The sequence below is a fragment of the Mauremys mutica genome, chromosome 11 (assembly GCF_020497125.1).
Source record: "Mauremys mutica isolate MM-2020 ecotype Southern chromosome 11, ASM2049712v1, whole genome shotgun sequence".
Lineage (NCBI taxonomy): Eukaryota > Metazoa > Chordata > Testudines > Geoemydidae > Mauremys > Mauremys mutica.
The window spans coordinates 84,598,689-84,740,835 of record NC_059082.1 but is presented as its reverse complement, the minus strand read 5'-3'; the positions used below and the strand labels follow the sequence as shown (position 1 = coordinate 84,740,835).

Below are 142,147 nucleotides of genomic sequence, written 5' to 3'. Positions count from 1 at the left end.
TGAAGTGCATGTTACTTGTATCATGTTGGGCCCAGTCCTGCTCCGGGAGAAAGCACGGGGAGTTTTGGTATTGATTTGTGGCACGTCATGTACAGCCTGGGGAGGGGATTGGGCTCACTGTCTTCTAGCTTCTACCCTTGTAAATGTTACCAATGCCCATAATATTGTCCACTCCCAGCCCTTTTGGAAACCTTGTTACACTATTTGCCTCAATGTTCCACTGGGGGCAGCCCTGAGCTCCAGGCAATATCTTAGGGTATGTCTACACTACAGGAGTAGTTCGATTTAACTTAGGTCGAATTTGTGGATTCGACCTGATGAATTCGAATTTGTGTATCCACACCAAGGACACTAATTCGAATTTGTGAGTCCACACTAACAGGGCAAGCGTCGACATTGGAAGCGGTGCATTCTGGGCAGCTATCCCACAGTTCCCGCAGTCCCCGCTTCCCATTGGAATGCTGGGTAGAGCCCCCAATGCCTTCTGGGGGAAAAATGTGTCGAGGGTGGTTTTGGGTAACTGTCATCATTCAACCGTCACTCCCGCCCTCTCTCCTTGAAAGCGCCGGCGGGAACTCTGTTCGCGCACTTTCCTGGTCAGTGACAGCGCGGACGCCACAGCACTGTGAGCATGGAGCCCGCTGCGATCATCGCTGCACTTATGGCCGTTGTCAACTCCTCGCACCTTATCGAACACCTCTTCCACAGTCAGCTGCTGAGAAATCGGGCGAGGAGGCTCCGGCAGCGCGGTGAGGACGTGAAGTGTCAGAGTGGCAGAGACCTCTCACAAAGCAGGGTACGCCGCGCCGTGGAGATCATGGTGGCAATGGGTCATGTTCATGCTATGGGACGGCGATTCTGGGCCCGGGAAACAAGCACGGACTGGTGGGACCGCATAGTGCTGCAGGTCTGGGATGAATCACAGTGGCTGCGAAACTTCAGGATGCGTAAGGGCACTTTCCTTGAACTCTGTGACTTGCTGTCCCCTGCCCTGAAGCGCAAGGACACCCGGATGCGAGCAGCCCTGAGTGTGCAGAAGCGAGTGGCCATAGCCCTCTGGAAACTTGCAACACCAGACAGCTACCGGTCAGTAGCGAACCACTTTGGCGTGGGCAAATCTACCGTGGGGATTGCTGTGATGCAAGTAGCCCACGCAATCGTTGACCTACTGCTCTCAAAGGTGGTGACCCCGGGAAACGTCCAGGTCGTCATAGATGGCTTTGCCGCGATGGGATTCCCAAACTCCGGTGGGGCTATAGATGGCACTCACATCCCTATCCTGGGACCGGCCCACCAGGCCAGCCAGTATATTAACCGAAAGGGCTACTTTTCAATGGTGCTGCAAGAACTGGTGGACCATAAGGGACGTTTTACCAACATCTACGTCGGGTGGCCGGGCAAGGTTCATGACGCGCGTGTGTTCAGGAACTCTGGTCTGTTTAGACGCCTGCAGGAAGGTAGTTTCTTCCCGGACCACAAAGTAAGTGTTGGGGATGTGGAGATGCCTACAGTGATCCTCGGGGACCCAGCCTACCCGCTAATGCCCTGGCTCATGAAGCCCTATACAGGCGCCCTGGACGGTGACAAGGAGCTCTTCAACTACCGGCTGAGCAAGTGCAGAATGGTGGTGGAGTGTGCTTTCGGACGTCTCAAGGGGAGATGGAGGAGCTTACTCACTCGCTCGGATCTCAGCGAAACCAATATCCCCATTGTTATTGCAGCTTGCTGTGTGCTCTACAATCTCTGTGAGAGCAAGGGGGAGACCTTTATGGCAGGATGGGAGGTTGAGGCAAATCGCATGGCTGCTGATTACGCTCAGCCAGACACCCGTGCGATTAGAAGAGCCCAGCGGGAAGCGCTGTGCATCCGGGAGGCTTTGAAAGCTAGGTTCCTCAGAGAGCAGGGTAACCTATGACTGTCCAGTCTCTTTACAGAGAAGCTGAACCTGCCCCTGTTTCAGTTCCTATTGTCTTTTTTCAGCGGTTACATACCCCGTTCACCAGGTTTCCCCCCTTCCAACAGACGTTTAAAAATAAAGTTATTGGAACATTTTTAATTAACAAAGTTTTCTTTACTAACGAATTCTCGTTCAAGGGTTCCAACAGGGACGCAGACTGTGGTGGGTACGGTGTGCAGTGATGTACATACCGCTTCTACACTCGAGGACTGACAGGCTCCTGCTCCTACAGCGGTCTCTGGGGGGAGGACGGTTACCGGAGGGTGTGCAGGAAGGTGGGTTTGCAGGAAGGGGTGAGGGGTGTGTGGGAAGGGTGAGTAGGTGTGGGTGGATGATGGCTCTGGCTGGGGCTCAGGGCATCGGAGAGGTTCATGGCTAGGGTGGAAGGGCATGGTAAGGGCAGCCTGCCTTGCCATTTGTGGATGCCAGGCGCTCGGACCCTGGGGCAACATACACCTCCCAGACTGACCTGGGGCAGCAGACACCTCGCACAGTGACCCGGGTGCCTAGTGACTGCACTCTGTGTGTGACCTGCTGTTGATCCTGCCCCCATGTCTGTACCCTGTTAATGGTGGCTGTCCTATGCAATTAACAAAACCCTCCCCCACCCTTCACACAAAGTCTTCTGCAAAGAAACATGATGGAAACAGTAATGAACAGCAAACTATTTTTAATACTCAACTACACAGTTGGGGGATGAAACTGGGATTTGGGATCGGGTGAGCCAGGAAGGCAAGCAATTCTCATACTTTAGGGAATGAGAGCTGTTTGGTACATGAGCGCTCTGCTGGGGTGGAGTGACAGTTTTCACGGCTCCTAGCGCCCCTCCTTCTTGTGATTTTGGGTGAGGGGGGGACAGGACTTTGTGGCGGGGGAGGGCGGTTGCAGATACAGTTCAGGGGGGCTCTCTGCTCCTGCCTGCGGTCCTGCAGAACATCCACAAGGCGCCGGAGCGTGTCCGTTTGCTCCCTCATTAGTCCAAGCAGCGTTTGAGTCGCCTGCTGGTCTTCCTGCCGCCACCTGTCCTCCTGTTCGCTGTGTGAGCGCTGCTGCTGAGAGAGGGTCTCCCTCCACTGGCTCTGCTGTGCCGCCTCGGCTCTGGAGATGGCCATCAGTTCAGAGAACATCTCGTCCCGAGTCTTTTTCTTTCGCCGCCTAATCTGCGCCAGCCTCTGTGAGGGGGATGCCGGGGCAGTTCGGGAAAGAGCCGCAGCTGTGTGATGGGAAAAAGGAAGTGATTTCCTTCCAAAGATACATGTTTGCGAACACTGAACACAGTCTACTCAGTTTCTGTGAACAAGACCATACAGGGCACCTAATCTCATGTGCTCTCAGGACAAGTTCGAATTTTTGGCATTCGCTTTCATTGCCTGGGGTCTTGCACTGGAGATCGGACAAGCGGGGCAGGACAGCAGAATCCGTGTAGCAGCCAGGCCTGGTAAGCCGGAAACTTTAGGCTGCTTAACAGTTAATGGATAGCAGGGCCCTCCTGCTGCAGGCAATCTGGAAAGCATAAAGTCTGACCCTGTTCCAGCCCCTCGCGGCTGTCCCCGGGAAAGATCCCTGTATGCTTTTCCTCTGCAGCCTACAACACGTGGCTGTTAAACGACGGTCATTGTTATGCAAAGGAAAAGTCAAGCATTCACAATAGTAACATTAAAGTAATTCCCCTAATTAGATGCAGCAGTCGCCGAGCGAGATCACCCTGAGGCGGGTCTCCAGGACAAACAGAGAGCGAATGCTGCGTGAATCCCTGCACAGACCAGGGCCCTATGCTGCCATGCTGGTCGAGGCGATGCTCCCATTATACCTCCTGATGGCCTGGCGCAGAAGAGTGTGCTTCCACGGAGCACCCAACAAGGCACCTCTCCCCAGGAACCTCCTAAGGAGGCTTTTCGAGTACCTCTCAGAGAGCTTCGTTGAACTGTCCCAAGAGGATTTTTGTTCGATCCCTATATGCATTGACCTTCTTTTTATATAGTTTTTATTCCTGTTTTGTTAAGAAATAAATGTTTACATGTTTATAGCACTTACCGACTGATCCTTCCCCTGATTCGGAGTCCGGGTTAACGGCCGGGGAGGGTTGGTAGGGGATCTCTGTGCGGGTGATGAAGAGATCCTGGCTGTCGGGGAAAGCAGTATTGTAACCGCTGTCGCCTGCCTCGTCCTCCACAAACCCTTCCTCATCTTCCCCATCGGCGAACATTGCCGAGAAACTGCCCCTCGACACTATCCCATCCTCAGAGTCCACGGTCACTGGTGGGGCAGTGGTGGCAGACCCACCGAGAATGGCATGCAGTGCCTCGTAGAAGCGGCATGTCTGGGGCTGAGCTCCGGAGCGTCCGTTTGCCGCTTTGATTTTTTGGTAGCCTTGTCTCAGGTCCTTGATTTTCACGCGGCACTGCGTTGCATCCCGGCTGTATCCTCTGAGTGCCATGGCTTTGGAGACCTTCTCGTAGGTCTTTGCATTCCATTTTTTGGAGCGCAGCTCCGAAAGCACAGACTCATCGCCCCACACAGCGATCAGATCCAAGACTTCCCGGTCAGTCCATGCTGGGGCCCTCTTTCTACTCTGAGATTGCATGGACTCCTCTGCTGGAGAGCTCTGCATCGCTGCCAGTGCTGCTGAGCTCGCCACGACGTCCACACAGGAAATGAGATTCAAACTGGCCAGACAGGAAAAGGAATTCAAATTTTCCCGGGGCTTTTCCTGTATGGCTGATCAGAACATCCGAGCTCGGACTGCTGTCCAAAGCGTCAACACAGTGGTGCACTGTGGGATAGCTCCCGGAGCTAGTAAGTTCGATTTGCATCCACACCTAGCCTAATTCGACATAGCCATGTCGAATTTAGCACTACTCCCCTCGTCGGGGTGGAGTACCGAATTCGAACTAAAGAGCCCTCTAGGTCGAATTAAATGGCTTCCTGGTGTGGACGGGTGCACGGTTAATTCGAATTAACACTGCTAAATTTCTAATTAAAGTCCTAGTGTGGACCAGGCCTTAGAAACGGACTGTGAAATGTTTGTTTATTGCGAGCTACTTTCGAAGAGAGGAGAAAAAACTGCAAAGAGTTTCCCCCTCCATGGTGCAGTTAGTTCCAGTGTGAGGGTATGTCTACACTACTGGATTATTCTGATTTTACATAAACCGGTTTTGTAAAACAGATTGTATAAAGTCGAGTGCACGCGGCCACACTAAGCATATTAATTCGGCGGTGTGCGTCCATGTACCGAGGCTAGCGTCGATTTCTGGAGCGCTGCACTGTGGGTAGCTAGCCCGTAGCTATCCCATAGTTCCCGCAGTCTCCCCCGCCCATTGGAATTCTGGGTTGAGATCCCAATGCAAAAACAGTGTCGCGGGTGATTCTGGGTAAATGTCGTCACTCAATCCTTCCTCCGTGAAAGCAACGGCAGACAATCATTTCGCACCCTTTTTCCCTGGCTTGCCCTGGCAGACGCCATAGCATGGCAACCATGGAGCCCATTTTGCCTTTTGTCACTGTCACCGTATGTGTACTGGATGCTGCTGACAGATGCGGTACTGCAGTGCTACACAACAGCATTCATTTGCCTTTGCAAGGTAGCAGAGACGATTACCATCCCTATTGCATTTCTGCCATTGTAAATTGGCGATGAGATGATGGTTATCAGTCGTTCTGTACCGTCTGCTGCTGTCATGGGTGCTCCTGGCTGGCCTCGCTGAGGTCGGCCGGGGGCGCACGGACAAAAATGGGAATGACTCCCCAGGTCATTCCCTTCTTTATGTTTTGTCTAAAAATAGACTCAGTTCTGCCTAGAATATGGGGCAAGTGTACTAGAGAACCAGAGAGCACAGCCGCTCCGGGTCAGAGCCCCAGAGATCCGGCAGAAATGATGAGCTGCATGCTATTCTAAGGGGTGCCCCTGCAACAACCTCACCCATTGCTTCTCTCCTCCCACAACCCTCCTGGGCTACCGTGGCAGTGTCCCCCCATTTGTGTGATGAAGTAATAAAGAATGCAGGAATGAGAAACACTGACTTTTTAGTGAGATAAAATGAGGGAGAGGAAGCCTCCAGCTGCTATGATAGTCCAGGCAGGACATTAAAGGGTGCCGGGGGAGAGGAGCCCAGCCTCCCGCTGCTATGATAGTCCAAGCAGTACAGAATCTTTTCTTTAGACATGAAAGGGGGTGGGGGGGCTGATGGAGCTCAGCCTCCAGTTGCTATGATGAAGACAGTTACCAGCCGTTCTGTACCATCTGCCGGGAATGACCAGGAGTCATTCCCATTTTTACCCAGGCGCCCCTGGCCAACTTCACCAAGGCCAGCCAGGAGCACTCATGGGCTGATGATGACGAAGGATAGCAGTCATATTGTACCATCTGCCACCGGGAAGGGGATGCTGGTGTTCAGCGCTGCAGCACCCCGTCTACCAGCAGCGTGCAGTAGACATAGGGTGACATTGAAAAAAGGAGAGAAACGTTTTTTTTCCCTTTTCTTTCGGGGGGGGGAGGGTGTAAATTGACGACATACACCCTGAAACACCCGGGAAAATGTTTTTGACCCTTCAGGCATTGGGAGCTCAGCCAAGAATGCAAATGCTTTTCGGAGACTGCGGGGACTGTGGGATAGCTGGAGTCCTCAGTCCCCCCTCCCTCCCTCCATGAGCGTCCATTTGATTCTTTGGCTTCCGTTACGCTTGTCACACAGCACTGTGCTGGGGCCTCTGTCTATCATAGCCTGGAGATTTTTTCAAATGCTTTGTCATTTTGTCTTTTGGAACGGAGCTCTGATAGAACAGATTTGTCTCCGCATACAGCGATCAGATCCAGTATCTCCCGTACGGTCCATGCTGGAGCTCTTTTTGGGACTGCATCGCCACCCGTGCTGATCAGAGTTCCACGCTGGGCAAACAGGAAATGAAATTCAAAAGTTCGTGGGGCTTTTCCTGTCTACCTGGCCAGTGCATCCAAGTTCAGATCGCTTTCCAGAGCGGTCACAATGGTGCACTGTGGGATAGCGCCTGGAGGCCAATACCGTCGATTTGCGGCCACACTAACCCTAATCCGACATGGCAATACCAATTTCAGCGCTACTCCTCTCGTCAGGAGGAGTACAGAAATCGGTTTAAAGAGCCCTTTATATCGATATAAAGGGCCTCGTTGTGTGGACGGGTGCAGGGTTAAATCGGTTTAACGCTGCTAAATTCAGTTTAAATGCGTAGTGTAGACCAGGCCTGAGACTCCCCACCCTTCAGAGAAGAATTGTCAGAGACCTGGAGAAAGGTTTCCAGGAGCTATCCTGCAGCAGCAGCAGTGTTTCCCTTGACAGGCAGGTTAGAATGAATGTCACCTGTGCATCAAGAGAACTTTGGGCACTTACCAAAATAAATTAATATATAAAAACAAGGAAACACCATGGTTTATGCAGGAGAGACAGTCTGGATTCATGGGTTTCTGCCACAAATTCATTGTGTGACCTAGAGCACATCACTTCATCTCTCTCTCCCTCAAATTATCCATCTGCAGTATAACTGATACAATAGGCAAAATCCTGCTCCCACTGAAATCAATACTTCTCTACCTCAGACAAGGTAACACAAAGCTTAATAAATTAATGCTGTAAAGCAGCAAGTCCTTTGGGTGTAAAATACAGTAGAAGAACTCTTATGGTGTAATGATAATATCATATTTAACTAGCATCTTTCATGACAAGGGATCTTGCGGTATTTTATAAACTTAAACTGGTATAGAAACTATACCCAGTGATCATTTCATCCACCACTGAAATGCAGCCACTTTCTGAGGTGGAACGAAGCAGCTGTTTCACAGCACACAGCCATACTACATACAAGATTTTGGAATGAGAAGTGACGAATACCTTTTCCTGCTGAAATTGCAGAGTTTGATTTAATTAGCGTGAATATAAAATAGAACTTGGTCAGCACACTGAGGGTGCTTTTTAGGCTGTAAGGTTTTTCAGAGGAGGGATCATGACTTCATGTGTGTTTGCACAGCATCTTCTAGGACAACTAGACCAGCCTGGTTCATGACAAAGGAAATACACCATTCTTTTGTTATGCAACAATGAAACTATACCAGATAAATAGAAAACAGAATGCAAACTCCCTCCCTGGCTGCATTTCCAAATCACTTACACCTGGACCCCTTACTTTACAAGAAAAATCTGTAAGGAACCTTCCTGTGAAGCTTTCATTTACCAGCCTTCAGTAACATGTGCCACATCGTTCTGAGAACCAGACCCTGATCCTACAAAGCCCCTGATCCTACAAACACTCAGGCGTTTGCTTAACACTAAGCAAATGTTTAATTGCTTTGCTGGCTCGGGGCCAAATCTGCTTCTCAGGGACTTATGACATTACATAATGAAGAGCATTTAAAACACCTAATATCCATAGCATAGGACCTTCAAGAGGATATTAGATAGTAGCCAAAATCACCAGGGGTGTATTGCATGCCACAAACAACAAAAACTTTGAAAACAGTGAAGGGCACTTCTTCAAGAAATAAACCAAAATGGAGAAAGAAACCCCATTTGGGATTTTTTTATATATATATATAAATGAGAGACAAGGTGGGGGAGGGAATATCTTTTATTGGACCAACTTCTGCCGGTGAGAGAGACCAGCTTTTGAGCTACACCGAGCTCTTCTTGAGGAGTAGCTTGAAAGCCTGTCCCTTCCACTGACAGAAGATGGTGCAATAAAAGACATTCCCTTCCCCACCTTATCTCTCTCATCTCCTGGGCCAACATGGCTACAAAAACACTGCAATACAGATACATAATTATTTATACTAGCAAAATATGTTTCTGGGCTTTAGGTCAAACATACTAAGTTTTGTTTGTTTGGTTTTGCTGCCCTTAAAGGAGTTCAGATCAACTATTACTGTCATTTTATGTTTGACTGTGTAGCAATTTCCACACCTGTCCAATCACTCATTATATTGATACACACAGCCCTGAATTTCACAATTCTCAATACTTCCTACTGCTCCGATTTCAGTACCATTACTGGCATGACAATGTCTTGTGGGCATCTTGGGGTACTGGACCAGTTTCACAGTAGTGGTGCAGCACCCTGGGCTTTATTTTGTTTTTTAGTGTCCCTGGTCCTGCTCCTACTCTCAGTGAGGCAATGGCAAAACCCTCATTAACTTAAACAGGGAGCAAGATGGTATCCTTTGTGTTCGTCCGTTTCTGATTTAGTGGCTCAGGCTGCTACACTGAACTGTGCAAAGGTTTCGTGGCAAAAAACAAAATTTGGCACAGGATCATCTAAAAGGTCATCAGTATTCCTGGACCATTCAAATAAACCTGGGCTGAATTTTGATCAAATATCATGAATTTATTATTTTTGAAAAAAAGGCAAAATATCTATCAAAGATAAATGGTTTTACATGGCCCCATCAACAAAGTTTCAGGGCACCTGCCCAGTATACACAGATGTATTTTCCCAACAGCTCTGAGAGGTAGGGAAGTATTATTTTCCCCATTTTACAGATGCGGAAATGAGTCACCGAGAGAAAAAGTCCCTTGTGAGAAATCACCCATGCAGTCTGTGCCAGAATCAGGGACTGAACACAGATCCACTGAGATGTGCTGAAGTGTCCATCCTTCCTTCCTTAGTTGAGTATTGCTTTGAACTCGGTATTTGAACAGATTCAGAACAAAACTCAAGGAGTGGGAACCCACCCAAAATTAAACTCCAGAAAGTTTCCCCAAGCCCCAGAAAGTAGAGTTGCCACTTGCCAGCTCCACATGGCTGTGCTGCCACATACTGACGTTTCTGGTGTCTCTTTTTTTTCTCTCAAAGTAGATGTCTCCTCTCACACATTCCCTTCAGATAATACTCAAAAGACATTGTGGTTTCACTGGAAGCTGTTATCATCCCAGAAGATATACCAGTGGCCACACCTTGGTTTTTTGAACATCACGGCCAAAGCCTGATTAAGCTACAGGTCACTGAGTCATAATGAATCATGCCATCTTTCATATGCAACAATGCTATGATATCTTGCTCAAAGATAAAGACCTTCTCAACAAAGCTTACATAACTAATGTAAATAGTACAGTGTGTTCCTGTCATTAGGACAGCCACAATCAGTGATCCTTCACATTCTTCCTTACGCTGAAAAATTCAGCAGCCACAAAAAGTGTCTGACTTCACTCCTTAGAGAACGGGAAGGAACCCATAAAGTTCTGGCTATGGGAGATTTTCAGCTACCTCAGTGGTCCCCAACCTTTTTGGCTGGCGGGTGCCAGCCGAAGGACCACTGCGGCGTGGAGCACCCGCCGAAATACCGCTGAATTTCGGCGGCATTTCGGCGGCGACGCCTCTCGCTGATGCTGCTTGCTGTCAACAAGCGATGTCATCGAGAGGCGTCCCCGCCGAAATTCAGGAGCAACGCCTCTCAATGACGTCACTTGTCGATGGCAAGCGGCGTCAGCGAGAGGCGTCCCTGCCGAAATGACGCTGAAATTCGGCAGCATTTCGGCAGGTGCTCTCCCGGGGCCAGGACGCGGGCGCATTAAGATGCCCCCGGCACCCGCGGGCACCGCGTTGGGGACCACTGAGATACCTATTCCTCCAAGAGCACATACTACTAGCTTTGTCCTCAGTTACACCAGTGCAACCCTAGGTATCTGTAACTAAGGACATGATTTGAGCCATGACTATTTAGAGAAAGACAATGTAACATCAAGCTAGTTATTTTTGCAGTAAAACTACTTTTGAAGAAAAATTAATGTGCAAAACTATTTTCCAGTGCTGTCTGTTGGTTACCTAATAGTACTGTGAAAAGCTGTTGAAAAATCACACCAATAACAAATGATCTGTCTGGTCTTCCGGCACTGTGCCTATGGAATTTCCTTGCTGTGCAGTTTATTAGTTCTGCAGCACATCTGCACACGCATCTACAGTGACACTAGTTAAGACAAAAGCTACTATAGTCATTAGTCTTCATGTTACAGCAAGGGACACTAGGCCCACCAGATCTTCCCCACTCTTTGTAAATTACAGGACCATGCAGAGAAGCTTACAGAGCAATGAAGAAGAATGGTGTCTCTCTGACAAGGACGAAAGCCATTTCTTCTTATTTTACTCTTCTCTGGTTTACTCTTCTCGTCGTTAGTGCTGGCCAAATCTGCAAAGTTTTACTTCAAAAGTTTATTTTGTTATATTTGTGAAATACTTTCAACATTCCAAAGATACAGAGGTTTTCAAGATAAGTATTAAGATGGCAAAAACTTGGTAAGTGTTCACTTCAAGGGCATGGCTGAGTTAGTGCTGGCTAGTTATTGTAAATCTTATTAGCTGTCCCCCTGGCCGTTGGTTGGTAGGGAGGGAGGGAGAGAGAGAAAGAGAGAGATCCACTGTAAATCTGAGTTGCCTCTTAATATCTCCAAAGGCCCTTTTCTTTGCCAGTAAAAAAAGAGGGCAAGAGGAAAGCAGTCCATGACTCTTGGAGTCGCTCATAAATGATGTCACTTTTCAGCAAGATGGCTGCCATCAGCACAAGACTTTGAAAATGATCATTTGACTGCCGACTGCATTGTCCTGTCCAGTTCCCCACTTGTCTGGCAGAAAAGGCTGCTAACCATGGGAACTTGCACTAAACTGAATGCACACAGATAGGCGCCACTTTCTTTATATGCATCAGTCATTTGTAAAACAGAAATTGTGTTCATTTTATTGATGGACCGTAGCTCTGTCAGGCAAGCAGAGGCTAGTTAAAGGTGTGTTATGTAGGACAAGTACTAATGATACTTGGCAGCAGGGGAGCTGGAACAATGCGTATAGTGGGGGGTGCTGAGAACTATAGGCACCAACTCCATGGGTGCTCCAGCGCTGGAGCACCCACAGAAAAAAATAGTGGGTGTTTAGCACCCACCCACAGCCAGCTCCCTCTCTTCCCCACAGGTGCCTCCCATCCACCAGCAGCCCTGCTGATCAATTCCTCCCCCTCCCCCCAGTGCCTCCTACCTGCCACAATCAGCTGTTCCACAGCATGCAGGAGGTGCTGGGAGGGAGGGCGAGGAGCGGGGACAGGGCATGCTCAGAGGAGGGGGCAGAAGTGAGTGGGAAGAGGTGAGGAAAGGGTGGGGTGGGAAGAGGCAGGGTGGGGTCTTGGGGAAGGGGTGAGGGCAGGACCTGGGGAGGAGTGGGAGTGGGGCCGTGGGCGGACGGGGGGGGTTGAGCACCCCTGGGACCCGGAAGAAGCTGGCACCTGTGCTGAGAGCCATTGAACCAAACTGTCAATATAATGGATATAATGGAATCCATTTCCAGCCGGGGGATGCAGCAGCACCCCCAGCACCCCTAGGTCCAGCACCTATGCTTTGCAGTCTGTCTAAATGCTCAGAGTCTTTGACTGGGAGCTTATTGGTCACATCTCAGATTGCTGTATATATCATTTTGTTTAATCACAGCATATGTCTGAAAATGAATCTGATAAACCAAGCAATTAAAGTGGTAAAACAGGCTGTTTTAGTTCTGTAGAAGAACAAGAGAAGCCTGATTTGTTTGGATAGCACACGGTGTTAGAAATTTGTCCACTTTATTGACTGCAGCACTTCACCATAAATGCTAAGTGAGTAATATGACACAAGGCTAGTTGTTTCTTTCCTGTTACTGCTCAGCATTGGAGTTTCCTGTAAATGGAAGGGTAGCCCAGCCAGGAGGGCAACAAAGGGAATGATTTAGTCTTAGCACACAGGGCTTGCTGCCTGGGTTAGAGAGCAATTTAATTTGTTTACATGTTTGAGTGTTTGTGGTGTGTGCATAAAGCGAGGGTGTTACAATATAGTATAGCTTGTGGTTCAGACAGGATGATGTTACTAAGGAAAGGCGTCTGTCATGTTGAAAGGATAGCAGTCTCAAAATGCATCAACAGGAATCAGATAAACAATAACAATCATATACTTTGCCCCTTTCATTCCAGGATCTCAAAGCACTTTACAAAGATTAATTAATTAAGCTTCATAATCCTCCTGTTGCATCAGCTTCATTAACCCCAATCAGGGAACCCTAAATACAGGGAGCTGGCATGACCTCAGGTCATACAGAGTCAATAACAGAGCCAGAAATAGAACCCTGAAAAATAGAACTCCCCATCCCCTGCTCTGCCCATTAGAGCACACCTAGGACACAGGTAGGCTTCTCAGAGACCAGTGATTACACGGGTGTGATGAGCGTGCTGGATGTGTACTGATCAGAGTGGAACTGGAAAGTCAGACACATAGTTCTGGAAATGAGGATTATCATGTGTCGCAGCAATGGGACTTCAAACCACACATGCTTAGGGGCAGAATGTGGCCTAAAGAAAAGAAACTACAGACTAAACAACCCACAAAACAAGAGTCACTTTGTCTTTGCAGAGGGCTAAAGTCAGCTAATTTCACTGTAGTTTCTCTCCTTTGGATTTGTCCTTTGGTCTGTGTCAGGAAGGCTCCTGCCCCATTGCGCCTCTCCCTCAGCTGTCCTGTGGAGCTCTCTCCTCCTCCCCAGAGAAATGCTTTTGATCTTTTACAGTCCCCTTAAGAAACCAAGCTTAGCCTCTCTTTTCCTTCCTCTATTCAGCTACCCTATCTCAGCCATGATGTGTTTTAACTCCTCACCAACAGCTGACGTTCTCCCAGGTGACCAATTCCCATGTTAGTATGTGCCACATAGAAACCCGATGTCAGCCACAGTACCCCTTTGGGTTTGGGGTGAGCTTAGGAGAAGAAAGCATATGTCACCTAGACACGCAGAAGAAGAGAAAGTGCCAGAAAGATAGCCGACATGCATACAGTCATGGCCTCTGTGAAAGTCAGGGAGGGTACAAGAAATCACTGATCCGGGCTAACATTGCAATGTTTATGCTTCCAAGTGCAAGAACTATACTGATCTTTAGGCAAGAGCCTCCTGGATTCTCATCTGCATTCTGGACAACCTGGAAGACGTTCACTTCCATCCCTCTTGCAGGCTTGCCAAGAATCATGTAGAGGGTAAACATGACTTCTCATTTGAGTATTGTGACAGTGTACCCCATAAGGCTTTATGCGGTGGGGGTGCTCATAAATGTATGTATGATATAACTGGAATAGGGTTTTGCTACATATGCCATGTAACATATCTATGTAAAGGTTATGATCTACTGGTTATGTTCATCCTAGTTGTATGCAGGCACCATTTGTGTGTTCAAAGTTATGAACATCGGCTGTATAATAGCTTGATTTCTAAGTAGCCTTAGTTAAAACATTTGGTCACTTCTTGGGAAAGGAATATGCAAATTAAGTTCTCAATCCAGAAGCACTTAACAGACAAAAGAGCTTGGAAGGCTCCAATCCATATAAGAAGTCTTCCTGGAGACATACAAGATACCATGTCTAAATTGGCTTCTGCCTATAAAGACTGAGTCATGCATGGACATGTGACTTGCCCAGGTGACTCCAGAACTCCATCTTGGAGCTGGACTTTGTATAGGAGTGAGGAATGGGGCCTCCACCACAAGAGAGAGTCTATTTAAACCCGGGAGAGACCCCTCCATTTTGTCTTCAGCTGGCTAAAGAAGGAGCCTCTCCACCCCTCCAGGATACTTAAAGGAAACTGGAACAAAGGACAGTAACTACAGGGGGGGTGAGTGATTGCTGGACCCAGGCTAAAAGGAGATTAGCCTGTAAAAGGAAGCATTCTGGAACTGGTGAGGATCCTATCTGTATTTAGTTTGATTAGACATAGATTTGCGCATTTTATTTTATTTTGCTTGGTAACTTACTTTGTTCTGTCTGTTACTACTTGGAACCACTTAGATCCTACTTTCTGTATTTAATAAAATCACTTTTTACTTATTAATTAACTCAGAGTGTGTATTAATACCTGGGGAAGCAAACAGCTGTGCATATCTCTCTATCGGTGTTATAGAGGGCAAACAATTTATGAGTTTACCCTGCATAAAATTTATGCAGGGTAAAACGGATTTATTTGGGTTTAGACCCCATTGGGAGTTGGGCATCTGGGTGCTAAAGACAAGCACACTTCTGTGAGCTGTTTTCAAGTAAACCTGCAGCTTTGGGGCAGGTAATTCAGACTCTGGGTCTTTGTTGAAGTAGACAAGAGTGTCTGGCTTGGCAAGACAGGGTGCTGGAGTCCTGAGCTGGCAGGGAAAACAGGGATAGAAGTAGTCTTGGCACATCAGTTGGCAGCTCCCAGGGGGGTTTCTGTGAGCCAACCCGTCACAAGTATGGAGTTTATCCACTTCTGATGTGGGGAATATGGAATTTAGTTTGTTAGTTTACCCACTTTTTTTCCACCATTACACGCCGTCATGAGGGAATGTGAACCTGCATCTCAGCATCCAGAGGATCCCAGAAGGAAGAGCAACCAAAGCTGGCAAAGTGGCTACATCATTGAGAGATCCTGAGCACAGCAAAGCATCACCATTAAACCAGCACCAAGTGTGTGCTGAGTATTTTGGATGGATGACAGAAATGGGTTCCTAGTAGAAAATCAGGAATACTAGTTAAAGGGACATCATCATCATAAAAATCATACATTGTAAATAAACAAATTTTTTACCAATGGTACTAATAAGACCTTAAATAAAAGTGAAATCATTTTGAAATCCAATCACTACTCCATCTCCTTGTTTCCTTCTGGCATTTCTCATCTTGGACAACAACAATCAATTAAAATCAGTTTTAATTTGGTTTATAGTCCACTTCACTTCAGGTTCACTCAGTGCTGCAATGCTTGGATTACAAACATTCTCCTGCTGTGTTTTTACAAAAACACTTTTGTTCACTGGATTTTTAGAAAGATATTGTGAAAACATGTCCTGATCTTAGGGTTTGTAAGAGATTGTGTTTACAAAATGTAAATATTAGGTCAAACAAATTGAATGTTTATCTTTAAAAGAAGAGTTTTATCAAGTAGGCATTTTCCTAATGATTACAGAAAAGTGTTCTCACCTATTAATGAGCCAGACAAATCCCCACCTACCCAAGCTGAGGAGCAGTTTGTGGTTTTGTTTGTGTTAAAAGGATTCAGCAAAGCTTTCATTGTCTAAAACATGATATCCCTAAAAATGGTGTGTGTTTTAAAACGGTTACTGTTCATGCACCCAGAGACTGTAGCAGGGGTATTGAACGGGTGAATAAACAAAAACCTAAATTCCAATAATATATCTTTGTAGCACTGAATCTATCATTTGATTTTAACAATTTTTACTTTCAATATAATCTAATATATGAACAATTTCATTAACCATTTTTCCTATTCTATTACTTTGATTTCTCACTGTCATAAGTCTTTATTTACACAGAAATCACCAGTGTCATGCATGGGACAGGGCCTAGCAAGGCAAAGACCCGTCCCTCATATTCATAGTTAAAAGGGACACTATCAACTTAAAATTACATGTATATGGTTTTTTTAAACCTGTCACTATTGTATATAACTTTAGGACCTTCTTTATTTTTTCAGTTTACTTCGACCATTTGACAGCACTTTGTATATGGTTAGTTTAATTGTTTCCCTCTACAATCAGTCATTATCTCCTGTTATTTTCACAGGTGTTTCACAGAGCAGAGTGGAAAACTTTATTAAAAATAGAATTGCACAAAAACAAAAATTGGGAAGAGGACTAAGGCACAGGTGTGGAGCTGTAACTACATTGAAATTGTTTTTTAAAAAATATACTATATTTCAGGTGTATGGTATACCTTTAATTATCCAAGAGAAAGAGTACAGATTAGCCACTTCCACTGGGAATCACTCTGTTTTAGCAAATATAAGTGGGGATGAGGTCTTGTAAAATAAATCTGCACCATCTTCATTGTGATTAAACATGCCAGGAAGCTCCTTACTCCAGACCACTAATTGACTCTCAAGTTAGCTCCTCCAGGAACCTGGGGATGTCAAATTTGGCAGAACACTGTATGAAATCTCTGTCTGCAACATGTATTCTCATTTTAAATATGCTATTGCATGACTAATAAACAATCAAGGGCCACCATTTTTAAGACTGCACAGGCAAAAATATGTGCGTGTTTTACAGCTGCAGTTACCAGAAATGTTCATGCAACCACAGTAAATGACTATGCAGCCATGGATATTATGCTAGTACCTTCTTGCATTCACAGGTCTAAAATCTGACTCTTGGCATCTTTTCGTATTGGTATCAGAGTGCTGGGTATTGGTTTCTTTCATTTTATATGAACTTGCAAAATTAACATGAACATGTTGCATCTGATGAAGTGGGTTTTAGCCCACGAAAGCTTATGCCCAAATAAATGTGTTAGTCTCTAAGGTGCCACAAGGAATCCTCGTTCTTTTTGCTGATACAGACTAACACGGCTACCACTCTGAAACATGAACATTTACTAGCCCAGACAGAAAATCTATTCACATATCTTCTACCAGGATCATTTATGATAATAAACAATTTATATTTTATTTATCCACCTAAACAAATTATTTGCCCTGCATTTGTAGCAACTAGAAATTTGCAAGGCTTATTCTATACATACAAGGCCGCCCAGAGGATTCCGGGGACCCCGGGGTCTTCGGCAGCAGGGGGCCCTTCCATTCCGGGACCCGCCGCCGAAATGCCCCGAAGAGCCGTGGTGGGGGCCCCCCCGCCGCTGAATTACCGCCAAAGCGGGACCCGCCGCCGAAGTGCAGCCTGGTCTTTGGCGGTAATTCGGCGGCGGGGGGCCCCCACCACGGCTCTTCGGGGCACTTCGGCGGCGGGTCCCGGAACGGAAGGGCCCCCCCACCGCCGAATTACCGCCGAAGACCGAGCTGAACTTCGGCGGCGGGTCCCACTCCGTCTTCGGTGGCAATTCACCAGTGGGGGGGTCCTTCCACCCCGGAGCAGAAGGACCCCCCGCCGGCGAAGACCGGGAGCGGAAGAAGCTCCTGCGCCCAGCCCTGCAAGAGTTTTCCGGGCACCCCAGAGCGAGTGAAGGACCCCGCTCCAGGGGCCCCGAAAAACTCTGGTGGGGGCCCCTGTGGGGCTTGGGGCCTGGGGCAAATTGTCCCTCTTGCCCCCCGCTCTGGGCGGCCCTGTATACATATTCTTCCATATTCAATAAAATCTCAATTTCAAAAATGTTCTGGAATCATAAACCGCCCCTAGCAGCTAATGAGATTTCTTGATGAGCATGGTTAATTTTAAGGTCCTGTCTACTCTGTAGAAACTACCATGATAGGAGAATAGATTGCAATACAGTCGTTCCCCATTGTGATTTAAGTAAACAGGACCAAGCCATGTTGAACTTTACTAAGGCTGAAATACAGCTCAGGAATAGAGTTAAAACAGAATTCATTCCCAACTACACTACAAAACCAAAAATTTTAACCCATGTTTGGCACTACCATGCTGCAATCTGGTGCTCCACTGCAGTCACTTTTAGTAGTGTAAATGTGATTAAAGGGCAAACAGACCCCTAAAATGGCAACTCCTTATACTTTCACCCCAAATAGTTGGAATAAGGTATCTGTTCAAGCAAAAGAGGCACCACCATTGTCTGGTTTCAAGGAAGATTTCTCTCTTCTGAAGCCTTGTCAGTACAAAAAGGAGTGAAAATATAACAATGTCATCTGCTTCTTTCAGACTGAGCATCTTGTCTTATAGACAACTAAAATGTGTTCCTATCCTGCACCTACAAAAACAGCTGTGAAAAACCAGGATCAATGTGAAAACTGTTTTTATGTCCACCAGCTAAATGTAAGGACCACCTGATATTTTGGATATTCTATAGATTAGAGAGATAAAATAGTCAATTTCAATGTTAATCTGTTTTGTGTATCTCATTTCTCAGCTGCATTTAACCACTGACTACAGTACACCATAGTAGCACATGCAGTTATGCGACTACTCTGCAGCGCATTACGGTATCTGTTGTGCTTGCAGATTTACAGAGTGTTCTTCAGCTGTATTTTTGACAGGAGGCTTTTGCTTATGGGCTAAGCACCTTTCTGGTGAAGTAAGTGAAGGATACAATCCAAAGGTAAAGTCAGATTCAAGGTCAGTGTGTTTGGTTGGCTTCTCAACTGATTTTCCATACTAAATAAATATAACCTGTTCTGTTCAAATTATTAGAACTGCCAGTGTGTAGTTAATAGATATTGTTCTCCAGGGGAGTTTATAGTAATCAGAAGGCAATTATTTGGACAGGATTTTGGTCAGAATCTGACCAAGTCTTGGTCTTCACCATCAAACCTGCTTATTCTAGCTTCATTTGAAAGCATTGTTTATACACAATCCTGCATTCCTTTTCTGACATTGGGGCAGGGGGTGCATTTGTCCAATTTGAGATTAAAAAACCCTTTTGTTCCCAGACAAAATATAAGGACATCTGGGAAAGTCTGAGAAACTCTTGAATGAGAAAGGAACTTCTAGGCTTAGCTCTCACAGTGGGAAGCAAGATTTTATGCAGTGATTAGCTCTTGTGCAGGGCTTTGCATTTCCAACTTGCTTTACAAATCCTGTTAGGAGTAGTTAAGGGTGCTTAGCATTTCACAGAATCAGACTCAAAATGCTCCAAATTAATATGAGATGCTACAATTAGTTAACATTTGTAAAGCACTTCAAGGGTGCAATCCCGCAGGATGCTGACCACTCTGGCCCTGATCCAGCAAAACATTTAAGCATGTGCTTAATTGTAGGCACATGAGTCCTAACAAAGCTAACAGCACTATGCACATGCTGGAATGCTTTGCTAGTTAAGGCCAGAATGCTCAGCGCCCTGCAGGATCAAGCCCTAGAAATGGAAAACATGCATAGAGGGTAAGCACTATATACAACTTTTGCCTTCCACCTGCAGTAGTAACTAGAGAAGTATCTTGTTCATTAAAGAGTCTTTCCTCTGGCTTTCCCAAATGCCCTTATATTTTGCTGTTTGTGAATTAAAAGGTTTTGTTGCTGTTTACATTAATAGAACCAGAGGTTATTTATCCCCTTATAAGATGTGTTCATCATCTTTCAGGCCCCATATGGCTGGCTTTAAGCCACTGACACAGACCCCTAAGCCTTCCACTGTTAAATGTCAAGATTTTCTGAAGTGTGCACTCACGAGATGTACAATATACAAAACATTCACAGAGAAACCAAACCCAGCAGCAGTCTTGATAGTAAACCCAGCTGCACAAGCAGAATTACAGATATAGCTTCTGTAAAAAAAAACAAAAAAAACCAGACATATAAAATGTATTGCTGAAAACTGCCTTTAGCACAACTCACCTGAAACTACTTTGTACGTGTTGAGACTCAATTTTAAAACACCATATGGGTGTTAGGTTTCAGAGAGGTAGCCATGTTAGTCTGTATCCGCAAAAACAACAAGGAGTCCTTGTGGCACCTGTATTAGATTGTGGGGAGGGGCAGAATTAGCAAACTAAGAGCCAGTATTCAAGCTAAAACTTTTAAATAAGGAGAGGTCCAATCATTTGGAACATTTAAAATGTACGGGTGCATTTTCCAGTATAAATTACCATAGGGAGCAATTACTATAGGGAGTAATGTAGGAAATGAACTGGGGTCTGTCTGTTATGTTAATTTAGATGGAATAAAGGTGGAATAAACAGCCCAAGGAGTCAAAGGTGTTAACATGACCCTGAAACGTTCCAACATTAAACAGTTTTAAACAAGGTTTGGGGTTTGGTCAACAGAGACCTCAGCCTGCTTAGTACCCTGGCAAACACGTTAGGACATTCTTGCTAAAAGTTAGAAATGTATTGATTGAAACACATACATGGAAAAGAATCAAAACGAGGCAAAGAGCATTGAAACTGAAATTGAGTAATTATGTGAAACAAACAATTAAAGCCTATCAAAGTTCCTTTTTGGAGACAGTGAATATTGGGTAAAGTCTCTTATTCAGTCAAGCAGACCTTGTTGGTGGGGAAGAAAGGATTATTTCTGTTGTTCAATTCTGCGACTGGACTGATAGTCACTTTGCTGCTTTAGATAAAACAGATAGACCCAGAAGGGAGAGAAGAGATAGGATAGTAAAGATGGAGGTAATATGGCTTTTGTTGATGTTCTCCAGACACAAGGCGGCTGGTCAGTCATGGATAGATGCTTTGGGCTGGCAGGCAAGCCATGACAGCCGGCAGTCTGGACCCTGACTCACCTCCTGGTCAGGGACATCATCTGGTTGGTCTGGTCAGGTCCCTCTCTTTACTGGTCCTTCTCAGACTGAGCAGAGCTGAATGGGCTGTCTCAGCTCTCTGTGCTGGGGCCGTGAAGTACCGTTGATGTCAGGATCAAGTGAAAAGCCGAGAGAGAGAGAGAGAGAGAAGACAGGAGGAAGATAATGGGGAACAGAAAGAAGCACACAAGGGGAAGACAGAGCAGGCTTTCACGTGTATCAGGCTGGGTCATCGCTGGTGCAGCGATGATGGTCAAGTGTTCCCACTGGAGTATCAAGGTCTGGTGTTATGGCAACAATCCTTCTGCCACAGCTGTGGTGATGGTAAAAAGTTTCCTCCCCCAATGTCTATTTTGAAGGGCCCCCCTAAAGGCAATGCGTGGAATGGCTCATCCTCTCATTATTTTGCCCACCAATTAGACCTAATTTCCATAGCACTGATTTTGGTCCAGTACTCTACTCCTTTTGTTCACCAGCTATACTCCTTGCGTGGTATCAGTAAACCCTTTCTGTTTACATTAATTCAGTCTGACTCCTTCTTACACCTCTTCTTAAACAATTGTATAACAGATCATTGTGACAATCCATGAACTTTTACCTACTTTTCACCAGTTGGCTAACGATTAAAGTAGGCCTGCTAGGCCCAATTATTACAACATTATTATTGCTCCTGCTATTCAAGTAAATGATAAACTCCCATTGACTTCAATGTGAGCAGCCTGAGTCCCTAGGATGTGACCTAAGGGGAACAGAGCTTTTCCATTGCCAAATATTATGATTCTGTCATTCTATTAAGAGTCTCGTTGCTTCTTCCAAAGGGGGGCGGGGAGAGAGAGATGCAAGGAAGATGCTCCATGATGGGGGCCACCTGAGGGAAGAGAACTGCAAAAATATATTTTAAAAATTCATAAATACCTGATAAGAAAAGCCTCCCCTAATACAATATTACAGTAGAAATAATGCATTATTTTGTACAGTTTATTTCATACAAACTATCTCAAAATTCTTCGCAGAATTACATAATTAGTAGCAGCAGAGGGAGACAGATACTGAGTGGCATGGGCATGAGAAAAACAGATGTCTACATGGAATTTGAAATGAGATCGAGAAGAGTTAATGAAGCAGCAAAAGGCTGTTCCAGACAGCAGGAGTGACAGTGTTGATGGCTCTTACACTGCCAGTGGTGAGACTGTGGGAGAGGAAAGAGATGAAGCCAGGGCAAGATGGGTGGAGATAGCATCTGGGGCAAAATCAGTACTTGGTCCTGCTAGTGAAGGCAGGGGGCTGGACTCGATGACCCTTCAGGGTCCCTTCCAGTTCTAGGAGATAGGTATATCTCCATTAGGGAAAAAAAAAAGCAGGAAGTAGAAAGAGACAAGATTTTGGAGCTCAGCTAGGGCAGTTCCATGGAGGCCTGTCAGAAGAACAATTTTAAACTGGCTCCTGAAATGAACAGGAGTCAGGGAAGGTGTTTGAGGCTGGGTATGATGTAGTGATAGTTCGTCAGTAGGCAAGAACACAGCAGCATTCTGCACATGCTGGAGTCTGTTGACCTGAAGCTTGTGGGCATCAAAAAAGGGGGAACCATAGTAGTTTAGGTTAGAAGAAATGAAGCCAGAGATGGTAATTTCAGCAGAGTCATCATCAAAGCTATGTCAGACAAAGCCAAAATTATGAGGATGAAGCAGGCAGAGTTACAGGGATTGGAGATGTGGGAAGACAAACATTTGGTTAAGAAAACATCACATCCTTGGGTATTCCATGGCTTTAGAAGCATTTATTATGCTTATACATACTAGCTTCTCATCTAAAACCTTGCTCCCTTACAGTAAAACTGAACTTAACTTCTAATATGCTTCCATTACAATGAGGATCCAGTTCAGAAACAAACCACAATGCACAATTTTTGCAATTACAGCTGGCTGCAATACAGAATACAGCAAACCTTCCTTTCCTTACTGTGATACAATAACCTCCACCCTGCCCTTTTGAAAGCAGAGCAGCACCTTGCATCATAGATCTTAAGCAAGGTTTAAACTCAGTTTCTTTCCGTCTGAATAATCAGCCAACAGCTGATTAGAAAGGGAACAGGAATGTATGGCGGAAGACCAGAACACCACACAAGAAGGCCTGATCCTGGCTAAATTGTGTTGGTTCACACGCTCTGTATATTTCCATTGCGCTCAATGGAATTCCACTGCGTGTGAATCAGAGCAAGAGTTGTCCTCAAACTCTAATAATTCTCTACATACCTGAATTCCTCTTGCAGTTTCAAGTTAATACAGGTTTCTTCATTTCCCATCTTAAACTGTTCAGTAGCGTTGTTCCTTATGAATAAAATTTTGAGTTTAACTTGAAAGTTTGGGTTCTCCAAAACCCTGCTGATCTGCTTACAGACTCTCCTGGTAAGAGGCTTAGGGTGATGGTGATCAGGATGCACTATGGTCTCTCCTCAGTTAAGATGTGGGGTGTTTTTTGAAGGAGGTATGGGCCAAGGCATCTCACTTTGAAAACAACTCTGGCTGCTGGACCATAAGGTGGATGGCAAGGAAATCATTAATGTCTGATAGATTGGGAAGAGGGGGCTTAGAACTGGAATAAGGTGAGTATCTGAAATCTGTACATTCACCATCTTAATAAGGGACGTTGTCACAGTGCAATATAGAGGCTGTGTCTGAGTTTTGACCCCCAGGTATCAAGAATAATCTTGATTTGAACCCACATTATCAATCACTCAATATCCACTCAGTCATACCCATAATGATCAGACAGGTAAAATATCCTTTGTTCATACATGGTAACCGATTCACTCAAATGTTCATAAAGGAAACAAACTGTAAATTTCAAGGCAAACAAAGCTTAACAAAAAACTACTTAACTAGAGATGCTGAAATATGCAATGAAAAAAGTCTGAGTTATAATAGAGGCTCCTTTCCGAAAAAATCCACATTTGTCTCTGTTTCCAGCCAAAATCGATAACCATAAATATTTACGATCAAGAGAAATCATCAACTAAACAAACTGATTTACAATCAATACCATTAATAAACCATTCTGCCCAGTACTTAAAGTATAAATTAGAACTCTTACATGTTGGATGAAATATTTAAAATGTGATAAACACCATCTCCATAGAAAACACCTGTCATTCCAAGAAAACACCTGTCATTCCTTGCCTCTCCACTGCAGTGCGGCATTGGCCTGAAGGAGTCCGCCCTGAACTGGTTATGCATCTGGGTGGGAATATTAGTTGGGGTGGGAGTCACTTTGCTGACAAACATTCGCAGCCAGTGCTGCTGGCACATCTCTCCATAGAGAATGTTGTCATTCCACCAAACACAGCTGTGGTTCCTTGTAATTCCATGAGATACGGGTCTGTCTTGCGATTAATCTGTTTTGTTTCTTTAAAAGTTTTGTAGGAGTCCATTTGTTTTCTGTGACAGTCAAATGTGTGGGCATCCCAACAGCAGCATAATTACCTCCCTCCCTTCAGTATAACCACCAGTAGGCATTCCTCACCTCCCACACTGTTCCTACAGCTAGGTAGTTCCCATCTCCCACCATGGACCACTGGCAGTCTACCTCCATCCCCAATTGCCACCTTCAGACACTGTCGTCAGAGAGCACTACCAATACATGGCCCACTAATGCTAAATACTGGCAGAGAGAGTCCTGGAGTCTGATCATCAACTCCATTTCCTCCCCAGCTCCCTACACACTCCAGGGTCTTTCTGTGCAAATACTACTTTGCTGGTGCCCAGGGGATGCTGTGATAAGGGAACATCTGCCAAGTGCTCCCCCCTCCCCCCAAAGAAGGTGCCACTGGAGACTGGGGGCAGCACGGAGTCCAGCCCAGCTGAAACCTGCAGAGGGAAAGGGGTGAGGGTTGATGAGTAAAGAAGCTGCAGGGGAAAGGTGAGAAAGGGTGTTCCAGGGGAGAGGGTGCAGAGTGCAAGAGGGAAGCAGTGAAGGGAATGGAGGTGTGGAAATGGGGTGCGGAGGGAAAGGGGTGAAAGGAAAAAGGTACAGGGTGAACTGGGGAGGGATGAGGGGAAAGCAGGAGAGGCAGCTGTGTGAAAGGGGGAGGGAGGGGAGCAGGGTGTGCGAGGGGGGAGGTTGACATCTGAGTGGGCAGGGGGCATGAGGGGGAGGAAGTTGGGGTCTGAGGGGCGGTGTGTGTGAGGGGAGGATGTTGGAATCTCCGGGGGTGGGGTGAGGGGGAGGCGGTTGGGGTCTCTGGTGGTGGAGGCTTGGGAGGGCGAGGAAAGGAGTTTGGGACCTTCAGGGGGGGTGAGGGGAAAAGCTTGCGGTGTTAGGGGGCAGGGTGAGAGGGGGAGGAGGTTGGGGTGTTAGGGGGCAGGGTGAGAGGGGGAGGAGGTTGGGGTGAGGGGAGGAGATTGGGGGGTGAAGGGGCAGGGTGGGAGGGGAGGAGATTGGGATGTGAGGGGGTGGGGTGTGGGGGGACGGGGTGGAGATTGGGGGGTGAGGGGGCGGGGGGAGGAGGAGGTTGGGGTGTGGGGGGGAGGGGGGAAGAGATTGGGGGGTGAGGGGCGGGGGGAGGAGGAGGTTGGGGTGTGGGGGGAGGGGGCGGAGGTTGGGATATGAGGGAGCGGGGTGAGGAGGAGGTTGAGGTGTGGGGGGGAGGGGGGAAGAGATTGGGGGATGAGGGGGCGGGGGGAGGAGGAGGTTGGGGTGTGGGGGGGGAGGGGGGAAGAGATTGGGGGGTGAGGGGGCGGGGGGAGGAGGAGGTTGGGGTGTGGGGGGGGAGGGGGGAAGAGATTGGGGGGTGAGGGGCGGGGGGAGGAGGAGGTTGGGGTGTGGGGGGAGGGGGGAGGAGATTGGGGGGTGAAGGTGCAGGGTGGGAGGGGAGGAGATTGGGATGTGAGGGGGTGGGGTGTGGGGGGACGGGGTGGAGATTGGGGGGTGAGGGGGCGGGGTGAGGAGGAGGTTGAGGTGTGGGGGGGAGGGGGCGGAGGTTGGGATATGAGGGAGCGGAGTGAGGAGGAGGTTGAGGTGTGGGGGGGAGGGGGGAAGAGATTGGGGGGTGAGGGGCGGGGGGAGGAGGAGGTTGGGGTGTGGGGGGGAGGGGGGAAGAGATTGGGGGGTGAGGGGCGGGGGGAGGAGGTTGGGGTGCAATGCGTGGGGGTGGCTCGCGCCCCGACTCCGCTCCCGACTCCGGCGCGCTCCCTGCGCCGCGCGCGCTCCCGCTCCGGCTCGTGCCCGCGCCTGGAGGGAGCCGCTCGCTTCAGCCGCGAGAGCCGAGCCGCCCGCATCCTCCGCCGCAGCCCAGGTAAGGTCCGCGGGGCCGGGGACCCCCAACCCCGAGTGGGGGCGCTCGGGGCGCCCGGGTTCTACTGCCGTGGGCGGTCACTGCCGCGCCGCCTGCCTCCGTTTCCTCGCCCTGCTGCAGCGCGCGGGGGCCGGGAGGGCGACTCTGCGAAGCCGAGACCCTGCGGTGATGGGCCCCCAGAGCCCCGCGGCGGGGAACACGCTCAAGATGCCCCCATAGCCTGGGCAGGGGCCAGGCTGCCCCCACCCTCCGCTCCCGGGGGGTCATCCCCGCTGGGCACTCTCCATAATGGCTCAAGTAACCAACAACGTTTGCAACCAGCTCTCCCCAGCAGGGCCGTCTAAGCAGCCAGCACGGACTGTCCTAGGAGGTGGCAATGCCCTGCTCCCAACAACGTGCAGGCAAAAAGTGCTGGCTGAAGACATGGGTGAATAATCCCCCAGATCACAGATTCCTGCAAGACTGTTTTTATCCACTCTTAGAAAATTTGCAAAGATGAAATTCGCAGAATGAACGATTGTTCTTTACAAGTCACTAGCTCAGCTGCAGAGCTCACCTTCAGGAGAGCTCGGAGATAAGCAGGAAATTGAGCCCGGATTGACATGAGCTGTCAGCACTGGGTTCCCTTGAATCAGGGTCGGAGACAGTTTGCTCCTGTAAACAGGACAGAACTGTTAGCACCATTACAGGAAGCATGGCTTGGAGGGAATAGCCACCTTGCAGTCTGTGTTTCATACACACTGGAACTTTCAGTGTTTTATTCTGGCCAGGTATGTCAGGGATGAATGGTAGAGGATGTTCTCCATATTGGTTTTTCTGGTAAAATGTGCAGCAAGCTGAACTCCGACAGACTGACATAGCCTGGTGTTTCACTGAGTCAAACAAGGCAATGTCTCCTTGACAGCTGGTACCCTGGGTCTTCCTGTGGTGGTCTATTCCAGCAGATATTGAGGCCACCCCTGCAGTGCATAGGCAGGCAATACTGGCACTGAAGTCTTTTCCCTAACTACTTTGTATTCAGTAGGGTGAAGTCTATGATTTTGTGCTTTTACCACACTGAGTGAATAATAGATGCTACCCTGTCTCCAGCCCACATCTGACAGCCGAATGCATACACCTCAAAATCCATTCTGCACAGAAATGTTACCCGGTGCGTCTTACATGCTGAAGTGACAAAGAAGTGATCAGAACTTGTTTTCCTCTCTATTTGCATAGGGATTCGTTTTAATGGGTTGCTTTGTGGTTAAAATTGTGCAGTATGCTTAAAATTCACTCCCTGATATTGACTATCAATAGCCAAGAATATATTTTACTTGTTATCCTAAAACACATACTGAGGAGGCCAATCAGAGAGCTTTGGGGATTTAAATGGTTGGTTTTAGATTGTAAGAATAAGAAATAGGTATTTCATTCTTTTAATTCATTTTTCATTTGGTGTGTTTGTGATGTCACAGGAACCTGTGATTCCTTTCTTACAACACAGGAAATGGATTTGCACTTCAGCCCATGACTTCAGTAAAGGCTTTAAGCTCCATATTTTGCAGAATCGAGCATTCTGAGCAGATAGCTGCATGTAACGTGAGGCAGGGAGGAGGAGGTCCTTATTGGAATGACAGGATGTATGAGATCTGTTCAGGAGCAAAGCAGGTGTGACTTCTCTAAACACTGGGCAGCTGTCTAATGATTAAGCATGAGTGAGGATTTGTGTGCGTGTCTTGCTTAATTAAGATGAAAATTTTATTAGCTCCATGTATAAATGAGGGCAGAGTAGGGGTGTAGCATACAGAGAGGAAACATCAAAATTCTAGGGCAAGGAACTAGTCCTAAAATTGATTGGTATCACTAGGAGAAACTCTCAGTATGGAAGCTTTCCACAGGCCATGGTGAAAAACCAATCTATATAAGAGGAATACATTTTAAAAAGCCATACAAAAGGCATGAGGTAGATATCATTAAACTGGCAATAGAAAACCCTCAATTTGTGCAAACATTCTGGAAATACTAATGCAAAATACAAGTTTTCAGTACTTTACATAAATCAATAAACCCCTAACTCCGGTGTTCACAACATCCTTAATATGTCCCTAATGGATTTTATTTTATTATAAGACAAATCAATTTCACAGGAGGAATCAAAGTTCAGGAAGCTCAGTGGACTAGTTTGAACAAAGAAGATGTGTGTTTTGTTTTTGCCTCTGTCAGCAAATGATTTGTTTCACTAACATAACAAGAAAGAATCACTTATTTTACTTCCTTCTGTAATATGTATATGCCAATGTTTTTGGAATGGAAAACTTGGCACTCAGGCATGGTGCTTTTTAGTGTTTGATCTGCTGATGGGGACTTGAGGTCTTTCAATTCTTTTACACTTTGGCAACACTTGTACGGGCTGTCATGCCAGTAGAGTATACTGAATGTGTGTATAGTGCAGTAGGTATAATGTTTCCTATTTAATTTGTATTAACCTCTGGGGTTTTTATATTTAAATCTCTGTGACTAAAGGAATGAAGTTAGAGTTTTGGTTTTCCATATACATCAGTGGCCATGTCCTTTGTTCCAAGTGTCCCATCCATCCCCAAATGGCTGTCACTTGGATTTTTCATCAGAGAACTGTCCCCCTTGGGGATGTATGATGTGTTACCTGATATATCCCTGATATAGTGTTACTGTAAAGCACTAAGAAATCCAAACTTGTGAGGGAACTGCAGGTTAGAGCTCTGGTTGCTCTAGTTACAAGTCTTCTCTTCACACTAGCACGTGTCTGTTGATATGTATGATACATAGATGTAATTCTCAACATCCTCCTCCTCACTAAAAACCCACAAAGAATGTGGCTCCTTGGCTTGTTCTAAGTGACTCAAAGGCCACTGACTCTTACAGGAGAAACACAGGACTTGTATGTCAAGGAGGGACGTTTCCAATAGTTGAAGAAGAAAGGCCAGGGCTCTCCGCCACTGTCTGTGTGGAGTTAAGCATGCTTAGAGCACACCTACTGGATGGGGCCCCGCAGGCAAGAGAGGCAGGGGAATTCCTGTGTTGTCCTAGTTTGAATATTATGCGTTGGGACTTAGGCAAGAGACAGGCATCCAAAAGCCTGCTTGAGGTAGCAGTGTGCAGGCCCACAGGCCAAAACTTAGGTGCCTAGGGAACTTTTATGGCAAAAATGTAGGTGCCATGACGCCTACGGGTTTAAATGGCAGCTGAGTGGGGGGGTTGTGGATTGCAGTGGTGCTTAAATCTCGGCGTTAGGTGCCTAAGTCCTTATGTGGTTCTGCCTCGAAAAGTACTGTAATCTTTCATATTGGAAATAGACTGTTGTTTTAAAAATGTGATCCTTTTTAAAAGTCTTCTAATGACATGTAACACACACAGCCCATCCCCCGTTAGCATTAAGCTTTGTGTCTAGGACAATAGACCCTACTACAGAGAGGTTGGATCTCATTAGAATTAGCCAAGATATACACAATAATGGAAGCAAAACCTTTACTGATCAAGTTACACATCACACGAGTTCAGTACCTGATAAGAGTATGTACACTACTTGTTCCATCTTTGTTACACTGCCTGTTCATCTGCAAAGTGGTACTGAAATAAAAGTGTTTCTACCCCTAGGTTGCAACACTTAAATCAAACAGAGTAAGATCCTTTCTGTAGGAAAACAAGGCTACAGGTGATTTCTAGCTACATTTTGTCTTTGGTTCAGGCGGTGAAAAAGGTGGCATGTGATCAGATGAAGATTGGAGAGGAATTATTGGTGTGCATTTCAGCAAGGAAACTAATAGGAGATATTCCGGGCCTGTCCTAGTTCCGGAATCGTGTTAGCAGCTGGTTATTAAGCAGAGTCATTACCAACAGACTTTTTGTGTAGCCTCCCTAATCAGCGTGGACTGGGACTTTTTAAAAATGAGAACTCTGCTAGCCAAACCCTATTACAGACTAATAGGTAGTCTACAGCATGATTTTATAACATGGAGTCTGATCCTATGGGCATCATCAGGCACAGGAGTGTCCCCTTGGACTTCAACAGGAGCAGGACTGGATTTATGGGTCTCAGGGTACGGTGGGAGTAGCCTCTCCATAATGCTGAGGCAAACCATGCTGGGACCATACACACAGATAGGGCCTCCATGAGTGTGAAGTGCATATGGCTCCTTTCGTGCTACAGAAGCCCAGCATCCAGAACTGATTGTCAGGGTCAGTTACTGAACGTTATTTCAGATCACACATTTATGGTAGCAGATGCCAGCAAGCGCCAAACTTTAACTGTGTCCGGACAATGCTGGAGGTATCATTTGGTGTAGACAACTGCTCCGTTGCTGACTGAAGGTGTCCATTAAAGTTTGCAAAGTGCTTTGAGATCCTCAGATAACTATAAAAGGGCGGAGTATTATTACAGTACATTGTTGAAGAAAAATGAAACTAATTTCTTATTTATGTATTAGAGAAGAATCCTTACAGCCCGAGTAGTGTGTAGGGGCAAAGTGAAGATCAGCAGAAGAGGAGGAGATAGGCACCTGGTAGACGCTTTACCCAGCAGTGCCCAAATCCGGGGCGGGGAAGGTAAAACAAGAAGCTTCTGGAAGTAGCAATGGGGCATCATAAAGTTTCCCACATGGCTGCAGCTATTGCTGCATGCTGCAGTTTTGTAAACAGTGCGATCTAGGGGAAGTAGCAGGGACAAATACGTGCATTTCCCCGTGTTCATCTGCTGCTGCAGTATCCTGACTGCGGAGTTCTGTCTGGCTCCTGCCACCTTCACCTGCTCAACCCTACCCTCCATTTGGATGTGGGGCGGGGGAGGGGAAGAGTATCGTGCTGCTATGTTCCCTGATTCAGGGTGGGATAGGGTGGGGTTAGTAAATTTATCTGTGCAATAGTGGTGGGTAAGTGCCAGTTTCTCACTTATCACCTATGTGCTTTGCACTAAATGGTACATCCCAGCTAAGGGGAGAGCCGGGCAGCCGGAGGGGTTCCCAGAGAAGCCATTGACGTCCCCCTTTAGAAAACATGAGCCCCTTGAACTCCTCCGACGTTCAGCTCCAGTGAGCCCAAGGATCTGTCTCAAGGATTGCAGGTGTGACTGCAGCCCTGTAGCAAGCTACCCTGGCCCGACCCGGCTGCAGGAATAAGGGAAAAGTAAGATTTCATCTTAGAAAAAAAGCTTGTAGAAATTAAGGTAAGGAAATGTGTTAAAGTTGTTGGAAAGGTTACAAACAAATGTAGGGTTACTTTCCTTCTGGAAAAGTGACCATTTGTGTGTGTGAAAGTGCAACTTTTCCTTTTCTCAACCAGCTTTGCCTTTGGAAAGCCACCCTTACTCCGGCCAGAGGGAGGGAGCTTGGCTCTTGGCCTCCTGCCACATTAGAAAATCCCTTTAAAATGGTGTTTGTTAACCAATCTATTGTGCTGCCAGCATTGGGCAGAACGTTGTTCAAATGTGTCGGGTTTTTGGGGTTTTTTTAGAGCCCCGAGGTGGGGGAGGGAATATCTTTTATTGGACCAACTTCTGATGGTGAGAGAGACCAGCTTTCAGGCCACCCGGAGCTTTTCTCCAGGGCTGGGAAAGGTTCTTTTAAATCAGTTTGGTCAGTTTGCTAACCTAGCAGCCAGCTTAGTGTTCAGTCCTGTAAGATGCTGACCACTTTAGCCCTGATCTAGCAAAGCTTTTAGATACATGCTTCATTTTAAATCTTTGAGCAGGGTCATTGAAATCAGTGTGCACAGGGTAAAAAGCCTGTTTGCCTCCTGTGGGATTTGTTTCTTAGAATATGAGTCCCCACTACTATGTTATAAAGTGATAAAGCGAAGGCAGGTTATGTTAAACTCATGCAGGTAAGGACTGACTCCCTCTGCACTGGGGCTAAAACTTTTTATGAACAGTTTTAAACACTGTTCAAAACCAGTTTAGGCTAATCTTCTTTCCTGGTCAACATGGGCAGGGTTAAGTATTTCACAATCGTGTTTAAAAAGCTCCTGTAGACCAGTGTTTAGGCCTAGTGCACATAAACCCCATCATTGCAAATGGGTTGTAAAATGGGATTCAGACTGATTTGAATATAGAAAGATCTGACGACTATATTCCTGTATAAAATCTCTTGAAATAACAGCTGTTATGATTATTTTGTTTTGGATATTTACCTGGCAAGGATTTAACCTCCCACGTAAATCGTTTTTAAAAATGATTTGGATAAACAGTAATCTCCAGTAGCCTGGTCTACACAGCGTTTTTTGGTGGGGGTAGAGAGGAGGTTTCCCCACCCTTGTATTACTCTACCTGTTCTGCTCCATTGGTGGGAGCTTTAGGGTATGTCTACACTGAAACCGGACGATGTACTTTCCTGCTCAAGTGGACATGCCAGCTTGATCAGCATTGGTGCAGCTATGCTAAAATAGCTGTGTCATCTCGGCGGTGCAAGCAGCTACCCTGTGATCCCCTCTGAGATGGTAGGTGTGTACTTGGCCAGCCAGCCCTCCTGCTGCTACTCAAGCTGGGAATTATGACTTCCTCCTCAACAGGGCAGAGCCCTTTCACCACCATGCCGTCCAGCTCAGCTCAGAGCAGGTCTTAATGATAGGAGGTAAAAATGCCTCTGCCTTGCCTCCAATAGCTCTCCCACCATTTCTGTCACCAGCAGAGGTGCACCAGTGGTTCTGCAAAGATGGGCAGATTTCCTCAAAATTGTTATTGAAGTCACAGCAGACGTGGGCAGAGCCTAACTCTAGGCTGGAGCCAATTCAGGGCACTTCCCATGTCCAGAACCAGGGCATGTCTCCTCAGATGGATTTAGAAATGTCAGTTGTGTTAAAATCTTTAAAGGGCCATGGTCAAGATTAGTCCTAATTAAAAATCCTCTATTAATAATGTCTCAAAGTATGAATAGAGAATTCTCATTTCATTTTCACCTTTTATGCTGTTTTTTTTTTCTCTTCACGGATGGTCCAACTCTGCAAAAGTTTACTCACATGAAAAATTCTCTCTCAGGCAAGCACGTCATTTGACATCAGTGGGATGTCTCATGTGAATAGGAGTTGCAAGATAGCATCCTTAGGTTGAGCAATAAAACAAACCTGGTCAGATTAGCTGGTTTTGTTTATACTAGTAGTTATTTTTCTGCTTCTTGTGGGGTTGTAACTAGTGTAATATAATGGAAATGAATCCCAAAGAAAGTTTTAATTGAATATTTAGAAAATAATGAAAAACATTAGGGTAAGTAAACAAACAAATAGATGTTGTGTTTGAACTACTTGACACGGTTTTAAATAAAAGGAAAACATTATAAAATAAGTCATCTGAATCTAGGGTCTGATGGCTAATTCTGTGAAAACAACTTGTTGCAAGAGAATACGAAAGGGTGCTGAAAGTACTGGAAATATGAGCTCCAAAGTCACTTTTAAAAGGGCCATTTGTTAGATGGATAAATACAAATACATTCAAGATAGTGTGTGTGTAATGACTGCTGCAAAATTGTGAACAAAGAAATATAAGTAAACACTTTCGGGGTTTTAATCTGAAAAAGATAAGGATTCAATGGTATACATATGCTGTATTATAACTGATTGTAATTTTGTAAATGAAAAGGTTTAAATATTCAGAAGACTAGAGAAACATTGTGGTTTATTCTAAAGAGAATACAATGTTTGTTATGAAACTTCTGGGGAGCATTTGCTTGAAGAGAAACAAGAGGAAACCCTTCAATCCTGGATATAAGAAACATAGGCTTTATGGTATTGTAATATTAGAGTTTATGCATGTGTTATGAATTATGAACATTGGCTGTCTGGGCAGTAAAGTGAAAGGCTAATTAATGAACAGTGATTTTCCTGAGTGTATCTGCAATTTCAGATTACTCAGAACATTTTTGAAAAGCACCTGTAGCTCAGAAGTCTGTGCCGTGGATCCTGGCTGACTAGGATGATTGGCAATAAGGAACCTGCTGTTCACCCAGGTCACTGGTTCTTGATCTAGTCCTGTTCAGTAGTAACCAAATATTACTAGTGTCTTAGTGGAAAGAGGTTGGGTCTCTGACAGTTCCCAGTCAGATGTTGACCTAACTTTCACAATAGAAAGAAAATATCTTAGTGTCTCGCCAATCTCATGTTGTTAATGGAAAGAACAAGGTGAGAACAAGTTCAGGCACTGAGTGAACAAAACCGCCAAACCAAAGATGTGAGGGAGAAGGAACATTTGAGTATAGTTTGGCCAAGCCATGGGCATCTAGACCAAACTATTAGCCACCTGATTGGGTAAATGACTCTATGAAACCCTGAAAACTTCCCACTTGTTGTGCAAAGCTTTCTGGTTTATATAAACTGTAATTTGCTTCCCTAATTTGAAAATGTTGTTATTCCCATATCCTGCAGAGCTGTGAACACGTTATCCATGTGATGGGCAATCACTGTGTGTCCAGCAGGAATGGAGTAGCTCACGTTCTAGTCGAAGTGAGCTAACAAGGGGTTGAGTTGTAATTTGATCTGTTCTTAGAGCCCTCTTTACAATTTATTTTCAGAGTTCAGAGCATTATTCCTTTCTGGATGGAACTGTCTGAATCCTGGGTCTTAGTTCAGTGTGTCTGATCGCACCCTCCCAGGAAATACCCACCGGAGGGGTTTGGGAGAAGAAACTCTAGTGTGTGTCCTCCCAAGGTTTTCACTTGAGAAGTGTGTGTTGAGGATGGGGAGAGATTTGTCCCCACATGGACCCAACACCAAAGCAGAAGGTTTAGCCCCCATCCCCCCAGATCTGCTCTCTGCACAGAGACGACTCCACACTAACTCCTGTTGTTCTCTCTGGTGGCATAGCGCTGCTGGAGTTGTGCTGACAGGACTCCAACCAGCTTCTTCCACTGAGACCTGAAAGAGGAAAGTTCCCTCGCACAAAGAGGACTAGCTAAAATGTTCGGTTTAGGCTGCAATAACTTTATGGTAGCCTCACTGCTGGTTTGATGGGCTATAGGGGAAGGAGGGTTAGAGGAAGGGCTGTGGATACATTTTAACCACGGCAGAAGGGGAGTGAAAATATCTGGCCAGGAATGTACAAGTTACTTGAACAGGGAGAATGCACTGAAAGGAATCCATGACCCCTCTTACAGTAACAGTTATCTCAGTGAGCTATTCCAAATAGGTGGCCAGCAGAATGCATTTCCCATCAGTGCGCACGCACGAGAAAGTAGCAGAGTTGCCGTGTGGGTTTTTCTTTTTTAAAGCTTCTGGGGATAATTAGGAGCAAACTTGCAAAGCTTTGCCCTTTTTCAAAATGGTTGCCAACTCTATTGTTCTTAATGAGGTGAAGTCACAAAACTGTCCTCAATTAAAATAGCCTTTGCAGGCAGCAGTGAGGCTGCCCTTAGCAAAGATGGATGCTACCTCCCATTGTTTCCAATTGGACTAATGCCAGATTGGGCTTAATAAAAATGTCCCCTCCTTTGCGCTGTCAGGAGGCAGCGAGAGGGATGCTGTAGGAGTTGATGAACAGCAGTGGGACAAGGAGGGACAGTGGGAGAAGCAGGTCACGGGGGGGCACGGAGGGAGACTGGGGAGGGAGGGTGCTGCAAAGGGCACATGAAGGGGGCCAGCACAATCTAGTAGAATAAGGAGGGTGGCTGTAGGAAAGAGGAATGGGGCACCAGGGAAGACTGAAGGGGGCAGAGGAACCCGTGGGGTTAGGATGCAGTAAGGTGCAGCAAGGAATAGGGGGCAAAGAAGAATTCGAAGGGTGGGAGGCTGAGGGGGGCAGGTGGGAGTTGGGAGACTGGTGGGGCACGGAGGAGAATGTGAGTGGGGCAGAGATCAGGAGGGAGAAAGGACAGTGAATGTGGGGGAAGGAGAAGGGGAATCTCCCATCAAACAGCCAGGAGGGAGGACGATTGTGTGTATGTTAATTTCAGGGTAACGTTTGAATCTCAAAATTATCAGACACAATTGGGGTCAGGCAGCTTCCCCATAAAGCCGAGCCCCTCAAGTAAATGAGCCATTGATACACAGGTCTGCGTGAGCTCAGGATCCCCTTCAGTGGTAGATTTTTAGAACTGAAACAAGACCAGACTCTGCACCTCTCAATTTCAAATTCTTATTTGGTCAGTGGGAAGAATGAATAAACAGCGGAGCGAACGCAGATCCCAGGGCATCCAGCTAGTCTGGTCTATCAAGTATGGATGGGATGAATGAACTATAAGGTGGACAGAAAGCTGGCTAGATTGTTGGGCTCAACAGCTCAATGTCTATAGTTGGCAGCCGGTATCAAGCGGAGTGCCCCAGGAGTCGGTCCTGGGGCCAGTTTTGTTCAACATCTTCATTAATGATCTGGATGATGGGATGGATTGCACCCTCAGCAAGTTCACAGATAATATTAATCTGGGAGGAGAGGTAGATACACTGGAGGGTAGGGATAGGGTCCAGAGTGACCTAGACAAACTGGAGGATAGGGCCAAAAGAAATCTGATGAGGTTCAACAAGGACAAGTGCAGAGTCCTGCACTTAGGACGGAAGAATCCCATGCACTGCTACAGACTAGGGACCGAATGGATGGGCAGCAGTTCTGCAGAAAAGGACCTGGGGATACAGTGGATGAGAAGCTGGATATGAGTCAGCAGTGTGCCCTTGTTGCCAAGAAGGCCAGTGGCATATTGGGCTGCATCAGTAGGAGCATTGCCAGCAGATCGAGGGAAGTAATTATTCCCCTCTATTTGACACAGGTGAGGCCACATCTGGAGTATTGCATCCAGTTTTGGTCCCCCCACTACAGAAAGGATGTGGACAAATTGGAGAGAGTCCAGCAGAGGGCAGCAAAAATGATCGGGGGCCAGGGCACATGACTTATGAGGAGAGGCTGAGGGAACTGTACTTATTTAGTCTGCAGAAGAGAAGAGTGAGGAGGGATTTGATAGCAGCCTTCAACTACCTGAAGGGGGTTCCAAAGAGGATGGAGCTCGGCTGTTCTCAGTGGTACCAGATGACAGAACAAGGAGCAATGGTCTCAATTTGCAGTGGGGGAGGTCTAGGTTGGATATTAGGAAACACTATTTCACTAGGAGGGGGTGAAGCACTGGAATGGGTTACCTGGGGAGGTGGTGGAATCTCCTTCCTTAGAGGTTTTTAAGTCCGGCTTGACTGGCTGGGATGATTTAGTTGGGATTGGTCCTGCTTTGAGCAGTGGGTTGGACTAGATGACCTCCTGCAGTCTCTTCTAGCCCTAATCTATGATTCTATTATCAAAATTGGAAATTACCCAGTGGAATTCAGGTGTGTTTTAATTTTAATCTAATCAATCTAAATCTTTTAATGGATTTTTTAAAAGAGGGGGAAATATTTACTAGTTTGCTTTTGCCAATCTCTCTGGCTTCCAGTGTATTTTGGTTATGCCAGTTTGTGAGACAAGGGGTTTCCTGATCTGGGATTTAGCAAGCAGATGTCTAACTGGTGGCAGGACAGCTGAGGTGAAAAGGCCACATATAATAAACCTCCAGCCTTTCTCTGTGCTACAGGCTTGTTTACTCCTCTGGAATTGCCTGCTCAGAGGGGACCTTCTGCTTGGACCTCTCCTGTCTTCCACAGGGGTGAGTTGGGATGCAGCGAAGAGTCATTGCTTCTGCAGCACCCCAACCCCTGCAGAGGTCTTCTGCAGGGTCAGGCATCCATGTCTGGAAAGTAGAAGAGATAGGCAGGAAAAGTGCCTAGTGCCCACCCTCATCCTCACCACACACCTGCACAAAAGCCAGTGGGAAATTAATTGAACCTAAAGGGCTCGGAGAGTCCTTCCTTGGTATTGTAACGTCATTGGAGTAATGCTGTCAGGGAGGCAGAGGGCTGGGGGCCCCAGGTCCCCTTTGCAGTTTCCATGAAATCTGCTGGGTGTGGGGACAAAACTTCTTCCTGTTCCCAGGAGGAAAGAGTCTAAGCCCTGTCCCCGACAGAACAATCCTAGGAAATCTCTGGAATGAGATAGTGCTGGGGGAGGGACGGGGGCGGGAGGGTTCCTCCCCTCCAGAGCTCCTTCGCATGGGTTTTCCTTAGGGAAGAGGTAATCTGGGTCTCATGACATTTGATCTTGGGTGATGAGGAGCTGTTGGGGCATGGCAAAGGATCATGGGGCTGTGAGTAACTGGAGACAGATGGAGTTTGACTCCCGCTCAGCATGAAGCTGTGAGACGTCACAAAGTCAGTGAATCATTTTCATTCTTTATCAAACTCATTGCACTTGTAATCTAGGCCAGATTTGGAAGGTGTCCTCACCCACTCCCATAAACAGCTGAGCCTGTGTGAATACAGAGTTACTATCCAGTTCCTCGGCTTAGCTAGGTAAGGTTTCAGACCGATGCAGTCATCTCACCAAATAGGCCCAAGAGAAAAAGACCATCTAACCGAATGAAATCAGCCTGCATTGCCTTCCCATTCTAGAGGTGTAAAGAGAGCTGAGTGCCTGGCCTACACCCCAGCAACCTGTACAGCAACTTTCCTTTGATATTTTATCTACATGGGATTACATTTAGTAAGAGTAAAATTGCATAAAAGCAGAATTTGTTCTTTCTTCTGAATATTGAAACGTTTCTAGTTTTACACCTTCAGTATTACTGTTCCCAGTATGCTTCATACCATATTTAACATGGGTCTTCAATCCTGACGTTCTACATTTTAAACCTCTGAATGATTTTCTACTTAGCTAGATCTCTCTTTTGTTGTGAAATTCTGCTCCGGGATATAAAGATTTAGTAACATGCATTCTCGACTTACAATAGCAGCATAAAATGTACCATGTACTCACAATACCAATGCAAAATATGCAGCATCCTTCACATCAGCAGCACAAAATGTACTGATACTATCTTAAAACAAAGGAATCTGAAAAAAATAAATAAACCTACTGTCCCTTCTCTCGCAGGCACCCCTCGCTACTTTGATATTTTTAGTCTTGAAAAAGGACACGTGTCCAAATCCCTCTTTCCTACTCCCCTTTCGGGAGGTGGACACACCTGATGCCCAAGGAGCTGGTAATACTTCTTCCCCAGTCATTTCAAGGCAAATCCCTTTAGGTCCCTTCTACACTGAGAGTTGAGCTGAGTTAGCCTAATTGCTGTTCTAAACCAGTTCAGAGTTGTGCAGTTTAAACAGACTAGAGTCGATAACGATTTAAGACTAAGGTTGGTTTACAGTAGTAGCATATATTAATGTTCATACAGCGCCATGAATGATGGTTCTTTGAGACAAAACCTGGTCACCCTAAAGGGACCACTATGTCCTGATTTTATAGGGACAGTCCCGATTTTTGGGTCTTTTTCTTATATAGGTGCCTATTACCCCCCACCCCCTGCCCCGATTTTTCACATTTGCTGTCTGGTCACCCTAGGTCCCTTACACAGTGTAGGCTGTAATAGGCTCAGAATGGGTTTGCAGGTATGACCTGCCTTTCAATAACTGCATGGTTTCCGTTACCCATGTCTAGGTGGGAAGGATTTTCAGTATTGCTGGAGGAGGCCCAGCTCTGGAGTGGGACAGTGGGAGGCTGAGAGGTCTCTTTCAACACAGGTAGTGAGAGGCTGAGAATCTCATATTTCCCTCCTGGCAACACAGACCACAACCGCTAGGGCATAGGTGAGATCGCTACCCTGTGATCTGTGAAACCCACCTGGAGAGCTGCCAGAGACAGGCTGAAGGCACCTCCTGGGTAGCTTCCCATGTGAAGGACTCCTACAAGCAGAATACAGCAAGTAATTTAAATCCTGCTGCCTACGACTAACCAGTTCTGTTTCCCTCGCATGCTCACAGGCATTACAATGAACTGTAAAAGGTATTTCGTCAGAGTGCTGCACCGTCTCCAGAAGGGGCCGGGGTACACGTACAAAGAGCTGCTGGTCTGGTACTGCGATAACACCAACACGCATGGACCCAAGCGCATCATCCGAGAGGGGCCAAAGAAAAAAGTCATCTGGTTTTTCCTGACTCTGCTCTTCGCATCTCTCGTCTTCTGGCAATGGGGGATCCTCATCGACACATACCTCTCCTACAGTGTCAGTTCCTCTCTCTCTATAGGGTTTAAGACCATGAACTTCCCAGCAGTCACAGTCTGCAATGCCAGCCCCTACAAGTGAGTCCCCTGTCTGCACCAAGTGCGAAGCTGACTTGCTCAGGGACATTCCCAGGGCCTAGCACTATAAATCTTTTCCATCTCAAATTGCAAAGATACGGGATTTCTGAAAGTGTGCGTTGTCATTCAGCAAGCCCTTAAACCAATGAAAACAAAAGAAATGAATGAAAGGAAAGATTAAAGAGGCTAGGACTCTTCAGCTTGGAAAAGAGAAGACTAAGGGGGGACATGATAGAGGTCTATAAAATCATGAGTGATGTGGAGAAAGTGGATAAGGAAAAGTTATTTACTTATTCCCATAATACAAGAACTAGGGGCCACCAAATGAAATTAATAGGCAGCAGGTTTAAAACAAATAAAAGGAAGTTCTTCTTCACGCAGCGCACAGTCAACTTGTGGAACTCCTTACCTGAGGAGGTTGTGAAGGCTAGGACTATAACAATGTTTAAAAGGGGACTGGATAAATTCATGGTGGCTAAGTCCATAAATGGCTATTAGCCAGGATGGGTAAGAATGGTGTCCCTAGCCTCTGTTTGTCAGAGGATGGAGATGGATGGCAGGAGAGAGATCACTTGATCGTTGCCTGTTAGGTTCACTCCCTCTGGGGCACCTGGCATTGGCCACTGTCGGTAGACAGGATACTGGGCTAGATGGACCTTTGGTCTGACCCGGTACGGCCTTTCTTATGTTCTTATGTTAAAACACTTTCTGCAACCCAACCCCATTATCTGGGTGCCACGAAAGGCCAATATCTGCTCTCAGTTACTCCAATGTAAATTCAGAGTAACTCCTGTGAAATCAGGCAGTCCAATGACTTCACTGGACATACTTTAAATTTACATCAATATGACCGAGCAGAGGCATGGCCCTACGTGTAAAGTACATCTCAGTCTGTCTCCCAAAACTCAGAGCAGACCCACAATGAGTGGGTTGATTTTTGTATCTTCTCCTTCTAGAGTGGCTCCTGGGTATGTTAGCCCACTGCTGACCCAGAAACATGAGTTATTTGAAAGATAATGACATTATTTCTGTAAACACAGCAAGTCATCAGTAAAAGAATGATTGTTTATCGCCTCGCTAATTTTATATCTGGTTCTTGCTCCAGGGTCTGGCAGGCAGGATACACATTCTAGCATAGATCACACTTCATACATGGACTGCATTCATTTTTCAGTAACTCTTTATGAAGCTACCTAAGGCCCGTGTTCCCTATAGAAATTCAATCTACTGCAAGCCACTGCCACCTTCCCAGCAACTGCTAACTGCTCTTTGTCCTTCAGATACTCCAAGGTGAGGCATCTATTGAAAGAGTTGGATGAGCTCACTGAGGCAGCCCTGGAAAGGATCCTGCAGTCCAAGCACGGGGACGCAATCTCAGCTCCCCCACTAAACTCCAGTGAGACTGTTTCTCAGAGGTTAGACCTGAAGCTCTGGAACCAAATCCCCTTGGTTCTGATTGATGAAAGTGACCCAGACCATCCCGTCATTATCGATCTCTTTGAGACCAACCAAAGTGGCTCAGGAACCCAACCCAACAATTCCTCTCCTGCCCTGTCCAACGTGACGTCAGAAGCGAAGAAACACAAAGTGGCAGTGAAGCTAGTAAGTGGAGGTTTATGGCTCCCTGCGGACGTGCTCTGCACTTCGCTTGAGGACACGTTACATTGTGAGCTGCTTGGAGCAGGGATTGTCTTTTTGTTCTGTTTCTGGACAGCACTAGCACACCAGGGTCCTGGTTGAAGACCGGGGCTCCTGGGTGCTATGATAGTACAGAGAATAAATAGAGTTAGACCCTGGGAGCAAGGCAGATAGGGCTTGTGATGGGGGCTCCACTCACCGCTAAGGTGACACCTCCTGGTCGTTCCGGGGAATAGCTCACAGGGTCACCACCATTACACGCCATCTGTCCGCCTCTGGGTCTGCGCTCCACAAGCTGCTACTGCCTCTTCGTGACTCAGCCCTCCGGCCAGGTCACTATACGTGTGTTCCTCTTCTGGGATATCAAAGTCTTTCCTCGCCAGCAGTCCTAGGCAGTCTTCCCATTCGCTGCCTCAGAGTGCCACTTCCTCTGTGGCTGGCAGGGAACCCAGGCCTGCCCTCTACTGTGGGTACCAGCTTTGGGACCCTCTTGCCAGCTGTCAAGGTCTGTTCCCTTCTAGATTTTTCCATGAGTCCTGTCCTATGTTCCTGGCTCCCAGGTTTGCCAGCCAAAACGCACCTCCCTTCTCCCAGGGAGCAACTGCAGACTTCCCAGCAGCCGCCCCGTATGCTTCCAATTTCCTGCCTTTATAGTCCCAGCTCAGTTCATTCCTCCTCAGCTGGGCTCCCTCCCTTAGTCAGGGGATTGCTTAGCCACCTGATTCCCCTCAGCTGTGGCTTCTTGGGTTCATGAGCCCCCGCCCGCTTAGTCTTCACTAACCCTTTCAGGACAAGTGCGGGGTGAACACCCCATTGCAGGGCTCTCTCCATCCGAGAGAGGCTTCAAATGGGGCCTCTGGATTTTGTTTCTCCACCAGGTTTCTCTCTTGAAAAGCTGCATCGTGTGGTCCGGGCTGGCTCACAAAGGGGCCCTGGCACAGCTTGGTGCATCATTTCCAGCCATTTTCTCTCGTTTAGAGCTGGCTGGAACTGAACACTGACCCCATGTCAAATGATTTCCCGCACAGGGACACACTGGGTGCATGGCTGGGGGCTGCTCCGTCAGGCTGGTGCATCTCTAGAGGGTTGTTCCATAGGACTCGCCGGTGTACTGGGGGGCTGCTGGGTTTGAGATTTTTTAATCACACCAGCACAGAACCAGTTTGTTTCACTTCTAATCTTTTGGGCCTGATCCTGCCCCAGGCGACACACCCGGGACGCTGGCTGCAGTCATTCATTAGGGATTCTGAGGGTCCCCACCAGGATCAAACACTCAGGGCTTGTGTGGATGAACAGTTAGTGCACAGCAAGCTGGCGTGTAAATCTCTCTCGTGCTAGTGTGCTGCACACACTGCTTGGACTCTGCTCCCGCACCCGGAAAGCTCCTTAGTACACCGCTATCCACCCCATGGGAGGAGCGCACCGGGGATCTTTTAGTGCACAGTAGCAGGGCCGCATGGTAACTGACTTAGGTGCAACTGATTCCAAGGTGAAATTCACCTGTCGGGTGAAGGCCAGTGTTTGATGCACCAGTCCACTGAAGCCCTGCCCTGGGGACCCTGGGCAGAGCTGCACTTAGAGCTCCTTGCTCTGCAGAAAGGGCCTCCATGCCAGCCATGCAAATGCCCATGCGGGCAGTGGTGATGGAGTGGGCTGGGGGGGTGGCCATATGCTGTGACCCCAATACCCTGTGGATGCTACTGAGGGCCACAGTCGCTACTCCAGCCCGTAGGTTATCCCGGCCCTCTGAACACAAGGCCAGCTGCCTGCTGGTTGTCCGTTAGTTACACATTAAAATCTAACTCCATGTGTCTTCAGTGCCACCACACGGACACTCCCCAGTGCATCTACTGGAACTTCACCAGCGCAGCCCAAGCGGTGACAGAATGGTACATTCTACAGTCCACTAGCATCCTCGCCAAAGTCCCGCTGCAAGAGAGGATCAGGATGGGCTACCAGCCAGAGGACATGATCCTAGCATGTCTGTACGGGGCAGAGCCCTGCAGCTACAGGTACGTGGAACCCACCGAACTTCTACTTACTCTCAGGGTCGCTTGAAACTATACAGGGCAAAAGAAGTATGAAGCTCTTCAGAGCAGGGACCACTTTCTTCTGTGTCTGTACAGTGCTGAGCACAATGGGTCCTGGTCCATGATGGAGACTCCTAGATGCTGTGGAAATAGGAATTATTAAATCACATACAAGCCAGGGCCTCACACGAATGTGTGATTCCTGCTCTTTTTGTCGTCTTCCTAAATATTTTGTTTGTACAGAATCAAGTCCGTAAAAGGCAAAGAAAATTTTTTAGCTAGAAGTCTGTATTAATCTGTAACAGAAACAGCACACACGTCTCACTCCTTACAGCAGTGAATTGCAATTCGGCTTTTATCCATCCAGTGTTGCTGGGTGCTTGTTAGCCTGAATGGAGCAGGGATCTCAAAACAGAATCTCAAACCAAATTATGAAATGGCCTAAACTTGAACTAGGTATTACCATCGCAGCTTCCCCATTTGGAGTGTTACTGGATCTCACTTGGTTTAAATTGTAACCAGTCCCTGTTAAAGCCTCCAGCCAAAGTAGTTAGTTATTTTAAAAAAGAAAAAAGACACCTCAGTTCATGCTGCAGCTCTGTCTCTGCGATCCCAGCTAGTGGAGAGTCTCTACTTGAGTCGATTTCACAACAAGAGTGAAGTGCAGCAGGGGAAACAACGCATATAATCAGCTTTATGGCAGAATATTTTTTAATTAAAAAAAATCCACCTCAATTCAAAAACTTCAACCTCAAAGACCATTCGCCTGACTGGTAATTAGTGATGGACAAAGCTACTGCGATAGGCTTCAGCAGCTCAGGGGGTGGCTGCTTTTCTTAAGCTTTTCTCAGTGAATCATGAGATTGCCAATGCTCCCTAATTAACACTATAGCAATGTATCCTGCAGGATTTTCCCAGCTGCAGTGGCAGAGTAAAATATTCTCAGGGTGGGGTTGGTTTGAGTTCTAGAAGCAGGTTCAGGTGGGTCTTTATTTGATCTGAGTTTGTTCACTTTCCCTGCTTATAGTGTCTCATTCTTGTCCACAGGCTCCAACACACAATTAGAAAAACCCTACTGGTGAAATCTGATAGTGCTCTCACTTTAGTTCCATGTATAGATTGGCATACTGAGAAGCGAACACTTACGGCTTAGCTGGTAAAGTGTGGGCAACTGAGATCAATTTAATTCTGAACAGGAGCATTGCAAAGGAATTTGCTGGCAAATATTAGTTGTAATATTTCTATTATGTGTAATATCCACGTCAATCAATAGAAATGACCCTAAGGAGCAAAAGAGCCGACATGTCCGTGGGCTGCAGGGTGGTTATGGATTAGTTAGTATCAGCACTACTCCAAGCTCCCCTGCACATGAGTGGGAACTATGTGCTCTTCACAGCTGCAGGATTAGACCCGTAGCCATTTCTCATCTTCCGTCTTCCAGCTGTACAGACTGAGTCACTGAAAATGCACCTGCGGTTACTGGTGGAGGGTCATTTTGGATGATTTGGAACTAACATAAGCACAGAGACTTTATTACTCTTCTGTCACGGTCTTATTTGTACCGAGTGTCCCAATATAGAACAATGCCAGTGTGTCTGTGTACCAGGTAGAGAGCCTGGGCATTGTCACTGTTTCTTCCTGTCAGCAACAAAGCCAGTTGCCCTGGACATATTCCCAAGGCTGCTGATTACCATTTGGGTATCAGTGGAGTTTGTGAGAGCCGCTACTCTGCAAGGTGCTTGGGTACCAAATGTCCGCTCTGCAGTCTTCCATCGCTCGTTGTTATCCTCCACGTGCTCTCAGAGTGGAACCTATATTGACAAGAGTCGGGGCTCCACTTGCTAACAGAGGAGAGACTGTGCCAATGCACATGACAGATGTACTTGCCCATCTGTGTTTGAGAATGTACTAACTTCCCTTGGTGCCAGGAAACCTCCGAGAGGTGCTCTGCTCAGCTCAGCAACTTTTAATCGTCCAGTCATCCCTTCTCTCTGACCCGCGACTGGTGTGTCTGGTGATATGAGCCCAGGACAGGGGATCAGAAGAGTCCCAATCCCAGCTCTGTCACTGACTCCTCATGACCACGGACAAGGAACTAAGGCCAATCTTTAAACTTCACACCCTAAAGCCGAGCACATAAATAAGCGACCTGACTTTCAGAGACGCCTAGCACCTTCGGAGCCCAACTGGCTCCTGGGAGAGTTTGTCTGAATGAATAACCCTAGAGTGCAGCATGTGGCCCGGTGTATTGGTCTCAAGCAAACACAAGCCCTTGGTTACACACGTTTTCCTAACAGGTTGCTGGATAATACACTTCTTCCCTCATCACGCCCTGTGACTGACAAACCCTTTGTATCTGCAGAACTGAGTAGGATTCTAGCCTAGGCTGTAACGAGCCCTTCCCACAGTACTGCTCTGTACAGGAATTACCAATAAACAAACAGTTGGGTATTTATCCAAACTGGGCAAGTCAGTTATCACAGCCCTAGGGGCAAGTCAGTTATCACAGCCCTAAGCCAGGCAGTTATTTGGGTGTGCCACACTTACGTCACGCTGTAGCATTCAATAGAAAATCACAGGCAGGCTCCTTTCCGTCACAGTACAAGCACGTACCTCTGAGATGCCGGCTCTGTGCGCAAGACTGTGTCTATACCCTGCCCAGGTGAGCAAGGGGGGTAGTGCTACAAGAAGCCTTTCCCTCTCTCTGCGCCAGGTCAGACCTGGTGCTCCCCTGACGCAAGCACGGCCAGTGGCGCTAACCTGCCCAGAGGAGATGCGCCCTGGCTAGCCCCGTGCTGCGGGCTCACAGCGGCTGTGCTTCTAGAGATACTGGATGCACCTTAGGCACAACTGAGGCTCAAGTCACAGCATCTCCTGCGCAGTTTGTTCCATTCCCAGAGGAAACACCTGCATTTTAGTTCTGTGTTTAAATGTGTGACGTCCCCTTCTCCCAGTCTGCCTCCACTGATACTGGAAAATACTGTATTGACAAGGCCCTTGACTACCAGAGTCTAAATTCTGTTTGGGTTTTGGGCTAAGTACAACATATCGATGACACCGGTCACAGGCTTTAGGGTCCCGTAAGTGAAGAGCACTGAAAGAATTCACACCATTAAAGACACTGTACCTCCACCTACCTGAAGCTCTGATCTAGCACCTAGTGTATTGCTCCCTTTGCCAGCCAGCACCATGCTTGTCTCAGACGTAGGAGGGATTTCTATGGGACAATGAGTCTGCGACACTGTCAAATTCAATAGGAAAAAATGAAATCTTGCCATTGAAATTAATGAAAAAAAAACTTCAAGTCCCTCTGAAGTCCCACGAAGAGCTGCTGCTGCTGCTATTTTTCAGTAGAGCAATTTGGCTGAAACGATGCCACTTAAAAACTGAGCATCGCATCCCAAAAGAAACTGTTGTATTTGTGTGTGCAGGAAATAAACAAGCTAACTGTACATCCCTGGCATAACTACAGGATATCAAAACATGTGATCAATTAGTCCCATTCTTTTACCACCGTAGAGGGTCACACCTTATTGTGCATGATTCTTACAGAAATTTCACCCAGATCTATCATCCTGACCATGGCAACTGCTACATCTTTAACTGGGGAATGGATGAGGAAGCCCTGATTTCTTCCAACCCGGGAGCAGAGTTTGGTAAGCACTAAAACCCCAAGGAACAAAGGAAACAGGAGGGCTGGGAAATGTTTCATCTGCAGCAAACAGGTTACAGGTTATGAAGAGGCCAATTTATGGTATCATCTAGGGCTACGGCAGGGGATGGAATCACTCGACGACTGTCTGTTCTGTTCATTCCCTCTTGGCCAGTGTCGGCAGACAGGATACTGGACTAGATGGACCCTTGGTCTGACCATGTATGGCCGTTACGTTCTTATGAATGAGATCTTGGGGGCACAGGGGATGGATAGGGAAATGATAACTGACTGCCAGGGTTAGAAAGGGGGTAAACCCCAAAGAGGGATATGGATTACATATGGAATGGCAAAGGATATAACATGGAATAATGGGATGACTTTAAGAAAAGTGCATCTCAGCTGAATACTTGGGAAAACACCCACAGAATCAGGTGTTTCCTTCCCACACATTGGCTGAGTGCAAGAGTCCTTTTCAAAGCATTAACAAGTGTAACAATGGTCAGTCTAAGGATGAAGGGTCTGTTCTCCTTTCTCAGCGGAGAGGGATTTCCCTGCATAGTAAGAGAGTTCCTCTAAACAGTCATGTTTATATATAAATGCTGCACTTCATGGTTTGGGTTTTTGAATATTGTGTTTGGTGCCCACAGGGCTGAAGTTAATTCTGGACATCAGCCAACAAGACTACATTCCCTACCTCACATCTACTGCTGGGGCCAGGCTTATGCTGCATGAGCAGAAGAGTTTCCCGTTTCTTAAAGACCAGGGCATCTATGCCATGTCTGGGACAGAAACCTCTATCGGCGTATTAGTGGTATGTGTGACATTTCATCAGAACAAACCATCGGAGAACAATACTCCCGGTATCTGATGGGACAGCAGCCAAGTTTGTTTTCAATCTTGGCTGAACTGGCTCAAGCCAAAAGAGTCAAGTTCTCTACTAGCTCTGGCTTGGAACATTGTTTATGAAAGATTGAATGCAACTTATCTGGAAAACGGCTTTATCGAAGCCAAAAGCCGCAGCTTAGGTAATTGTTGCCTCTTCCCTCCATGTGTCAGCAGCTGCAGGGCTAAGCGAGTCCAGTTACATTTAACACTGCAGCTAAGGTAACTGGATGGCGTCTTTGGGGCAGAGCAGCTCTTCCTTGACCCCTGCTTTTCACTAAGGTGCAGTTACCAGAATGTTACACGCGCTGACTGACCCCGTCATTAGTCTTAAGAGCAGTGTATCATTGTCATTATCATCGTAGTCTTCCCAGAATTATACAGACAGCAGGTGTCATGTTTCTTTCTGCACGCTCAATGAATAAGGTACTGGGAATAAGGTACTGGTCTTGCTGGCTGTGCCTCTGTCAGCCTTTGCCATGCACTGACTGTGGCTAAGACAACCCCCTCATCATAGATCCCAGCTTTCCACTCAATCCTCCCCTTCCCGTCCGTGGGCAATAATGCAGTTGTCACCGGAACCTAGAACCTGGGGTTTGGGACAGGGTGGAACCTATGGATCTGCCATTAATCCTCCCCAAGAGACAGTCAGATGGGGTCACAGAGCAGCGGGGTCTGAGGAGGTCCTTGCTGTGTAATCCAGGAAGCCCCAGGCTCCTCCTGAGCACCAAAGAATTCCAGTTCAGCTCCATATATTTCCTAAAGGTGATGTTCCTTGAATATTGTAACCCGTGGATATTGTAGCCTCTCCTGGACTGCAAAGATCAGGGAAGTTGCAGGATCTGTGTGTCTGAAAGGGTCTTGCACCAAACAGACATGCGACAGAAAGGAACTATGACTACAACATACAAATATTTGGTGGGTTTGGTTTTCTTTCAGGATGAACTTGAGCGGATGGGTTATCCCTACAGCGACTGCACTATGAATGGGTCAGATGTCCCTGTAAAAAATCTTTATAACGAATATAACACCTCCTACTCCATACAGGTAAAGGGCATTATTAATTAAAAAACATTTTAAGCAATTTAAATTCTTAATTTATATGAATGATTCTAGAGAATAAGAAAGTTAAACATAAGAGATCAGAATCTCTAAAATAACCAGCAAAGAATCCTGTGGCACCTTATAGACTAACAGACAGGATTCTTTGCTGCTTCTACAGAACCAGACTAACACGGCTACCCCTCTGATACTCTAAAATAACCATTAAGCATGAACTAAGCACAAGAAACACGTTTTAAAAACACAAACGAGAGCCCTAATCTTGCAAACACTTATGCATGTCCGTAACTTCATACATATGAATGTTCCCATTAAGGTCAGTTGGAAAATTCATGTGCATGTTTGCAGGATCAAAACCTAACAATTTATCTATTCAAAGTTATATTAAGCCACTAGGAATTTTCAAATTGCTCAGAGAATCCAGTTCAGTGTAATTCTCTGTCACTCAGTCTTACTACACAGATTGCTGAGCAGAGTGAAGACATGGTGGAGATGGTTCTTTTCACTTTATCCAGTCAGAAGCTTTATTTTTTTGCTTTTCTGTAGCTTTCTGCAAAGCGGTAGCCTAGCAAGTTTCGCTTGCAACATTCCTTATGGTTGCACAGAATTCCAATAAGTGCAACTTACAAGCAAAGCAGAAATTTATAAACTGAAAAAGCAAAATGTTTTTGTTGTGCTTTTGGTCCCTGGAAGAGACTGTGGGAGCTCAGGTGACATGGATGATTATTATACATGAGTCTAGAATATCTGTGCATCCTCAAATACATTATGCTCCAATACGTCTGTTAGTCTATAAGGTTCCACAGGACTCTTTGTCGCTTTTTACAGATCCAGACTAACACGGCTACTCCTCTGATACTTGTACATTTTCATTGGATCCCTCCCAATTTTCCTCTCATTTATTTACTTTCAGACAAGCATCCAAAGGCTTGCATGTCTGTCTCTGCCAGATAAAAGCTGTTAAGAGGACTGGAGAGAACAGAACATAAACTGATTTCCAGTAGAGTGTATTTAGAAGAACATGCAAAGTGTTGGGTGAACTTGAATGGATTAAGGGGTCAGACCGTAAAGGGGAAATGGCAGAAGTTCCCAGATAAAAATGTGATGTCCCAAAATAAGTGCATTAGCAGTAAAGTAATGGGAAAACTAAGCAATGGATAAAGCAAAGGGCCTTTAGGGCCTGTAAACAAGAGAAATACCAAGATGGACAAGGACTCCACGTGAGATGTTCTCACCCAGTGAGAACTTGTTGGCCAGAACAAAACCAAAATGAATGTGGTGAAAGTACCAGAGCGCTGTTTTTGTTTATTTGCAGGAGGTCCTAGGGCCTTAGGAAGGCTGGGAGCCCTAGGGGACAAGTGTCCTTGCAAAACGTCAGAGCACAAACTCAGGACACTGGTGCTGGTGGAGAGCAGGGTCCAGCCGGGCAGCGCTTGTGAGCTTTGTCGGTACAGTGCTGCCCAGTTTCTGTCTCGGGCCTGAGTGTCCCAGAATAGAGTCCCCACTGCGGGAGGCCCCCGTCCACCCTGAAATCAGAGCAAAGGCAGCAATAGGGTTGCTCCAGCCACAGTGTTCAAAGTGTCCCTTCCTGTTCCGGCCTAAACGCTGCGTCTGCCATTCACCCCCCTCGAAGGCCACTGGGTGTCCACGGCCTGCAGCACTGAGCACAACTCTATCAGGGCCGAACAAAAACCGAGCAGAAATGGCCCAGAATCTCTGTAGCTATAAATTACCCCTACAGCTACCAGAGGAATTGGGCCCTACCAGATTCACAGCTGTGAAAAGCATGTCACAGACCGTGAAATCAGGCCTCTCCCATGAAATGTAGCTGGGAGGGGAGGGGAGGGGAGGGGAGGAATGGAGGCATCCTTGCCAGGGGCTCCTACTGCCTATAGGAAAACCGATGATTCTTTCAAGGAACTGAACGTCCTTGTGCCTTATCTACAGAGAGAGTGAAAGGGGCTTGTCTTCCAGTGATCCCAAAGTCAGACTTCATTAGGGGACACCCCTCCTGGCGGAGCTGTGCATAGGACAACAAACGGGTTTGCTAGAGGATGAGATGCCGAATGAAAGTTGTGCCTCCCGCGTTGCAGACGTTGTCGTTGTTAGACAACAGAAAAGAGCCCACAGATAGAAACCTCCAGTGCAGACTCAGCGGGCAGGGAGAAGCTGTGGACGATTGGTGCTGCTCCTGCTTTCGCAGACTGTCTAGGGGCTATTGCTTTGGAGGCGGGGCAAGGTGAGAACTGCCCTAGGGCTTGGCCAGTGGGTTAAAGGTGACTCGCAAAGGGGGAAATGGGTGAGAGACACTTTTTGCTTCTTTATGAAGGATAAAGGGGGCTTGAAACACTTTTTAAAGAGAAATTATCCAGCTTGACCACATCCCACATTCAGGTCTTTTCTGCTCTGTTTTTCTTACAAGACACTACGGACAACAAGAATTATGGCTCCCCAGATACCCAGAAGTCCTGCCTGAGGGGGTGGGGAGGGAATTTTTATTTGGACAGTTTGATATTTCTACTTGTGTTGGATAACACCTGTTTCTTCCACAGCTTATAAACAGTTGGGGGGAAAGGATCTTTGTTTGTTTGTTTAAGATTCAGGGTGCCCCAATCCCTCAAGTAAGGGCTGAGAAAGCTCCCAGTCCATAGCTGGGGTCTCTCTAGACTCCGCCAACAGGAAAAGGGATGACAAGCCTCTACATTCCTGATATTTCTTAGCTAAATCAGCAAGAGGACAATATATAGCTTGTTAATCCCACACTTTACTGACCTTTTGTCATTATAAAGCACCAAAAGGCACAAACCAATTTTTGCCTTTGCAGGTCTCCTGCAAAGGAGCACTGTGATATTTACATAGTGTCAATAAGGAAAGAATTTCATTGTTGGTCTTGAGAGGATAATTGATTTTTGTGTGTCTGATGATTGACTGAAATCCTTTTATTATAGAACAGTGAGTTAACTAGCCAATGGGTGTGGCGTTGTAATGTAATCCTTACACCTGTGCACCAGGGATGTGCTTTGAACTCAGAAGGGATTATTGAATAATCAGTGGATACTTCACATGCTACTTCGGCTAGAATATTGGAGGGTAATCAGGCTAGAATACAGTCTTGGGTGGATTGCAACATAAACAGCTACCACAATTCTGGATGGGACAATATTTCGGGAAACAGCAGGATTACTGCTGTTTTATAGGTATTGAGAGGTTAAAGGTATCTCTGGTCTACGTAGCTGTATAAATGTTATCTTTTGACTTAGGTGTGCTACAACTTTAAACGGCTAAGAACGCTGCCTTCTACAGAAACAGGCAGGCACAACTGCTGATGCCTGTGACAGGAACTAAACCACACAAACGTGGCTCTCTCATGGAGGTTTCACTTTTGTTCTTTCATTACCTTGTTTTCCTTAAGCGAAATAAATTCTTTGAGATTGAAAGTACAGGTTTGGCTTTCACTATATGGAAATGCAAATTCGCCCCAGGCCTTTCTTTTGCTTCAGAATCAAAGAAGGGAGAGAAACCGGGACTATTTGCTTAGCATTTATATTGTGCTTTTCATAGCATTTGTTTCTAACACTCCAAGAGGCTGTAACTAGGCATAGTGGGATACAAGAGAACTGAGGGATATTTCCTAATAATGATAAAGGTCAGACTACTGTGGAACAGCTTTCTAAGGAAAACAGCAGAAGCCCTTTTGCTTGAGTCATTTGCAGCTGGATTGGCAATTAACACACCCATCCCAAGCAGGGCAATGGGCTAGATGGAGTAGGCAGCATTTCACATGTCTAACTTCACATAAATGTTTTAATTAAACCCCTTTACATTCATTTTAAAATATGTATTAAATGTTTAACTAAGCAGGTATTTTAAATGACACCATCAATACTTAATAAATAATACTTAGCATAAAGGTTTCTAAATTTTGCCTCAGTCCATCTGTAATGCACATCTCCCAAGGGACATTTAAAGACCTGTCATCAAAAGGGACCTTTTTCATTGCTCTATGACTAATTTCTAAAGTCCTCAGACATTTCCTATTGCATGGGAGATATGACCCTTCATTCAGCTGGAGGTGTTGGATTTTTCTCTTTTCTTGGTCTCCACTTTCTTCTCTCGCTCCTTCATCAATTATCCCAGTCCAATGTCTTATGGGCATCATCCTGCTTCACAATGGGCTGAGACTGAAAAGCTAATCAGAACATTGCAGCCCTCGATCACAGGGTAAGCTGCAGCCATGACTGTCTCAAGGGAAGGATGTGGATGGGTGGAGAAGAAAATTCAGCTTTCTGAGAGCTGCTCTCTGTAATAAGAACTTTTAAATTGTTCACATTTTAATAGAAGTTAGAAGGATTTTGAAAAATGGAGTCCAGCACCTAGTCAGGAATATTATCCATCTACGTTCATAAATCAAAGAAGAATATGCCATATAAGGCCAAGAAACAATGTCAAGGTCCATAGGTTTAGTTTAACTTTTTATTTGAGTTTGGAAACCCCATATAAACTCCCCAGCAACCCTAAATAATCAGTTTTGTGTGTGACTGGAGGCAAGCTGCTTAAGCTCTCTGAGACTCAATTATTCCACCTATTAAATGGGGTTACTACCATTTACTCACCATGGTAAAGAGCTTTGAGATCACTAGATATCAAAGCAGTAAAAGTGCAAAGCAAGCTGAAGTTCTAAAGCAAAGATTTAACAGCTGGGAATTGTAAACCAAACAGTTCCATCGTCTGCCAGTGTGCTCTGATTTGTACACCTGCAGTTTAAAGACAAAAATCCCTTGCATCATGCTTATCACTCCACCTGTAAGAACCATCAGCCTCAAGTCACACAGTGCAGTTCATCTTGTTAAACCAGCAAAACTGGCTCCCTGAGTTAAATTAGCTTTTCCTAACATGAGTCTCCAAAATCTTCCATTCATTGCAGGAAGAATAGGCCCTTTGGGAGCCTGGTAGGAAGGCATCTGGGAGCGGTATCTGCACTCTTTGATGCATTGATCAGTGTGAGAGCATGTCCCAGTTCTAAATGGCTTCTTGTCCCTTCTTTGCAGGCTTGTCTGCGCTCCTGTTTCCAAGCTCAGATGTTTGAAAATTGTGGGTGTGGCCACTATCTGTTTCCTTTACCTGAAGGGGTAAATTATTGCAACAATGAAGATGATCCAGACTGGGGTAAGAACATGAAGTAGCGAGGCCCCATAATGCATCAGGGAAGGGATCGGAAATGCACAGGGCTCTGTCCGGAGCATTTTAAGTAACTGAATTAAAGGCTTTGCTTGTATGAGTTCAGCAGTGGCTCTGTTTGCTAACCAGGTGGATAGTGAGGAGGGAGGCAGAGTTCTTAGCTCTGGCATCAGATTAAGAAACCTCAGCTTCCATAGCAGCTTAGCTGAAGGCTGCTCACACAGAGATGGCCAGCTGATAACACCAACACCACATGGGATGACAGGGTTTTCTACTCCAGGCTATGGAGTGAACAGAAACCACCAGCCTCAGCATTTCAGGTCTTCCTAGCCTGGAAAGATCAGCACTTCTCCACGGGTTTGTACTGATCCCCAGATAAATTTCCCCCCCTTCAGTACAAGGTGGGACAGAGCTGATGCAATCCTCAGCATAACTGTGTCTGCTCTGAATGTTTCTGAGTGCTGCAGGTCTCTTGTGACAGACATTCACAGAAAAGGGATTGTAGTAAAACAAGGTGCATTAGTATATTCAATGAGGTTCTGTTTCAAGTGGCAGCCCATGATACCTACTGGGGTGATGAAGATCCATCTTACGTAGTACAGTGCTGCAGAATCAATCTGTTAAGCCCTTAATAATAGCTATCTGCAAAAAGTTACATCGTCTAAGAGTTTAACTGTTTTTGCTTAAATGGCTTTCCAAAAAAGCCAGAAGCTTAAAGGGGATGCAAATTTGTGTAGCAACAAAGTTCTCATCTGAAAGGCTTGTTTGTTTTTTGTTTTCACCAAACAGCATATTGCTATTCTTCACTGAGATCAAGTATAAGACACAGGCAGTTTTGTATTGACTCTTGTAAGGAAACGTGCAAGTAAGTACATGAACTCTCTCTGGCAGCTCTCAAGGTGGAGGGAATCCTGCGTTTCATCGCTCAGTGAACACTGATCTTCTTAAAATCTAAAATCCTTTTTGGGGGGTTTGAAATCAAACTCAACTTCTGGTGATTTAAGAGAAGTGAGAAATTCTGTGTATTAATGTTCTTGTCTCTTCTTTCCAGCGACACTCAGTACAAGATGACCATATCGATGGCAGACTGGCCGTCTGAGGCTTCCGAGGTAAAGCCAATTTCTAACTTTTAAAATGGAGATTGATAATGAGATGTGAATCCCTCTGTGTTTGAAGTTAACGTGTTCAGCTGGGCAACCTCCCTCTCTTTGCTAATCGACACTTTGTCAGCACTCAGCAGAGAACAGACTCTCCAGGATGTGAAATACGAACAGGGAGGGAGAGCTTTTTCTTTAACAGAATTGGAACCAGGAATATTGTATCTGGTTATAAAAAGCAGATAAGGCCTCAGTTCTTTCAAATAGGTGAAAATCAGGAATAGCTGATAGTTAGAACCATGTAAAATTGGTGTCAGTGAGAGGAGAATCCAGCCCTTCATTATTTTAGATGTTCTTTAACGACAATGAGAACAATGGCCGCCTCTTTCAAATCAATACCACACTTGCCTTTGTAGCTCACTGCGCCACGGACAGAGCTGCCCAGGCAAAGCTATACAATAGGAACATGGTCCAGGACTCCCAGCCATAACGGAAGGCTACTGTGCATTTCACCATAAACTCCCTGTCTAGCTTACGCACCTCACTATGATCTGCATAGTTCACTTACCCAAGAACAGCTGGAAACTGCTAGAGAAGCAACATGGAACCTATTGGACTTCACCCTCTCTCAATAGCAGAGAACAACAAAAACCATCCACCTTTGTACTAGATGAAAGAGTTGTCTGAAGTAGAAAAGTGTGATAAGATCTCACGCAATAGCCAGTGTGAAAAAGTTCAACATTCCATAAATATATTCATTAAATAAATGTTCAGGTTTCATACTTAAGCAGCCAAAGGTCAAGAAATGTAAAAAATAAGGTTGCACACAAAGCCTTAACTCTGCCTTTTTATGTATATATGTAGATCTGCAAATCTGCGGAGAGCAGCTTTATATCCGTGGACTGTTTGCAGATTGCAGATTGGATGCAGATACCAATTTTGTATCCGTGCAGGGCTCTCCATATACGTGACAAGTCTTTAATTGTATGACCACATTCTATATGTTTAATACATCATCATCATACAAGATTTTCGACAAGATTTTAGATGGGTGTAACATCCTCTAGTCTGCCCTACTTTGTGTACATTCAAGACCAAGGTCTATTCTCGTTTAGAGAGACCTTTGATCAACGTAAGCCTTAAAGTATTTAAAAGTATCTCTCACTCTCAGCTGCTGTAAACTTCCCTACTTCATTAGTCATGGCTGACTTTACAGGGAGTTTTAAATGTGAGCAGGATTTAGCAGGAATCCAGTAGGTTTCTGAGAGCAGCAGAAGGTAATGGAAGAATTGGTGTCACCTCCTCTGGTACAAACCCATGTTAATAGCTTCTGCTTATCTAAGAACAGGTTAGAACAATTATGCAAACCTGAGAGAATGACTCAGGGACTCATTCCATAGTTGGTAAATGCTTCTGCAGAACCGACAATGCCTTGGTGTCATCACTGGTAAAAGCCACGAACTATGTCAGCTCACTCTGGATCAGCACAGTACAGAGTCGATGTTGCAACAACGAACAGCGCTCCGGGCAACCAGGAAAGTACCTGGAGACTAAAAAAGCAGGAGCTAGACTGACAGCAGATCTACTAGAGCTGTGAAGATAATCTTTGTTAAATACGTTATGCGTGTAGTCACTTTTCCCCATTTTTCTAGGTAGAACATCTGGGTAATAAAAGTGGTTATTCAGAACAGATACAGGTTCTATGACATCTTTCTAATCATACATGGGAATAGTTCTTATATTTACCCAGTTCTAAAATTCAGAACACCCTTGCCTCCTGTTCTCTGATTTTGCTGACTTCCAGAATTCTTAAAGATTCTATTGTTTCTCCTTCCCTACTGTACTTGGGCTTTATTTTCTCTTTAAATGCTCCTCTCTAACACTGATGCAGATTTTCCTCCCTGTATTTTTAGAGCTCTAGTTTTATTTGAGGTTAACTTGTCACTCATCCCCACTGGGTATCAAGTTTTAGTTGAGGTTTCTGTGACGGGATGTGCTTCTCCTGGCCTAAGTCCTCCACCTGTTCAAACTCTAGACAGTTCTCATCTACTGCCCCACTTGCTAAGAAACACTGCCACTCCCTATCCCATAATAGGCAACTCACTTCATCAAACTGGCCCTTTGGAAGGTTTCATTTACTTGAGTTCAGACCCCAAATCCTTCCAATGATGGAAATTTGACTCTGCTTCCTGTCTGATCCCATTTTCCCAAACTCTCTCTAAGTCACCTCACCACATTCTCTCATGATCAGTTGAGAACAGTGAAGCTAAAATTTCAGGGCCTGTAACATGGACTGATAGAAAATTGGAATCTCTGCACAATTACTCCTCTTACCATTTCAGCAGGAATTTTCCTGTTGATTTGCTTCTCTGGGCCCTGGTTCTATGGCCTGGAGGAAAGTCATGTATCTGCAATTGCTATTGACTGAATCACAAATTCCTTTATGTAGTGTAACATCAATGGTTATTTAGTATGGGCAAGTGCCAGAGGTTCCAGCTTTCTGTGTACGATTTGTGGACCTTGGAGGTGGTATTTTACCTCCTCCAGAGCACATGCGGCTCAGAGAGAACATTTCCCTTTTCAGTTATGAATCAATTTTCATTTCCTAGGACTGGATTTTCCATATTTTGTCCTATGAAAGAGATCTGTCAACAAATGTGACTCTGGACAGGTGAGTAAAAACAGATCTGAGAGAAAATTACAGTGGACATGAAATCATGCCATTGTACAGAACGAGACCATGTGATTAGGTTCTGAGGGAGAAGTGGACTAGAGGCAACCGCCTGGAGCAGACCTGTGACCCTGACTCTTCCCCTGTGGGGTCTCAGTATTAGGAGCTGTTAGCCTGGGGTTATTTGCAGACTTCGGTGTTTTAAACTGAGGCAGGACAAGGAGGTTCTCTGCAACTGAAGTCCATTTGCCCAAGGGATGACTACAGATAAAGTTGCAGGTTCTGTGCTGAATTAGAGAATGAATGCGAGGCTGGCTGGCCATAAAAGGTCTGGCAAAAATGGACAGAAGTAGCACAATAATAATGCTTGCGGAGCATGAAAGTAAAACCAGCTAGCTACCAGGTTTGGTGATGTGCGAGAGACCACGTTCTGTGGCAAACAGCAGAGGAACATTAACAAGGCCTTCACGGGAGTTAGCCTAACTCCATAATAATGTGAGTCATAACATAGATTTAAGAGACTGAGGCAGAAGCAAACAGGAAATGCCGCCATGACAGAGGGTATGTCTACACTACGGGATTATTCCAATTTTACAGAAACTAGTTTTTTAAAACAGATTGTATAAAGTCGAGTGCACGCAGCCACACTAAGCACATTAATTCAGCGGTGTGTGTCCATGTACCGAGGCTAGTGTCGATTTCCAGAGCATTGCACTGTGGGTAGTTATCCTGTAGCTATCCCATAGTTCCCGCAGTCTCCCCCGCCCATTGGAATTCTGGGTTGAGATACCAATGCATAATGGTGCAAAAACAGTGTCACGGGTGATTCTGGGTAAATGTCGTCACTCAATCCTTCCTCCGTGAAAGCAACGGCAGACAATCATTTCGCACCCTTTTTCCCTGGATTGCCCTGGCAGACGCCATAGCATGGCAACCATGGAGCCTGTTTTGCCTTTTGTCACTGTCACCGTATGTGTACTGGATGCTGCTGACAGAGGCAGTACTGCAGTGCTACACAGCAGCATTCATTTGCCTTTGCAAGGTAGCAGAGACTATTACCATCCCTATTGCACCGTCTGTCATTGTAAATTGGCGATGAGATGATGGTTATCAGTCATTTTGCACCGTTTGCAATTGGAAACTGGCGATGACCGTTATCAATCATTTTGTACCGTCTACTGGTGTCATGGGTGCTCCTGGCTGGCCTCGCCGAGGTCGGCCAGGGGCACATGGACAAAAATGGGAATGACTCCCCAGGTCATTCCCTTCTTTATGTTTTGTCTAAAAATAGACTCAGTTCTGCCTAGAATATGGGGCAAGTGTACTAGAGAACCAGAGAGCACAGCCGCTCCGGGTCAGAGCCCCAGAGATCCCGCAGAAATGATGAGCTGCATGCTATTCTAAGGGGTGCCCCTGCAACAACCCCACCCGTTGCTTCCCTCCTCCCACACCCCTCCTGGGCTACCGTGGCAGTGTCCCCGCATTTGTGTGATGAAGTAATAAAGAATGCAGGAATAAGAAACTCTGACTTTTAGCGAGATAAAATGAGGGAGAGGAAGCCTCCCGCTGCTATGATAGTCCAGGCAGGACATTAAAGGGGGGGCAGGGCGAGGAGCGCAGCCTCCCACTGCTATGATAGTCCAGGCAGTACAGAATCTTTTCTTTAGACGTGAAGGGGGGGGGCTGATGGAGCTCAGTCTCCAGCTGCTATGATGAGAACGGTTACCAAGCATTTTGTACCATCTGCCGGGAATGACCAGGAGTCATTCCCATTTTTACCCAGGCGCCCCCAGCCGACCTCACCGAGGCCAGCCAGGAGCACTCACGGGATGATGAAGACGGTTTTCCACCATTTTGTACTGTCTGCCATCAGGAAAGGAAGGGGAGGGGATTCTGCTGTTCAGTGCCGCAGCACCGCGTCTACCAGCAGCATGCAGTAGACATACAGTGACATTGAAAAAAGGCGAGAAATGTTTTTTTTCCCTTTTCTTTCGGGGGGGGGGGGGAGGGTGTAAATTGACGACATACACCCTGAAACACCCGGGAAAATGTTTTTGACCCCTTCAGGCATTGGGAGCTCAGCCAAGAATGCAAATGCTTTTCGGAGACTGCGGGGACTGTGGGATAGCTGGAGTCCTCAGTACCCCCTCCCTCCCTCCATGAGCGTCCATTTGATTCTTTGGCTTTCCGTTACGCTTGTCACGCAGCACTGTGCTGTGGCCTCTGTCTATCATAGCCTGGAGATTTTTTCAAATGCTTTATCATTTCGGCTTCTGGAACGGAGCTCTGATAGAACAGATTTGCCTCCCCATACAGCGATCAGATCCAGAATCTCCCGTACGGTCCATGCTGGAGCTCTTTTTGGATTTGGGACTGCATCGCCACCCGTGCTGATCAGAGCTCCACGCTGGGCAAACAGGAAATGAAACTCAAAAGTTTGCGGGGCTTTTCCTGTCTACCTGGCCAGTGCATCCGAGTTCAGATTGCTTTCCAGAGCGGTCACAATGGTGCACTGTGGGATACCGCCCGGAGGCCAATACCGTCGAATTGCAGCCACACTAACCCTAATCCAACATGGCAATACCGATTTCAGAGCTACTTCCCTCATCGGGAAGGAGTACAGTAATCGATTTAAAGAGCCCTTTATATCGATATAAAGGGCTTCGTTGTGTGACGAGTGCAGGGTTAATTCGGTTTAACGCTGCTAAATTCGGTTTAAACGCATAGTGTAGACCAGGCCAGAGACTTGGCAGAAACAAATAAGTAAAGATGATGGCCAAAATTTTCTTACTTCAATGTTAGGCAATTCTGGAAGTGGCGAGAGCCCACGTTGGCTTCAATGGGAGAGGGGCGGCTTGGCCTCTCTGAAAAGCAGGCTCCTATTTAGGTGCTTAAATATGGATTTAGAAGCCTAACTTTACCACGTCTCTTTTAAAATGGTGTCAAATGGCTACAAAACTAAGCTCCAGCACTTTCTCATGAACAGCTCTAAAAACCACCAGAAAATGCTAACACAGGCAAAACCAAACGCCTCCCTAGCACACAGTTTATGCCCATCCCTTGACTGCCTCCAGAACAGCCATCAGGGGTTATTCAGATGTGTCAGTCAGAGGAAAGGTTGCTAATCAGCTCCCAGAAATTTGCTCCTGGCAAGTTCCCCCAAGAGTCTCAAAGCACTTCCAATACAGTCACTAGGCTGCTCTGTTTTTAATGCACCTTTGACTCCTTAAGGGATTCAATTTATAAGGTGCCTGAGAACAAGATCTCTCCCCCAGCAACCAGTCTCACCATTTCTACCTCCTCTACATGCCAGACTGTGTGTTTAACAGATTATAAATGTCACCCCTAGTGCTGCTTTGGGAAGCTTGATCCCAAATGCAAGCCCAGCCCCTCCCAGGGAGCACCAGAGTCCAGCTGGAACTATACTTGAGTAAATGCACAGGGCTAGAATTTAGTCTGAATTAATTCTTGTGTCCTACAGAAATGGGATCATCAAGCTAAATATTTACTTCCAAGAGTATAACTACAGAACCATCTCGGAATCTGCGGCTACAACCGTAAGTGCAGTATCAGGCTCCTGCCTCTAACACACGTGCCAGAGCATATTTCCGTAGCCTTTTCCAGAAGCCAAATACCTGCAGAGTTCCCACTGAAATGACTCTGCCAGTCTCAGTCTCCGAGCAGTGTCCATGCAGCTCCCCAGAGATTAATCTGAAGTATTTAGAGGTGTCTCCCTCACCTGGACTGGGTGGTAAATGCACCTGCTGTGCTGCTCAGTGTAGCTGCTGTGTGGGACTGAACTCCTCCTGGTCAGTACTACTCTCTAGAGGCTGGTTCACAATCCCTTCTTCATTCCTGCTGCTGACCCACCTCCTCCTTTATCCTTGGTTGGGGCGGGGGAAGTGATGCTTAGGAGCACCGTGAAATCTCCTTTGGGGGGAGCAGCTGCCTTCACACACCTCTGTGCCTGCAACATGAGGGCCTGAGCTAAATGTTGCAGGTGTGATCTAGGTGTGGCTAGTCACCTAGTTAAACTTCACCACCCACACCCCTACACCCACACGCTCCTGGGGCCGATGGTAGGTGGGTCCTGACCTTGTTTTCCTATTTCAGATTGTGTGGCTCCTGTCAAGCTTGGGCGGCCAGTTTGGGTTCTGGATGGGGGGCTCGGTGCTGTGCCTCATTGAATTTGGAGAAATCATCATTGACTTTCTATGGATCACCATAATTAACATCATCAGCTGGTGCAAAGGCCTGAAGCAGAAACGAGCCCGGGCCCAGTACCCAGACACACCTCCGACAGTGTCAGAGCTGGTGGAGGCACACACCAATCTTGGGTTCCAACATGAGGACACCAACATCACCCCCCGTGATGAAGTTCCTCCCCCTGGAGCACTCCCACCAGAGCCAGGCACCCCACCACCCAACTATGACTCCCTGCGTGTAGACCCACGGGCTGGCATTGACTCGGACAGCGATGCAGAGGCCAGTTAAGAAGCACAGAATATTGCACTGCACTTGGCCACCTGACCCTTGTAACTGACTCTGCACCATGCTCTGCTCGTTAGGAGAGCTGCAGAGGCTAAAAAAGCCACAAAGCTCATTTTAAAGAAATTCCACCCATAAAGCATGGGGGGGCATTGACTTTACTGTATAACATGTGCGTAATTCAATACTGCAATCTATTCCATTCTAAGACACACTACTGATTTTTTTTCTGCAAGTTCCTCCCCCACGCACACTTGTATCTAGAAAGTGCTTATTTGCATGCTGTTTCTGTGATCAATAGCTTCTCATAGAATGACTGTGATAAACGAATCGTGCTACTAGGTATACGAGTATGATACCAGAATAAAGGCTGTCGCAATGACAACAGGAAATTTATTATATGAGAGGAAAGTCACAAAGGAAAGACTGAGGCTGGCTTGCAGTAGGAAGAGATTGGGACGTCCATGGCATGAAAGTCTGACGGGCTTTGCTCTACGGGGTAGAGCTTTAGAAACTGAAAAGTACAAACTAGAGTCTGTTCTATACTAGTCTGTTTCTGCACAGCTAGCCTGCAAGTAACAGAACTGAAGTGACCCTCCCTTTTTATCTTTTTCTAAGGTCTTCTCAACTCTCAATATTTCTGCCTCCAATTAACCAGCAGTATAAACAGTGACCTACTCCAGATACAAGTTGTGTTGGCTGCTTGCTGGAGCCCGTATGCTTTTTGTTTGCACTCCTATGCTCACTGCTCTGATTTTTTGTAATTAGTTTCCTGCAGATGGGCACATTTGTTAATATATGTTAGAGGTAAACAGTTCAGATTCCAATAAAGATACAAGCACGTCTACCATGGGTGGAGTGACAGGTCACCTAACAGTATCATTCTTGGCAAAAACCACCAGCTATCATTGCTGAGTTTCCTGGTGGCAGAGCAGGTGACGTTTAGTCTTTCTAAAAAGAGACGCTGCTAGTACAGGATAGGACTAGGTCAGGTGCAGCTTTGGGCAGCTTCCCTAGGCAGCCAGCTCTGCTACTGCAACCACACTAGCCCTGCGATTCCATTTTGCAGACTGCCTCGGGGAGCAGGGTTGCTGTGATATAGTAAAATCTCCATAGGGCACTAGGTAGGTGAGCCTAGAACCTTGCTCTTATGGCTGATATGAACCACGTCTTTGCGAGGAGGGAGCAGCTCCATGCCAAGGCTGCTGTCCCACTGCCTCTCAACCATGCTGCAGATCTAGTTTATAGAAGTAGTTTTCAGAACTTCAGGAAGAAACAAGATTGTGTGGTCAAGTCATGAGAGTCCTGGGGATTATCCCCAGCTCAGCGGTTCCTGGCTGTGTGGCCATGGGTGAGTTCTCTCCCAGCCCCCTACCTGTAAAATGGGGCTAGTACATTTTCACATATCAGAGGGGTGGTGAGGCTTCATGTTGAAATCCACAGCTGAAAACTGCTATCAAAGTGCAGTGCTATTAATTGGACACAAAATTCTCAAGTCCCAGGCTAGCTGGAGACTCTTCATTCCTCCTTCACACAGCCACAGAAGTGATCATCCTCACACCCAGCAGCACAACTGATGTAACAAAATTCTAGCGAGACACACCCTAACAATCACACAATTACTAGCGCAGCAGGCCCTGGTGGCTGCAGTGCCCAGCACATTTGTGGGTCCCCATATTACACCCAGGGCTTTGCACTGGAATTTTATTGTAAGAAGTCCTTGGTTTGGAATTCTGAATACTTCCAGTGATGTTCAAAGTACTAAGCCTTGTGCGCTCTGATGATCGCTCCATACCGCTAATACACACAATGATAAGGAGCTGCATTCTGCACAGGCCTGTCTCCTCCTCCCATTCACCATTTTGGATAAAGCATTAGGCCATAGGCACCACATTGTAAACCAGGACAGACAAGTCACAAAGACCACGGAATGTCTGCCATTCTGCCCCAGGCAGGAGGAGCCCAAGGACAGCTTTGTCATTAGCTGAGGGCACAGCTCCTGAGAGCAGAAATTGAATTGGTTTTCCTTTCAATATGAAACAGGATTTAGTGTGAATTATTGTAAGTAGGATAAAGTTAGGGATAAGTGACTCATTCTCTAAAGTCCCAAGCCTGCCATGAGCTCCAGCTGGGCAGATCTCTGTTCCCACACACAGCGCAGGGGTTCAGTGCAAGCATCACCCCCCTCAGAACTGATTACAGGATGGGATTCTAAGAGAAAAGTGAATGGCTTTCTTTCCACAGCTGGGAAACGGCTCTCTCACCATTAGTGTTTCCTCGATGGAGCCACTTGCAGTCTACATTTTAAAAGTTTCTACCAGTTGGAAAGTTTTATTTCCTGCACCTACAATGGGGAACATGGGTAAAAACCAACAACAGTTTTCAAAGAAGTAGAAACTTTCTGAGTGCGCTCACTGAGAGAGGAAGAATATAACAAGTAACAACTCAACACAGCCCAGAACATTGAGGACACCTTTTTCCTCATTAAGACATACCAGCCCTGAATTTGATTAATTTACATAATAATTTGGGGCAGATTTCTAGTTTCAAAATCAATGACACCAAAGGTCTTTTACTGTATTTATAATCTCAATTTGTTAAATACTGGAGAATTCACATTACAGACCAAATCTCTAGTACATCCCTCTATTAAACCATTGCTAGAGGAGAGCTGGATATAGATGGAAATCTCTAATTTCACAGACTGCAGGGATAAATTTACTAAAAATGAATGGGAGCTACACGTTATCATCCTTTCCTGATCTTACCATTTACAGCGCCCTGAATCCTTTCCCTCCTTTTGTTAAAGAAAGTTATCTAAATTAGCCACACAATGTGTTTGTTTAAGCAAATGCCCTAAAATCTGCAGAGACTATCTACATCAAACAAAGCAACATCATGAACTAGGTTCTTAAGAATTTCAATATCTTTTTCCCTACATAAATGAACATTTACTACAGTCCTATAGCTGCAGTTCCCAGCATCACAGAAGTGAAACCGAATTCCCTTATTCTATCAACCCGTAATTTCATTTGTTGTGTTTACGCCAAAGGAAGCTTTTATTTACGAGAACAACCCTCATACCTCCCATTCATTAAATCTACGGAAAAAACAGCCTCTCAGTTATCCTTCCACACTCCCACCCTTTCCTTCTATACTAGGAATACTTATGGTTCTTCAAATCATTTTAATTATTGGTGAAAGACTGTTTCTTGGGCTACTGAGGAGGAGCAGGCTGGGGGAGTTTGGCAGATATTACCAGCAGCCCTTTCTATTGTGTTTTCATTTATGGGCTAGAGGCTGATCCTATACTCTGCGCACTAGAGAGATTTCTACAAATACAAAGAAAGAAAGAATCAGTGCCACGTATTACCAGCAGATTTGCAAACGATACAAAACCTGCATGTTGCCACTAATGCCACCTAATCAATATTTTAATCTCAAAGCGCTGGTCGCTCACTCAGGGAGACAGCGTTCATTTCGTCAGGTCTAGGGAAAAGGGGCAGGATCTAAGATGTATCCATTAGAATCTTCTAACTGTGCTAAAACCAGGAGATAACTAGATTAAGTAGTAGACTCTAATTTTCCAAATACTGGTCTAGCATTCCTGTAACTTCTATTTGCATATCTCATCTAAACACTACATACTTTAAATAATCAGCATTTCAAAAGGAAGCTTCTTTAGGTCAGTAAATGGAGCCATTCTGTCAAACTTTTGCCTTGAAAATGTGGCATTTTCGCTTTCCATACACAAGGGGAACAGCACAGCTACCTACCACACTTTACTGAGTAAAGGGCTGAGCCTGCACCTCACTTCCACAGATCAGATTCCTTACTTACTGTTGAACCAACTCAGCACCAGCCAGGACCGTACCCCAGAACTCTCACCATGCAGGGATGAGCTCACAGCAGTCAGTGAGGGAACCCACCTACCCCAGCACTCAAGAGGGGTTGAGGCACTTTAGGTCCCCAGTATCTGCAGCAGATGCTTTTAGGGTTAATAAAAGGGGAGTCTGCTGTCCTGTGCAATAAACAGACACACATATGAACCAGCTTCTCACTTAAGTTCTGCTGCTATTTCCAGTTCATGTGCTTCTTATTCACCAGTTTGTTAGTGTTTGTAGAAGACAGAAGCTAACAACAGATGGAGACTAGCCTATTCCAGACAGCCAATTATGTTATCTGCGCAGGTGGTGTTGTAAGGAAGAGATCGCCTAGCCCTGGGTACATCGAGAGCGAAACCATGAGCAAGTAAAAATAACCAGAATTAGTGACGGGGCAGATGAAATGCAGTTAGGAAACCTGCTCAGGACAGCAAGATCCAGTTCTTACAAGAGCTGTCCTAGCCCTTTACTGTTCAACTCCTCACTCCCCTCCTACCCATTAAATGGGTTACTTCCTTCCTTAGGCAGAGGATGACTCTATATTGCACCCGCCTTCAAAGAGTTTCTCTAGAGTCTGAGAGTGCTTCACTGTGCAACCCATGTGGCCGTTGCGTGAGAACTGGGTACACGAACAAACCTCTGGTTCTGGGCCAGTGCATTCTAGCACATTCGTAGTAACACAGAGCAGCTCCTCAGCCACAGACCTCCACAGCTCTGTGCAGCCGCGGGCACACATTGCTCTCCTCATTTTACAGATGAGTTAGTCTAGCCACAGAGAAGCGATTTGCTTAAGGCACCAAGCAAGACAACAGGGAGCTGAGAATAAACCCTGGTCTCCTGATTCCACCTCTGGTGACCTAGCCACTGGACAATGCCACCTCAATCACTTGCAACAGCTATTTCATAGGAGCACAACAGCTGTTCCAGCCCAGAGCCAGGGTGGATTTAGAAGCATGTGTCAAAATCTCGTTTGGCCCCACTATTGGCCCAAGCCCATGCCTTACACAGCGGCAAGGCAGAGTGCGTAACCCTGGGAGGCCAGCTGCAGAGAGAGGAGACAGAGTCTGTTCCAAATCTAGCCCTCACCAGAACAGCTGATGAATCAGGTCCCCTCCAATATAGCATCCTCTAGCTCAGGGATCGGCAACCTTTGGCACACAGCCCAGCAGGGTAAGCACCCTGGTGGGCCAGGCCAGTTTGTTTACCTGCCGCGTCCATAGGTTTGGCCGATCGCGGCTCCCACTGGCCGCAGTTCGCCGCTCCAGTCCAATGGGGGCTGCGGGAAGCCGCAGCCAGCACATTCCTGAGCCCGCGCCGCTTCCCGCAGCCCCCATTGGCCTGGAGCGGCGAATCGCGGCCAGTGGGAGCCGCCATCGGCTGAACCTGTGGACATGGCAGGTAAACAAACCAGCTCGGCCCACCAGGGGTCTTACCCTAGCAGGCCGCGAGCCAAAGGTTGCCAATCCCTGCTCTAGATCACTAAGGCCTGGTCCAGAAGGGGGCCTCTGGGCACTACTACAACAGAAACAACCAAAAGAAAATCATTGAATCACAGACTATCAGGCTTGGAAGGGACCTCAGGAGGTATCTAGTCCAACCCCCTGCTCAAAGCAGGACCAATCCCCAGACGGTGCAAAAATACACCATCATGTCTAAGATCCTGCCTAGGAGTAAACATCTGCCATGTTCTCAGACCTTTATTCCTAGCTGGGTGCCTGCAGGATTATTCACTCTGCGAACTGCAACAGCAGCTACAGCCTGGAAACAAAAGGCAAACAGGAGCCACTAAACTCCTCACTTTCAAGTTACAAAGCAGAGAAAAGATGGGAGAGGCTCAAATCGTGAGAGATTCAGCCCCTCGCAGGGTAAATTGGAACAGCATGTTCTCTGGCAGCAGGTGGAAAGTTTACAATTCTAGGCATTGCTGGTTTATAGAGGGTGTTTGACAAACTAATAAAATGAAAAATGTGCCTTAGGTACTTGAGTCAGGGTGTTTACTTACTTGGTTATTTCTCCCAAAGTGATCAATAAGAACGCAGGACGTGTAGGTTTGACTGCCCCTTGCCAGTGGGGTGTTCTGTTGGCTCAGCAAGCAGAAGAGTCTGGGCCCCATGGAAGGATACAAGCTGACCTCAGACAGTCACATACTGCCAGCAGCTAGCAGCTCAATGGCCTCAGAGAGTTTAGAATAAAAATGTGCACATCCCTGCTCTTGGGCAGGCTACAAAGAACAAACAAGTTCAGAGCTCACCAGAGATGAGATTCTCCAGTGTGCTCCAAACAGCTTCTTTGTTCCAGCTGAAAGGAGAGGCTGCACCATGAGACAAGGCCCATACCCATGCCTGATGCCCAATTCCTACTGTACAGGGAGAGCTGCTCAAGTCAACTTCACCCTTATGCAGATGTTGCCAATCAGCAAGACCTTGGGCCATTTACAACATATAGGCCCAGCAGCAAGTATGATTTGAGGCCTTATCCATTAGATGGGCCAATACTGAAGCAAATAATGAAGGGCCAATCTGCCTGAGGCGAACCTCAAAGTATGAGATTGAGAGGGCAGGAGATAGGGTCACCAAGGTTTTCAGCACTAGAATTCCCTCCTTGCTATACACCAAAGCACTTATTGATAGATTCATAGATTCTAGGACTGGAAGGGACCTCGAGAGGTCATCGAGTCCAGTCCCCTGCCCTCATGGCAGGACCAGATACTGTCTAGACCATCCCTGATAGACATTTCTCTAACCTACTCTTAAATATCTCCAGAGATGGAGATTCCACAACTTCCCTAGGCAATTTATTCCAGTGTTTAGGAAAAAGTTCCTGTCAGGAATGTCCAACCTAAACCTCCCTTGCTGCAGTTTAAGCCCATTGCTTCTTGTTCTATCCTTAGAGGCTAAGGCTGTCACGGAGTGTGGGGGAGTCAGGGCCCTGCACCCCCCACTTCCTGCGATTCACCGTGACTCTCAGCCAGCCAGCAAAACAGAAGGTTTATTAGATGACAGGACACAGTCCCAAACAGGGCTTGTAGGTACAACCAGGACCCCCCAGCCAAGTCCCTCAGGGGGGCAAGGATCTTAGACCCCAGACTTGGGGTTCCTGCCTCTTCCCAGCCAGCCCAAAACTGAAACAAAACAAAAAAAAACTCTCCAGCCGGCTCTGCTCCCCCTCCCCCTTTGTCCAGTTTCTCGGGCAAAGGTGTCGACTCCCCCCACCCCTCTTCCTGGCTCAGGTACCGTCCCTACCTAAAGTCATCCCCTGCTCTCCCATCCCCCCCATGCAGACAGTCCCAGTAAAACTAAATGACATTCCCAGGTCAATCCACCCCACTCCCTACTGCGTCACAAAGGTGAACAAGTTTTCTCCCTCTTCCTCCTGACACTCTTTTAGATACCTGAAAATTGCTCTCATGTCCCCTCTCAGTCTTCTCTTTTCCAAACTAAACAAACTCAATTCTTTCAGCCTTCCTTCGTACGTCATGTTCTCAAGGCCGTTAATCATTCTTGTTGCTCTTCTCTGGACCCTCTCCAGTTTCTCCACATCTTTCTTGATGTGCGGTACCCAGAACTGGACACGATACTCCAGTTGAGGCCTGACCAGTGCAGAGTAGAGTGGAGGAATGACTTCTCGTGTCTTGCTCACAACATACCTATTAATGCATCCCAGAATGTTTGCTTTTTTTGCAACAGCATCACACTGTTGACTCAGATTTAGCTTGTGGTCCACTATAACCCCCTAGATCCCTTTCTGACGTACTCCTTCCTAGACAGTCTCTTCCCGTTCTGTATGTGTGAAACTGATTGTTCCTTCCTAAGTGGAGCACTTTGCATTTGTCTTTGTTAAACTTCATCCTGTTTACCTCAGATCATTTCTCCAATTTGTCCAGTTCATTTTGAATTATGACCTGATCCTCCAAAGCAGTTGCAATCCCTCCCAGTTTGGCATCATCTGCAAACTTAATAAGCATACTTTCTATGCCAATATCTAAGTCGTTGATGAAGATATTGAACAGAGCCAGTCCCAAAACAGACCCCTGCAGAACCCCTCTTGTTATACCTTTCCAGCAGGATTGGGAACCATTAATAACTACTCTGAGTATGGTTATCCAGCCAGTTGCTTCGTGCCTTGCACCGTTGCGGGAGCATGCTGAGGTTTTGTTTCTGCTCTGTGACACCCCTGAATGTGTTGCCTGGTTACATAAACTGATGGGGTGTTTTCGTTGAGATGCTGAGTCAGCTCCAGGTGTATAAATGACATTATTAGTGTCTCAGCAGCCAAGGGCTGATGCAACAGCACTTCTGATCTAGCGCACCCTTCCCTGTGCAACTCCCCATGAGAACTGGCATCTCCTCTGGAAGGACACGGCACCCCACCCCTGCTGAACTACAGGGACAGGAGCCACGTAGCAGTAAAAATGAAGCAGTGTGAAATGTTGTTTAGAGACCAATATCCTTAAAAGCCACTTGATTCCTTTATGTGTCTTCTGATTTCCCCCCCATCTTGAGAGAGGTTTATAGGTCTGGTGCATGCTTTCTACTGATCCTGAAAACTGCCTGGGGAATGAGTGGTGCAGAGGAACAACAGACACATGGCTGAAGATCGGGTCACTGCTGCATACACATAGTCCAATGGGGATTAAGTGCATATCCTCATCTGCATGAAGAAGACAAGGAGATATCTGTGAAGATGATCCATGATGAATGGGTGCCTCTCTGGCAGAGCATTCAGCAAATCCAGAGAGGACCAGCTGAGATCAGGAAAATGCCTCTGTTCTAGCTGGAAAAAGAGGGAGAAAGGACAAAGTGCTGGAGCAAAAGAGAAGAAAATCAACTCTGCAGTAGAGAGGTTTCATTTTTATTTGGTTGTATGGGCTGTAACTGCACGTTTCTTAAGTACACACCAGATAAAAGGTACACTCTGCAATTCAGAGGAGGGAAGTTCGCTGTCAAATAGATGATTCCATTCTGATAGGAGAGCAGTAAAACCTCAGGGCTGCTGCTGCCAGCAACCAAGAGAGTCGTAATCCCTTTCAGGTACAGCCTGTGCTCAGAATCAAGACACACCTGAATATTTGTGTTGGTTTGCATTCCAGATCAGGACTCCTCTCTTGCCAAAAAAAATGGTTAAAGTAATGTTGCAGATGAAGTATCAAATTCTATAGGTAGCTTGGAAAAGCAGTTCAGACTGACAGTACACTGGAGCAGATGTTCCAGGGAAATTCTTCTAGTGCCACCCCCTTCTTCCCCCTCCCCCAAAAATCAGGCATTTTAAATTTCTAAGACTTAATTCATCCAAAAAAGGTTCCCAGAAGCTGAACCTTGCAGTTTCCCCCAATGGCATTTGTATCAACCATGATCCCACACAGCCAAAATCCCAACAGTGGGATCAGTTTATACTTTCCCCGAGCCTATACCCTGGGAAGTGTTCCTAGATTAGATAAGCCTTTTCGCAAAAACCCACACACCACACTTTCATCCATTTCACAAGAAGACAACAACACTGCTACATCCAATTCCTTAGAAGCTTCCGAATAGCTTCAGAAGGAAGAAAATCTCCTGAGAAACAACCTACTAAACTGGTTTTGTTGTCAGGGCTTAGTTTGGTCCTGCCTTTTCTGCTAATTGCCGAGACACTACCTTCATGAGATTGTGGATAATGAAAGACTTGAGCAATGGGCATTGCCTGCAGGTAAAAGAGTCCTCATTTCAGCTGATTCACGCTGCACATACCCTGTAATTTCAGTCTGCATTGATTAGACTGCACTAAAAAAGCCCATCATTTCATTGTCATGCGGCATGTGCTCTCCAGCTAGCGTCAGAACACTTGTCACCAGACAGCTCTAACTCACCCAGGTGGCTATAGGGAAATGTGGTCATTAAGACATTTTTCTTTTCCATTTCATAGTTCAAAACACCTGGAGAGCTCTCTCAACTTTTCCAACTGAAGAAACTATTTGTGACTCATTTAATACAATTCCTCTTTTCCCCAACCACATTCCCATCATCCTTGGAAAGTTTATTGGAGAAAAAATTCAATTTAGGAAATTTAGCCTTTAGCCAAGAACTCCCCCGCTCGAGGGCTTGGAGTTAATAGTCCACACTTCTCATGGTGGCGATGTTGCTTGCTAGCCTGCGGGGCAAGCTTTTGGCTGTTTGCCTGTAGTCTTCTGGTTTGGTCTTCAATAGAGTAACAATGTTTTGTAGTGTCTTCGAAGGCTGAAGGCCGAGGGCGTCCATCACATTTATCAGATAATCTACAAGATTGAAGGACAAAATGGATTTAAACAGGCAACGGTTACTATGTCAAACAGTCCCCAAAGTAGTGTCATGGCAATTCTGCCCCAGAGCACTACACCAGATGTCCTCTGTCCATCAGCACTAGTTCAGACTAATTCACAGCACCCGAAAAGCGGCTGGAATCTAGTTACACTCCCGTCTTATATTTTGGATCTTCGGTTACTGCTTTACGTGATCAGCGGTTTTGGTCAGAGGAATGGGGCACATGGTGCTACATTTCAGTAATTGCACAGACTAACAGGAGAGGATTCAATCACTTTCTCTCCCCAGCCACTCAACACCTGTTGGAAAGGCCCAGCTTCTCCAAGTGTCCGGGAGACAAGTCTTGCCAAAACAAAGCTGTCGGGTTCTAACTCTGACCACTTGGTTTATTTCTGCAACTTTACTAGTTGACATTTCACTCAGAGTGTCTTGGCACTAAGGGCGTGCGCCAGACTGCAGCCCAACAGTGGGGAACAATGGGCTTTGAGATTGAACCACTAACCAGCCATCTCAGCTGTTAGCTGCAACATCATCAAAAGCCTTGATATGCAAGATATCGAGCAGCTCCGTTAGGAGCTCTGATCTCCCAAAAAGCCCACTAGGAAATGGCACAAACCACACCGTTTGGGAGGTTACTGGCACACTGCAGGATTGGGGTCTAGGAGAGTAAGGCCTGCTAGGGAGAAGCAGCTCACTAGACAATGTATGTTCTATGCTCACCAATGTCCGTGGCAAGCTGCTTCGCTGAGTGAAGGGTGAGCTCTGGAATCTGCAGGATAACTTCACAGTAGGTTTGCATGGTAGCTCTGGCGATGGAACCTAGCCAGTAGTCAGCCATGTTGTCCAGCTCAGGTAACTCGTCACCTGAACAGAAAATTCTCATTAGCCATCAGAACCCCAACTAGCCTGCACTTGCTCAGTCTGTAGCTGGGGGTGAATTTTGTGCTAAGTAAAAGAAAAAGTCAGCTTAATCTAAAAACTTTAAGACAAAATCATTAACATCAAAAGCTAAACCACACATCATATTCTTAGCAAGCTACAGGAGGAAAAGGTAAAGAACAGAATTATCAGACACAGATGATGAACAAGATTTGTTGGGGAAGAGTCAACATGACTTTTGTAAAGGGAAATCATGCCTCACCAATCTATGAGAATTCTTTGAGGGGGTCAACAAACACGTGGACAAGGCAATCCAGGGATATAGTGTAATTGGACTTTCAGAAAGACTTTAATAAGGTCCATCACCAAAGGCTCTTAAGCAAAGTGAGCAGTTATGGGATAAGAGGGAAGGTTCTCTCATGGATCAGTAACTGGTTAAAAGACAGGAAATAAAGGATAGGAATAAAAGGTCACTTTTCACAGTGGAGAGAGGTAAATAACAGTGTCCCCCAGAGATCTGTATGGGACCAGCGCTGTTCAACGTATTCATAAATGATCTGGAAAAAGGGGTAAACAGTGAGGTGGCAAAGTTTGCTGATGATACAAAATTACTAAAGATAGTTAAGTCCAAAGCAGATTGTGAAGAGTTACAAAGGGATCTCACACACTGGGTGACTGGGTAAAAAATGGCAGATGAAATTCAGTGTTGATAAATGCAAAGTAATGCACATTGGAAAACATAATCCCAACTACACATAAAATTATGGGATCTAAATTAGCTGTTACCACTCAAGAAGGATCTTGGAATTACGGTGGATAGTTCTCTGAAAACTTCTGCTCAATGTGCAGCGGCAGTCAAAAAAGCGAACAGAATGTTTGGAATCATTAGGAAAGGGATAGATGATACGACAGAAAATATCATAATGCCACTATATAAATCCACGGTACGCCAACACCTTGACTACTGCGTGCAGCTCTGGTTGCCCCATTTCAAAAAAGATACTTTAGAAATGGAAAAGGTACAGAGATGGCAACAAAAGTGAATAGGGTTATGGAACAGCTTCCACATAAGGAGAGATTAAAAAGACTGGGACTATTCATCTCAGGAAAAACAACTAAGGGGGAGAATATGATAGACTTTATAAAATCATGAATGGTGTGGAGAAAGTGAACAGAGAAGTGTTATTTACCCCTTCACACAATACAAGAACTAGGGGTCACCCAATGAAATTAATAGGCATGTTTAAAACAAACAAAAGGAAGTATTTCTTCATGTACCACACGGACAACCTGTGGAACTCATTGCCAAGAGATGTTGTGAAGCCAAAACTATAACTGGGTTCAAAAAAGAATTGGATAAATCCATGGAAAATAAGTCCATTCATGGCTATTAGCCAGGATGGACAGGGATGCAACCCCATGCACTGGGGTCCCTAAACCTCTGACTGACAGAAACTAAGAGTGGATGATGGGGGATGGATCACTTGACAATTGCTGTGTTGTGTTTACTCCCTCTGGGGCACCTGGCATTGGCCGCTGTCACAAGACAGGATACTGGGTTAGATGGACCATTGGTCTGATCAAGTATGGCCGTTCTTATGAGGAACACAAAGCATCAAACCATACGCTGCTTCAATTTGTCAGTGAAAACAAATGTCCATAAGAGATGAAACACCGCAGATCAAGCCACTTTACAAATTTAACACTAAGGGGATAGAATGAGGAAATCAAGTTACAGGTGCTTTCCTTCAGCTCTCACAGAGGTCTGGGTGATCTGATCAGCAACAGCAGAAGGAAGAGCCCTTGATAATCCTTACTTACGCCAATCTGGGTACAAGGGCAGGTTGGAAACATGAACATTGTGTATAATTATTGTTCTTTACAGTACGTCTAGTAAACTGCTCGGCAACCCAGGACACCCTCACAATATTGCTTGCCCTGTATATCTCAGTTGGGAATGCACATATGTGCACTGGCATCCATGTCACATGAGCAGCTATCCAGGCCAGCTTTCCATGCCATGTCAGGGTACAAGCACAGAGGTAACAGAATTGAGGGATCTTCTTCCCCCAGCACTCTCTCTCCACTTTTGTGTCGCTATGTACTACTTAGGTATGGCCTGTTAGAGTGCCGAGATCATACAATCTTTAAGTAGCTAGACAAAATAATCCAAACAGCTTCCCTGTGGACAGTGGTTCTCTCAAACATCAGTGGTTTGGTGCCAGCCAAAGAGTGGTGCTCATGATGGACATGTCCACACTGACAGCACAGCTCCAAGCCTTTGTCCCAAATAACAAAGACTTAGAGCTAGAAATAAGTGAACACATCAAGTGCAGCTACAATTGTGACTGAACTTGACACCCAAAGGTAACCACACAGCATTTCCCAGGAACTCACACTGGTCGTGAGAGAGTTCCTAGAGAACCAAATCATGAATTGGCGTTGGCTCGTTAACCGACTCATCTCTTCACTCTCACACATACCCCCCATGGGGGCTCATCCCCTCTGCAGAGCAACTTCCCTCAATACAGACATCAACACAGCTTGACCTAACCTTCCAGTTTCAGTGAAGGTGCTGAGGTTTTCCTCATTAACTACGGTCTCATTGTAAGTATTAGTGAGGGACAATTGGAAGGCACTATATGGTTACACAGTAAGGTACCACATCAGCAGGGAAATCAACCTCACATGGCCTCATCCCCGCAACTCATCTCTCTGCAATGCTAAACACACGCTTTCCTCCAGGCCTCTCCGTGAATCGGTCTTGTCCTACCTTGCTCTGGCGGATACGGCAGTTTTCCAGCATGTAAGGCTAGTTCCAGAGTGGAATCTTCCTGAGTAACGAATGGCTCGAGATGAAGTGGGAGGGACATGATATATTGTCCAATCTAGGATAAAAAATAAAAGGACTGTAAGCGTGACACTGAGTTATTAAGGTTTGTGCATTAAGTGGGCACTTCACTGAATGAGACACCAATGAGAGGAATCCCCACCTACCAGGTCTGAACACAGACCGTGACGGCAGCTCACCAACATACACCAGGCCAGGAAGTGACGTCCATCTCCCATTGACCATTAATTCCCTTTATACAAACAAAGTTTATTTTCCAAGAGGTCAAGGCCCAGTTATAGGAGCAACAATGGCAAGAAAAACTGGTACACAGATTCACACCTATAATTGCATCCTTGACCCCTGCAGGAATTATTGGCGATTCATTTTGTAGATGGGAATCAAACAGTCTGCTCTGAGCAAAATCAGGGAACAGGAACCTTAGGATCACATTACAGAAGAATAAATTTACAGACACTATCCTTCCCAGAATGCCACTGAGACCGCACAAACCCAGGCAGGAGTCATGTGACTCCACGCAGACAACTGTATGGCCCTTGTCCTTTGCACACCAATTGCCTGAATGCCCTGGACAGGCTGCTCTGGGCAGGGGTACAGCTCAGAGCACTCTGCCTTCACCCACTGGTCCTCTGGAGAGCTGATGGAGTCTCATTAACATCTCTTTTACTGAGCTCACATTGCTCTCTCTCTTCTACATATAAAGTCCAGTTACGTGGATTTGATTTTAAAAAGCACTTGTAGTTTTTTGGCCATGCAGCAGCTTGGTTTTGGAGCCACCCAAGGAGAGTCTCAGTCGTCTCAATCCATAAATCACGCTCCCCTCTCAATCACAGGTTAACGGGTGGCTTGGGAAAGGAAGCAGACTTTCTACATGTGAACAAGTCCCAGAAGCCCCTCCTAGGCCCAGAAAAAGGGAATTTGAGCCTGATTCCCTACAGAACGTGACCCTAATTGATGCCATGACGTGCTTGGTTTAAAATTGCTCTCAACTGCTGCCAAACATATCCATCACTCATCAGTCCCACCAGGGCCTCTCTCAGGCAGCCTGCATCAGCAGCTTGCTTACAGGAATTTGGTGGCTGGGTGGCCCCTCTCTTTTCTTCCTGCTACACTGCCCAGGAACCTTGTGTTGTAACAGAAGCCTCCCAGGTGGCTGAAGTTAGAATTAAGTGGGAAATGACCCCAAAGTTCAGCAGGCTACCAACTCTTGGCATCTACATGCAATGGGGAGAGGCAAATTTCAGAATGCCAACACCAGAAATGAACTGACCACATCCTATGGCCTCAGGCCCTCCCGTCAGCGCTCAGCTGGGGCGTATCCCTCCGGGTCTATTCCTTGTGCATGTCTGAGAGGGAGACATGCAGAATGAAAGCAGTACTGCCCTGGGCACATCACAGTGAAGAGCACACCTCCTCCTGTTTGTCAAATTACACTTGGGGTGGAGTGAGCAATCAGCAGCCAGTAGGTCAGTACAATTCTCCTGAGATCGGACTGATCTCTGCTCACTGGCACAGGCTTGGAACTACTGCCCCCGGCCCATTTAGAGGCGATAACGAGAAGCAGAAGCAGCACTTGGAAGAGGTTAGGGAGCAGGTCCTCAAGCCTCTGCTGGTGAGCAAGGATTAAACAGATAAAGCCAGCAAGACAAACCAGCGAGACTCATGGCACTATTCACTCTTGGCATCCCAACACCAGAAGAAAGGGAGACTGGAGAGGCTCCCAGGTACTGAGGGGAAGAGATATCAAGCTCTTTTCAAATCAATAATGCCACAAAGTCATCCCAGCATACGGCAGGGACTCCAGCCCTATGTGCTCGGTGTGATTACTCCGCTGAGTTAGCCTCTCCAAGAGCTGCATGACTGAAGAGATGCTGACAGATGCCACTTTTCCATAGTTACTAGTAAGCGGGGGGCGGTGCAAGGACTGTGGCAGCGTAACCCACCCCAGTACAAGTGTTATCACAACTCAAGAGAGAAGTCATTTTCCATCACCTTTCCTGGGCTCTCCAGAAACCTCAGTGCTTTCCTGGCACCCTTTACAAGAGGTCCCTTTCCAACAATTGCCTAAAATCCTCAGAGTGGTGAATAGAAATCCTAGGGGTAGGGATCTGAACCAACAAAACAGCAACTCCTGCCCTCATACAATGAGCAAAAATACTCCGACAGCCAAATTACAGAGTGCCCCAAGATTCAGCCATTTCTAGGAACTATTCCCGTGTGCTCTTACATTGCTGATGTACTCAAGAGGAGTCAGACTGAAGTTTGGCAGGTCATCTGTTAGTGTCTCACCAATGCCAGCTGAGCTCCAGCCCTAGGAAGGAGTAAAGCAGAGAACCAGTCAAAGCTCTCTTCAACCAGCATGAGCAGCAGCCCCAAAGAAAGGGAGGGGGTCATATGGTAACAGGGTTCGTGATTGCCAGTGGACTCGTAAAGAAACCAAGGACTGTGGAAAGACCCCTCCTCTAAAACACTCCTCATAGTTCTTTGTACATAGGTTGAAATTAATTATTTTCACAGAAATGTTGGAATGCTGCAGACATAAACCCCAGCAGATGATGCAGTGGTGGTTGGTCCCTTGGGGCTCTCCACTGAAGCAAGAGCACAGTTCCAAGAAGGGAGCTTACATCTGAGTAAACAGAAATCCCCACAGGCATGAGGGCATCCAGTAGAGAGGCAATGAGGGCTTACTAGTCCCAGGCTCCCATAAAGTGTGGGGAGATGTCCATGCCAGGTTTTCCCACTCGCTATGCTGGATCAGTGGAATCATCCAGGGAACTTACCTCCATCCTGGAAATCAGTAAGAGCTGCTGTTTGATGCGAAGGAAAACAGAGTCAAACGCCAACTGGTGCGCTAGCTGGTTGAGGTGGGTAAGGGCAGATCGAGATGCAGACAACAGGTTGTGGTTACTCGTCCCTTTCTCCTAACACAGAAAGGAACAGTTACATACAGATGCCACTAAACTGATCATAGGAGGCCTAGGTTAAAATATTAGAAAGAAAGGTTTTGATTGGGCTCAGCACAAAGGATCCTTGTCCCGCAAGGGTCAGACATTACCAATGGAGAGCACTACCTCCCCTTCCTACTCAAGGCCCTAGGGAGCAAGGTCCCTGGCACCCTCCATCACCACATCTGCTCCACACCAGTCAGCAGACCTGGTCAGGCACAGAGGGGAGCACACTTGTACATGCTGAAAGGGTGGAAGAGCTGCCACTGCAGAATGCACTCCCCACAAGAAACAGTGGTGAGTCCTAGTGCGCCACCCAGCAGCACGCCCTCTCCACACCCCAGTAGTACAAACCAAGGCTTAATAGTCACAATCCAACCAAAAGATTTTCCCTGGTTCCGTATAACTCCGTTGGCCATTTGCAGGAGGGGCTGGCAACAGCAAAGAGATTTTATTGCGCTCTGCCAGGCAATCGCTAAAAGAAAACTTAGATAATATAATCCATTTGCTCACTAAAGCTATTATGAAGTTACAGAAATAAAGAGGAGGAATACAAACATGACCTTTACATGACCATGGTCAAAGGGCACAAGCAACTGGCCTGCTGTGTGGAATCAAGGAACAGCTTTGCACAAAAAGTTGGTACAGAGAAGGCTGAATACAGAGAGGTGACTATGTTATTCCTACACAAGTCAAATGCGTAATATTGAGGGTAGCGATGCATGAGTTATATGTAATTTAAGTACCAAAAAATTCAGAACACCCTGGGAAAATAAGGAAGACAGAACAAATAACTTAGCTTTATTATTACAAATGATCCAATGAAGGCAAACATACATAAATTAGATCAGTACTGAAGATAAGTGGGGTTGCTTTACCCTGTTCACAGATGCACGCATGAATGCACATGCAGAATTACAGTTCAGGATGGGTACACCAGCAGAGTGGAACCTGCTGAGAAAGTCTTGGAAAGACAATGACCAGACTTGGAGTTCAAGGTGGCCCTCAAATACAAACTTTCCATTGCCTCTTGCCTTGGGATCTCTCATCTGAACTACACACAACCAGAGCTCTGTGCTTCAGAGAGAGGGAGTGAGCCCAGAGCCTAACAGCGCTGAACATTTCATTTTGTTGGGACAGGGTGTGTCGGGAGAACTTGGAACGCCCTTCCCAATCAACAGGCTGCTGTTATGGAGGAATGTGACCAGGCAGTGGCCTCAACTGCCAGATGTGTCCTTGGCAGCACTGCAGTCCTACCTTTAGGGTATGGAGTGTTTCCATGAGGCTGGCATACTCAGACGGAGTCTCCTTCAGGAGGTAATTGTATTCCTGCCAGGGGTTCTTGACTGAGCTCTTCTTCTCTGCAGAGCTGGCATCCTGAAAGCCAGACAGACTACAAGGGCTGTAGGAGTCCAACAGATACTTCCCAGCAGTGGATAAAATCCTGAAACCAACCAACATGACTAACAAAGTTACAAGCAAACTCCACTGTAGTTGGCACTGGGTTGCTCCAAGAGAATTCCTGAGCTTCCCCCATGGCTCCTGCCCCAGCCCTGCCTGGAATTTCCCCCGTCCCTTCTGGGAGGCCCCATCTCAGCATCACCAGCTTTACTGACACACAAGGCTCCAGCTTGAGAAATAAAGCAGAGAACAGCGTTAACAGGCCCCCTGCCCTTCACATGTTTTTTTTTTTTTAAACTTTGACAAACAAGTTAAGCAGCCTCTACTGGGCCCTGTGGTTAGTTCACTCTGCCCTATCATGTTTCACACCCTCCCTACCACAGTTGGCAGAAATGGTGCCATGTGTTGCTCTGTGGTGACCTCGACTTCACCCCAGCAGCCAATCTTGGAGCATAAGTCCCAGAGGGAGCCCTCCAGGGCCAAAGGAACGTCTCTAAGACATAAAGTGGCCATTCCACAGATCTATCTGCAGCAGAAACTTGCTCCCATGTGGCAATGTGAGGACACACTGCAGCTACAGATATCTGTAGGGTCTCTTAATAATAAGCTTGCAGCATGCCAGAATCTCACCCCCAAAATCAGGATGGGAGACAACCCAACCACAAAAACACTCCTAGGTTTAAGGGGTTAAGAGTTGGGGCATCCTCTGTAAAATGTCCCCTTACCTGCTCTCCCAGTCACCCCCAAAAGCCACTCTTTGTACACTGCAAATGAAGTTCCCATTAGCTGGTGATTTACAGAATCTTCAATGGAAAAGCAGAAGCCTCAGCACTACAGGGCATGCTCCTTTTGTCTGGCCTGATTATTTACCTAGCTCCTGAATCTCCTGGAAGTCACTACGATGGCTCCTGATAAGAGAGATGGGCTGTATGTGGGCTTTGTCATTAAGCTGCTCATCAGAACTTCCCAACAGCAGCAGCAGCAGGTGGAAACTTTACTGGCTGCATTTCCTGCCTTCCCAGGAACAGAAGCGAGTACCTCAACTCCACACAGCATAGCATCTACGCTGTCTCACTCTGCCAGTGCATGCTCTTCTCTCTATCTCTAACCATCCCTCATTAGAAAGCCCAGCTTCATTTTATAACCCCATAATGTTTCAAGCTATTGCCTCCCTTATTTCCCCTCCCCTCCATTTTACACATTTGGGTCTTGACTGGGGAGACCTAGGTGGACAGGCTGCATACACAAAGTCACTGCTTTTTCACTGCCGTTATCGAAGTTCATAGGCTCTTGCGTTCCTTCTGTAGCCTCCATACAGACGGAGCACCTTGGGGTTTGGTTCCTTTTGACTGGATAGAGACACATACGGATTGCATGCTAACCCTAGCATTTCCTACCTGTTTGCTAGCTGCTGCTCAAAGTCTCCGCACTGCCGAAGGAGTTCACCACAAGTAGCTATTATCCTGGGAGGGAACAGAACAACACACACCACACTGTGAAGCTGGGGTAGGCAGCACAAAGGTTCCAAACTGTCCCTCGTGCCATCTAGCCTTAGTATGCAAGTCTCTGGGAATAAAGTTCCTCACCGGATGATTAGAGGGAGCTCTCCCCATGGTAGGAATCACTTTTTCAGCTTGGCAGTTAACTCGATGCTCATACCTTCACTCTCTCTTGCTGATGTCGCACTGTAGCCAGGCCTGCACTATTCCCACCATGGCTAACACCAGCTCAGCTCCAATGGTGGGAGCCCTAGTGGCTGCTGCTATTTTAAGCAATGTCCTGCTCTGAGCAGAATTAGTCAACACGGTGCTTAATGCCAACAGACACCTAACGCTTAATCTCCACTAACACTTCCACGTAAACCGAGCCCTATGTGAAACTGAACTAGCAGGGCCCCATCAGAGCCACATCTGTCTGATATCAAACCAGCTTTAAAGTAGATCATACTGGAGGCCTACATTATGGAGCGTCCCTTTCTTAAGCATTCAGATGGTTATGGCCTGAGAGACAAAGGCACCAGGGTTCCAACTGCCTTGGGGTTTGTTAGGGTTTTCAGAAATTATCACTTTGCCATCCCACTAAGGAGATGTTTTTAAAAATTAAGAACAAAAATCCCTCTAGTTTTGCAGCCACTATCACCATAGAGTGTCCTGTCTTCCCTTCTCCCCAAGCTGCCTGGCTCTGAAGCAGCAGTCAAATTAGAAACATTGTTTTCTACAGTAGGGACAACACTACCACACAGGCTTGTTTGCAGGAGAAGATGTCAGAGAGCTTTCATTCAATTGTTGCCACAAAGAAATCCATTAGTTAATTTCAGCTCTACTCAAAACTGAAAGAGTATGGGTGGGCGAAGAGAATCAGAATTAGTGAAAGGTACAAAAAAAATGGTGAATGGGAGTAGGGATTCTTCATACTTCCAAAAGGGAGTCTCAAGCAATAGAGAAAAAAGGAGCTAAAATACCCAGGCCAAAGAAAATAATAATGACCTTTTCCCCCTTCCATTTTCACCTAAAAACCAGCTCGACCTCGGGACCAAATACCATGCGCCATTTCTCAAGAGCCCTGTTTTCAGTGGTTGCTGCACCGTGAGCTTGGCTCACACTGGCACGTTACCGGATAGAGTTTTGGAATGCGGTCCAGTCCTCCTGGAAGAGGGAATCCGAGGGGATATCATCCAGTTTGCACTTCTTTCTTATGGACTGCAAAGTAGTAGTGAAGTCAGACACATACCTGTGTAAAGAGATGGAGCAAGACCTCAGACTACAGCAATGGCACTTGCTATGAGCAGTTCGCTTCGTCTCAGGCAAAGAGCCAGAGACACTTGAACAAGAAGAGGAGCACGAAGGAAGCATTCCTTGCTCCAGCCCAAATCCCGACATTTGCAGGCTGGAGGTGGCCAGCAACAGCAGGTCCAGGCCCAACCTGGAGGCCAAGGGGGTAGGGTGGCACCCAGAGTCCCAGCCAGAACAGCTGAAGTAGTAACACTGCTTTGCATCTAAGTGACTGGAAGCCACGGTTATCAAGCAGGTATGAGCAGAGCACTTCCGGTGTCAGGAGCATTACTGCTCTCTTCTAGAACAGATGAGCTGAAGTCAGAGGCTATTGCTGCTTGCAGCTCTCTCGTTCCCTCACCAAAGAGCAGTGCTCTGCTTTCACCTACTCACAGAACAGGGCTCTCCCCACAGAACCAATAATGCACTGATGCCAAGGCTTAGTTTATGCAAGGTTAGCAGCTGCCTTGGCCCAGGGAAAAAAGGGTAAGTAGGGGAAATCAGTACTGGAATGCTCTCTTGAATGGGAGTATGTAATAGAGTTAATAGGAAAAAATACATTGCCTCTAATTAGTGCCACTCATTCTACAGGGAAGTTATGCAGCAAATACTGTAAGTGGAAGGTCACTTGTGCGCCTTAAAGAACGTTTCCCTCTGAGGTTTATGCTCACCAGCCTACCAAGCCTCTCTTCTATTAGGTCTTCTCAGAAGTGGTTCTTTCCCAGAAGTGCTTTTAGGCACTTTATCAATGAAAATTCAGGCATTCTGCAGCTATGAGGAGCTTTACCTCCAGTCATGTTTAACTTCCTCTTTTCATGAAAAGCAACAAGTCGAGGGATCTTTATTGGCTGAGCAGAGTGGCAGATCACAAGGGACGGGATTATGCTTAACACTAGCTGTGTCTATAGAAATGTGACAATATCACAAACTACAAAGTCCTCAGGCTCTCCCCCCATTGCATTCAGAGCCACCTGCTGAACACTCACTCACTCGCCAGGGATAAGTGTATTAGAAAGACAGAAAATGCTTTACTTTTTGAACAGAGCTTTCAGCGCCTTCAGCAGCCCGCACACCCCTAGCCCATCGGTGAGTTTAACGCAGTTGTCGATGGCTCCAGAAGCCAGACTGAAGAGTTTGTTCACCGAGTGGCTCAGTTCCTGGACGCAGTCAATTACTTCCCAATGCTCCTGGAGAACAAAAAATACACTGGTTGATCCCAACCCTCCTTCAGCAAGTGTCCCTGCAGTAACCACATTGTACCAGGTCTTTCTGTAGCTAACACTGTAGTTGCTGTAACACCCGGATGGGGAGGGAGGAAGTTTAACCCAACAGGCAAACCTTCCCGTCAACATCTAATTGTCTCATGGAGTGCACTGAGGGCTAACAGTCTCCTTTGTTTTCATCCTCCTACACCGTGATAGCATATAAAAGTCAGATTGCCATCTCCTATTCTCATCACTGCCTCCAGACAGAACACGCTGACCTAACCTTCCTATAGGACAGTGTTTCTCAACTTTTTTTTTGCTGGACTTTAAAAAAATAATGGTGAGCCCCCTCCTAAGCTGGAGTCTGAGCCCCGCCACCCTGGGCTGAAGCACGTAACTTAGCTTTGCAGGGCCCTCTGTAGCACAGGGCTCCAAGCAAGGGCCCTGCTTGCCACCTCCTAATGCCAGCCCAGCACTTGCAACCCCCAGGTTGAGAAACACTGCTACAGGAGATTCTTCTACAGGAAATTCCCTCTCCCACCCACTCCGTCTATGGTAAGAAGACAACAGAGGAGGCAGGAACGCACATAGCTAGTCTATGTAACCATTTGTCATGGTTATGCTATCCTCCCTGCAGTGGTTTGGTATATCCACTTGCAGCATAAGAATTTGGGGCAGGGACTATCTTCTAGCTATACAGCGCCTAACACAATACCCCATCTCCACTCATCCCGACTGAAGCTCACATATGCAAAAGGTTAAAAGACAAGGCAAACTCAGAGGTTTTCTTCCTTGCTTCTAATAGTCTAAGTGTCCAAGAAGTTGTCTGCTTATCCCAAAGGTTTCCCCTACATCAGTCAGATGCATGAAGCACCAGTTACTGGGGGATTGCCCAGGAGCAGACAAAGCTGCTGGAATTAATTTTATAACTTAAGTAAAAAAAGCAATATTTAAATTAAAATAAAGATATCAACGGAAATTGCAAATGGAAAATGCTAGCCAAAATCTAGGGTCCAACCACCCTAACAAAGATCCTTTAAACTACTTATAAATATCAGCCTCCAATTACCTGCTGACTACTACTGTACAGATGGAGCAGAATACATTACATTACCAAGGGCACTGCACTGATCTGGATGAGGAGATTTTCTTCTTCCAGGTCTCCGTACTGCAGCTGGTAGGGCTTATACGGACCATACACTACTTCCACCAGTTCCATCACCTTTACCAGGTTATGCTCTTCTACAAGGAATCAGAAGTGAGTGTACAAAGAAATAAACAAACTGCTAAAAGATGGCCTCAAAGCAGCACGTTAGGCTCTTTCAATGAGTTGTGTCTACTGACAGCCACTACCATGTGCGCATATACCTTGGGACTTTGCCTAGCAGCTTTAAAGCTGAGCTGCAGACTTTTTAAACAAATGGGAATATCATCACTATCGGCTCCTTAATACCCAGGTATTCTATTTCAACAAGCACAGCAGGAATATTAAGCCATATTCCTGGCTGCTCAAGAACAATCTGGGGCCACAAGATTTCCAGCCAGCTATCACCCATCCCAGCCTGCACAATGAGAGATGAAGCAAGGAATCTGTCTGAACTGTGCCTGCCTACAGAGGACATAGTCTCATTTTATGTCCCATCAAAGATTCTAAAAGGAAACTACACAGTCTTCATCCATACCTAAAATAAATGATGCCAACTCGTTTCATGTAGACTACTACACAGCCACAGTCAATCCCGACCTGGCCTGAAAGTGAACCAGTTGACCCAATGCCCCACTGCCAATCTGCTTAGTCACCCAGCTCCCCCACTCCTATGATGCTTCTGCTTGTGTGTGTCGCTTTTAGAGCATGGCACCTTGTTGCAGGGTAATATGCAAATAAAGAATGCAACTTTTACTCTCAACAGTTCAGTAACTGGTTTCCTAGTCTCTTATTTTACAGACTCCGGCTTCTTCTCTCCAAATTCCTTCTATACAGTGTCTATGGTATTTGTTACCTACATCAATTAAGCCAGACCAGGGTGTAGCAAGTGTTTGTTAGGAGTGCACAATGACTTCCAACGAAAAGCAGAACACAAGCACAGAACAATAGCCACACTTCCTGGAATGGCACAGCCGTTAAATGTGATCTACTAAAACTGGGTTTAAATAACTGAGGACTATGATGCAAAGCAAATGTAGGCAGGAAATGCAGCGTTAAAGATAACACCCATCAACCTTAACATGGGAATTTCCTGAACGCTCTCTTTGAAGGGACACTGTGCCAAATTTAGATACATCTATAAATGTTCATACATTAAAACTGTGCTGAGCCTATATAATCATATGGTCTCATTGCTGTTAACTCACCTTCCTTCCTCTCTTACCTCCAAAGGTTTGCATCAACCACTCATGGATTTCTGTCTAAAATTAAACTGCAAATGCTTTAGGGCAGGGAGAGGGTCTTTACTTTGTTCTGAACAGCACACTTTTAGGCACTAAACAAAAGCACACGTCAGAAATAATAAAATTTGACCCAGCAGTTTAATTTGGTTAAAACATGGTTTTCATAAAACCTAAGACCAACAGAACGGTTTCCACCATTTTTTTTTCCTTCCAGTGAAAACCATTTTGGCAAACTTTCCCTTGCAGAGTCTGAGAAAGCAAATGATCAGGAGAAGTTGTTAAGAGAGGTGCGGTCTAAACCAAGAACTCCTGAGCGTTTATTGCCATGTGATCTCAGTAAAGTCAAGTATCTTCTGACTCCATTTCTCCAGTTATAAGACAGGAATAAAACTGATCCACCTTACAAGGATGTTGTAATTCACCCACACAAATGTTGTAAAAGGAAAGTGCTAAGTATTATTTACACAAGGTAGCAAGGTACTATCAAAATAGCTCTGCTTCAGTACACACAGCCAGGATTGTGTCAATATATTTGGGATAAGTTAAATATATATTTCAATACAAATATTATGTAAACAGTAAACACTGCGGATGAAATCCAAATCCCTTACATGAAAAACAAAACAAACCACAGAACCCAAAGGCTGTACAGAGGGTTACACAAAAATATACCATAAAGCCTGGGAATATTTGAAATAACAGTCCCTACTTAAGTTAGACAGCATTGCTACTTCCAAGCCTCTTGCAAAGTGGGCTGTGGTGTCATGCAGCTCCAGCAGCTTATTGAGTTTGGTTTCCTGGCCGGCTCTCTCCATTGCAGTGCTGAGGCAGACTGGGATTGAAGGCACCAAGGCACCTAATGTTTGGATCAGCAGCACAGTCACAATTTCATGGGGGTTCTTAAAAACCTGCATGAACAAGAAAGCTGTTAGCACGAGCATGTTAACAGAAGCAGCCCACTGCTTCTGTGTAAACTGAGCCCCATAACAGAGCCCCACATTCCACCACTTTAGCAAGGACACCAGCACAATGACCTAGTCAACAGAAGCCCCCAGAAACAATTCACAGGGCAGAAGAGATTAAACTGCCCCAAAGATGAAATTTAAATTAATGTTCATTAAGAGGCAATTGCGTGGCACATCAAGAACACCGCACTCAGGAAACCGCCAGATCACTGGATCCTCTCTGGGCATGTGCAATCCCAACTAACACTAATGGGAGCACATCTGAAAACTCACAAATGTTACCAGACTAAAAGCAGGGCCAGGTAAGATTTCTAGAACCTTGCTGACTCAGCATGCAGGAGAGGCTGACTAAATGGCAGCAGAGAATCTATGATGTTGAGCAGAGGCTGGATCCAAAGGAGGACAGGCAAATAATGGACAACAGAGTAGAGAAACAAAAGTAGAGAGCATGCTGTGTCTTCAAACAGAATTTAAACAAGTACCTTTGAAAGACATGAGGAAAGGGATAAAGAATCCCAGGAATAGTCAGGATGGACCGAGGAGAGAGTTGGGAAGCACTACGTTCTAGCCCCAGCGAGAATGTAACCAGTTGGCAAATGTTATCCTGAGATCAGCATAAGGCTAACTTCACATTCATCTTTGTTTGCGGCAGCTTTTATCATCGCCACTTTTGACTGACTGGTCAGCTATTCTCTCTAGGTATTTATGCTGCCCCCACCACTGCAGTACCAGAACATATACCCCAGTATCCAACTCGCAGCAGTAAAACCATGATCAGCAAGTAGAACAGGAAAGAAAAAATGGTTTTCCTAACACAGGCAGTGCAGGAGGACTAGGGAGAAAAGCCCTGGGTGACATGAGCTTTGGCCCACATGGCAAGGCCCCTCACAATACCCCAGTCCTAGAGCACACGCTAGTGAATAAGCCAGCATCTGAACTGTGATTCACAATTGTTATGCAGGAAAAAATCCCAAGACATTATTTCAAGGTAAGGCTGGGTATCCTTGCAGGAAAGGCCTCAGCCCTTGTTACAGACTTCATACCCATAAGATAACGATCTCCCTTACCCTTCACGGGTGAAAACGCTGACAGACTCAACAATGTCCAACACAATTTGTTAGGCTACATGAAGAGAGGCTAACTCCTTTTGGGGTCAGGTGTAAGTATGGTAAGCTCTGCATTTACAAATTCAAATGCTTTTCTTGGTACTGCACAATCCTGAGGGGTTCCAGCAGGAGTTCCCCCAGAAGTCACACACAAACCACCACAAATCAGTCAAGCAATCCCTCCAGGGCCTCCTCGAGGTCAGGCGATAATGAAATTCAGGTATTTCAAATGTTTTGCAACAGAACAAAATGCAACATTGACAAATTAGATTTCATGTACGATACAGATGAAAGAGATAGAGCAGCTTTAACAGCAGCAATACAGAGATACTGCCACTGGTCTTGAGTCAAACATTTAATCTTTCTGTGGCAGCAGAGGAGCTAGATCAGGGGTCGGCAACCTTTCAGAAGCGGTGTGCCGAGTCTTCATTTATTCACTCTAATTTAAGGTTTTGCGTGCCTGTAATACATTTTAACGTTTTTAGAAGGTCTCTTTCTATAAGTCTATAATATAGAACTAAACTATTGTTGTATGTGAAGTAAATAAGGTTTTTAAAATGTTTAAGAAGCTTCATTTAAAATTAAATTAAAATGCAGAGCCCCCCAGACCGGTGGCCAGGACCCGGGCAGTGTGAGTGCCACTGAAAATCAGCTCATGTGCCGCCTTCGGCACCCGTGCCATAGGTTGCCTACCCCTGAACTAGACCCTCAAAGCAAGCGCCAAGACTTTAGTGAAGACCGTGAGCTGATCAATTATTCTGAGCCTTATGGGAATTTGCAGTCTGCGTTCCCACACATTGCACTGATGTGGTTAACTGACAGTAACAGTACCTGCATGACCCACTGGAGTTGTGAATGCCACGTTCCAAGCAGAGTATCATACAGTTCAGTCAGCTGCCGATTTAAACTTAAGTCGCTTTGGCAAAGATCCTGCCAGACTGTCACCAGCTGCACCTGCAGGGGTAATGAAAGTCATGCACGCTACAGAACTGAGCCTTGTTAACTCAAATAGAGACATGTCCTAGGGAAACTGCTTTTCCTCAAAGGCAGCACCCCTCAGATTTGAACGTACCACCCTGCGATCATTCAGCACCCAAGAGGGCTCAGACTTTAAAATGTGAAGCTAAAGGCTTCTTGGCTTATCCAAAGATTTAATTAACCTTGGTATTTTGCTCATAAATGAGACTGAAACCAATACTACCCCATAACAGTTGAAATATCTGGCAGGCCCCAGCCCTGAAGCTAATCCTCACAAGGCCCATTGATAATAGGGCTTTGGAGGATCAGGTTAAGGGCAATGAACCATCCAGAATTCCAATCCCATCTGAAGAGAGTTTCCATAATTCAGCAGCAGCAAATTACAATAAAGTTTATAACAACTAGAAATCATAAAAGAAGGAAAAGGCAACCACCAAACACCTTCTCAGGGCACAGAGGGATGCACAAGTACATTTTTCATTTGGCCTACTAGCTGCTGTAGGAAGGCACAAGAAGACTCCTTTGGAGAATTATTCCCCAAACCCCCTTGTGTGGAGTAATCACAGCCAGGAAAAGATTCAGGTGGATGAACCTTGGAAGAGAACAGGCATCATCCTCAGTTTAAATTGGACAAGTGAGATGACCAGAGTGGCAGCCCCCCCTATAGACTAAACCAAGGAACTACTCCACATTTCACTCCCCCAAATTAAAATGTGACCATGACAGAGACTAGATACCTTGTGACATTTGTAGTAATAAGCCAGGAGTTGGGGCATCCGATCAATTTCAGTGAAGACTTTCACAAACACTTTTGCCTGGTCTAAATACAACAACATGGAACATCAGTTAACAGGTCACCCTCCTAACTTGTGTGACAGAGGTACTGCCCTGAGCAAAACAAGTCTTCTGGACTAAGCAGGAAAATCCACCCTCTTCAGTTTGGAGAAGAGCCTGGATACAGTGTGTGGGACGTAGCACCACAATACGTGAGGAAAGTGACAAGGCCTCCCTGTGTTCCTTTCCCTTCACCTAGGGCAGTGCCTCTGAATCCATGGCCACAGAAATTCCAGAGTGGGTAGAGTAAAGTAATGATGGAAGAGTTTTTAACTTCCCTTGGGAAAACATTTCTAACTCCAGACCCCCTGTAACAGTACTGAGTCCCAAAAAGACTAGATGCTTTTTTCAGACAGAGCTAGTGCCCTCCAGACCAGAGTATGTGTCAGTAGAACCGAACTGCACTCCTCAGTTTTGCCTTCCTCACCCCCAGGTGCCAGGACCATAATTAGCTGTCTCTTCACCTTGACTAAATGACCCAGCTATCATTTACTCAAAGCCTGAAAGTATCCCTGCTCCCTTTGTATTACAAAACACACTTGGGTTCAAAGATGTTAGTAATGACGTATTTAGGAACTTGTTTCTGGTTTTCTGGCAGGGCCCTGGTGGCTTCCTGTAAATCTGACACCCAGCAAGTAGCTAGAGTTGCTCTAAAGCAGTACAAAGGAGAGAACAGCACCTCCCCCCACCCCAAGGACATATTTGTTGTCCTGTGTTCCTATCCACTGGGTCAGATCTAAGCAAGAACTCTTGAAGAACTCAGAAGAACATGTGAAATACTGTCATCAGAAAAGGAAAAGTATGTTTGCCAGCTGCTCCAGAGGAAATATTAAAAGGGTCATAGACTCAGGGCTGCATTTATCTCAAAGTGAGCCAGAACATTTTGAATAACTAAGCTAAGGAATGGACCCATTTCCAATACACAAGCGCCACCTGCTGTCAGTTTCCTACCACAGCTAGGTGGCATACCTAAAGAACTCATATGGGACACATTAACATCATGCAGCATCTATAAGGCTCTCCTCTTGTAGGTGGGAGAAAACATTCTCAAACATCACTGTGTGTCTTGCATCTGCCTGCAAAAGGGCCATACAGCCCAAAAGCAGCAACCAGACAGACACACATACTGAGACAGATGGGAAACAGAGCCAGTGTGATGGACTGGAAGACCAGAAATGGGAAGAGAAAAGCAAAGAAGAGAGGAGTAAAGGAGGAAGAGTGTGAAAAAGAACACAAGCACATAAACCCTTCATATTAACCTCTTCCTTCCTCCCTCTGCTTGTCTCACTCGGCATCTGGTCTTAAATTAGAAAATAAGCTCACTGGGGCATGGACTGTCTCAGTCTGTGTTCGTGCAGCACAATAGCATGATCGTTACGGAGGCCTCTAGGTCAGGGGTTCTCAAACTGCGGGTCAGGACCCCTCAGGGGGTCGCAAGGCTATTACATGGGGGGGTCATGAGCTGTCAGCCTCCACCCCAAAGCCCGCTTTGCCACTAGCATTTATAACGGTGTTAAATATATTTAAAAGTGTTTTTAATTTATAAGGGGGGAGAGGATGTCGCACTCAGAGGCTAGCTATGTGAAAGGAGTCACCAGTACAAAAGTTTGAGAACCTCTGCTCTAGGTGCTATTGAAATACAAATAATAAACTGACAGTGTAAGAGTGGGGAAAGGGAGCAAGGCCAGACCAAAAAACCCAAACCATTTTATAACTTTCTCCCTTGTTTCGAATGCAACTTTTACAAGGCAATAAAGAGTCATAGCATTTCCCAATGAATTTATCCACTGATTACAATATCAAGCGTTGCTACATACGCTCAGCAGCTCTTTGATATAGCAGCTACAGGGGTCTTAAACACACTCAAGAAACATTTCCCAACCTGGATCGCATTCAGGGGTGGAAAGAAGGCTGCAGACTATGGGAGAACCCAACATGTACTGGGCTGCAGACTGCTGTCCCATGCATCTCTTTTCGTTTGATTCTGGCAAGAAAGTGCATGTAACCCAGCCCCAGAGAGACCCAATGGATACACTCCCAACCCAGGCAGCATTTAGCTTTCTGGTGAGCAAACTCCAAAACAAACAGAAACAGAAAGCAAAAGACAAGAAAGAAAAAAAAGAACAGACACAGAAATGAAGAAAGGACAAATTAAACAGGAGATGGTGGGAGGTGTACAAAGCTTGACAGAAGGAGCACCAATCTGCCAGTCCATTGCAAAGGGGCCTCCAACAGCAGCTGGGGGGCTGGATGCATCCTACTGAGAGCACCATGACTCACTCTCCTGAGGAGGGCACTACCTACATATAAATACATCTGTGCTGAAGACAAGGGAAAGAGCCGTACTGACCTACAGACTGAGCATTGAAAGTGGCCACAATCTGGGGGCTGGCCATGGCTTCTAGCCGGTTCTTCAGAGCCTCTAGGTGCACACATTTCTCAGAGTAGTCCGGAGTGTCCACAAGCATCGCCAGGCTGTTCTGCATGCCTGTTAACTTGGCAGAGATCACAGACACATCCTGCCACCAAAGGAAGTTAGGGGGTTGTTAACACAATATAAAAAATGCCAAGTCCTAAGTTCCACAGTGACATCTGGGAAGCAGAGGTATATTTCCATTTGAAAGGTGACTTGAAAGGACTTGTTTTAAAATTTGGTTTCTTTATGATTGACAGTTTTCATGCCTTTGTCTTTTTCAAGCAGGTACCTACTTGTGTTTTAAAAGTTTCCTCAATATCTGCACTCAGTGTGCTCCACTTGTCTGCTTCCTGGAGGGACTCAGCAGCCAGCTGCATTCTGGATTTCACTCGATCAAGCTCTACCAGGACCTGAAACAGAGATGGAACTGCTGCCCATCAGAACTGGGGAAAAATGTGCAAGCTGCTTGATTTGGTCGGAAGTAAGGTGGGGTGTGGGGGGGGTTATTTTTGTTATATTTGTGTTTAAGAAACTGGGTGATAGCAATTTCAGGAGGAAGTTGTGTAAATCCCTAAAATTGATTTTAGCCAAAAGTGGATCATCTCTCCGAGGAGCTGAAGAAATTAAAATCAATTTTAAAGTTGAACCAGCTGATGAGCATCATCAGTAGAGATTTGAGAACATAATGAGGAATGCTGCTTTTATTCAGGGTCTACACTCAACTCTAAACAATAATATGGATATGTGATCCGAGGGGAAGGGGGATGGGCTCTGATGGCAGCTAAAGCTGCAGAAACAACTTGCAAAACTGTTCACCAAAGATCTGCAGTACTGTGGGTAAACCATCAGCCCCTCTGCTTGAGCAGCTCACTCCTGAATCATCACAAGAAAACAAGCATACTTATAAACTGGTTTGAATTTGGGATTCAATATAATCACCGTCCATTTTGTCTGGAAAATGCGAAGCAACTCTATAGCATGGAATTAATAAGACACCACCACCAATAAGCTCAGACAATAAAGGCTTCTGCATCTTGCTGCCTGTCATGAAAGATGGATCGCTCACATGAGGAGAGTTATAAGCTCATGAAGGTCTGATCAGAGCTAGTTCTAGTCTGGGTTGCTAACATCTATGTCTTGGTGGTAAGGTGGGTTACTGCATTAGCTTTTCACTTCTGAGTACACAGTGCATGGCTGAGTTAACAAGGAAAATGCTTTTGGGCATGTCAACCTAGTCTCCCATCTGTCCACATATAAAACCACCATACAGCATCATTCTCTGCTTAAGAGAGGCTTTGGACTCGAATATCAGGGGTGCTGCAGCCCAGAACCAAGCCACAATCTGTAGGGATGTTTGCATTGCGTCTGCCCATGCTACGTCCCGCACTAGACACTTCTATTAGTTCTTCAATTTAATAAGCACTATCATTCATTCACAATAAGAAAAAGTCAATATCTCCAGAACTTTTACTTCTTCACAAAAGTACGAAAAATCTGAAGGAGCCGACAGAGTATCAAATTGCTGAAGCCTAGCACAATCAGACTGTTGTTCAGAGAAGTTACCAGATTGTAAGAGTTTTTAGTGACTGTTCTGCTTGAAAAAAGCATAGAGATTCCTTGCATCTAGGATCTCATAGCCTCAGAACTTGCTGAAGTGCATCAGGATGACAGTAGCACTTTTAAAAGGACACAATATCAGAGCAGGAAATCAGTCTCCCTTACTTGTCAGCATCTACCAGAGCTCAAACTGCTGCAGAGCACTAACAGAGCCCCCCTGGAACTGCACAAACCAAAACAGTCTTCAAAAAGAACAGAAGTACTTGTGGCACCTTCAGTAACTTTGGCAGCTACAGCAAATCTGGAAATCACAGGCAAATATTTAGTGAGGAGAGAAGTTACCTGCATTGACTGAGCTGTGTCCTCTTCAAATTTCTTAATGTCCTCCTTAACAAGGATCATTTGTTCCTTCAGGAAAGTTGCCTCCTGTTTCAAGGCTTCCACATCCCGAAGGACTCTGGGCATGTTCTGGAGCGCCTGGTGGCTTGTTTCTGCAGAAAGAAACAGCAATGGAATGCCAAGGGACTCAATCCTCACATAGAACAAACTTCCCAAGTTTACAACAAATCTTCATTGCTGCATTCAAGCTACAGCAGAATCTCAGAGTTACAAACATCTTGGGAATGGAGACTGTTCGTAACTCTGAAATGTTCATAACTCCGAACAAAGCATTATGGCTGTTCTTTCAAAAGTTTACAACTGAACATTGACTTAAGACAGCTTTCAAAGTTTATTATGCAGAAGAAAAAAAGCTGCTCTCTTTTCTTTTTTAGCAGTTTACATTTAACATAGTACTGTACTGGCTTTTGCTTTTTGGTTGGGTTGTGGGGGGTCGTCTCTGCTGCTGCCTGATTGTGTACTTTTGGTTCCAAATGAGATGTGTGGTGGACTGGTCAGTTCGTAACTCTGAGGTTCTACTGTATATTTAATAAGATCTTCCAGATCTGGAATAGCAGGGCATGCTGCATATTAGGGACAATCCTCTGAGCGTTTGGCAAGTACCTATCAGCATATATAAATAATACTAAGGACAAAGCATATAAAGCAATGCTGGCAGGGGGATTGGTAGGAGGGCAGAAGAGGAAAGAACAATCAGGCTGGAATACCAGAAGATGCTACAGGTCAGGACAGAGATGGGCGGGAAAAGACTCTCATCCTGCAAGAGTTTCAAAATTTTAATTTTTTTTCCTATTCCAAATCAGCACAAAAAGTCAAAATCCTCAAACTAATAATCTAAAAAACCCAACACACACAAAAATGGGTCAGGTCAATCGAAACATTTCATTTCAATATTGACTTTTTTTAAAGAACATAAGAATGGCCATACTGGGTCAGACCAAAGGTCCATCCAGCCCCGTATCCTGTCTACCAACAGTGGCCAATGCCAGGTGCTTCAGAAGGAGTGAACCTACAGGCAATGATCAAGTGATCTCTCTCCTGCCATCCATCTCCACCCTCTGACAAACATAGTCTAGGGACATCATTTCTTACCCATCCTGGCTAATAGCCATTAATGGACTTAACCTCCATGAATTTATCCAGTTCTCTTTTAAACCCTGTTATAGTCCCAGCCTTCACAACCTCCTCAGACAAGGAGTTCCACAGGTTGACTGTGCGCTGTGTGAAGAACTTCCTTTTATTTGTTTTAAACCTTTTATTTGTTTTGTTTTTTTAAAGAAAAACTTATTTGTATAAATTAACATTTTAAAATGAAAAATTGTTTCAAAATTAAAAACAAAACTTTGTTTCAAAAATATCAACATGGGATGTTTCAATGATCTCAACAAATACATTTACCATTTTCAAATTGAGAGATTGGTCAAAACTGACCCCGTCTCACAAGCGATTGTGGTTTCCAGGAATCAATGTTTGTTTGTTTGTTTGAAAGTGTCAGAAAATTCCCAACCCGTTCTCCTCAGCAGGGCGGTGGCGCTCGCAGCTCCCCAGGAGGAAGCTGCAAGGCAAGTGCCGGCACCCGCCCTGGCTGCAGGGAGCGCTGTCCCCTCCCCACAGGGTCACAAAACCCGCTCCCGGGTTTGACAGCCCAAGCGCAGGGAACCCCAGAGTGGCACCTTCCACGGCATTGTTGACCTCCTGGATGAAGAGCTGCAACTTCATCACCAAGGTAGCGGCGTGGGCGTCCACTTTGCCGGGGGCATCCTGCTGCTGCACGGCCCGGAAGGCTCCATTCACCCAGCCCTTCACCTCGAAGTCATCGGCCAGGAACTTGGAGAAATCCATCCCGGGCGCGGGCCGCTGCGCCGCCGAAGATCAGAGCCGGGCTCCTAAACGCCGGGAGGGAGCGGGGAAAGCGGGGCTGAGCGCAACACCACGGGGTCGCCTCTTCTCGCCAGCCCCCGCTCCACCGGGGGGCAGCGCAGCCCGCCGGCCCGGCCCCTGCCCCCCCAGCTCCCAGCCCGGCCCGCCCCCGCCGCCCGGCCCGCGCCCCTCCCCTCAGCTCTCATCCCCTGTCACCCGCCCCCCAGCTCCCAGCCCGGCCCGCCCCCGAGCTCCCCCTCCACCGCCCGGCCCGCGCCCCTCCCCTCAGCTCTCATCCCCTGTCACCCGCCCCCCAGCTCCCGGCCCGCGCCCCTCCCCTCAGCTCTCATCCCCTGCCACCCGCCCCCCAGCTCCCGGCCCAGCCCCGCCCCCCAGCTCCCAGCCCGGCCCGCCCCCGAGCTCCCCCCCCCCCACCTCCCGGCCCGCGCCCCTCCCCTCAGCTCTCATCCCCTGTCACCCGCCCACCAGCTCCCAGCCCGGCCCCGAGCCCCTTGTCCCGGCCCCCCCAGCTCCCGGCCCGCGCCCCTCCCCTCAGCTCTCATCCCCTGCCACCCGCCCCCCAGCTCGCGGCCCAGCCCCGCCCCATAGCGCCCAGCGCGGCCCGCCCCCGAGCTCCCCCCCGCCGCCGCCCGGCCCGCGCCCCTCCCCTCAGCTCTCATCCCCTGTCACCCGCCCCCCAGCTCCCAGCCCGGCCCCGCCCCCCAGCTCCCGGCCCCCCCAGCTCCCGGCCCGCGCCCCTCCCCTCAGCTCTCATCCCCTGCCACCCGCCCCCTAGCTCCGGCCCAGCCCCGCCCCCCAGCTCCCGGCCCCCCCAGCTCTCATCCCCTGCCACCCGTCCCGCCCCCCAGCTCCCAGCCCGGCCCGCCCCCGAGCTCCCCCACCCCGCCGCCCGGCCCGCGCCCCTCCCCTCAGCTCTCATCCCCTGCCACCCGCCCCCCAGCTCCCGGCCCAGCCCCGCCCCCCAGCTCCACCCCGCCCCCCCAGCTCCCACCCCCTGCTGTCCGCCCCGCTCCCCGCCCGTCCTCCCCGGCCCGCAGCCCCCTGGTCTCACCGCTCTCCGCCCCCGCTGCCCCGCCTGGGCCTGGGAAGGGGGAGCTGGAGTCACGGAGGCCCCGACGCCCCCGGCCCACGCAAGGCCCCGAGGGAGGGGCAGGAGGCCGGCTGGGGGGGGGGGGGATGGGACTCCCCAGACTCACCGTCCCCGCAGGCGGCGGCAGCCATGTTGGTTGGGTCACGAACAACAGAGTGCAAAGGTTGCCGGGAAACGCCACCTGCCCGTCCCAGCCGGCCACCGTACCCAGCCGCCCCGAGGATTGCTCTGCGATCGGCCCCGCCCGGCCACCGTAGCGACCCAGCCAAGCCGCTCATGGGCCTCGCCCTGTTCCCCCCACTCCAGGCCCGGCCCCCGCCCGCTGCTCCTGCCGAGGGGCCGGGCCGGTGGCGCCTTCCTGCGAGGCGTGGCCTGGGGGTGTCGGGCCGCTCCGCCCTGCGGGCCGGGGAACCCCCTCCCGGTGCCCCAGCTGGGGTGTCCGGGGCTCCAGTCCCGCCCTAAGGCAGGGAGCTCAGCACGCTGCCCGGGCTCCGCAGCTCCCATTGGTCAGGAGCATGACCAATGGGAGCTATAGGGGCGGGGCCAGCAGGCACCGGCTGCAGCGCGCGGTGCCTCCCGGGCTGCAGGGACCCGCTGGCTGCTTCCTGGGAGGAGGGACACATGGGACAGGGCAGATGTGCCTGACTGAATGGGAGAGGCTAGGGGTCAGCCGCCGGGGTCTGCATGGGGGAAGCTCCCTAACAATCCCTCCCCACCCCCCCCAAAAAACCTGCCCCATACTTTCCCCACCCATACCACCAGCAGGAATCCCAGAGCAGCGGCAGGCTAAGCGGCTCAGCCCGCCGCTGCTCTGGGGTTTCCACCGCCAGCCCCTGCCAGCTGGGGTCACAACCCGCTGCCAGCCTGGGGTTCCTTCCCCCACACCAGCAGCAGGTGCTGAGTGGGACTGGCGGTGGGACCCCGGCTGGCAAGGGGCCAGCAGCGGGAACCCCAGAATGGCAGCGGGCCGAGTGGCTCAGCCCACCCCCCGTGCCATTAAAAAAGTTGGCTCGCATGCCACCTTTGGCACATGTGCCGTAGGTTGCCGACCCCTGTGTTAGGTAAAAGGCAAGTTTAGTATAGCGTTAATAGCCTCAATACCATAATTGTGATAATTATCTTTTAAATTAGGAAAAAGACTTGTATACAAGGGCCCCACAAAATCTAATAGCCCTGGGCCCACAGAAGAGTTAATCCGGCCCTGCCGAGGAAATACCTTTCTCGCACTTGTAGATTGGGTAGTGGAGTAGGAAGGGTCTGTGCCACACACTCACACTTAAAACGTGGCTAGACAAATGGATAAGAATCTGGAGTCAGACTAGATCATTACAAAGGGCCCTTTGGGGCTTAAAAGCGATGGAAGATTAATTTAGCCCGACAATTGTGACATTTTTTCCAACGGCCTTAGAGAATGTTGGCAAAATTTGAAGAAAGCTCCTCCAAGTGTTACTTGAATTACAGTGTTAGAAAAAGACCCAGTTTAAATTGTGTGTGTGTGCACACGAGAGAGAGATATGGACTTGGCCCTTCCTACCCAGTGACCAGGCGTGGCCTCCTGCTCTGGCTATACATTAATTTTAAGATGGTTTCTAAGCCCACAGGCAGCAGCCCCACCCAGCTCTGTGCTGCTCTCCCTCATTCCTGGGCCCTGGAGAGGCACAAGCCTGCTTGGGGGGAGTGAGAGGCAGGACACCATGAATGGCACATCTGGGAATAAGCCCTTGGTCTCCTGAATCCCAGCCAGGGGCTCTATCTACTGGGCCTCGCTGCCTTATTGAAATAACCACCAATGGATCCTATTTCAGGGGTCCTTGCAGCAGGTCCAGAGCTGAGGGCAGTGCGGTGGTGGGTGTTATCCCATCCCACATTTTCAGCACAGTGGGAGTCCCTGGACTAGCTCCTGGGACTAGTCTGTGACAATAGCTCCTTTCGGGGCATTAGGCAGCACATTTCTTACTATGAAACTGTTTAATCTTGAGCTGCAGACCAACCCAACATACCTTCTGACCGGGCTGCACAGGGCAACGCCCATCCGGCTGGCAAAGCTCAATCTCTGTTTCTTCCAAGGGCTGTAACGATTTCTCGGCTACTCTTGGCTTAGTCCAGTTCTGTGTGAACCCAGCGATGACACTGATCAGCGACTGGCTTTTGTTTTGCTGGAGTCAGCTATGGAATGTATTGGTACAAAACTTGCATCGAGAGGATATTCACTGTAATTATTTCCATTCTCCGTTACCCTTTCTGGAACCCCACTTTAAAACCTACCCGTGCCGTGGTCCCCGCCATTCCCTCCTGCCTGCCAATGGCCAGCCAGGACATCTGCTCTTCTCCTACTTCTGCTCATTTTACTCTTCCAAACCACCCCACTCTGTTGTCTCTTTCATATACACCTGTTGCACCCTGATGCCCAAGACTAAGAGGATGCTGAGGCAGGACTGCCTTAGCTGTTACTTCTCTGTGCAGCACCTGGCTCAGCAGGGCCCTGATCCTTGATTGGGGTTCCCAGGTGCCACTGTAATATGAATAACAACAAACATATGCACAGGACATCCCCTCTTTTGCATCGTCTTGTCTTCTGGAGCCACATGCTGCCAAGGAGTGAAACTCTAAAAGCCGTGTGTAAAGGCAGTTCCAGTCAGGGTGCATTTAGAAGCGGGTGTAGGGTTTTCATAACTGTGCCTGTTACTGCTCTTCAGTAGCGACAATGAGAGCAATTGCTGAGCGCTGTCTGCCCAGCCACACAGAGACAGACAGGAGGCAGAGTTCTGCTCTGAATTCCAGTGGCTCAGCTCCCCCCCCCCTCCCATCATGGCACCAAAAGGAAAACACTGCACCTGCAAGTCCATGCCCAGTAACTGGCACTAGCGCCAAGTTCTGGGACCTCTCCTCCTAGCTGGGCGCCTGCCCAGAGTTAGTTGCTCTGTAAAGAGCAGTAACATCTATGGCCCGGAAACGAAAGGCAAAGAGCAGCCGCAAGAATCCCAAGGCAGAGAGGCTGGGAGAGGCACAAACAGCGAGAGATTCACCCCCATATGTACGAAGGGAAATCGGAACAGCTGACAGCATGTTCTTTGGCCGGCGGTGTGGAGTTACCACGGGGATGGCGTGTTCAGACCGGGCATTTGCTAAGCTGGATGATTGGAAAGTGTCACAGGCACTAGGCGGCTGCTCTCTAATGTGGTTAATAGGGGCAGGAGGATTGAGTTGTGAAGTGCTTCTGCCTTAAAGAATTTGGTGACAGAGGAAGAGTCAGGTGGGAAAACATGCTAGTAAGTCGGGGGAGGAGCATAGCTCTTCAGGCCAGAAGGAACCAGATCATCCCGTCAGACCTCTTGCATAGCCCAGACTACCAGCAGCGCCCACCACCCGCAACCCAACAACCAAAGTCAGACCAAACTATGACAGCCCACAAAGGACGAGACTATGATGTGCCACAGGGAGAGAGCAGGAGGGGCCAAGGGCCCCTGAGCCCAAGGTCCCTGCAAATAGCAGGGAAGTGATTGAGATAGACCCAGATAATCCTGGCAAGTGACCCACACCCCCACGTCGCAGAGGAAAGCAAAACCCCCCAAGGTCACTGCTAATCTCACCAGGGGTGGAGGTAGAATTCCTTCCTGTCCCTACACATGGTGATCAGTTAGACCCTGAGCATGTGAGCAAGAACCAGCCAGCCCAGCACCTGAGAGCAAGCATGCTCAGAGCTGCCTCGGAGCCCGGGCCCTCACCGTCCAACCTCCCATCTCCAGCTGTGGCCAGCAGAGGAAGGTGATGACAAAACCCCACAACCAACCCAAAATATATGGGGGGAGGAATCCCTTCTAGACCCAGGCACGTGGCGGCTGAAGCCTGACGCTGTTGGCCAGGCCAGAAGTTGGCTGGGCAGGGCCTGACCCAGTGATCTGGGACAACCGCATCTTTCACAGAGATTTGATGGGCACTTCAGTGACAATATTACCACTGACCTCCGAAAAGGTGGGGGGGGGTGGCACAGAGGGAGGAGCTTGGATATCCCAGGGATGCGCTGGGTGTGAGATCTGAGACATGCCCCAGGCTACTTTGGAGAGGGGGTGTGAAAGAAGCCCAGGGCCGTGAGGGAGATGGCAAGAGAGAGGACAGGAGGGATATGCTACACAGAGCCGGGGAGAGCACGTCCTCTCCTCCGAAGGCCCTTCCAGCCCTAGGGATGGCTTAACAAGCTCCGCACCCGACAACCACTGCTCAGACACAGATCCTGTCATGAACCAGATATCTGCTATCTGCTTCAGCTCTCTCCTCCGCCCGTTCCTAGCTACGGCCGATGATCTCTGCAGCAGGAGCCTTGTCTTCAGCTCTGGCTGTGAAGTGCCACTGAACGTGTTTGAATAAAATGGAAAGGCTAAAGCCCAAGTGCCCCTCATCCCCCTCACTCAGCCATTCTCCTGAGCGGCGGAGAGACCTTGCATGCAAACTCAGGAACCACCAGCAAGCAGCACCTGTCAAAGCAAATGCTGTTTATTATGACTGTACCTGGGAATCCAGTGCTCTGTACAGTATAAAAAGCTCTAACAGCGCCCCTGTGTGGCCAAACTCCACTGAGCCAGGGATAACTAATGCGATGGCATTTCAGTCACCAGCAGCAACAATGACAACCAGGAGTCAAAAATACTTTGATTAAAAATGTGCAAGTTCAGCATCATATGAAACCTGACACACAGGACGCTGGATTGGCTGGCTGGACACGTTCCATTAATAACAGCACAGGGGGTCCTTTCTCCTCCGCTTCCCAGCACAGAGGGAACAAGGGGAGAGCAGGCCTAAGCAGAGGTTTGTCTAGACACGGATGTACAAAGTGATTTCTCCAGATAAGCTCTCCCCGTGGAGCAGCTCAGATGCCTTAGTACTTGAGCCATGTTTTCCACTTGTGCAGCAGTGAAATTCTTTATACATTTTTCCCCTTAAGTTTTGAGTGACCAAGAAGGAAACTTAAGCTTTGCATAGACACAAACCTCCATGCTGCAGGGGGCCCTGCCTGCGAGAGCTCCCTGCAAGATGCTCCCCAGCGTGGAGGCTGTCTCAGGAATCATGGTGAGGCTGAGAAGGCACCGGGGATCCCAGGGTAAGGGGCAAGGACCCAGGCGCTTGCGGTGCTGAGGCTGTGGCAATACCCAACAGGTTTGGCTTATGGATCCAGCCCTGTTTCAAGCCCCAGTCGTTCCGTTCTATACCCAGGTGCTCACACCACACCCATCACTGCGAGGTCAGAGCACTGATCCCCAGACACTGCGGACACCAGCATCACGAGCTGGGAGCAAACAGGGCCTGAATCGGAGAATTATTTTCAAAGAGGCCAGAGGGCGAAATGGCTCAACAAGCAGGAGAAAGCAGAAATGCTGGTAGAAAAGGAGCATCCAGCCACTAGAGGGATGAATGCTGCAGTAAGGCAAAGAGCAGGAGCAGCTGGTTTGCACTCTCTCCTACCAGGTACCCGCAAGGAAAACCGGAGCAGGAGTGGGAGACTGGGCCCCAGGGAGAGCAGCCAGCATGGAGCCCACCCCGGCTTTCTGGGTGCTGGGTGCCTCCCTGAGCCACACACACACAGTGGAGGGGCTCTCGCTGCCCCTCCCAGGCGGCACCCCACAGGGCTGTGCTAAGGCAATGCAGCAATGTCCACGTTCCATCAAAGCAGCAGTTCAGCTCCCAGGCCACAGCTCAGCCTCCGGGAAGCCAGTCACCTCCCCCACTTCGCTGAAGGGCCGCCCGCCCTGCGTGAACATTAGCTTGTACCGTAATCGGATGGGGTCCTGGACAGGGGAGAGAGGAACGTTACATGGGCAGGTTATGTGGTCTGCTCCCCTCCATCCCACCTCAGCTAATGCCAAGGGACTGATGGGTCCTGCAAGGGGAGGGACCCGTGTCCTGAAGCAATGGACACAGCAGTTGTAATGCTACGGGGGGGAGGGAGCTGTCCCACAGGCCACCCAAGGGAGTTCCTGGACAGCTGTGCCTGGCCACATTCCCTTTCTGGCTGCAGAGATGGCTGAGGAACCCACAGTCTACCCCATAACCATTAACTGCAGAGTCACCCTCCAGGGCCTGGCCAGCATGAAGAACACATCTAGGGTTGCCTCATGTTCCAGCAGGAAGAGCCACCAGCGTTCCCATGGCATGTCAGCACCAGGGAGCCCACCAGGTGCCACCACTGCATACAGGCTGCAGCGGGGTAAGGCAGTGAAGGGGTTCAAGCTGCAGCCCGCAACAGCCTGCTTCACCGCCCCTCCCCCACCTTGAGATCACCAAGCCCATCAGCTGGAGTCTCTCCTCTCTCACCTGGCTCATCCCCCCCACTGCCCTACAAAACGCTCCCCTGTCACTGCAGCTTCAGATATCACCGATTTCTCACAGGATTCAGAGCTCTGCACTGCCAGGGGAGCTCCCCAGTGCTGCTGCCTTGCTGACAGAACACAGATGGCCCTGCCTCTCCTAGCACCAGCTCCCCATACACACATCCAAGGTGAGCGCTTGGCAGAGTCACTGCCACGTACTCTGTGTGGGTTGGCGAGCAGCAGAACCTGGGATATCACGGCTGGAGGGAGCAAAGGGCTGAAGGCAGGAAGCTCAGAACCAGATGCCGGCTGCAACTTTACTCTCATAACCTGCCAGGAGAGAGAGAACACAAGACACATGTTCTAATCTCCACTGGAGATGGGCTGGGAGCACTCAGAGCCCCAGAGCCAGGCCTGGGTATGCCACCCACATGTCTTGTCATCCACTACAAGACTAGTGCACCATGAGCGAGGAGTAAGTGCTGAGAGGAGCATGCAATGGATCCATACAATGCAAACCACCCTCAGTGTCCAGAGGAAGGAAAGCTGCTACTATCGCCTTAAAACCTGGGGTGTCCTGGTTCTGTGCCTGGGTGCCTGATCCTGGCACACAAGCTCAGGACAGAGACTTGCATGTGGTCTCTGGAGGGCATGGGCAGTGCAAGGGCCTGGCTGTACGTGGGAGCAAAAAGCTACAGGAGTCCAAGGGCTGGGACATCCCAGTGATACTGGGAGGCAGCACGATGCAGAGAGAGCCAGGGGACAAAGGTGGAGACTCCAGGGGTTTGGCACACGCATAAACCTGGTGAAACTGAGCACAGAGCCAGTGTGTCAAACCCCTGGATTCTGTTACACAGCTCTGTTCACACAGGTGTACAACATGCCTGGGCTTTCCCCAAGGCCCAGTACAGCCAGGGGGGCCTGCAGAGGCTTTAAGCCAATGCATGCCCCTTCAGCAGGATTTTAATTAAAGGCTTTTAATTGAGCATAGGTACAAAGACAGGATGTGTGGCTTCCTCAGTGCTAAGTAATGCACCCAGGCCAGCCCTCAGGCCAGGTCTCCTGCAAAGCAGGGGCAGGGCTGCATATTAAGCAGCTAGTGAATACATTACCAGAAACTAGCAGCTTGGTTACTTTGTTATTTCAAGTGTTCAAGGACACCCCTAAGCCAGAAACGAGAATGCTTTTACTCAGGATAATTTTCACAGGTCCCGCTCCCACGTTCTCACCTTTGGGACCGCGGCCTGGAACACAATGTCCTTAATTGGCTGAGTGGATGTGCTGAGCATGGAGAGCACCATCACCAGTACATCTGGTCGCCCGGGGGCTAGATCTCTGGAGAAATGGATCATGACCTTGAAACCATCTTTATCATACACTGTAACTGGAGGGATACTGCCTGTCAAAGACAAAACCGAAAGTCAGGAGAGGCCACCTGGGAACAGGAACTGCCCCTTCCTTCTGAGAGACAACAAGAGAGAGACAGAATGAGGAACAAAGAAAAGGAAACATTCTCACAAACCGTCATCTTCCTCAGTAACATCACAGTTCAGTGCAAAGCCCAAAGGTGTCTGTGTGCACCTGTCCTGCTGCTCCTTTGTGACAGAGCGCAGGGAACCTGAGCCTGCCTAACGTCAGGGCAGGAAGAGCAGCAGCTCCGATTTTACCATCCAGCTGGGACTTCACTGTCCAGGCCCTCCAAAGTCTGCTGAAGTCCTTCACGTGAAAGAGGGAAGGCAGACAAGGAGGTAGGGAAGCCTCTGAGTCTACCTTTATAGCTCAAGGAGCAGCAACAGACAGGGCCTTTAACATGACATTGACATGCTTCAGCCGTACCTTGCTTTGCTGGGCCCAATACCACAGGGAAAAGAGCAGAGCTCTGCTCAGGGAAGAGAGAGAACCTGCCAATACACCAGTTAAGGCAAACTCTGGCATAGCCGGTGCCCAGGCCTGGCAGAGAGCTGCTTAGAGCTAGGCGGGGGATGATGTCACCTGTAGGTTTCAAAACCCACTGTACAGTTCACGTATCTGTATCGTGAGAACAGGAGGTAACCTGGCCATGGGTAGGGAGGGCTAAGTACATCTCCAGGGCCAGGCTCACACATGATAAGTACTAGGCAGAGTCGTCCTAAAATCTGTCCAGCTGCCCTTCCCCACCCCTTGAGCAATCCCAGCCTTCCATGCCATAAAGAAGCTGCACTGAGCAGAGCTGGGACACAGAGACCAGTGCACTTACTCGGTGTAATTGAAATGAGTGGGACAAAAAGGTTTGCCAAAGCAGCATCATTGGAGGCTGGCTGCGAAGGAGCAGCAGGTTTCAGCTCATAGGCTGGGTCAGAGAACAAAGCGTCTGCAGCTAAGCTGCTCGGAAGGCCTGCAGCGGACAATTGCACTGGTAGTAAGTTCCTGGAAGGAAAAACATTCAGATAACTGACATTAACTGAAGAGATCACATATGGGATCTCATCCTGTCCTCTCCAGCATCTGCCCTGCCCTCAGAATCATTCACCCCCTTTAGGGTACAAAGAACCTGCTGTCTGAAGACTTACGGGAGTTGTCAAGTTTGGAGTCAGGCAGGCAGCACTATGTTACACTGAAGACGCTGCTGCTTCAGTGTTCATTAGGCTGAACTTTTGTCTCTGTCACAGGGAGTAGATTTCGTTACAGGGTGCTGGCAGTGGCTCTTCCTGACTGCGGCAGCCAGGCTCCACTACAAACCCTGCTTTCAGTCTCCCTGTAACGCTGGAGCAAGATTAAAGTACGCTTCCGCTCAGCCACAAGGTAAGGAGTTGAGGCAGGAATCACTGTGAAAATCCCCTGGCCAGGGGTCAGGCTAGATCATTACAATGGGCCCTTTGGGTCTTAAAATCGATGGAAGATTAATTTTGCCTGACAATTGTGACATTTTCTCCAACAATTTGAAGAAAGCTGCTCCAAGTGTTATTTGAATTACAGTGTTAGAAAAAGACCCAACTTTAAATTGTGTGCGCGCGTGTGTGTGACGGACAGACCACTGGTCCATCTAGCCCAGTATCCTATCTTCCAACAGCAGCCAGTGCCCAATGCTTCAAAGGAAATGAACAGACCATCCCTGACCATCTTGGCTACTAGCCATTGAGGGACCTGCCTTCTATGAACTTATCCAGTTCTTTTTTGAACTTGGTTATACTTTTGGCCTTCACAGCATCCCCTGGCAAGGAGTTCCATAGGTTGACTGTGCGTTGTGTGAAGAAATACTTCTTTTGTTTATTCTAAACCTGATGCCTATTCATTTCATTGGGTGACCCCTGGTTTTTGTGTTATGTGAAGGGGTAAATGACATTTCCTTATTCATTTTCTCCACATCAATCATGATTTTACAGACCTCCATCATATCTCCCCTTAGGCGTCTCTTTTCCAAGCTGAAAAGTCCCCGTCTTTTTAATTGCTTGCTACTAACCCTTGGGATTGTCCATCAAGATAGAACTCCTTGAAAACGTGGCGCTGGCTATACCTGAAGACCCGAGCTTGCCATTCAGCAAAGCTAGAAATGACTGTTGTATCCAATGATAAGTTACAGTGAGCTGCCAGCCAAACAGCTTGCTCTCTACTGGCAAGTTGCAGTTTAACAGATAAGGGGTTTCCTGTACTTCAGTGCCAGAACAGAGGACTCCCCTTTTCCAAACCAGTGCTGTACAGTTTGCTTACGTTGGAAATGGCCTGGTCACAGGAGGCGGAGACAGCTGCCTTGCCAAATCCTGAGGCACATTCCTCTCTGGTGAGCCGCCCTGCCAGCTATCCCCCAGCACCACAGTTTGATGGGTATCAGCATTTCCGGTTTGATTATATCCATTGTGCCCAGCACTCTGCCAAATAAAGAGGTTCTGATTCACCGAGCAGCTACAGAACACCAGCAGAAGCCACACACGTCCTGCTGAAACAACCCGTTTTTAAACACAGGCTGAAGTCAGGACAATTATAGACAATGTAGTGGCAAGCCCCACCCCAACAACACTGCCAATCTCAGACTAGGGCTGGGACACAAATGCCTCCCCAGCCTGCCATCCTGGTGGCTCTGCATCCACAGATACCTACAAACCCCAGGAGTGTCCCTTGACCTCCTGTGTTACAAGGCATAGGGAGCACATGGCACAGCCTTCTGCTACAGAAACAGGGGCCTTTATACCTAAGCTGAAGGAGAATCTCCCTTAGCTGTCTACAGTACTGGGGCTCGGAGCATCTTCTAATCTCTCCAACCCTCGCAGGAAGATCAGAGCACGTGTAGATCTGATTCTGTCCAGTAGGGTTAAGTGGTGCTCATACCAAATCAACTCTCCCAGTGGCTGGACTGCCATGAATATTGATCAGCACATTATTTCCAGCCTCTCATTGGGGGAATGGGGGACAGCCATTATTGTTTGTAATTTTATGCCCCAAAAAGCAGAAGTGGGGAGGGGAGAAATGGAACCTGCAGCTAATGCATGTTGGGGCAGGCTAGGTCAGCAGAAAACTCTAGATTGTACATGGAGGACTACGCTACCAGGCCAGGGGACCACTCACCTGTACTGAGCTGAAATCAGGTGATGGTCTCTGTCCAACAGGGGAATCATTGAGACCTACAGTAGGTAACCAAAGCACAGACCAATCAGAGCAGGTAGGGCACTCCCATTTGCCAGGTACCTACGAGGTCTAACAGCACAGCAGGACTGTGCTTGGACTCCCTGAAAACTCCCAGCATTTGCCCTGGCTCAGAGGGCTCTGGGGGAATCATGACAAACATTAAAAAGAAAGCTACCGAATCTGCAATATACACCGTCATCCCTAAGGGTCAAGGACAACCCCATCCCTGCGCCCCGAGGACGGACCTAATGACATTAGCTCCTCGTCGAGCAGGCAGGCGGAGGTGCTGCTGTGCTGAGCGGCGGCTGTCGCGTTCACGCCCTGCTGCGGGAGAGACTCGAACATGGAACCCAGCTCGGAGAAGTCGATCAGTGTGTAGCTCTTCGTACTGCCCTGCGGGGACTGAGGTGCTTTGGGAGTGAGAGAGAGCGTTAAACAGCTGCCACCCGGCCACTCGCTCAGTGGTGGTCTGACTTTTTGTACTGGTGACTCCTTTCACACAGCAGGCCTCTGAGTGTGATTCCCCCCTTATCAATTAAAAGCAGGGGGGTTAATTTAATTTAATGGGGGCTCGGGGCTGTCAGTCACCTGGAGCTAACAGCTCACGACCCCCGTAACCACCTTGTGACCCCGAGGGGTCACGACCCTCCATTTAAGAACCCCTGCTAGCTGATCCACAATGAGAGGGTGTGGCTTTCATGAACATTTTTTTAAATGTGTTTGTTGAAAATCCTATGGCTGGAAAAATCCTAGAAAATCTCAACTGGACCAGCATTTTCTTAGGAGCTCAAGGCCTCTTTCAGCTCTTAGGCTCCATCAATACTGGGCTTTGAACTGTATCTGAAAGCAGGATTTGAACATGGTTAAAACACGGCTCAGGTTAGCATGCTTTCACAAGGGACCGGACTGGCCAGGGTAGATGGAGCAAAGCTATTTCAAACTCTTCTCAAGAGCCAGGCACGAGCCAGTGACACTCTTGAGTGCAGTTAACCAGCTGTGTTAACACCGCTTCCCCTATGTGCAGTCTGTGTCATTGTCAAGAACTGAAATAAGTGGCCTGTGCAGCACTGTAACAAGTCTGAGAGAATGGGGGGCCACATGGTGCTACTCTGCATAGTCAGCTGTCATTTCACAGGCCGGGCCCAGCTGTTTAAGGGTGTCCTGCAAAAGATTTTGTAAGAATTGGGATTGGGCCCTTTTCTGCTTCTTTCTGGCGTAGAAGGAAACCTAAAAGGGTTTCCTGATTGTTTTCTACCTTAGAAATCTCAGGAATATCAAGTGAGTTCTCCCTGGTTTTGCTGGAGGACTCTGAGCAGGTTACTTGCATACTCTCACCTTAACAGAAAGGCAGCTCTTTAACAAACACTTCCTTTCTCCTGGGTTAGTCTTTGATGTTAAAGAGATATTAGCAAACCAAATTCTGTCCGAGTCTAACTAGCGATCCTTTCCCCTCTCAAGGACTCAGCCTTCACTCTCTGGGCAATGGTGATGTCACCATCTGACTATGTCTCCAGCCATCACGGGGTCTGCCAGCCTGGAATTTCTACTGTAACACACACAACGTTTTAGGCCACTTGGATACAGCAGAAAGAAGCAGAAGGATTTTTGTTTTCCTTTGCAGGTCTCCTTAGTAAATACACAAAGAGCTAGAGTAGCTACCTACCCACACACCTGCTTAGCCTGAGGCAAGGGGGAGGCCTAATATAGCCACACTCCAGTAACCTCCCTGTCCCCCAGCGGACTCACTAAAAGGCTTGGCAGTGAGAACCCCAGGTGCTGTTCTGTGCATAACAGGGCCTTCCCCACATTTGGTCTCCAAGCCCCAACCCTCCTTCCTTCCGAGCCCCATTCAGACACCATAAACCAGCCAGGAAGCAGGTTCCTTTGCAGCTGTGGGGGACCCTGTGGGATCCTTTCTACCTGAGGCATCAGTGGAGCTGGTCACCGAACTCCTCCTGCCCTGGTCATGGCCCACTACAACCTGCCTGTACAAGCCGAGCGCCTGGGTGAGTTTGTCATTGGCCTGGAGAATCTCCGCTGTGGAAAGAGGAAGAGAAACGAATTATTAATACTCTAATGGGAGGGTAATGGAGTGCCACATTCTGCATTGGTCATGACAGAGCCAGAGTCTGCGTCTGGGAACTTGCCATACACTGGGCAAAGCCCAGCTGGCCACTCGCCTTTTGTTGTAGGGGTTGAGGATAAGTCCATTTAATACCAGCTTCTTTCTCAGACTGACCTACGTGTATCTAGCTGAGATGCTGTGATGTGACACACATGCCCTGTGAGCCCTACCTAGAGGCTGCAGCCTGGAGCTGGGATTCTCAGCTTTGCCACTGGTTAAAACAAACAAAAGGAAGCATTTTTTCACATAACGCACAGTCAACCTGTGGAACTCCTTGCCAGAGGATGTTGTGAAGGCCAAGACCATAACAGGGTTCAAAAAAGAACTAGATAAGTTCATGGAGGATAGGTCCCTCAATGGCTATTAGCCAGGGTGGGCAGGGATGGTGTATCTAGCCTCTGTTTGCCAGAAGCTGGGAATGGGCGACAGGGGACATGTTCCCTTAAATGGCCACTTTCTTTGTTACTATCTGGTTTGCTTAGCCGGAGCCTGACTGAAGTGCTGGGTGCATGGGACACAGGGATACAGTGCCTTCGTCTGAGACATGGAGGCAGGGAGTCGGGATATCCTGAGGTGGGAAGGTAGAGTCCTGATGGACGGAGCCAAGGGCCTACTCTCCTCCTGACTCCAGGGGGTGCTATCACCACGACCCAAAACGAAGGTGAGAGACATTAAATGGAACCCCCGAGATGGTTAGATCCTGTCCTCAAAAGCACAGGGAGTTTGGGGATCTTGATCTATTTGCTGGGGGGATGGTTTACACTTCACCAAAATTGCAGCTTTTGATATGTTTGCTCCCGTGCTCAGGGGGCTGAACAGCAGGGACTGGTGTGGCAGGTGAGGAAGGAGGTGCATTTCCAAAGCTGGGGGGCTCTGAAGTAGAACAGCAGGGATGCTGCTGGTTAGGAATGGGTAGGCCAGGTCAGTAACGTCAGGAGAGCCACACAGACCCTGCTTGCACTAATACCCAGAGTTCAGACAGTAGGATGGGGAGTGAAGGAGGTGAGGAAAGAACAGCAGCAGCATATTTTGTTACCTACCCAAAGCCTCATCATCGTCAGTAGTCTCGCTGGCAAGGCGGAAGAGCAGTGCCCTGAGCTTCTCACAGCGTTCAAACAGGCTCTGGAGAAGAGAACAAGAGTCAGGCTATTTGTTTGTCAGATCTCAGGTCCCCAGAACCCCGGCCCAGTCTCTGGGGCCACAGAGGCACACTTCAAAACCCACAGAGGAAAGGAAGTTAGCTTACAGGCAGCCCTAGTAAAATGCACCCAAGCTTTCTGCTCAGTTTCAGACGGTGGCTTTGTCAACGCCAGAGAAGATAGTTCAGCTACTTACTGCCCCATTCAAATGTGCAATAAGTAAGGCTACGATTTAGTCACGGGTATTTTTAGTAAAAGTCACGGACAGGTCACGGGCAGTAACCAAAAATTCATGGCCTGTGACCTGTCTGTGATTTTTACTAAAAACACCCCTAGCTAAATCTTAGGTGCTGGGGCAGGGGGTCCACTCCCATGGACGCTACTGCTGCTGGCAGGGAGTGGGGGACACGCCGCTGCTGCTGGGAGGAAAAGGAGGGCTTCACCGCTGCACCTCCGGGACCAGCTGCCTGGGGCCGCCCAAGCAGTGACTGGTGCGGCTGGCTCCGGACCACCCCAGCTGCTCAGGCGGTCCTGGGATCAGCTGCACCAGCCACTGCAGAAGTCCCGGAGGTCCCGGAAAGTCATGAAATCCATGACTTCCATGGAAGACTTGCAGCCTTAGCAGTAAGTCCCAGGTGCAGAGACTGACATAGGAAATTTCCCATCCGACCTCCCAACTAGCCTCACCCCTTTTACACACACAGATGGGTCTTGCAGGACAGATTGCACTGTGCAACGTTGCCCAACTTAAAAGAGAGAGAATCCAGGAGTTTGTGGATTTATCTTTGAATTCAACGTATAGTAAAAGCATCATGGCCACTAAAACTGGCACTCACCAAAGGAAGCAAATGTGCCATTTGTAACTCTCCTCCCAACAGCAGCACCATGCCCAGCATTTCCACTCTGAGCACAGCCCTCAGTGCCGTCTGAAAGTGCCCCACCACCCACCAGCCCAACACAACGTCTCATTGGGTTGCTCTCAGCCCGGGGAGGAGATCTTTCCACTTACAGTAAATTCAACCCCCCAAAGCGTTTTGCTTTTGGAATATGTTTGCGGTGCTGGTGGATATTTGGGGGCCATGAGATGGCTCAGATGTTTCTTTAACTTAGAACTATTTACACTCAGAAGTGAAATCGATGTGGCCAATGGGCCGAGAGAGGGAGACTGCAGAGACAACAGCAGGAGCTGGGGAGCTCACAGCCATCTCCAGCTTTCAGCACATCCAGTCAGGTCTTGTAGTATTTGGCTAACCACACCTGGCCTGAAGGGAATTCCCTGGGATTTACCCCACCCCGAGGGAGGGGGATCTACCCCCTGCCAGTCACAACACTCACAAGTACAGATTAATAGGCAGCTCTGCCCCCGGTTCTCACATCCCATCACTGCTAGACACCACCAGTGATACCAAATCAATGAGCATCCAGGTAGGAGGAATCATTCACCTGCAGAATCTGTAGGTCAGATGTGGATAACTCCTGCCTCTTGTAGCTGGTCAGCATTTCACCCAGAAGCTTAACGCTGCTGTGAACCTCATCAATTGCATTCAGTCTTTTGGACACTTTGGCAGATTTTTCTTGTTCCTTTGAGACAAAATAAAACACAGGGCAAAGGGGATGAAATCTCTGATTTAGCCAATGACTTCATCACACATTACGCCGATAGCTTGGACTTCCTCAATATCCCGTTGCCTGGCCAGTAATTTCTACCTGTATTCCATAAAACAGAGAACCATGCTAGAAAGGACACACAACACACCTCCATGCTAGACGCTGTGGGTGAAATTCACCCCATCAGAGTGCAGCACAAAGCTTGAACTGCCTGAACTCCCTGAACTGCCAAGGGTTGAGCCAGACTCCCCAGAACTCATGGGCTTGTTCTGGTCCTCTGCACGGGGTGAATTTCATCCCAGCTGCACCAGCTTGTGCTGCACAGTCTTCAAACTCTCCTCTCTGTTATAGCTAAACAAGTTGTTTTCTGACCAGGCAAACCCGTGAGCTGCCAACATAGACTTTAAGGTCAGAAGGGACCACTATGATCATCTAGTCTGACCTCCTGCACAATGTAGGCCACAGAATCTCACCCACCCACTCCTGTAACAAACCCGTAACCTATGTCTGAGTTACTGAAGTCCTCTAATTGTGGTTTGAAGACCTCAAGCTGCAGAGAATCCTCCAGCAATTGACCCATGCCCCATGCTGCAGAGGAAGGCGAAAAACCTCCAGGGCCTCTGCCAATCCGCCCTGGAGGAAAATTCCTTCCCGACTCCAAATATGGCGATCAGTTAAACCCTGAGCATGTGGGCAAGACTCACCAGCCAGCACCCAGGAAAGAATTCTCTGTAGTAACTCAGATCCCACCCCATCTAACATCCCATCACAGACCACTGGGCATACTTACCTGCTAATAATCAAAGATCAGTTGCCAAGTTAATTGCCAAAATTAGGCTATCCCATCATACCATCCCCTCCATAAACTTATCAAGCTTAGTCTTGAAGCCAGATATGTCTTTTGCCCCCACTACTCCCCTTGGAAGGCTGTTCCAGAACTTCACTCCTCTAATGGTTAGAAACCTTCGTCTAATTTCAAGTCTAAATTGAAATTGTGAGCAGAGGCAGCCATTACACGCACACAGTGCTTCAGAGGGTCACTGTAAAACCAGACTGTGAAACTGCCTCCCCTCCGCTCCCGCCTCTCCCCACACCTGCCAGCAGCAGCTTCTTTGACACAGGGAGCTGTGAGCTTCTCATGGTGCCTACCTCTTTAATCATGCTCTTGATCAGCCTGTTGGCTGCCTGCAGGTCCTCAGGGTGGTTGCTCTTTAGAAGTCTTGCTAAGAGCTGTTGAGTGGAGACCATCAGAAGACAGACAGTGTGAGCAACAGCCCCAGGCACCAGAATGCAGCCACTCACCAAATAAATGCAGAGCTGTCCCGGGCCCTACTGCCATAGCTGGGATATAGGCCTACAGACATGTGGACTCAAGTCTCACAATCTGGTCAGGGTCACACTGCTGCCTCACAGGCTGCCAGCCTCACTGAGCTTGTATTGCTGCCTGCACACGTCAGCAAGAGGACAGAAGGAAACTATAGTCAACAGTGCATAAGGAAAACAGGTGACAAATACAAGTCAGATGTTTAGAAAAATGAATACTGGTTCTGACACAGACTCTCTCTGGGGCATAGGGCAAGTTACATAATTCTCGGTGCCTGTTTCCTCGTCTCCAAACAGAGATAATGATACTCACCTGTCTGACTAGGGGGTGATAGGATTATTTATTACATAGCACATTTCATGCTGCACAAAGGCTAAATATTAGCATTATTCTAAGGAGATCATCTCCCTGGAACTGTAAAGGCCCAAAATACGACCACACGCACTTTCCTGACAATACAACGTAGCCAGAGGAGGACACAGATTTGAAAACCTGAGAGTTACCTTGGATTTCTCATCATCAACATCAAAAATAGAATTCTTCGGTCTCGGAGAAGGAGGTGGTAAAATTTTGTCTTCTAGGAGTTTGGGGTCTTGTTTTATGACTCCTGAAATGAATAGAGAGAGGGAGAGAGAGATTCTACCAGCCCCCATGCAGCTTTGCACAGTGTTCAGCCGGGTACCGGACCCTGCTGACCTTTACCACGTCTGCTGGCAACTCAGTGCCCCAACACGATTTTAAGGAATGAGGGGAAGAAGCAACCAGTGGGCTTAGCATGTACCCCAAAAGCAGGTACATGCTAAGAGAAGAAATACACGACTCACCCGGCTGTCTGAGATCAAGGGAAAGGGTCGGGGAGGTGTTCAGGACAGGAAGATGGGGGAATGAGAAATAAAAGCTTGGTGGTTTCCCTAGAGGGGAATCTGTGGCACCATCTCCCAGAAAGGGCTCTGTTCTCCATTAGTTCAGAGTTAGACAGGTCAGAAATCCTTTCTGAGCCTGCTTAGCCCTGCAGGGTCATCTGCCAGAGCCCAGAGCCATAAAACACAGGCAGCTCACTAACATGAACACACAGCAGAGGCAGCCTCAGAGTTTCTGTGAAATTCTCCTTCACTCCCTCCTAGACACATGCGTGACAGGCTGATGTCGTCAGACGTCACCAGTGTGGTGCTCTGCTCTGTTTAATGTTGATAACAGTCGGCTGCGTGCGTGAGTTCCCTCTGTGTGCTGCCCCGGCTCTGCAGATCGCTGGCACAGCAGACCCCGAGAGACCCCCCAAAGACCACAGACTCCGATAAGGTACGAAGGCACCCGGCCAGGTTTATTGTCAAACGAAGCACAGAAATAGTTCTCTCTAGACTCTACTCTACAGGACATACTACGAATATGTGCCCCTGACAATGTTCTGGTACCATTCTGGCATGTTTATAACACTAGTGCTTAGTACCTGTTAGGTATGTGTATATTTGTAACATCAGCCTTCTTGCCAGCATCTGTGAGCAGGGCCTGCCTCTGGCTCACAGCTTCACTTTGCTTTATGTTAGCCAAGTCTTGACCATTACTTTAGTTCAGGCCTTAGGCCTCATACCGGGCCTCTGATACAAGGGCTTATGTTTCAGGGCCTCGTCTTACCACAGCTGAATCCACTGCTGCGTGCAGGAGACATTGCAGCCAGTCACACACAAGGCTGCTGACTGGTTTTGTGAAGATCTGTGCAGTCCAGCCAACTGACCGATTTACTGTCCACCTGACCTCTGCAGGCCACCCAATCTGATACCTCCAGGTCCTGCCTAGTGCAGGCTTCCCAACAAATCTAAACCCTCCCCATCAAACACTAGCCCTGGCCCCTGGGCAGCTACTATATCCATCAGTGCCTGCCCTGCACTGGGACAGACAATCCCAAGCTTCCGGCTGCTCACATTCCCATCTGAAAGAGGCTTTGGTTGCCACTGGCAAATCTGAGTTATTCTTATTCTCAGGGCTGGCCCTGGGTGCAGTTCCTCTGGTCTCCCCACTGCAGCTCTGTGGACAGACACCTTGTCTGCCCTATGCTTCCCACCCATCTAATAAGGCAGCACTTACTTTACCCCTGCCTAGTCTTGCAGCACGTTCTATACTAACCTACTTCTCTCTAGCCCTACCATATAGCTAACAGTTGTGGGTTCTCCGATTCCAGTCACCCCAATCCCTGGGCATTTCCACACCCTCCTCATCTCATTAATATACAAGCTTTCCTCTGACAGCATTGTAGTTCACTGAAAGAGAGCAAGGGTATCTTGCACATGACACAACCACACAACGGCTTCACAACAGGACAGCATTTTAATGTGCCTGTCAAGCGTACAAAAGATGTTTGTTGTCAGAGTACAGGGCCAACCGGTAGCCAAATATTTACAACTAAAGCAGAAGTTTCTTGTAGCAGGAGACAGGGCCAGATTTACAGACCTGTGTAGGCACAATGGTCTTTAGGAAGATATTTATTTAGGATGGTATTCAGCTATGGAGGAAGGATGGGCATGGATATGGTACTAGCCTAATATTTGGGAGACAAGAACTTCACTTAGATTTCCTGCTCTGCCACAGACTTCCTGTGTGCCCTTGGGCAAGTCATTTAACCTCTCTGTGCCTCAGTTTCCCATCTGTACAATGGGCACAACAGCCCTGCACTCCTCCCAGGAGTGCTGTGAAGATAAAATACATTAAAAGACTTTGAGGTGCTTTAAGATCGACTGATGAAAAGTCGCTATGTAAGAGCTAGGGATTTATTATTATTATTCTAAGTTTGCAGGTAGGCACCTAACAGGATTTAACTTCCTGACGTGCTTTTATTGATCCCACTAGTTGTTTATTGGCATCTTTAAGTGCCTAAATCTCTTTGTAAATCTGTCCCTTAAACCTTCATCTTGTACAAATAATCATTTATGGAAAAGTCAAATCACATGGGATGAGCTTTAAAACAATTACTCAGCTATTCATGGTTTGAATCCACATGACTTTGATGCGAAAAAAGGAAACTGAAATAACCGAACTAAACCTTGTTTCTTCAGCATCTGATAAGCGTCCCGGATTTTAACTTCCTGAGGAAACCAAACCGTCCAACTGAACATTATTTCTATAACTCTCGATTTGACCTTTTCTGTAGACCAGGTTCCAAGATACTGAAAACAAAAAAGTAAGTGATTACAACCAGCAAGTTACTGTCAGACAGGAGTCAGGGATACTGCCCAGAACGTTCATGCTGAAAGACTGGGGTGAAAATGGATTCTCAATGCATTATTCAGAGTGCTGTCAACTGTACCCCTTACAGAAGATACAATTCCACACACAATTACAGTGCTATATTATTAAATGTGTAGAATTTTATATAAATAATCTATCACTACAAAAATGATGGCACATTCAGTGCTGCTTTTGTCAGGTTTTATCAAATCCAGGATCGATATAAAGTATTCTTTTTCATTTGTTTTTAATTACACTGAAAATAGTTTCCTGCTTGGATTTAAACATCCCCCTTCAGCATTATAACCTAGCCAGAGCAGAACTGGCCTGGGCCAGAGCCAGAGCGAAACAAACTGAAAACTGACCATAAACAAAAGTGAAACTGCACAGTATGTTTTCAGTGCCCAAGTTATAGCTTTCTAGACACTTGTTGGTCCCGATCACCAAAGTATCTAAACACCTTGTTGAATAAAACGCAAAACCAACCAGGAAGAATGGTGAAAGGTAAATGTGAGTTTTAAAATTATTTTAGTTTTAATAATCTCAGACATTACTATGAACCCAGAGACAGATACCTGGTGTTTAAAATATGAGGCTTGATTCTTCATGACTTTACCCCAGCTCTGAACTGGTGCAGCACCACTAAAACCAGGTTTTCCTAAATCCAAACTCAACATATGCATTTGCTTTAACCTTTTTGGTTTTTAACTACAATGAAAACAGCTTCATTAGATTTAAACATTCCCATGAAACCAATGGAGGTCGTCCTCTGCCACAGAGTTGGGGTAATGCAGAGCAAACCAAGCCCATGATATTTAACCTGACATTGTCCCTGTAATTATTAAATAAATTACCAGACTGAGAAAAGGTCCCAGTTTTACTAGTTGATCCAAAGAACTGAGAGAACTGAGGTGGTGATCATGCACAGTAAATGATGTAAATTGCTCTCCATTTCCCACTATTACAGGAGGCGTCAGTGCACTGGAGAGCTTATTCTCTCTGCACATTGAGCTTCTTTAGCATTTCAAGCTAAAATTCCTATTCCTAGCAGTTACTTTTCCCAGGAGACGTGGAGACGATACCCAGGAAGCTGAAGAGAGCAGGGTGTAGCGCACACCCCAGGAAGTGAGATGAGCAGCAGAGATAGCACACTGCAGAACTCAAATTAGGTCCCCACAATCTCCCACTTGAAGCAAGTCAGGGCAGAGCCTCCAGGTGCCTACTGGGAGTTCACAGTTCCCTATCTGGGCTTTTGGGATGTTCCCAGGGAGAGGGACCCGTGAGGCTCTCATGGGCTTGTGCTGTGTGTAGGCACTGAAGATAAAAGCCTAAGAACAGTTCCAAAGGCTGGAATTTGGAGAGAGAGCAGAAGGCAGGGGAAGAGCCTATGATACAAGGCCAAAACATGGCCTGTGAGCCACTCCTCCCACTGCCCCCCTCTTACTGGGCGGGACGAAGGGTCCAGCCTGGCGAAGGGCAAGCTGGGGAATGACAATGGCTCTTCTAGGGTCACTGACACATTGCAGTGGAGTTCAGAGCGTAAAAAGGAGGGGGAACAGACAACCAGAAATAAACCAGACAACCAGGAATAAAACTTACTGTATTTACCAACAGTTACTACCACGGGACCTGGCACACCAAGCACCTTCCTCACACTGGCCTTCTCGTGGCGCCCGCCAACTTGTTCAATGCTTTTAGATTTCACCCCAACTCTGTACCCATCTCCCCTCCCCCTTTGAATTCGAAAGAGATGTTTCAATTATTATCCTTGGTGGTGGGAAATTCATACCCTGTCCCCTGCCATCCATTGTCCCAGGGAAGCACAGCAGAACAGTCACACTCAGTGCCTATGTGGAATTGGTATGAAGTTCACATTTTCTCATCTGCACTTTGCCTGCTAGACCGGGGTGGCTGGACACATACCTTCGGGGACAGCACTTTTATCAGTTCATTCAGAAATCTGAATTTTGCCACTTCGTTGTGAAACCTTTCGCCACAGTTATTCACACATGTCTCCAGCACCTGGGAGGAGTGGGGGGGAGGAAAAGCATGAGACATAAAACAAACTTACCAGGCAATTTTAAAACCTCTTCCATCAAGACAAAGATCTAAGAACCTGTTAGCAGCACAGACACAGATACAGCATAGTCCCCTAGGTGAAACTGCCAGTTAGGCAACACGAGTCATTTTTACCCAAATCCATCATTCATTTTCACCCGTTTAAAATGAATGAGCAAGAGCAAACTGGCAGCGCTTCATAGGTATAAATACAGACATTGACAATGGCTAAGACGTTTCCTGTCATAATCACCACACACAACATTCAGACTATAAGCTTCAGGGACTGAGTGACAAAGGGAGCTGACGTGTGATGGCTTCTACCTTCCAGGAGCCAGCCTCCATATCTGCGCTTGGCCACCGGTAGGAAAGGAGGGCAGGGCCTCAGTCTAGTCCCTATCAGACATTTGTTCACATGAGAAAAGCAAAAGACATTCTGGCAGAACCAGAAAACTCCGCTCAAGAGGTGCCCAGGAGTGGAATAGCTAGGGGTGCTGTAAATCAGGAACGAGGGGTGGGAGGAGCTGGGACAGATCAGATAGTAATTTGGGAAATTATATTTGATATGAAGGGGATTATTGAGGCATATGGAATCACTGGGATGATGGGAATCTTACGGCTGTGAATGCACAAGAAATCCTGGTGACCATGACGAGTGACAGGAACAGGGTTACAAATCTGAATGCAGTGAAGGGTTAAAAGGGAGAGAGACTAATTTTTTTTTAAAAGAGGCAGATACAAAAATCTACCACAAGAAGTACATTTCCAGCTTATCCCAGCCCATGGCTGTGTGCTGATGAAAGCACTCACTGTTAAGGCATGAAGAGCTTCCATCTCCTGAGGCGACTGTATCTTGTGTGCTAGCAGCCTGGGTGCAATGGATGGGCTAGGGAGAAGAAGCAGCAAGTCAGATCAGGCAGGAAGTTTCAAGAAAAGCAAACACTGCTACTTTTCCTGCAAAGAGAAAGGCAGTTACCACGTTCACAGATACACCACATCACAGCAACCCTCCCCTGGCACAATGCTAGGGTTATACACACAAGAAGTAAGGAAGAGATTAATGCAGGCAAGGAAGCCAGAAGTGTCCCACAAGAGCTGATTACAGCTGCTTTAAGAGCTGTCCCCTAGAATGGAAAAAGGGGGAGGGAGAGGGCCGTGTACTCTTTGCAGAAGCATCACATCAACTGGGTCACTCAGCATTTAGCAGAAGTGCTCCACTTTGCTGTTCATCACGGCTGGCCCTTTGTCTCAAAGTCTCCCACAGCAGGAATGTTCATTAGGCAACAAGTGCAAGGTCTATAGACAGAAATTATGTGCATCTGCTCAACAGAAATGCTACCTCAGGGACCTTTATCAGCCCTTTCATTTAATCAGCGCGTATGTTTTGCTGCATATATCGGAGACAATCCCATGAGCTGCAGGGGTGGGGAAAGCCCTGGTGGAGACCTCACCTCCCAGAGAACAGCAGCTAAAGCCACATCAATAGCTACAGATGCTCAGGTCTTCTCTGCAACACAGCCCAGAAGAAATCAGCATCCCACCCATAGCACAGAGATTCTGAACAACAAGTGGGATCTGACCACCTCTGAGACTGTGAAGGGGAGAAGGTGCAGTCTCATGCTAAATGAAAGGTCCTTTCCTCTAGATCTGCCATGTTACCACAATGTCACAATAATCTGGCCACTCTTTATCTACCCACTTCTTGCACAGGCATCTCCAGGAGTCACAGTAATTAGCCACTCCCTGCCATTCCTCCTAAGGTTTTACAAAAGTGCAGTTTACAGATTATCCTTCCCCCTCTGAGTTCAGACGCACAGTGCAGAGAGACTACAAACAGCCCTTCTGTCAGCTTACCCTTCTGGGTCTGCGTTCACTTGGTCACAGAACCGCTGGATACATTCCCAGTTTTCTTCAGGGATGCTTGGGTCCGTGGCTTTATCTTACAGGGAAGAGACGAAAAGATCATCTCAGCGTGAAATGTATACAAGTGACTGACTGATGAGACAGTTCCAAATACATTCTTCCCCACTGCAATTCCTCCAGGCTCCATACTCACTCCCACTGCATTGCACCAGCTGCTCCAGGACTGTTATCAAACAGGCAGAGCTGCTGATTAATACAGGGCCGGACTCCCAGTGTTAAGAGTACAGCATCACTGAGACTAACACATTAACTATGAGGCAGGTGTTAAAGTCGTGATGTTACCCTTGGCAGGAAGAAGTGGGGGCTATTAAACTCCCAGAGGTGTTGGACAGGTTTCTGCCCCCGACCTAGGGCCCATCTATGGACAGTTACATTACGTACAGCTATGTGCCTTTAGGGCAGTCTAGGCACCTTCCAAGTTCATCCAGACTGTTCTCTTTTCTCTCTTTGCCTGATTTCCCCCTGGTGTGAGTGGGTGCCACCCCACGGATGTCAACTGGTTCACACCTACTTACACCAGTGATCAATTTGGTCCCATTGTTTAGGGGAATGTGACAACAGCTGGATTCCAGCTGCCCCACAATTTCTGGGAGATGAAGTTTTGCTTTAATTAAATTTCCAAAATTCAGTGCAACAGATGTGAACCAAAGACAGGACAGATCTCTAGGCTGAGGAACATTCTCTGGCGAATCATGATGCCATCCTCTGCATTTGCCCCCAGAAACACCAGACTGTACACTCAGCTCGATGGCCCTTCTCTGTCTGTAATACGGCAACTTTTGAAAACCGCATCAAATGACTGAAAACATTTCAGAGAATACTCAAGTATCAATGGGCAAAACCCTATAAATTCGGGTGAAAACCGGAAAAGCCTGATTTCCACTCAGCAAACTGTTCTGATTCCCTCCGGATCCAGGCGTGAAGCAGTGACCTCAGGGTTAGGCTTAGGGCTAAGGCTCCAGCCTCCTCTGCCTGCAGCAAAACACAGGTATTCCATGAGCCTGATTCTAGCGGACAGCAGGCCGCTGAAAGCCTCTTGCATCCCTCCACCAGGCAGGCCCGTTGCCCCCACTCCGGTCAGACCCAGGGCCGGCTCCAGGGTTTTGGCTGCCCCAAGCGGTAAAAATAATTTTAAAAATAAAATAAATAAATAAATAAAAAGCTGCGATTGGCGGCACTTCGGCAGCAGCTCTACCGCCACCGCGTCGTTCTTCAGCGGCAATTTGGTGGCAGGTCCTTCCCTCCGAGAGGGACCCACCGCCGAATTGCTACCGAAGAGCCGGACGCCCCTCTCCACTGGCCGCCCCAAGCACCTGCTTTCTGTGCTGGTGCCTGGAGCCGGCCCTGGTCAGACCACCCTCTGGGGCCAAGCCCGGCATACAGCTCAGCCTACATAAACTTGGTTTGAGCATTGGGCTGCTAAACCCAGGGTTGTGAGTTCACTCCTTGGAGGGGGCCACTTAGGGATCTGGGGCAAAAATCAGTACTTGGTCCTGCTAGTGAAGGCTGGACTCTATGACCTTTCAGGGTCCCTTCCAGCTCTATGAGATAGGTATGTCTCCATATATAAACAACCAAGTGTGAGACCTTTTCATTTGTTACGTCTCCTCGCAACCGTTTCCAGTGCAGACAGCTCACAGCTACACTTTGCAGGGCTCCTGGGTGACTCAGGTTTCTTGGGGATGTGTGTGAAAACAAAATGGCTTAAGATGACCAAGCAAACACACATTGCCTCTTCATTACAGCAGCTGTCCCAGGGAGCCAGGGATTTGCAGAGTGGCCTTGCTAAGTGCCTTAGCACAAGGCTGCATTTTACAACCTGAAACTTAGTAAGTGAGACAGGCAATACATGCAGAATTGTACAGCCTTTGGGTAACACCACTGTGACTACACTTTGATTAGTAGTTGCTTGAACGAAACTTACACCCATAGGTCTCACTCTAGCAGTGGTTTAAAATGCCGGCCTTTCACCTCCAAGGTCTGTGATAGGCGTTACAGGAAAACTTAGGACAGCTTTGAAAACTAGCCCCACAGACAACTAATGGAATTTTAAAATCAAATATTCAGCTGTAGCTGCTGTTTGACTGTCTGCTGTGACGTGGGCTGTGCAGCAGTTTGCACCTCATTCTAAGCTATCCAAAAGCCCCAAATTGATACATCATTAGCTTACTATTTCCCCCTGGGTCCTAGTATTTAATTCCTGGCCCTAGGTAGAAAGTTCAGGGCAGGTCTGAGAAGTCTCTTCCCATTACTGAGCTGTTCCCTGGTCACCATGAACCAAAAACACAAGACGAGGAGCTACTTCCTCATTCTGCTCAGGGCAGCCTGCTCAGATGGTCTCTGCCTGAGTAGTTATTTGCTGTTTGGAAGCAGTGACCCTTCCAGGGAGCGCTGCACTCGGCGCCTAGCTGAGGGCTAGTCTACACTACCATCGGTGTAGCGTCTGGTGAAGACGCTCTGTGCTGACAGGAAAGCACTCTCCCCATCGGTGTAATTACTCCACCTCCATGAGAGGCGGAACCTTGTCAGCGGAGAGCGTCTCCCAGCAACGTAACGCTGGTGTGCACAGCACTTAGGTCGCTGTAACTTGTGTTGCTCAGGGGGTGTTTTTTTCACACCCCATGCGATGTAAGTTACATCGACGTAAGCGGTAACGTAGACAAGCGCTGAGACTGTACCTGCTCTCCCAGAACGACACACAAGAGAGAACGCTGCTATGTGTCTCCTGCTATGGAGATGAGCAAAGGGGGAGCGAACTAGGCTAACTTCATCCCACCATAATGCCAGTGAAGCCAAAGGGGCTCACCCAGGAGTGAGTGACTGACTGTCAGCGCCTGCTCCTCAGGAGGAGGCTCTGCCCAGCCCCTTCTTGGTGAGACGCACTTGGAGCTCTACCCGCTGCAGGGCAGCGACCGTGAACCCCCTTTGCCAAGCCCATTTTGCCCAGGCCTCCTGCTCCTGGCCCGCAGCAAGGGACGTGGGGGACAACGGAAAACCAGGTGGGAAACCAATTCTGTAGGCACCCAGTCCGTCTGTCCAACCTGCCCACTCCCCGGGGCACCCGGTCCGTCTGTCCGACCCGCCCCCCCCACTCCCTGGGGCAGCCAGTCTGTCCGTCCGCCCGCCCCGGGGCGCCCAGTCCATCTGTCCGACCCATCCCCGGGGCAGCCAGTCCGTCTGTCCGACCCGCCCACTCCCTGGGGCGCCCGGTCTGTCTGTCCGACCCGCCCCCCCCCCCCACTCCACTGGGGCAGCCAGTCTGTCTGTCCGACCTGCCCACTCCCCGGGGCACCCAGTCCGTCTGTCCGACCCGCCCCCCCCCACTTCCTGGGGCACCCAGTCAGTCCATCCGCCCGCCCTGGGGCGCCCAGTCCGTCTGTCTGAGCCGTCCCACCCCCCACTCCCCGGGGCACCCAGTCCGTCTGTCCGACCCGCCCCCCCCCCTCCCCGGGGCACCCAGTCAGTCCATCCGCCCGCCCCGGGGCGCCCAGTCCGTCTGTCTGAGCCGTCCCACCCCCCACTCCCCGGGGCACCCAGTCCGTCTGTCCGACCCGCCCCCCCCCTCCCCGGGGCTCCCAGTCCGTCTGTCCGGCTCCCCCCCCCCGCCACTCCCCGGGGCACCCAGTCCGTCTGTCCGACCCGCCCCCCCCCACTCCCCGGGGCACCCCGTCCGTCTGTCCGACCCGCCCCCCCCCTCCCCGGGGCACCCAGTCAGTCCATCCGCCCGCCCCGGGGCGCCCAGTCCGTCTGTCTGAGCCGTCCCTCCCCCCACTCCCCGGGGCACCCAGTCCGTCTGTCCGACCCGCCCCCCCCTCCCCGGGGCACCCAGTCCGTCTGTCCGGCTCCCCCCCCCCGCCACTCCCCGGGGCACCCAGTCCGTCCGTCCGTCCGCCCGCCCCGGGGCGCCCATCTGTCCGACCCGCCCCCCACTCCCCGGGGCGCCCGGTCCGTCTGTCCGCCCCCCGTCACTGCCCGGGGCGCCCCGCCCGCTACTCACGGAGCCAGCGCTCCAGCGCCCCCAGGCCCGCCTCAGCCATGGAGACTCGCCCGGTCCCGGCCCCGGCGCTGACGCAGCCGCGGCGCAGGGAGGCGGTGCCCGACGGGACGGGCCGGCCCGGGCCGGACCCCTCCGAGAGCCCCGGCCCCGCCCCTGCTCCTGCTCCGCCCGCAGCGCTGAGCTCCCGCCCGGGCCGAGGCGGGGGGTTACAGGTCCCCGCCCCCACACGCAGCCCCCTCGGGGCGCGGCCCGAGCCCGTCGACACAGCGGGCAGACGCCTCGGGGGGCGGCCAGGCAAGGGGCTGTCAAGGGTCCCAGGGCAGGGACCGGGACCGGCAGCCGCGAGGTGGTTCCGCCTTGTGCAGAATGGCAGAGACTCCCTCGCCCCTCATCTTTGGCACACAGATGCCGTCTGCTAAGTACAGGCCCCCAGTGCAGGGCTTTATCTCGGTCCACCGGTCCGGCCAGCATCTGCTGGGAGCTGCACTCTCCACCCGCAGGGCCGGCTTGAAGCCGATTCCCCGGAATCGGGCCCTGTGCCGAAGGGAGCCCCACGCACGTGCCTAAAGGGGCCCCGCTCCAGGGGTCTTCGGCAGCAGGGGCTCCGCTCTGGGGGGTCTTCGGCGGCATTTCAGCGGCAGGGGTTCCTTTGGTGCCAGGAAAACCTGGAGCAGACGCCCCGCCGCCAAGTATTCTAATCAGGCCCCACGGGTCATAAAGCCGGCCCTGGCCAAAGGCTCCAGCCGCACATGAGCTAAGGTCTGCACTTCCGCCACCTTGCCATTACAGCAGGGAGGGCATAAGCAAATATGCAACCCCCCCCCCAATCTAAAGATCTGCAAACCACAAGTAAAACATCTGTCAATGACAGCACACACGGTGCACCTTCCCCAGCAGAGAGCCCCACGCTTTGAATGTGGAACATTTCCCAACCATCTCGACTCCATGAGCCCCCTTTCCTGACAGACTAAAAGTGCGCTTCTCCCAAGGCTTAACACAGAACATACAGCTCAGATCTGAGCTTATTTTTGGAACATGTTTGAGTGGCCATCAGTTCTCTACGGAGCAAGTGTTAAATCTGTGGGATACACCCAACCTAGTTCCAGACTTTGCATGTCACTATATTCAATTTGTCGCACTTACGTTATCCACAAGTAAACTCGCATATGTTTAAAATGCAACACTTGGAAACTGAGGCGGGGGGGGGGAGGCACACAGTAGCTTGGTTCCCTAGAAAGCACCTATCCATGATAATCCAATACTTCCAGGGAGAAAGCTACTACCCACACTTCTGAAAACACCTGATTAACAAGAATCCTCAGAGCCTTCTGGCCTCATCATCCAGTATCATATTCACATTTAAACATTTTGCAGGTCAAATTTCAAATAGGACTTCAAGCAGTATTTTTGTATAGTCTCTTACACAACACAATATGCATTCTCACTCGGATCGCTCAATTCCCAACCTATCCCATGGTTTATAGAGAACTTACTACATGTAAAACCAAGCAGGGCCAATGTACAGTCCTTGAAAGACCTGGACACTTCCCCACCTCAAATGCACTCCAACTGTTGAGAGAAGGCCACAGTAAAACATTTACAGATTTTTATTATACGAAAGAGTTACACACTCACTTCACATTTAGATACAGCTGTACAAATGTGCCTGATTTCTCTGCCATGTTAATGTGTGTGTGGGGGGGGGGGGGGGGTTTGTGGGGAGGCAGGTAAGGTTCCTGTGTCCCAATTTCATGTCAGAATGAAAGTGCATTTGTCCAAAAAAGGGGTTTTAAAAATCAAATTGCTAACTGGAAATGATAACGTTCACTGTGATATTCTAGCACAGAAACTGCTGTTCGTTATCTTTTCCTGGGTCCAGTTCAAAAACAAAAACATCGGGGACTTTTTTAAAAAGTAGAATTAAGTATTCATGAAAAAAGCAGGTTACAGTGCTAGAAAAAAAAGTCCTCGAGTCACCCACAGAACAGAGACAGTGGAATGTGTACACTTCTTTCACACAACAATCCCCACCAACATCCATCAAGCCAGACTTGGAAGGGCATTTTGTATGGCTAAGGGGATCAAATCTACATTGCCCATTTACATGTGATCTCTCTGCTCATATTGCCAACTGGGGGCTAATTAGCATCAGCTGTGATGGTTTCTGGGTCATGTGGACATAGCTCCAAAATGAGATCACCATGCTGGTGGCTTATGGGAAATCAAATAGCCATTAGAAGTAACCACTTTCAGTCACTGCCAAGCTAGACTTGAACATACAGTTAAGATGAAGGACTCCATATCCCAATCTGAATGCCAACCTGGTCCCATGAGATGAAGACAATGAAGCAGGTTTGAATCTGAATTCAGTTGCACCCCTTATATGAACTAGGTTATGCCTCATGAAGACACACAGAGATCTGCAAGTGTGCTGATGGCACTCTCACAAATTCAGCACAGTATAAGGCCCAGTTCCTCTGAAATACTGTGACCACAGAATTTAGGCCAGGGTACTGAAGAACACATGGGGCTCGGAGTATCTGAAGGGGAGTGCTGTCTGCTGGAGCCATTCCCTCTAGGAAGCTTCTTGCTAGTTGGAGAGTGCCTTCTTTATCCGTTCACACACTTCTCTAGGTCCCAAGGAAACCATCATCTCAGCAACGCTTGGTCCGTGCTGAAAACACACACAAAAGACACTGCACAAGTGAAAGCCAGCACTCTGTTGTTCTACTCACATTCCCACACTGCGCTCATCACAAGGCTCTCAGAAGTTGGAGTTTTTTATGTTTTTCCCTTGGTAGCATCCAGCGGGTACAAGTATGTATCACTCTATACTGGAGATGACTGATTGATGAGTTGTCAGTCACCTGCGATTAAAATATCCTGAAATTTCTAATATAAGACTCTGGTTCTGTCGCCTGGGAAGAAAAGTCCCCAACATCAGGCCAACTTCGCTGCTGGGGTAGCGCCATCAAACTCAGGATTTATGCCACGAGAGAACTCGCCCTGGTTTTTATTCATTTTGGACTAAATGAGGAATTTATTGTTGGTTATATTATGAACTATGACACACACAAGAACCCAAAAGCTGACAACGCCCCTTACAAAAAAGCCAGCTGCCTTTCCAACCACAGGTTTGCAACTCTAGGGGGATGGCTTGGTACCTCTTGCCTTTCTTAGCATCCCTCTCTGCCAAGGAGCTTTTTTCACATTAGCACATTCACTTATTACAGTAACTGAGAAAAACACACAAAAGATTTAGCACTGAAAAGCCTATGTCTTATGACCAGAGAGCAGGCTGTTATTACTGGATGCTAAGGTCTCAACTTCAAATGGCTTTTACCTGCTGTCCACTGAGGGCCAAGCGGAGGAGTTTCATCATGCTGCTGTACTCGGTCCTTCTCATCTGCTCCTGCAGGCCTCTCAGGTCTTCATTTAACCCTTCTGTAGTCAGAGCAGCAGTCTGCCCTTCCATCAGCCTTTGGGAGAGAAGATGCCCTCTCAGTCTAGTGACACATGGAGGTGAGGAATTCCCACTGACAGTAGGAGCTGCCCCAAATGACCCTTTTGCATACCAGCAAACTATTGCTTTTAGGAGACTAAGCACTACCTCAGGAGCACCAGAAAAACAGTAGCTCAGATAGGCAAGGGATTATAAAATGATGCGAGAGATCTGAAAAACTTACCCTATGACTAGCTTTCCTATCTCATCTACTTCTGCTGAAATGGTTTGCAGCTGCTCTCGGGACACTGAGGGCCTGACCCATAAGTAAGAATATTCAGGCGCCACCAAGTTCTTCAGGCGGTTTATGTGACCCTGCGGGATGGAAAGAAGGGCTGTCAAGGCAGCTGAGGGAGAGAAAAGATGAAGTCTATTTCCAGCTAGATGTCAGGGTGGCAAAGGGGTCATTCACCACTGCTCTGCACTCTCACCAGTTCAGAGGGCGGAATGCTGACACTTGGCTTGGGTAGCATTTTACACCCACTTTCCACTGGCGTAAATGACAATGTAAGTGCTGGGCAACAATGAGTCAGGGCCAATGAGCCTCTGTAGGATGCCAGCGGTAGAGCAAGCAGGCTGAGTCAGAGCAGGACTCTACAAATGGCTCCCCCCACATTGACTCACTGAGGGCAGAAGCAGGAAGTCACATGAGTAATTTAGTATTTGCTGCCATAGTGAAACCACATTTTCAAGAGCCACGGTATTTCCTGCCTTTCTAGAGCAAGATGTGCAGTGACCCCCAAACCCGCAGTGATCTCATGGGGCTGGAGTGTAGGAAACCATGTGGCCTTGCTCATGTAACATTAGGCAGGGCCATCATCTCCTCTTCTCCCACCTCAGCCCCTGCTTTGCCACCTCCTTTAAGATGAGGGCTCTGAATTAAGGAACCCCCTTGATTTAACCACAAAGTACCACATGTGACATCGCTGGAAACATGCTCTCCCCATTTAGCCCCAGAACAGGCAGAAGGTAGGCAAGCTTCTCCAACAGCCAGCCAACGCGCCCTGGAGATAACCAACCTCCTGGGGCAAGAGAAGGTCCATTCAGTCCTTGGACTCTCTACTGAGACCACCATCTGTGATGGTGGGTTTGGTAATACAAATGGCTGCTCACTACCCAGCAAGGTCATTCTGCATAGACATGCAGGTCTGCAAAGATAGTGGAGATGCTTGGAGTGTCATACCTGCAACCTGGACTGACTCCACCGCTCCATATTCTGGCATTAAGCAGGGATGCAGGTGTCTAGAACTGGCAGAATAGGACCTCTCACTGTTTGCAAGGCCTTGGAGCTTTAGAACTCAAGTTCTAGAACTGCCCAGAACCTGGCTGGGTTACCTGTAGAGCTTCTGCCCTCCCAACTCTCTACTCCTCTCCCAAAGGGCACTACAGCTTTACTGCTTGTCATACTTTTCTCAGTAGGAGGACTCGCTCCACATAATTCTTCTCTAGAACCTCTCTGTCCACAAGCCGATCGCCGTAGACCTGCTCCACCTGCATCTGCAGCTCCATCACCAGCTTTCGTCGTAGCCTCTCATCTCCAATCTGCTGGACCAGGTGAATCCTGCACAGAAGACAGAACCATCCCAATGACTACAGACCTCTTTGGCTTAGACTCAGACTAATGAACGTCATTATACAGTGTTTACAAAATAAACCCACAGAATCATTTAGAAAAATCCACATTAAAGTGAGTGTAAATATTCAATAGTCCTCAATACACGGCTCTGGGAGAAAGTGGGGCACTTCACAGAGGTACACCATTAATAATGATAATTTTTAAAAAGTAATTTCTCACCCAGACTTAAGTCCTTGTATTCTCCTTGCAACATGGCCCATCTAGCTAGGCTTTCCTACCATGACCACCACCATAGTATCCAAGCTCCTGGCACATGAATGCTAGTGTGATTAGGTGGTTGGGTCAATTCCCCTCATTTGGTTTCCATTCGCAGAATGGTGGATTTCAGGGCCTTGCTCCATCAGGTGAAAGAGGAAGGGAGCAATTGCGCTGAACCTTCCTTTGTGTGCAGTGGGCAGGACGCTTACATGGAGCTGCTGGAAAACTATTTGCTTTTCAGTAGATGGAGGGGCGCTCAAGGGAGAGAGGAACCCCAACAGTGGAGAATACAGAGAAGAAATCATGAATGGGACAGCAGGCCAGGGGACCAGGTGGACTGCGTCATCAGGTGAAGCTAAGTACACGAAGGGCAATTTTTAGAGTTGGTTGGTGATGAATAAGGTGCTACACCCAACTGTCATACCTGTTGAATTCTGGGAGTTTGTCAAGATCCAGCAGGGCTGAGTGGGTGGTAATTCTGCCCACGTCAAACTCCAAGATCAGCTCCTCCAGCGTCCTGCCCATCTGATTCCCTGCAAAATAACCCAACAATGGCATCATGCATTCACTCCCATGGAGAGCTAGTATCACTGCTGTTCATCGTAGCAGGGAAACAGTGACACTGGAGGGTCCCTCCACACCTCCTCAGTGCCAACACAGAGCAGGGGACCTTCTTAAAAGAAAGGCAGAGCCCCCATGGCAAGACTTTGTGCAATACCAGTCTCATCCTGAGAACAGACTCCGTCAACTTTTCTACCAAGTCTCAGCTATAGGCAGTGCCCAGGGAGTTCTGGCTGTTTTAAACGGGTGATAATGAATGAAGCATTCGAGTAGAAGTGCCATTACCTAACAAATAATTTCCCCTGTATCTCTAACACCTGCCCATGCAGCAGTCGGCCCAGCAGCGCCAGTGCAGGGTACCCAGGCCATGTCACAGCAGCACTGAATTGTTACAAAGGTTGGGGGGAAAACACTGATTCAGAGCATTACTGCGAAGCTTCATAGAACAATACTGCATCTCCTACCCACCAGACAGCCTGGAGAGCCCTATGGCTGATTGGAACCTGGGACTTTCCCCTCTGGCTTTTGCCATTCTGATTCAGTTCTTAATGAGAAATCATCTTCACGTTGCTCAGCCCATCAGCAAAAGTGTTCAGAGGGAGAAAGTTTCAACCCCTGGGAAGGGGTTAATTCGCAGTGGGGTTCCTGAGCCACATGCAGGAAGTGCTGTCTTGCTGAGACATGAGACTGTTTGAGACTCCTGCAAAACCAGAGTCCGAAGGGGAGTGACTGGCCCAGCTTCCCATGGACTTTCAGGTTAAACAGGCAGGGGAAAATCTTTAATGTCGTGTTTTAAATACTAATCAGAGAGCGGAAGTGTCCTTAATGGTCCCCAGAGGAGCTGCTGCTCCCCTGCACCCCACCTCCAGCTCTTTTCATTTTACAGTGAAGCTGGTAATAGGTAATAAAGGTAATAATTGGAGATATACCAATCTCCTAGAACTGGAAGGGACCTTGAAAGGTCATCGAGTCCAGCCCCCTGCCTTCACTAGCAGGACCAATTTTTGCCCCAGATCCCTATGTGGCCCCCTCAAGGATTGAACTCACAACCCTGGGTTTAGCAGGCCAATGCTCAAACCACTGAGCTATCCCTCCCCCCGAGTGCTGAACAGACACTCTTGGGGACTGAAATCCTCTAGCGTGGGCAGCAGGAGGGCAAACTTTCCCCACTCCACCCCACCCATGCTCTGGAGGGGCCACCTCCCAAATGAGGAGAGGGAGAGGGTTAATCTCCATAATCCATTCCCTCTCTGCTGAGATTGTCACTGGGTGGCCGTTGCCCACTAGGAACTGGACTCAATTTTAAACAGCTCCCCAGAGGTATCCTGACCCTTGTCACTCTTGTGGGGACTTTAGAGGAGCTGGCAGCATTTTGGTTGTAGAGACCTTTTTGACCCCCTTCGAAGAGAGCTCAGACAGTGCTGAAACATTAATACACCAAATCTTTCCACAAGCAGCAAACTTGTCAAGAAGCCAGATCTAGGGGCAGCTCCCAGTGTGTCGGGCCTCTCCCCAGTACCTGCAAATCCAGAGCCGCAGTTGGTGATGATGTCCAGTAGAGCTTGTGGCAAGCAGCCATCTTGAACAAAATGTTCTAGAAAAATGTCTCCCTGCCTTTTGGACAGTTTACTGCCATCTTTGTTCAAGAGTAACGGAAGGTGGCCAAACCGAGGAGGGTCCCAGCCAAACGCTCTGTAGATAAGAAGGTGCTTGGATGTTGAAGTAAGCCACTCAGTTCCACGCAGAACGTGGCTAATTCCCATGTGATGGTCATCCACCACATTTGCCAGGTGGTATGTGGGGAAGCCATCCCCTTTTAAGATTACCGGATCACCTTCCACGGTAGCTACTTCATGCTTGCTCCATCCATAGACCAGATCATGAAATGGCTCCACACCTTCCTTCAGCCGGAAGCGGACCACGTAGTCAGAGCCCTGCGCCAACTTCTCAGCCACTCGCTCTGAGCTCAAGTGTCGGCACCTGTTGTCGTACCTTTTGGGACAGGCGAGCAATGGTCTTGGGTCAGTACCACTGGCAAAAGGTCATTTTTTTCTATTCTAGTCTGGATCCTGAGTTCCAATCTCAGCTCTGTCAACAATTCACTTGGGGCTGGGTCACCTCACCTCTATGCCTCAGCCCCTCGTTCTGTGAGGTAGGGATAACGTTTATCTACTTATACGCCTCACTGGGAGGGTGGGGGATTGAGAAGCTTGGCCAGTTAATGTGCGTAATGCTCTTTAGAGACAGTATGTGCTATATAAATGTTAAACATGGTCATTTAGGCTAGAGACTGGGACTTTCTCTTCAACAACAAGATACATTTGGAGCTAAAGTCAAAGTGATAAGTAAGAGCTCTAATTATTCTGAGCTGTTAATGCCTTCAGTGCCCCTGTATTTGGGCAGCTGGTGTCTCAGAGTCCAACGCCAGAGACTTCTTAACTGGTTTTGCATGCACGCACTCCACAGGAAGCCCCCTACCGTGGTGTCTGCCGATTCCGTAGCGCATCCTTCTTCAGCAGTTCCAGGCGCTGAGGGGTGCAAAAGCAGCGGTAGGCAGCGCCATTCTCCAGAAGAACCTCGCTGGCTTTCTTATACAGCTCAAGTCTATGAGACTGCTGGTAGGGCCCGACCGGGCCTCCCTTGTGAGGGCTTTCATCAGGTGGGATACCTGGAATGCCAGAGTTATGGGATTTAACAAGCTCTCAATCCAAGGTCAAATTTGATGACAGAGCAATCAACAGGGATCAGAAGGCAAGAGTTTTACTTTGGAGTGTGTCCACAGAGCACACTGCTCACACGCAGCATGGGACTCTACTTGGTGAACTATAGCGGAATCTTCCATAGTCATCAATAGTGTTAGCATTTATAGCAGGGGTGGCCAAACTGTGGCTCACAAGCCACATGTGGCTCTTTTACAGTTAAAGTGCGGATCACAGTCCCACCCCATTCTCCACCTACTAGACTTGGGTGAGGAGAGAGCTTGGGACCTCTGTCTTGCAGGAAGATGGTGGAGTAGGGGCTTCTGCCCAATGGGGAGGGGGGCCTCGGGGAATCCAGTCCTGCAAGGCACACCTGCTGGGGCTCAGGGCTTCAGCAGGAGTGGGGCTGAGGCCCTTAGCCCCAGCAGGTGCCTCCTGCACGGAAGAAGCCCCAAGCCCCGGCAGACCTACTCTTGAACTTCTGAAGATTGTCAGATTCGGCTCAGAGGGTCAGTAAGTCTGGCCACCCCTGGTTTATAGTCTCTTCAGGTTTCCAGCCACTGGCAGGTGAGACCATCACAAACTGGCAAATACTTGAACAGGTCTAATACATTTCAAGTAGCCGAGTGTGGCGGTACGTAAGTATGGGCACATGCACACACCTTCCTCTGGTAAGTTACACTATCTTCACAGAAATACAACTGAGATTTTAGAACCCATTATTTTCTCTACTGTAAAGTTATTTGATTACCAGAGTACTTGGAATTCTATCTTTAAATATAAACATGCTAAACAGAATTTACAGTAACACCATCTTCTCAAACGCTCACCATCAATGTAGTATCTTTAAAACTCATCCAAGCACAAAAAGAGGCAAAGGATGCAGCCCGGGGACTGGTGTGTACACAGATGAACGGCCACCTCTGAATCTTATAAGACATGTCACAGAACCCTTTTTTGCAAATTACACACACACACAATTTTTTTTAACTCATGCTGAGTTCTCTTAGTTCCAACTCCTGGCCTTTTCACCAACCTCCCACACACCTCTTTGGTAGGGATGCATCTCTTTCCAGGTAAACATGCATGGGTCCTTCTGCACAGGATAACCAAAGGACACTCACCTAATCATTAGCTAAAGTCTTACTACAATAGGACCCTTCTGGCTCCTAGCCCTTTATGATAACCACTAGATCAATATATTGAATAGCAAGGGACAGTGCTGACAGGATTTTGAATTTTAGTGAGGTTCTTTTTAATAGTAAAACTCTTCATGGTGTAGATTGTTTCAGTAGTTAAGAAGTGAAGTGCGTAGATTGGAAGTTACCTGCCCAATCCAGCATATCTTCTATTCCTTCCGCAGCCCCAGCCACCACGCGACTTTGATCCGTATCTTCCAGTCTCAAGATAAAAGCCCCTTGGTGTTTTCTGGCAAAAATGTAATTGTACAAAGCAGTACGAAGGCCACCCAAGTGCAGAAAGCCTGGGTTATCAGAGCGAAAACAGAGCAAGTCAGGCCAAATTAAATACAATCGACACAGAGGTTTTTCAACAGGAGCTGTAAACTATTGTTTATGAGGGCATTGAACACATTCTTGCACCTGAACAGCACAGTGAAACAACAAATGGCTATGCAGGCCATTAAAGCTCTGTCTACACTAGGAAACTGAAGCACTGATGACTGGTTTTCAGAAATGGCTTCCCTGAGCTGGTGCTGAATATGGTTTAAACGAATGTCCACTGAAGAAAGCCAGTATCAAAACTCTTTCCGAAGGCATAACTAGCTTCTGTCTTCCTCTCTGAAACACTGAAGAGTTTTGTGTGATCTGCACTAGCACTTACACAAGTCCCAGTACTGGTTATGGGGATCTCATATGGAAAATTATCAGCAGCTGTTCAATTTCCTACTACAGACAAGTCTTCAAAGAGAAAATATGCAAACTGAGGGTCAAAAGCAATGGCATACTAAAGGCAGGGTGGGCTGTGTGATCACAAGAGTCTGCACGGATTGCCAACTCTGCCCAAACATTGGCCAGTTTGTAATGATCCCATCCTCTAGCTGAGGCCATTAGTCAGTGCTTCTAGTTACAGAGGAAGGAAATTGCCCTCTATCTTATTTATTTGGGAGACGTGTATCGCTGGGGCAGAACACTGCAAGATCTTCTCCTGACTCAGCATACAACATACCCATATGCAGTTTAACTGATCCCTAATGCAACTAATTGCAAAGTGTGATAAGACAGAGAAGGGACAATGTCACAGTTTGGTGTAAAACGTACATTTTTTAAAGGTATTTAAATGTTTTGGGAGCCTTCACAGATGAAAGGATGTAAATGTCAGGTATCACAGAAGTGTTTTTATGAATGTTCAGTTTCAGTTCAGAGGGTTTCCCCTGCAACCCACATTAAACAAATCCTTGTAGCAAGCTACAAAAGAGAACCTGAAAACAAAAAGGACTAAAAATAGACCAGTATATTTTCACTGGGAGAGAGTGCTAGTACCTAGCATGCAGAACTAGCCATCTTAGGCTCTGTTATTACAAACCACTCAGCACTGACACACTGAAGTCCATGGGGCTCTATACAGGCTGAAGGGCTCATACAGATAGAATAGTTTGTCAGATTGTGTCCTTAATTATTTTTAAGGCACCTATTCCTGTGACATAGAAGTGGCAGCTGGTAGTTGGAGTTCCATTCTCAGACCTGCCACAGGCACAGACCTTGTTTAGATACAAAACTTGTATCAGTTTACTTTTTTTAAATATATCTATTTACTTAAACCACTACAAGTCTCTGTGTGGATACTCTTAAATCGGTTTTCTGTTGCTTAGATGTATTGCAACTTAAATTGAGAAGGAATCAGCTTAAAACTATATTGACACAACCCAGCTGTAAACATTGGTTTAACTAAATCGATTTAAGACATTTATTCTAGCTCAACTGATGCAACTTCAGTGTGTATACAAAGCCTTTGCGTGTGACCCTGGGCCTTTAAACTCAGGAGAAGAATGATATAATAGAGATCTCTCTCACAGGGGCATTGTGAAGCTTACCTAATTGTTTATAAAGTACTTTGAAAACTTTTAAATTGAACGTTTCTCCAGAAGTGCAAATGCCAACAGCAGGTGGGTTTGGAAAAGAGCAGAAAATATTATTGATGGGGAAGGGTTATTAAACAGCAACTTTTAAAAAATAATTTCTGGCTCTGTACTAGATGAGTGATTTTTATAGTTTAAGTTAATATTTAGATTCCAAACGAGTTTCACCATTCTATTTACATCCCCACTCCTGAATCACGACAAATGAGGCTCATTTTTAACTCGCATCAAGTTTATCCTCTCGAATATGAGCTACATTTCGGTAGTTTTGGTTGAGTTTTCAGGCACTTTTTGAAAGTCTCAATGGGTGTTTCAAGGAGACATTTACAATTCTCATTCAAATTACCCACACCCCCCCGCCCCGCGAGTGTCCCTTCCAGTAGTGCAGAACCCCCCCCCGCCGCCGCCGCCGCCCGGCCAGTAATGTGCTATCCCAGTATGGGCAACTTCAGACGGAGGCAAGGACAAGGAACTCTAACCCCAGCTGCTACCGCCGCCCTGTGCTGGGACTGGGGTCCTTTACCTGTGGGGCTGGGCGCGAACCGCACCCTCACCCCAGCTCCGCGGGGCACATCCCCCGCCTGAGACGACACCCCAGCGCCCCGCGGGGACAGCCAGCGAGGAGCAACCCGCAGGAGGGGCCCGACTCCCCGCAGCGCAGGCGCCATAGAAGAGCCCGTTCCGCCACAGCCCGCATGGAGCTCAGCACACACGTGGGTGCGGAGAATTGCATCCGGGTTGGCACAGCCAGCCAATCGGCGGCGCCCCCGCCGCATAGGGCGGGGCGCCCCTTAAAGGCGCAGGTCCCCTCGATCTTACTCCTCCGGTCCAGGCACTGTTGTCGGGCCCTTCGCCGTGTCTAAACGGGGGGGGGGGAGTGACAAGTCACTCCGCACTGGCCAATCATAGCCCCGCACCCCGAATAACTCCGGTCCTCTCAGGGGCCGCGGGGGTCAGGCTGGAGAAGTGGCACCTTTCACCCTCCCCGCCAGTAGCACACGGGCTACGTTGCTTCGCAGCGCGCCATTTCCCGGCGAGGTGTCAACGTCACCTCTGCACGGGCCCCGCCGCGGCCCGGCCCCGTTGCGAGCCATGCCCCGAGAGCGCGGAGCCAGCCTGCTCCGGGCAGGGCCGGTGGCGCGCGGGGGCCTGCGGCCAGAGCCGGGGGGTAACGCCGGGCCGGGCTGCGTGTGGCCCGAGCCCTCCCGTCCCGCTCCCCAGGGCGGCAGCTGGTGTTTGGCGCGGGGCCTGTCAGGCGCCCGGCACGTTTCGGGGCGCGGGGTGCAGCAGCCGCCGGCCCCGCCGCCCTGGGCCCACGTCCTGCCCGCGCGCCGGGGCTGAGGGGAGCGGGCCCAGCCTGGCGACGGCGCGTGGCGGGACTGGGCTCCGAAGCAGCGAGCGCCGCGGGAGGGCTCGAGCTTAGCCGCCTCTGGTGGTGGAGGCGGGGTACGGGGACCAGTAGGGGCCAATCCTGGGCGAGCGGGGGCGGTGTACGGGGGCCAGTAGGAACCAATCCCAGCGCCCGGCGTTTCCCAGCACCCCCCGCGGGCGGATTGTACACAATCATCATGGCCGCTGCCTCTGCCTCCCCTGATGGTGAGCGCTGGTGGCAGCCGGGGCAAGGACCGTGTGGGGACGGGGCCTGGTGCCGGGGTCGGAGGGCTGCCCCCGAGGCTGCCATGGGAGGATAGAGGCCCGGGAGGGAAGGCGCAGCCCGGGCAGCGGGGTGCCGAGACCCGGCAGCGGGGGGAGCCCTGGCAGCTGCCCCCCGCCGTGGGAGGGGGTGTCCGAGTCTCACGGGCACCTGGGGGTGGCGTGTCCCTCCCCCGAGACCTGGGCCCTGGTTCCTGGCTGGAGGCAGCAGGAGCAGAGGCGGAGGAGCGAAGCGGCTGCCTTAGTGCCAGTGTCTCTAGCCCCGAGGAGCACGGGGACGGGGGAGAGCGGAGCCGCCGGCGGGAGACCTCAGGAGCGTTAATCGCCCAACGTGCCTCCCTCTGGGCTTGTCTGGGTCTGTTTGTTTTCTTAGAAGTTGATGAACCTGGTATGGAAACAGAAGCTCAGAAACTGCAGCTTAGCTGTGGAGATACTGGGGAAAGCAATTCCGCCGCTGCTGGAAAAGCCTTGGAAATGGACCAGCTGCAAGAGGATTCAGCCATTTCACAGGCTTCAGTCAGCAACGGTGGCGATTCCGAGACTGAGAAGGATCTAGTAGAATTAAAAATCATTTGGAACAAAAATAAATATGATGTGAAGTTCCCGCTTGACAGCACAGGGGCTGATCTGAAAGAGAAAATCCACTCACTCACAGGTAAAATGTCGAGTATGCAGCATGCAGACATAACTACTTGCCATATAGGTTTGTTTCTCTTCTGACCACAAATATACGCATAGGGGTTTAAAATGCTCTTTAATTCTTGCCTCTTAGGCCTTCCACCCACTATGCAGAAAGTCATGTTTAAGGGACTTCTACCAGAGGAGAAAACATTACGGGAAATCAAAGTAACAAATGGTGCAAAAATAATGGTTGTTGGTTCAACTATCAATGATGTGCTAGCAGTAAATACTCCCAAAGAAGCTGCTCAACAAGAGGTGAAATCTGAAGAAAATAAAAAAGAGCCACTTTGTAGACAAAAGGTAAGTGATGTCTCAATAACTGTTGGCATAGGACAAGGAAATTTGGGCTCCTACAGTTCTTGTGTAACATTATGTTCTAACCCTTGGGTTCTATTCCACTCTGAAGTAGACTATTTCTTACTTACAACCAGTATTACAAGAAGGGGCCAGCACAGATGAGTTCTAACAGAACATTCTGTGATATTGGTATCTATCTAGTCCAGTGGAAGCCCTGGATTCGCAAGGTCAGTGCTGCTCTGGTGACTTATGGAGCTCAGCAACTCAGTAAGCCAAATGATAGTAGCAAGGATTCACAAGAGACAAGCTTCATATTCCATTTTTAGTCTCCTCTTTTAGGTCAGGTGAGCAAAAATTGGTTGCTGTTCAATCACTAATGTGAAACAACGTAATGATCTTAGTCCCATTCCTAGCAGTCTAGTTTCTCTGTTTCCAAAACCACCTTCATAGTTGGCACCTAGTGGTCCCTTTTTTGGCAGCTTCATCAGCACAGAGAACACTGAACTCCTCTAACATCTAAAAGTGTTCCCCCGCCATAAG

General features: G+C 47.9%; 5 protein-coding genes across 9 annotated transcripts in view; 2 read left to right on the top strand and 3 right to left on the bottom strand.

The window, feature by feature from the left end:
• The first annotated feature begins 26,245 nt into the window (after positions 1-26,245).
• SCNN1B (sodium channel epithelial 1 subunit beta) lies at positions 26,246-64,094 on the top strand. 3 transcript variants are annotated; one of them, XM_044978810.1, is made up of 13 exons: positions 26,246-26,386; positions 40,145-40,463; positions 41,744-42,065; positions 43,920-44,113; positions 47,684-47,787; positions 48,434-48,597; positions 49,608-49,715; positions 54,779-54,896; positions 55,698-55,773; positions 55,960-56,017; positions 58,615-58,676; positions 62,158-62,233; positions 62,790-64,093. In XM_044978810.1, exons 2-13 carry the CDS (start codon positions 40,153-40,155, stop codon positions 63,168-63,170), a joined length of 1,974 nt encoding a protein of 657 aa, XP_044834745.1. In that variant the 5' UTR covers positions 26,246-26,386; positions 40,145-40,152; the 3' UTR covers positions 63,171-64,093. The 3 variants fall into 3 exon arrangements, with proteins under 3 accessions (XP_044834745.1, XP_044834746.1, XP_044834744.1); XM_044978811.1 differs by lacking the exon at positions 26,246-26,386 and adding an exon at positions 39,934-39,970; XM_044978809.1 differs by lacking the exon at positions 26,246-26,386 and having other exon boundaries at positions 40,135-40,463; positions 62,790-64,094.
• A 7,771-nt stretch (positions 64,095-71,865) lies between these two features.
• COG7 (component of oligomeric golgi complex 7) lies at positions 71,866-99,387 on the bottom strand. Its single transcript, XM_044980512.1, has 18 exons — positions 99,096-99,387; positions 97,692-97,904; positions 95,962-96,110; positions 94,356-94,472; positions 93,997-94,165; positions 91,550-91,632; positions 90,666-90,788; positions 88,473-88,671; positions 86,490-86,617; positions 85,203-85,357; positions 84,013-84,129; positions 82,797-82,862; positions 81,256-81,442; positions 79,834-79,974; positions 79,281-79,364; positions 76,976-77,090; positions 74,044-74,187; positions 71,866-73,298 (listed from the first exon to the last, which is right to left on the bottom strand). The coding sequence occupies exons 2-18, from the start codon at positions 97,858-97,860 to the stop codon at positions 73,132-73,134; spliced, it is 2,313 nt and encodes a 770-aa protein (XP_044836447.1). The 5' UTR covers positions 97,861-97,904; positions 99,096-99,387; the 3' UTR covers positions 71,866-73,131.
• A 3,961-nt stretch (positions 99,388-103,348) lies between these two features.
• Positions 103,349-127,433, bottom strand: GGA2 (golgi associated, gamma adaptin ear containing, ARF binding protein 2). 2 transcript variants are annotated; one of them, XM_044980513.1, is made up of 17 exons: positions 127,284-127,433; positions 123,218-123,302; positions 122,174-122,249; positions 121,229-121,327; positions 119,121-119,244; positions 116,590-116,693; positions 115,912-115,992; positions 114,598-114,735; positions 113,056-113,137; positions 111,811-111,927; positions 110,136-110,300; positions 109,831-109,886; positions 108,979-109,136; positions 107,528-107,697; positions 106,521-106,690; positions 105,511-105,621; positions 103,355-104,769 (listed from the first exon to the last, which is right to left on the bottom strand). In XM_044980513.1, the coding sequence occupies exons 1-17, from the start codon at positions 127,321-127,323 to the stop codon at positions 104,659-104,661; spliced, it is 1,887 nt and encodes a 628-aa protein (XP_044836448.1). In that variant the 5' UTR covers positions 127,324-127,433; the 3' UTR covers positions 103,355-104,658. The 2 variants fall into 2 exon arrangements, with proteins under 2 accessions (XP_044836449.1, XP_044836448.1); XM_044980514.1 differs by lacking the exon at positions 107,528-107,697 and having other exon boundaries at positions 103,349-104,769; positions 106,521-106,686.
• A 1,443-nt stretch (positions 127,434-128,876) lies between these two features.
• On the bottom strand, positions 128,877-139,780 carry EARS2 (glutamyl-tRNA synthetase 2, mitochondrial). The gene is made up of 9 exons (XM_044980515.1): positions 139,500-139,780; positions 137,207-137,362; positions 135,659-135,848; positions 134,700-135,172; positions 133,044-133,152; positions 132,193-132,346; positions 130,970-131,100; positions 130,627-130,762; positions 128,877-129,957 (listed from the first exon to the last, which is right to left on the bottom strand). Exons 1-9 carry the CDS (start codon positions 139,750-139,752, stop codon positions 129,874-129,876), a joined length of 1,686 nt encoding a protein of 561 aa, XP_044836450.1. The 5' UTR covers positions 139,753-139,780; the 3' UTR covers positions 128,877-129,873.
• Positions 139,781-140,452: 672 nt separating this feature from the next.
• UBFD1 (ubiquitin family domain containing 1) overlaps positions 140,453-142,147 on the top strand; it is a 7,975-nt gene continuing 6,280 nt past the window's right edge. Inside the window, exons 1-3 of one of the 2 annotated variants that reach the window (XM_044978831.1) lie at positions 140,453-140,572; positions 141,003-141,284; positions 141,402-141,610. In XM_044978831.1, coding sequence (XP_044834766.1) covers positions 140,545-140,572; positions 141,003-141,284; positions 141,402-141,610 — 519 coding nt within the window. In that variant the 5' untranslated portion in view covers positions 140,453-140,544. The remainder of the gene's footprint in view (positions 140,573-141,002; positions 141,285-141,401; positions 141,611-142,147) is intronic. The other variant, XM_044978832.1, reaches the window with a different exon arrangement.

Bases quoted from the DNA above. Each gene is read 5' to 3' on its own strand.
- COG7 (XM_044980512.1), bottom strand. From the start codon at position 97,860: ATGGATTTCTCCAAGTTCCTGGCCGATGACTTCGAGGTGAAGGGCTGG. The intron at 90,789-91,549 runs GTATCTAGTCTC...TTACCCCTGCAG, and splicing joins ATTACTACAAATGTCACAAG to GTGCAGCTGGTGACAGTCTG. The intron at 84,130-85,202 runs GTAAAGCATTTT...CTCTTTACACAG, and splicing joins CTGAAAGCTCTGTTCAAAAA to GTATGTGTCTGACTTCACTA.
- EARS2 (XM_044980515.1), bottom strand. From the start codon at position 139,752: ATGCGGCGGGGGCGCCGCCGATTGGCTGGCTGTGCCAACCCGGATGCA. The intron at 135,173-135,658 runs GTAGGGGGCTTC...CTGTCCCAAAAG, and splicing joins CGGAATCGGCAGACACCACG to GTACGACAACAGGTGCCGAC. The intron at 133,153-134,699 runs GTACTGGGGAGA...GTTATTTTGCAG, and splicing joins CTGCGGCTCTGGATTTGCAG to GGAATCAGATGGGCAGGACG.
- GGA2 (XM_044980513.1), bottom strand. From the start codon at position 127,323: ATGGCTGAGGCGGGCCTGGGGGCGCTGGAGCGCTGGCTCC. The intron at 114,736-115,911 runs GTAGGCACCATG...TTTGTCTCAAAG, and splicing joins TCAAGAGCATGATTAAAGAG to GAACAAGAAAAATCTGCCAA. The intron at 105,622-106,520 runs GTGAGAACGTGG...CTCTCCTGGCAG, and splicing joins TCCAGGCCGCGGTCCCAAAG to GTTATGAGAGTAAAGTTGCA.
- SCNN1B (XM_044978809.1), top strand. From the start codon at position 40,135: ATGCTCACAGGCATTACAATGAACTGTAAAAGGTATTTCGTCAGAGTG. The intron at 44,114-47,683 runs GTACGTGGAACC...TGATTCTTACAG, and splicing joins GCAGAGCCCTGCAGCTACAG to AAATTTCACCCAGATCTATC. The intron at 58,677-62,157 runs GTGAGTAAAAAC...TGTGTCCTACAG, and splicing joins ACAAATGTGACTCTGGACAG to AAATGGGATCATCAAGCTAA.